Source organism: Lactuca virosa, chromosome 6 (genome assembly GCF_052849685.1).
Source record: "Lactuca virosa cultivar CGN04683 chromosome 6, Lactuca_virosa_CGN04683_v6, whole genome shotgun sequence".
Lineage (NCBI taxonomy): Eukaryota > Viridiplantae > Streptophyta > Magnoliopsida > Asterales > Asteraceae > Lactuca > Lactuca virosa.
This window is the reverse complement of record NC_136431.1, coordinates 178556084-178700262: the sequence shown is the minus strand read 5'-3', so window position 1 is coordinate 178700262 and position 144179 is coordinate 178556084. Positions and strand designations below refer to the sequence as shown.

Genomic DNA, 144179 nt, shown 5'->3' with positions numbered 1-144179 from the left:
TAAAAAGGTGAGAGATGAAAGATGATATAGACAATGAGAGGTGTAAGATGATGAGAAGCCTTGAACCAAATGATGGCCCAGTCATCCAGTAGAGTATAGATGACAACCACAGACTATTCTAGACAGTCCAGTGGAACACTAGAAGGCTCGCAACCTGTAGGTGTTGTGAACAACGTGTTCACCAGATGTACTCTAAATATCCTGGCAGCTGCGCCTAATGGATAAAATTGGCAGTTGTGCCTAACTTTTGAACTACGCGTTCACCGGATGTATTCTAAAAACCCTGACAGCTATGGACTTAGTTCCTCGTGAAATAACATTGACAGTTGTGCCTAACATCGGTAAATATGAACTTAGTACCTTTATATATAAACCCTGGTAGTGATGTACTTCGTGCCTATTCCTTAGGATAATCCTTAGGAATGAATGAATGAAGGATAGATGATTCTTAGGGTAGATCCTTAAGAATAAAGAAGATAATGGGGATGGGTAATTGGGTTGATTGTTTAATCATTAGATATAATAATTATATTATTGTGGGTTGAAAACCCTATGTACTCACCAGGTTTCCCAACCTGACCCACTCAGTTTATTTGTATCACAGGTGTCGATACGAAGCTACATTACACTAAGAGATTAAAGGAGATGTAAATCATTAGTGTAAATGAATGTAAGGTCTGTTTATGCTTATGTTTCTGTATTGACGATGACATCCCAAAGTTTTAATATATACTAAATACATTTCTTCGGAAATGCTTTGATAATATCTTTATCATGTTTTTCTGGGTACAAATTCCGCAACACTTTTCTTTAAAAGGATACTCTGATTTTAAAAATAAAGAATAAACAAATCGGTCTTTTCTGACCGTGAAAATGGGGATGTCACAATAAGTAAACAAAAATCCCGTATAATCCCAATATCAATTCTATACGGTAACAAAACAGATTCGGAATCTATAATGAGCTCATAACTGAACTATGACACTACACTACAACACTAGCTCCAGAATCGAGTGTACTGATAGTCATCCTCAACGCTTTAATAGATTTATTGGTGATTTATCACATTTTAGATTGCTATTTCATAACTTTCAACAAATAACACAATATAATGCCCTTTTATGTATAAAATCTTGTAAAACATCAAGACTTTGATAATTACGCATGTACTCTCCCCCAAATATGAGAAACCGTAAAAGAGGCACCGTAGAAACTCACATTCGATGTGTGATCTCGATCGACGTTCGTTTTTTGTGAAGCTTGTCGTGAGAAATCGCAACTTGACACTTTTGAGTTTAAAAAAAAACCACCGGGACTATTTTTGTTACTTAATCAACCAAAGGGGTTGTTTCAAATAAACCAATCTATTGGAGGGATTGTGTTTTTTATCAAATTAAACAGTACAAGGGTTGTTTAGGTCAAATTATACAAAAGAGGGATTTTTTTAAATCTTTTAATATAAGTGGGGGACCTATTTCGCAAAACCCGTCAAACGAAAAAAAAAGGTGGGGCATCGTCTTCGTCCTTGGCTGATTGAAGAAGGAAACCGGATGAAGGCTGCAAACTGATGGATCGATGGTGGCTAATCAACTCATCAGGAAAGGGAGAGGGTCGTTTTGTTGTCAAAATAGTCGAAGGAAGGAGGAGCCATTTTCTCCGGCGAGCCTCTTTCTCGATTGTTAACTCATGATGCTAGAGCTGGGTGTAGCGACCCAAAAATCCAAGGTAAAAATTTCATTTTTAATACATTCAAAACACTATCGTAAATTTGTTCAAAACATTGAAAAGCATTTCAAATAAACAATTGTCAGAGTCCAATTCCTAAATATCATGAATTGCGGAAAACACGGGTGTATGCGTTGCGATCGTCCCGAACTCTTTCAATTGAAAACCAGAGTACCTTAAACAAAACTGAAAACTGTAAGCACAAAGCTTAGTGAGTTCCCCAAATACCACATACCATACATATCCAACGATCCATACAGGTCATACATAACCGCGAGCCATACATATCATTCATATATAATAAGCAACAAAGGTGCTATGTGCTACACATAGTCTTGTCATTATGCCACGAAAGGCCTCGTGGTATTCCTTGCCAAGTCGGGGCCACAACCCTGGGTCTTACATGTTGGATTAATGTCTAAGTCCATAACTATATTTGGTATGTACTTGACCCGACCCGGCATGGTCCATTTGGGTTGCACTTCACCGACACAATTTATATGGATAGTCTTTTGAGAATAGTATATTTATGATTTATATTAATATATTATAAGTTCTAATATATTAATATGGAATCATATTATTTAATTAGTATTTATCAAGAATTAATTTAGAATTAATTAAGTGATCAAAAAGAACTAATTAAATATGGACTCTTATATATATGGAATGGGCCAAGTTCATTTAGGTTGGGCTAAGCTTTCATGGATGGTCCTTGGAGCTTTTAACCCATGGATCATATGTAAATGAAAGGTCATGGGTATTAGGGTTTACATGGATGTAACCCTAATCCTCCATAATATATAAAGGGGTCCTTGGCTCACAAAATTGGGACAAGTGTGTGAAAATAAGAGTGGGCCGATTTTAGTGTGCATACATATTCTCTCAAGTTCTTCCAAGGTGTTTTGGTGATTTGTGATTCCATTTGAGGCTTCCACACTATTGGGGCTAAGCTCTTAAAGCTTGAAGACATCAAGCTACATCAAAAGGTATGTCATCTAACTAGAACTTTGTAGTATAGGTGCTTCATAATATGCTAGTTAGGATGAAACCTTGGAATAGTTAATATTTGCATGTATAATAGAGAAAACATAGATCCAAGGTTTATAGGGTTGCATGTACACCATAGGAGTGTTAGAATGCTCAAAAGCCAACAGTGGTATCAGAGCCAGGTTGTTTTCTATTATATTGATGCAAATGTTTTATTTTCAAGTTGAAAAAAAAAGGAAAAAAAACATGACGTTTGTCAAATTTTAAGATAATTACTTGTTTTGTGAAAAACGAATTATTTGTAAAATTTGAATCATTTGTTATATGAGTTGAATTAGGTCAAATTTAGTAAAAGATAAAATGATATGATTATTTTATTAGTTTTAAAAGTTTGATCTAAATGTTTTAAGGAGTTACATATTTTGTCATAAAATTTTGGAGCTCAAAAGTTTTTTTTAAAGTTGTGATCTTAAGGGTTTTTTGAAACTTCCATAAGTTATGGATATGAAAGTTTTTTTAAAAAAAAAAATTTTTGATTCAAAGTTTTTATGGAGTGACAAAATTTGGTGTTAATGTTTTAAAGAATTCCATAACTTGTTCTTAAGTTATGGAACATGGAAAGTTTCATCATAAAACACCATTAATTCCATAAGTTATGGAATCCAAAGGTTTTCAAGAATTACAAAACTTGCCCTCAAGTTTTGGAATTTGAGAAAAGTTTTTTATGAAAAAAAGAATTGAATTCTAAAACTCTTGGGTTCATAACTTAAACAATTAATTAAATGATTTTAATTTTGAGTTTAATAATTGGAATTATGATGTTTTGTTGAATAGTTCAAATTAACTCTTATGGACTTTATTAATAGTTAATTAAAGTGTTTAATTAAAAGAGTATTATTAATCCATAAATATATGGTTTGAGTTTAATTAAATTAAAAGTCTAGTTTAATTAATAGATTAAACCACCAAGTATTTTAAATGTCTAAAACACACCCTTATACTATTATAATATTAAAAGTTTAATATATTATACGTATAAGAGCAAGTCGTCTTACCATTAGTAGGCCTCATTCACGAAGCCGGTCTATAAGGGGGGTATAAGGTTACTGCCTATAAAATGGCAGTTTAATGGGTGTCCACTCTCACTCACCGCTTCCTTGACCGGTGGAGGGTCGTTAGCCGAACAGGTAGGACAAGGACTATAATTCTCCCTTCATTATAAGTATAATGATAAATACTAAGTAACTAAACACTTATAAATTCCCAATCTTAGTTACTTAGGAAAATGTGAATAATGTGCTAATCCATGAAATTACACTTTGCACTTTGTTTAAGCTGTTAGTGGAGCGTGTGTGGTTAACCGGCACACTAACCTGGACTTAACAAGGTAGGCAAAGGGAAACTTAATGTTTATCATAGTATCGTTGGAGCGTGTGTGGTTAACCGGCACATCGATTGAGGGGTAAATATTAAGGGTACCAAGTATATTTGCATGGTTACTTCACACCTTGTTTTGTGATCCTCGGCATCCCAGTCACAAAACCTGAAGGGCACACTCGAGATTGAAACATGCCATTGAAAAGTTCAATGAATCTCAAAAGAATCTAGGAGTTTCAAAACCAATTAAAATCTAATAATAAATTTCGTTTATCTTGGTGGAAATTGGTGAATCGTCATTCACCTACCTTCAAATATTTTATAGCTTGGATTACGGCATCCCTCTTCCAAGTTATAAAATAGTTTGTTGGGTCCTAGCCTTAATATATCATATTGGGTGTTATATTAAGGACTTAAATCAACTTTACGTGAATTTCTCCCATTGTTGATGTCTGGTTTAGACAACAATGATCTTCCCAAACCAAGCTTTCCTAATGAATATGACTTCCTGAGTTTGGCTCATGGAAGTCTTACTTCTCTTCCTCCACCTCCTCCAATTATTCTCCTTAACCCACAAGTTCAAGGTCACTCAAGCCCTAATGGCAAGCAAGGTCTATGTGTGATCACATCTTAGAGATGAAGTCACATATTGACAAGCCGGGAGAGTTGGGTGTCAAAGTCTTGAGAAAGTTGGATGTTCAATCACTTTCTAAGTCACATAGTGAGTTCCTTTGGGACTACTATGAAACAGACTATGACATGAACCTTAATGATCATATCTATTTGCTTGGTGCTGCTGAATCAGCAATGATTTGGAACGATAGTAAAGCAAATTTGATTAGAATATCAACTTCCCAAAAACTTTATGGACAGTGACAATGATGACACTGGAAATCCAGAAAAAGCATTCTCTTCCCAATGGAAAGGGATTGGCCATAGTCAACCCGGTTGACCAAATGGTAAAGAGAAAGGCTAAGTCTGAGATAGTCCCATTACCAAAGGGTCCATATGTTTATTTTGCCAAAGGAAGGGGCGTTGATTGCAAAGCTGCCAAATTTACCTAAGGATGTTAAAGTCAATAAGTTTGACTCTACATTAGGTAGAGCCCATTATCTAACTCTGTTAAGTTCTATTCTGAGATTCTCATTACATGATGTGACTGGGTCACATGTTGATGTTTTAAGAATCAAAGAATAGAGAGAAATCTTAAAGGAAGTATATGCTGATTCTGATCGCGAAGGTGGATTTCGATCGCATCAGAATTTTGAGCAGTTGCTTAAGAAGTTATGATATATTGCTAAGGAATAGATAACATCAATTTTCCATGTGGATTGTAAGGATAAGTTTTTCCGCAAAGTTTTAAAATAAAAGAAAATTGTTTAATTTTATTTATTTGAAGTATCCTTACAATGGTATATGTGGAAAATTGTTGCTTATATGATTCCACTGACAGCAATATTGGAAAATGGATTTGGTTCTTTCATTTGTGGTAGTGTCTAAATTTACCAAATCAGGAAAGTTCCTCATCACCCAAGTTTCAATTGGACCGAAACTTGGAATCATGCAAGTTGAATAGTATGATGAATGAGAACTTTCAAGCATTGGAAAATCAAGACTAATTACTTGTTCACATGGATGTGTGAGTCAAGTGAAGGACTAAAGGGATCGAGTACACATTTTTGTGCACTGGTCATGTCCACCACAAAGCTCGTTAAGACTATTTGATTTACTAAAGTTTAGTAAATATGGTTATACTTACAAGTTTAAGTATAATTCTGAAACATTGGAAAAGTCTCAATGTATGGCAGAACGAATGGGAAGAATCAAATTAGGCAGAAAGATAAAAGTTTCTCAAATCTGAAAAGATGGGAGAGTACTTTAGTATCATGTTTGTGATCATCTTAATGATTTAGAAATCATATCACAATTAGTCCTCTAAAGGTCATCTTAGTGCATTCTTATGACTAAGAAGAGGAGTCATGAATTGTTGAAATGGTTAGATCAGGAAGATAAGTCATACTTCGTTCCAAAACAATTCTTAGAGTCATACTCCAAGACTGTAACTTGAGTGACATATCTTAAAGAAAGGTTTAAAACACTTGTAAAATGTAAGAGTAAAAGTGTCCTACTCTTGTACATTTGAAATTGATAAGTTGTGATGTTTTGGATAAAACAAAGACCAACTAAGGCCAATTGTGTGAAGTGTTTTTCTTGATAAAGAATCCGCACTATCTCTTGAATATTTGGCAAGATAGTCTTATATGTCAAGAGGATAGTGGGAGTCTTAAAGATCCTAAAAAGAATTTCAAGAACTAATCAAGAATAAAACCTGAGGTTCTTCACTACCACACGACTTGAGGTTTATAACCTATCATGTTGACATATTCTGTGCCCATTCCAGTTAAAGTTGGCTTTGCATAGGAGTTCTGAAAGTTCTCAATTGGTTGCATAACAACTTGGAAGCAATGGCAGGCCCTGTACTGCCAGGTGGCAAGAAGTTAAGATTGCATAAATTCAGTCCATATGAGTTTGGATTTGTCATTATCCTTGTCTTATGACTATGGTTTTGACGATTCACATGGATAAGAACACATACACCATAAAATCTAAGGGTCATAAGGTTTCTCTCCGATTCATGAAAATGATGGTGAGGAAACACTTCCACCAAGTAGATTTGAAGCAGATGGCAAAAGGTCTAAACAAATGAGACTATGATTACGGTATCCCTTTTCATAGTTCTGAAATTGTTTAGACACACATGCATGCTATCTAAGGAAAGGTGTATGATTTTGATAAAGTTTTATCAAAGCATCTCGTATCGGAAATCTGAACTTTGGTAAGAAAGTCAATAAAGTATTGATTTCTAGAAGTCCAGCTGATTTCTGAGTACATGTCAAAGCTAGTGGGAGCATAAGTGTTATGCTAATAATCATCATGTTAGTGGGAGCATGATAATTATTGTTAGTGTTGCAAGTTAGCAATGTTAATTATAGAAAACAAAAGTTTCAATTCGTGAGGCTGCAGGGATTGAAAAAGTTGTTTTGCTATAATTAAGGGAGAGGATATACTTCATTTCAGTTCTAAAGGCTTAGATTGAGACCTTAATCATCTTTAGTCAAGAATATATATATGAATTTCATGTTGGATTGGTTCAACTTAAGGAAATTCTATATATTGGCTTCTCAAAACTCGATTATGATTACGGCATCCCTCTTCATAGTCAAATTTTGAAAACATGGCAAATAAAAATATTGTAGCAAAAGACTGGTCTAGAATCATGTCTTTATGTGAGACATCATGAATCGTGTACCATTTGCTTTGGGTACAGGATCGATTGCATGTGCTATAATATTTGTCATTTCTAATTTTTTCCAAATGCCCAGAGGCATTAAGAAGGGAAAAGGTCTAGAATTGGATATGACTAAAATGATTAAGCAATTGTCGAGGACAATCTGAGGTTTACCAAAGATTGGTTGCTCAGGGACAGTTGGAAGTATAGTGCTAATTTTGGAAGGACCATATTGACATATTCTGAAAAGAGGCATCTCTTATTCAGAAGTGATAGTCAAAATGAGAATATGGAGTTGTCTCCATAGGTGGAAGTTATCTGTGTAAGATTAGAAAACTTAATGCAAGAAGCATGTCCAAAGCAATGTACTTTGAATATGAGACTTAGTTTCCATGGAGTTGATCTCCATTGGAATACCTTATAATGACTGTTGACAAGTCTTTGTGAGTTTGTACATATTCATTACAGGAGGCTCAGTGCATATAAGTTTAAAATCTAAACAGATTTCGATAAATGATAGGAATTTGAAATTCTCACATTTTTCGATAAGGATTTGGGAGTGTGAAATTAGAATCATTGAAATTATGTTCAATTGGTTTATTTCACAAAGTAAGGATCATAGACAAACATAGAGTGCATACTTGGTGTATGGCAAAGCTATTGTTTAAGAAAAACATAGTGTACATGCTTGGAGCATGGGACAACTAGTGTTTTTAATTCAAGTATAAAGTTGATAAAACTGAAACAATGAATAATGAGTAATCAGTATGGTGATAAATAAAAGTGTTTATTTATATTCATAGGGTTTGATACCATATTTGATTCATTTATTCTTGTGTTTCACTTTGCATGTTTTGACTTCCAGAATAACTAAGTCGGTCTTCCTGAATGATTAAGTTATTCAAACCATCCACAGTCGGTCATATGTTAGAAGTAGATATGAATCAAGACTGTCATGGGTTGGTTTGTAGAGGTCCAAGTTGGTGGACAAAGTGGTGCTACAACACTCATGAGTGCTCATAAGTTCTGAGTATTGGATTCAACCTACGCTCATTTGAATCACTTCATGGATTTTATCACGAGTGATCATGAGACGATAATATCTTATATTCTTAAAACCTAGAGATATGAGTTGTTACTATGAGTTGGTTATACATTGATTGCACGAAAACGCATTGGTAACTCGATGTTATAAAACGTGCCTTTGTGTATGATTCAACAAGTAGTAGAACAAGCCATATGAGTCGAAGTTTATCCATTCCTTTTACCTTCGGGATAAAAGCGATATCTGTGGGCCCCTCGATGATTTAGCGATGACACATGTGAGTGCTTGGCCAAGCCAGGACTGATTTGATTTGTTCAATCAGTCAGTCATCATAAATCGAAAATCGGGAAACAACAAATGGACAGAGAGAATGATTATAATCCATGTCTCAGTCCATATGATATCTAGAATGGAGGAATATATGGTCCCTTATCTAATGGACAAGTCATTGACAAGGTCAGAGTTCGACAGCGGCTTTAAGAGCTACGATTGCCAGTTAGGTTTTGAAGTCATACTCAATAATAGTTTTAGACTTATCCAAGTGGGAGACTGTTGGATTAATGTCTAAGTCCATAACTATATTTGGTATGTACTTGACCCGACCCGACATGGTCCATTTGGGTTGCACTTCACCGGCACAATTTATATGGATAGTCTTTTGAGAATAGTATATTTATGATTTATATTAATATATTATAAGTTCTAATATATTAATATGGAATCATATTATTTAATTAGTATTGATCAAGAATTAATTCAGAATTAATTAAGTGATCAAAAAGAACTAATTAAATATGGACTCTTATATATATGGAATGGGCCAAGTTCATTTAGGTTGGGCTAAGCTTTCATGGATGGTCCATGGAGCTTTTAACCCATGGATCATATGTAAATGAAAGGTCATGGGTATTAGGGTTTACATGGATGTAACCCTAATCCTCCATAATATATAAAGGGGTCCTTGGCTCACAAAATTGGGACAAGTGTGTGAAAATAAGAGTGGGCCGATTTTAGTGTGCATACATATTCTCTCAAGTTCTTCCAAGGTGTTTTGGTGATTTGTGATTCCATTTGAGGCTTCCACACTATTGGGGCTAAGCTCTTAAAGCTTGAAGACATCAAGCTACATCAAAAGGTATGTCATCTAACTAGAACTTTGTAGTATAGGTGCTTCATAATATGCTAGTTAGGATGAAACCTTGGAATAGTTAATATTTGCATGTATAATAGAGAAAACATAGATCCAAGGTTTATAGGGTTGCATGTACACCATAGGAGTGTTAGAATGCTCAAAAGCCAACATTACAGACAAGTGCCAGGAGCCACCTCTAGGTCTTCAATGCAAGCATCACAAAGACAACTAGCATACAATCTACTCTACTTAACTAATTAGCAAACAGTGTGCCAGGAGCCGCCTCCTGGTCTTTCATACATAATGCCAAGGGCTAACCCCCAGGTCTTTCTACAATACATAAACCAAATGGGCCGGTATTGGTGCCTTCGACCCATAAAACAGTGAGGAGACTCACCTCGAATGCAAAAGCTCACTGCATGAAATCCCTAGTTGCTGCCCTGATAATTTCCCAAACTAACAATCACCAAAACAACATTCAATGAGCAACTGAATCCCAAACCATGATCCAAAATCCAAACTTAGGGTAAAATGACCATTTTACCCCTGGCCCATCAAGACTCATAACCAAGACCAGAGCCCAAAACCAACAAGGCCCAAAACTATAAGATCTATAAAAGCCCATTAATGGCCCAATTTTCCAAATTGGGCCCAACCCCATTTAGCCTTAACCAAAAGCCCAACAACTCCTAGTCCAATAATAAAATCTCAGAAACCCCAAAGGTTCCTCAAGGCTCAAGCCCATTGGGCCCACAAAGCCCAAATTGATACTGGGCCATTACGATGGGCATACCAAGAAGACCTCAGTACGCGGGGCGTACTCCACAAACTTCCCAAGACTTATTTCATGACTTAATCCGTTAAGTTCTTCCATAATGACCACAAAATACCTTCCATCTAAGCTCCTAATGCATAAAGTCGGCACCTTTATGCATTTACATGACCCAATGAGACCCAATAACCATGTTAATCCATTAAAACCCAACAAGAACATGCATGGAACATATCCAAGCATCAAGCAAGTATTTTTATGAATTTATAACCTTAAATCTGCCAAGAGTGGCAACTCAAAGCTTCTGAAGTGGTGTCTAACCACTAGATCTTGCTTATGAGGTCAAGATGGAACCAAAAACCATAAAATCATAGATCTCAACTTCTAATGATAAAGTTAAGAGCTTTTTACATTCAGTGAGCTGAAAATGTAGCAAAGACTTCAGATCCGCTAGCCTTTCCATGAACCATCACCGTACACCAAGCCATCACTTCTTGAAATACACCAAAATCCACCAAAAATGCACATACAAGGCACACAACCCTCTTGGATGAAGCTATGACTCGAGATTTAGGGTTTAAGACACTGGAGGATGAAAGAGAGGCACAAACCCTGGACTTAAGGTGCTTAAATAGTGAGCCAACCCTTAAAATTAGGGTTTTGGGGATCCTGAACGTACGCTGGGCGTACATCTCCCAACCCGCGTTTCACTTATCTAGCACTACGTTGGGTGTACCCCAGCTTACGTTGGGCGTACTCACGCGCATGCCACCTTGCATGCATGGGACTGCCTTGCCAATTATTTCCATTAGGGACCAGAATTGCCAATAAATTCAAAATACCATAACTCCCTCATCCTAGGCCCGTTTCCAACAAACCTTATATCCACGAAAAGGTGGCGAGAAGCCCTATGCTCCTAAAAACATACCCGAGCCTTAAATCCTCCAGAACAACACCCTAAATTCATAAAAGACTGAGATATCAAATTACGATTATACCTTTGGCTTCCGAAGACACCATTGAATACTTGGATCACTTATACCATGACACCCGCATCCGAAATGGGCCAAATACTTCCTTCACCGAAGCCCTAAGCCTTGCGACAACTAATGACTGGGCCGCAGCTCCAGCAACAAAGCAAATCTGAAACCGAGAGTTACATGGGGCTTCGATCTCAGGCAGTAGGCAAAGATGAGAGGTCAACAGCAAGAACGACAGTGGGGGTAGGGTGTCCAGCGACTGAGATCAATGAAGAAGAAGAGGGGCATTCAATTTTCCAGTGGCCCTTCTATTTGTTGTTCCACATTCGACGAGGGTGTTGCCGGCAATCAGAGTTGTGTAGCACAAGCAGTGATCGGAGGGTGTTTGTGGGACTGGTACACGAAAAGAATGAGGGGGAAGAAGTGGGATGTTTTACTTTTCGATGGTAGCAACAACATTAATTTTTCATGGGGTGTTTGGTTGCTCGATGTCGACGAAAAATCAAGGAGGAGGGTTGTTGCCCTTTTCTGGTGGTCGGAGGATCACCCACCTCTGGTGGTCCTTGGCAGTAATCGAAACAAGAAGAAAGAAAAGGTGAGGATGTGTTTGGGATTTATTGTTGATCCTTCTTTCATGCCAAAATTTGATTTCCATTCAATATAATTGATTTTTCCAAGATTTGAATAGGTTTAGGACGATTTTGGATGTACAAAAATCAGATTTTTAAAGATATTTTGGGAAATAAAACATGGGCCATAAATTTTTGAGGATGTCATTTATTTCTAGATTTGTGTGTCACCATACCGTCTCATAAAAATATTTTCTGAAAGTACCTGCTTATTGTCTCGATCGTGGTGATTCCATAAATGCAGACATAATTAAACTCTGATATATTGAACTCCGTGAAATGACGTTTAAAATTTCACGATCAATTGGATCTGATTCGGTAGATTTTACGAATCTGATTTTGGTCAAGATTAAAAACATCATAAAAATAAAATAAAATAATAGACCATAGTCTAAGTTCTAAAACATGCTCAGAAACAATTTACGATGTTCATAGCTATTTCAAACGAAGCAGTGCATGGTTCGTTTCAAGAAAATCAAATAAAAACTGATTATATAACTTAAAATGGGCGTAACTTCTTTATACGATCTCTGTTTTGGACGTTCTTTATATCCATGGAATCAGGAGAACATAATCTATTCAAATTCTTATTCATAGCTCTCAAGTATACTTAATGCAAAAATATATTTTTAACATTACAAATAGAATTAATTTTTGGTGATGTTCAATTTGATCCTCAATGATAGACGCTTTGTTGAACAGTTTGAGACGTTCTGAAAGTAATTATGAATTTAATATCTTTAATATACATTAGAAACATAAGGTTACCCACAATTGATCTTTAATACATAGCGGTTCGCGGTGGTTTGACCGCTGAATTCTGACTAATTTTTACCAATTGTTACATTATCCCCCTGTTGAAAGGAATTTCATCCCGAAATTTATCGTGTATATAGAACATTATTAAACAATTGTTCGTGTTTTCGTTTCATTCGATCCGCACCTGATCTTTCTATAGTCGATTAAGTCTCATAACTCAAGATTGGGTACTCAATCGAATAGATGGCTCTATTCTAAGCCCATAAAAAGAAAGGAATGGGAAATAAGACTGAATCAAGCATTTTTAAGGTTATCATATATACTATGTAATTCTACCATAGTGTACTTTCCAAAATACGAAACCTTAGCACGGTTTCCTAGTTCACTTTATTGAAAGAGATAGCAAGCGTGTTGTCGATTAGAAAATCCTTGAGATTTGGTGCATGAAATGTGTTGTGCATGCCGTTTAGTTCTTAAGATACCTGGATATAAATATCATAACAAAATTCCATGAAGAATTTCGAAGGTCCTTAGAATTGCGGTTTAACTTGACTCGTTATCTAAGCCGAATCATTCCTCTAAACGGGAAGGCTTTTAAAGTTACACACTCTCTAACTTGGAAGTCGAGAGGCTTATGTCTTTTGTTTACATAACTCCCTTGTCATTCATGATCAGTCTGAAATTTTTCTCTGGTTCACATAATCTTTTCTATGATCTCATGAGTGATTCTTGGATCAGAATGCAGCGTATAACCTGCATGCACTTTGTTCTGTTTCGTATCCCCAATCACTACTCAGCATAGTGAGTATTGGCGCTTACATCTGTATAAAGCTTCAAACGGTGTGGCCTTCAAATTGGTGTGATAATAATTGTTGTAAGAGAAATTGTATTAAAGCCAATGGGTATTCCATGTAGTATCCAAAGTCTATTACATAGACTTGAAGCATTTCTCCTAGGGTTTGGACAACCCCAAACATTAGGGGAGGTAAGTTGTGCTTATTTTCAGGCACGTACTCAAGGATTATGATAAATGTCCAAATTGCAAGGTGAATCTACTATCTTAGTGAGAGATGATAAATATCGGCACCTCGTGCAGCCTGACAATTTCCTCGGCATAAGTTCCGATCAACTTTTCCATTTCACCTGTTTCTTTGATTAACGGGAAGTGGGCGGACTTAGTCAATATGTGGACCACTACCTGAAGAAAATTACAAACCATTAGGTTTCTTATGTAGCTTTGGTATGAAGTCCATTGACATTGGTTCCCACTTTTACTCGGTTATTTTTTTATCATTACCCTAACCATAATTGTTCCTAATATTCTGCATTTGGTACAAGTCTGTTATTTGTCCACTCAAATGGGAATCTCTGCTTTCATGCATGTTCACCATTTTCATTTTTCTTCGAATTTAAGTATATCTGGTCAGAGCCTGGATGGATGGATGGGACACTTTAATCTGGTAGCTTTGTCCAATACTATGCTCTCGTGTTCCTTGCACTTAGGCGTATAGATTTGGCTCATAAAGTATCATGTCCCATCATCCCTGATCTTGACTTGTTTATCCATTCTTTTCAAAGCTTCACTCGCGATGCTTTTCTCTATCAGATTCTCAAGTCAAACTTCTTGAACTTGATATGTAAGGCTTGAATGGATGGTCATAGTTAATACTCGTACTCAGCGGGGTTTGGAATGTTCTTTCGGCTAAAAATGTTTTGCTACAACGTTAGTCTCATTACAATGCTAATGAATCTCACACATCATGATGACAATAAATTACTCATTTGTGTCCTTCACCCAAAACCATAAGCAAAACCTTGTCTCTATATACACCTCAATCCTTTATGTACATGTTGTCGTACGAACAAGTTCTCAGTTCTTTCAGGAAAGGTAGGATTGGTGGGTTACACAATAGTTGTTCCAACCTCTAGAATGAAATTTATTGCTTATCTTCCTAGTTAGACTTTGTTTCCTTTTTAGGTGTCAATACAGTTAACGGTTGGGGTACCTTGGAGAAGTTCCTTATGGATCTCTAGTAGTAGCCAACATAATTTCCTTTGTTGTTAAAATTCCAGCATTCATTTCTTGGGAAGAAATCTTCACTTAATCTTCCACATTTGATCAAATCCTTCACATTTGATTAATTCCTTCACATTTTATCAAATCTTTCGCATTTGATGAAGTCCATCTCATTTGATTTAATCCTTCACATTTGATTAAATCCTTCACTTTTTATCAAATCCTTCACATTTATCTTTAGGGTAGGAAGGAAGCTTTAGATTTTTCTCCGAATTGTCATCATATATGATCATGGTTTTTCTGTTGGGTAGGTTTAGTCGTACAATTTTCTTGTAGTGCAGATCTATACATAATGGGGAGGTAGCCGATTCATACCTATGATAATGTCAAAGCTTCCACTCGGAATTGGAATAAAGTCTAAGAGTAAAGATCGATCGGTCATGGTTAATTTTTTAGTTAAAGGGGTTCATATAACGACTTGGCGTGACACAAACCAAACCGTGTCATATAGACAACGATATTGGACTTTCGGTGACATACGTACGAGATTAACATGACAAACATGATTTGGTAAGTCTTAGGATGAAATTTATTATAATTCTGCAAGTAGGTTTTCGACAGTTCACTAGTTATGCAAACTCTACAGGTTTTCTCCAATCTACTAGGTTCATGACTCATAATAGATTTAAGGTTTGGGTTCACAAAGATTTCTATGCATATTTGAATTAAAAGTGTTTCATCATACGAGTGGTTAATGAGAACTGTACCAGTTACTACTGATGGTTCTCAGTTTTCATTCCTCGTCTTGATCACGATTGCTTTGACTAGGGTTGTTACCTCCTGGTTCTTTAGCCTTGGGAAATTCTTCTCAAAATACCCAGTTTCACCATTTACATAACAAGCTTCTCTTTAACCGGTGCTTGTTTTAATTTCTTAATCTTATTTCTTGGTAGCATATTTATGTAAGTATCATATTTAGTGTTTCTTAATTCGTGGCATGAGCAGAGTCAATGCCTATGATTTTTGTATAATAGCTCCAATAGGTAAACGACGTGTTCATAAAAGTGTAGGTGGTAGACCTAAACACGATAGATTTCTGCACAGGAGCTAACATGAAATCCAAATTCCATCTTTTCGCTCCAGGGAGTCATTCCTACAATCCCTTCAGTGTCATAGATGGATCTAGGTTTGTAGTTACATGAGTTCTTCGCTTGCGCATATCTTTGGAACATCATTATCACTTCCATGAGTACTGCTTCAAAAGTGTTGATCATGTTGGCTTCATAAGTGGCCAAAGTGTTAGCTACTTGTTGTTCAATCATTAACTCGATTGTATCTATGTCAAGTGATTGTGTTGGTGATGAGTGATCACTCATTGATCTCTTGTGAGACATTGCTTTTCCCCAGTACAATTTGCTCAAGGGGAAATGAGTCGCGTGAAAATATAGTTGTAACAATAAGCGATATCACTATAGTTGTGTCAAACATGTAGAATTGACGTGGATTTGCATAAGAATGACTTTACTATGAGTATTATGTTTAGTATATTTTATACTACGAGGATTTTAAGTATATACTTGTCAAGTATTCGTAAGCGCTCACTAAAATTTTCGAGAGTTATTAATCATTTCAAACTATGATTTTTTTTATATATATTCTTGGATCCAAGCGTTTTAGTCTACCAACAACCGAATCCAAGCTCAATTATGAATTGTTCTAACCATAATCAAACATAGGTGATCAATCTACGTCTAGTTGTGGTTCGGCCTACGTAGAATCAACTCCGCTAAGGTGTTTGACCTAAAACCTTGCATTGTATTAGAATTCGAGGGTTTGAGTTTATATATATATATATATATATATATATATATATATATATATATATATATATATATATATATATATATATATATATATATAATCCTATATTTGTAGGTTAAGGGATATGCCTAACCTAAGAGAGTAAGCCCTAGGATATAGTCGTGCTTTCCTAAGAAAGTACTAGTTCGTTGTAGCCAATAGCTCTGATACCAATCTGTCACACCCCCGGCCGCCGGCGGAAACGCCGAGCTGTGCAACGTAAATCAGTTATCACAATTATTGAACATTTTTTGAATAGTACAAATATAATCTTCTATTATTACCGAGATAGAAATTACATTACCAATGGATGTTGCTAAATCGCAACACACGCCTAACAATCCGACATTTACAAAGATATACTATAATAACAGGAAGTCTTTTATGCGAACTCATCCGACCTCCTAAATAACTTGAGAATACATGCATTAAGATACGTCAACAAAAACTGTTGGTGAGTTCTATAGGTTTTGACACAAAGTATTTTTATAAACAAAATTATTTTATAAAATTTATCTAGTTAACAAGGTTTTGTAAATACGTACTTTTCTATCAAAAGTATAAAAATAAATGAGTTGCAAAAGTTTATTTGGACTCATTTAGAAATATCACTTGTTCAAATTCGAGAGTACAATATTTGGTGAATATATAAGTAAATCAAACTTATATCAACTTTTTACAGTTCTCATGGCCAAAATGCATTTTTATACAAAGATTTTGAATACCAAATTATAAAAAAACAAGGTATGTTACCCTTTGTGAAAACATAAAATAATCAACATTACGCTTGAATTTTCGTACAATAAATAGTATATTTTATATGTAAAACTCATACATTTTGAGTTTATAAAACTTGTATGATTGTGTCGTAGTAGTTATTAAGTGTTTTCTTACTTAATTTCTGGTATTGACACTACTGATTTTGAGTCTCACACTATCTCACTACATACAGTCTCTTTCAACTAATACAAGTGAACAAAAACACCGTATAATTCCAATATCAATTCTATACGATAACAAAACAAATTCGGGATCTATAATGAGCTCATAACCGAACTATGACATTACCCTACAGCACTAGCTCCAGAATTGAGTGTACTGATAGTCATCCTCAACACTTTAATACGTAATGGAATAAATAAAGACTGAACGTCAGCCCATAACCGAACTATGACACTACACTACAGCACTAGCTCCATAATTGAGTGTACTGATAGTCATCCTCAACGTTTTAATACGTAGTGGAATAAATAAAGACTGACCTTCAGTGCCTAATTTGTCTCGTCAGACGATAGTTGTAGCTAGCAACTCCAGGTTGGAAATCGAACCATATAAGCCCAATAATATGTATCTTATACCTGTCGTTCTTCATTCCTAACGGATTAACGTTTATAAAAAATAGAGGGTTTTCACCAAGACACACAGTCTTAGTATAACCAACAACAAAGCCCAAATTGCTTAGGAAACGAACCTAACTCGTAAAGCTTTTAGAAACAAACATAGCTCATATAGAACGTCCCATGGGTGTTGGATCCTAACAGTGTGTCTAGGCATCCTAACCCTAAACTATCCGTTATAAGATTTTGAATACTTACTGAAACATCCCAAAATTCAAGACCAAAAATTTCATTTTAAATCATAAATTAAAACCATAGTTATCAAGTATTCCATCAAAACATAAAACAAGTTATCTCAAAACATTATTATCAGAGTTTCCAATTCAAAACATCAGAGTAAACATCTCAGGCTAAAACATCATGGTGTGTGCAATGCAGTCATCCCGAGCTCTTCTCTTTGCAACTGGAAGTACCTGAAACCAAAACTGGAAACCGTAAGCACGAAGCTCAGTGAGTTCCCCATACTACCACATACCATACACATAACACATATACTGGGCCCCCGCCCCTTCCTCGGCCCTGCTCGGCATCAGGCTCTCGCCTGTCATCATACCCCGCCTGGCATCAAGCCCCGCTCAGTATACATATCTGTTTCTTCTAGCCCCCGCCTGTCTCTGGGCCTCGCCCGCTATACACATACAACGACATGTAAACACACTAGCACATAAATAATCATACACATTACAATATTCTCTAGTTCTAAGGCCTCGCCTATCATGGGCCCCGCCCCTGCTCTGCTAATGATAAGATATGGAACCCCGTCCATACTCAGCTAGTGATGAGATACGGGACCCCGCCCACACTCACCTCGCTACCATGCACATACAAGTATCACGTAGACAACAAGTATAATCTAACATGCACATAGTCATCGGGTACCACCCGACATCAAACCGTAGTCCGGAAACACATATAAACCTTCCTCGGGTACTGCCCGACATCAGATTATAGTCCGGAAAAGCATACATATAAACATTTCTCGGGCCCCACCCGACATCGGATCATAATCCGGAAACATACAAATACCGACACATGCAATAATCACAAAGACCTCAAGCATAACAAAGATTCCTCGGGCATCACCCGACATCGGATCGTAATCCGGAAAACATATAAACATATATATATATATATATATATATATATATATATATATATATATATATATATATATATATATATATATATATATATATATATATATATATATATATATATATATATATATATATATATATATATATACGGGCCGACATTGGTGCCTTAGACCCGTTCAAACAGGAGGAAACTCATCTCGCTCTACTGAAGTCCCGTAGATAATCCTTTGGTTGCTAGCTGGAAAATCCCCGAACTGCTGATCATTCGGTTCCCCGAGCTACTAGCCATCATATAAACTAATTAAGTTCGGGATTCTCATAACTTAACCATAAGTCCACATTGGGTTAAAAGACTATTCTACCGCTCACATACTCTTGTCCAAAAACGGACTCTACTCAACCCTTGGCCCAAAAAGATAAACACTCTTACAAGGCCCAATATATGGCCCAATTTCCAATTAGGCCCAATCCCTTCACATGGCTTTATCCAAATGCCCACTAATATTTCTCTTAGTCCAAATGTTAAATTCCAGATGACCCATTAAGGCCCAAAGTAGCCAAGTCCAATGAATGTCCCAAACCGAGGCCCACTTGTGCGAAACCCACTCTGACTGAGTACGCAGGGCGTACTTAGCTGTACGCAGCGCGTACTGGGTTCGTGACCTGTACGTTGTGTGTACCAGCTTATACGCCCAACGTACTCCCCTGTTAAGACCTTTTTCTATTAAGCACTTAATGCATAAACTCACTGACTTGGTGACTTTGCATGTCCCACATAAGAGGTCTGAGTTCCTCTTAACGTCTAAATCCATAAACTCACTGACTTGGTGACTTTGCATGTCCCACATAAGCCTAAACTCCAAAAATGGTAACCTACTTCCATGGAAATGGTCTTAACTCTTACATGAATCCATTAAGACCTCCAAGATGACAACTTTCTGTCTTATGGACTCAAATAGCACCAAGGGTGGCAACCCTTAGCCTAGGAAACGGATTTGAACCATAAAGCTTCATCCTTGGGACCAAAAAGGTCCAAAAACTCAACACAATAGATCTAAGCATTCAAGAGGCAAGTTCAAGACTTTATACCTCAAGAAGGTCTGAAATGAAGCAACAAACCCAGATCTACAACTTCTCCTTTGCACCACCAACTTGCTGTGACCTTTGCTTCCTTGAAAAATGGATCCAAAACACCAAATGCTCTCTAATGGCCTTCTAAGCTCCAAGAACACTCAAGAAAGGATTAGGATTTCGTGAAAGCTGTCTTAGGGTGAGAGGGAGGCTGATCTTTGAGGCATTATGTTCCTTATATAGTGCCTAGCTCCGAAAATTAGGGTTTTGGTCTGAAGGGAGTACGCCCCGCGTACCTCTTTGTACGCCCGGCGTACTCACATACCATCTGCGTCCATGCAGCCTTTTACGCTCCGCATTCTTTATGAGTACGCCCCACGTACTCATGGAACCCTTAAACCCTATATTTGATTTGGTTATAACTTCTTCGTTCTCCGTTTCCGACGAACTTTATATCCATGAAAAGGTGGAGAGAAGCCCTACGCTCCTAACAACACACCCAAGCCTTAAAACCTTCCGAATAAAACCCGAAACCCATAAAAGACCGAATCATTAGATTACGATTATACCCTTGGCCTTCGAAGACATAATCGAACACTTTCAAAACTGGGTGTTACACTTATAATTTGGTTGTTTACGAATAGTCTTTGATTGAAGTCTTTTTGTATTTGAGATTCCTAAGACTTAAAGAAATTCCAAATTTCTATTGTCTATTATGATGAAATTTGGGAAGCATAACAACTGCATTTATAATATTTTTCATGTTTCAACCAACGTGAAACCAACAATTTCCATAATATTTATAAGTTACAATATTTGATATGATACATAATTTCCTAATAAAACGATTCTTAAATATGGGAATCTATTTATACTATCATATATGACAAGTTTCATAATTTTAGTAATAATGGTTTATATTTTTATAATAATTACAAAAATATAATAAAATCGTATTTATGGTTATTTTTGCACAACTTTATAGAATATATAATTATTAGTTAATTTTTGTAATTATTCAACTAATTATCAAGTAATTGTTCAAACTTCGTTTACCGCTTAAGGTAATTTACATTCTTTTTATACCTAAGTATGTTGAATATCGTTTTTTATTATATGTGATAATCTTTTTATGTATTTTTAACATGTTCAAATTTATTTATGAAGATTACCATAATCTTTCTAAACCATCAAATGCATTTGTATCATTATAACATTATAATATTAATCTGGTGATTTTTCTTAGTATTCATTTTCATATTTCACGTAAAGCATAATATATCATCTTTTAATAATCTACTTTAACTTAATAGATTTATTGGTGATTTATCACATTTTAGATTGCTATTTCATAACTTTTAACAAATAACACAATATAATGCCCTTTTTATGTATAAAAGCTTGTAAAACATCAAGACTTTGATAATTACGCATGTACTTTCCCCTAAATATGAGAAACCGTAAAAGAGGGGCCGTAGAAACTCACATTCGATGCATGATCTCGATCAAGGTTCGTTTTTTTGAAGCTTGTCGTGAGAAACCGCAACTTGACACTTTTGAGTTTAAAACAAACCACCGGGACTATTTTTGTTACTTAATCAATCAAAGGGATTGTTTTTTATCAAATTAAACAGTACAAGGGCTTATTAGGTCAAATTATACAAAATAGGGATTTTGTTTTTATCTTTTAATATAAGTGGAGGACCTACTTCGCAAAACCCGTCAAACGAAAAAAAAGGTGGGGCGTCGTCTTCGTCCCTGACTGAGCGAAGAAGGAAATCGGACGAAGGCTGCAAACTGATGGATCAATGGTGGCTAATCAACTCATCAAGAAAAGGAGGGGGTCGATATTGTTGTCAAAAGAGTCGAAGGAATGAGGAGCCCTTTTCTCCGGCGAGCCTCTTTCTCGACTGTTAACTCATGCTGCCAGAGCTGGGGCTTCAATCTCAGGCAGTAGGCAAATATGGGAGGTCAACAGCAACAACGAAAGTAACATTGGGGTGTCCAGCGACTGAGATCGACGAAGAAGAAGAGGGGCAGTCGGTTTTCCAGCGGCCCTTCTCTTGGTTGTTCCGCCTTCGACGAGGGTCTTGCCGACAGTCGAAGTTGTGTAGCACAAGTAGTGATCGGAGGTTGTTTGTGGGATTGGTACACGACAAGAATGAGGTAGAAGAAGTGGGTTGTTTAACTCTTCGATGGTAGCATCAACATTAATTTTTCAGGGGGTGTTTGGCTGCTCGATGTCGACGAAAAAACAAAGAGGACGGTTGTTAGCCTTTTCTGGTTGCCGGAGGATCACCCACCTCCGGTGGTCCTTGGTAGTAATCAAAACAAGAAGAAAGAAAAAGTGAAGAGGTGTTTGGGGCTTATTGTTGATCCTTCTTTCATGCCAAAATCTGATTTCCATTCAATATAATTGATTTTTCCAAGATTTGAATAGGTTTTTGACGATTTTTGATGTACAAAAATCAGATTTTTAAAGATATTTTGGGAAATAAAACATGTGCCATAAACTTTTGAGGATGTCATTCATTTTTAGATTTGTGTGCCACCATACCGTCTCATAAAAAGATTTTTTGAAAGAACTTGCTTATTGTCTCGGTCGTGGTGATTCCAGAAATGCAAACGAAATTAAATTTCGATATACTGAACTCTGTGAAATTACATTTAAGGTTTCACGATCAATTGGATCTGATCTGACAAATTTTACGAATCTGATTTTGGTCGAGATTAAAAGCATCATAAAAATAAAATAAAATAATAGATCATAGTCTGAGTTCAAAAACATGCTCAGAAATAATTTAAGAGGTTTGTAGCTATTTCAAATGAAACAATGCATTGTTCGTTTCAGGAAAATCATATAAATAATGATTTTATAACTTAAAATGGACGTAACTTTTTCATACGATCTCCGTTTTGGACGTTCTTTATATCCACAGAATCAGGAGAACATAATCTATTTAAATTTCTTATTCATAGCTCTCAAGTATACTTAATGCATAATTTTATTTTTAACATCAGAAATAGAATTAATTTTTGGTGATTTTCGATTTGATCCTCAACGATAGACGCTTTGTTGAGCAGTTTGAGACGTTCTGAAAGTAATTATTAATATAATATCTTTAATATACAATATAAACTTAAAGTTGCCCACAATTGGTCTTTAATACATAGTGGTTCGCGGTGGTTTGACTGCCGAATTCTGACCAATTTTTACAAGTTGTTACAGTTTGTTCATTCTTGGTTATCAGTTGAAGTTGTTCAAGGATTTGGAATTGTATCAGGGGAAGGTGCTTTGGATGTGGAAAACTTTCGTCAATAGTAGTCAAGTGTTTAACCTGATTTTGGGGTAGGTGTACCCTCGATTGTTTAGTCTTGGAAACTAAGCTCTTATAAGCTCATGATGGTAGTGGTAGAGTAATGAGGTTGTGAGATGGTCTGGAAATCCAATGGTTATGAGGTTGGCGGAGTGCAGTTGAATCCAAATAAGGTGGAATCGTTTGGATTAATGGGAATATTTCCATGTGTGAATCAATGTGGAATTTCATATTCTATGGCAAGTGGAGAGCCAGTTCTGGTAGTGGCATGAGTCGGGGTTTATGCCTGGAACAATTTTCATTGCTTGGTATAATCAGGGAGGAAAATGTTGAAGGTTCAGATTATCGTGTCCGAGGACGTGAAGCATCAGTAGTGGTGCATAACTCACTAAGCTGACCTCACGTCGTGAGCATCACTCCCTCACGTCGTGAGCCCCAAAAAGGTTCAGCAGAAAGGGGATCTATCATTCTCACGATGTGACACCTTGTGTCTCACGTCATGACTACAGTTTGAAGCAAAAATCCAAATATTTAAGTCATTAATCCATTAAGGATTTCACTCTATCTTTTCCATAAGCAAAAGGGGACTCCAAAGGTCCATAAAAATGATTACTTGATGGACATGCATGCCTCATGCATGTCCTCCATCCATTCTAGGTCAAAATGAAGGAATTAACCCAAAATCTTCATGCATGGAACCAATAATCAACCAACTCTTAGATATGAACAATATTATACTCAATGGACCCTTAAAAAGCATAACATTGCCAACTTTATGTATACCTTCCTTTCAAACTTACTTACACATTAAAGAAATGGGACAATAACTTAGCTCTAACCACCTTAAGCAATAAAGTTTGCGTCTTTTCCACTTATAAAGGTCCAAAAACAAAATGAGATGATGATGATGATGATTCCTTGCAAGCTCCACTAATATAACACCTTCTTCTCCTTCTTATCTTCTTCTTCAAGCCAATAAATGCTCTAAAAGGCCAAGAATCAACCGAGGAACTAGGGCTAGGGTCTTTCTGATGTAAAAGGGTGTTGAAGGCTGGTAATGAACCCTAAAAATTACTTAGATGGGCTTAAATACGAAGGAAACCCAAAAAGATCATGGGATCGGGTTGAGGCAGTTCTCACATCGTGAGACCTTATGTCTTACATCGTGACATTGGTCCTGAAAAACAATTCTCATGTTTACCCTTTTACGTTGTGACCACTCAATGGTCACATCGTGACACTCCATTTCTTCCAAAAATCGACCTTTTAACTCCTTGAAACCCTAAATCGATCCATCCTGGAAAACGGGTGTTATACTTTGGGTATCGACTTTAACTTTGACCATTCACTTTTGGCATGGGTTGACTTTTGGTTAATTTCTAGTTTTGGAAGGTAGAATTAGGGTTTAGCTTGTGTGGTTTTAGTAGGAGGTTTTTAGCACCCGTCCGTTGGCTGTGAGAGTTGTTAGATGTGGACTTCATCGGAAAGGTGACTCTTCTCACTATAGTATGTAGGATGCTAGTTGTCTTAGTGATATTTGCATGAAAGACCAGGTGGTGGCCCCTGACATATGTATGAAAGACCGGGTGGTGGCTCCTCGCAATTGTATGCAAGACCAGGATGTTGTTGGGTTATGAGCATTCTAACACTCCTAAGTGTACATGCAACCCTAAATACCTTGGATCTATGTTTTCTCTATTATACATACAATTATGAACATCCAAGGTATTATCCTAATCTAGCATAAAAAATAATAAATATAACAAGATAGAATACATACCTCTTTGATGTAGAATGTCTTCATGAAGCTTGAGTGCCTAGTGCCCCAAGTGTGACACCTCAAATGGTTCACACAACACCAAATACACTTGGAATAACTTGAGAGAAACTTGAACACTCCTTGAAATCGTCTAGCCCTCACACTCACACATTAGTGCACGATTTCTTGAGCCATGGGATTCTTTTATATGGTGGCTATTAGGGTTACACCATGTAACTCATAACTTTACCCATTCCTTATGCTCCATGGAGTATCCATGGGTCACCCCATGGACTTAGTCCAACATAAGGAATCTTGGATCACAAGCCCACATATATAAGAATGAATGATTTACACAATCAACCCATATATTTAATTAGTCTCCTTTTGATCACTTAATTAATTCCAAATTAATTCTTGATCAATACTAATTAAATAACCTTATTAATATATTAGAACTTATAATATATTAACCAACCTTAAGTGTTATTTCTCTCATTATAGTCTATCAAAATGCATGATGCCATGCAACCCAAATGGACCATGCCGGGTCGGGTCAAGTCTTACCAATTATAGTTATGGACTTAGACATTAATCCAACAGTCTCCCACTTGGATAAGTCTAAAACTATTATTGCGTATGACTTCAGGAACCGATCAGCAATCGTAGCTCTCAAAAGCTTCTGTCGAACTCTGACCTTGTCGATGAACTCTGACCTTTGTCAATGACTTGTCCATTAGATAAGGGATCATATATTCCTCCATTCTAGATATCATATGGACTGAGACATGGATTATAATCATTCTTTTTGTCCATTTGTTGTTTCCTGATTTTCGATTCATGATGACTGACTGATTGAACAAATCAAATCAGTCCTGGCTTGTCCAAGCACTCACATGTGTCATCGCTAAATCATCGAGGGGCCCACAGATATCGCTTTTATCCCGAAGGTAAAAGGAATGGATAAACTTCGACTCATATGGCTTGTTCTACTACTTGTTGAATCATACACAAAGGCACGTTTTATAACATCGAGTTACCAATGCGTTTTCGTGCAATCAATGTATAACCAACTCATAGTAACAACTCATATCTTTAGGTTTTAAGAATATAAGATATTATCGTCTCATGATCACTCGTGATAAAATCCATGAAGTGATTCAAATGAGCGCGGGTTGAATCCAATACTCAGAACTTATGAGCACTCATGAGTGTTGTAGCACCACTTTGTCCACCAACTTGGACCTCTACAAACCAACCCATGACAGTCTTGATTCATATCTACTTCCAACATATGACCGACTGTGGATGGTTTGAATAACTTAATCATTCAGGAAGACCGACTTAGTTATTCTGGAAGTCAAAACATGCAAAGTGAAACACAAGAATAAATGAATCAAATATGGTATCAAACCCTATGAATATAAATAAACACTTTTATTTATCACCATACTGATTACTCATTATTCATTGTTTCGGTTTTATCAACTTTATACTTGAATTAAAAACACTAGTTGTCCCATGCTCCAAGCATGTACACTATGTTTTTCTTAAAAAATAGCTTTGCCATACACCAAGTATGCACTTTATGTTTGTCTATGATCCTTACTTTGTGAAATAAACCAATTGAACATAATTTCAATGATTCTAATTTCACACTCCCAAATCCTTATCGAAAAATGTGAGAATTTCAAATTCCTATCATTTATCGAAATCTGTTTAGATTTTAAACTTATATGCACTGACCCTCCTGTAATGAATATGTACAAAGTCACAAAGACTTGTCAACAGTCATTATAAGGTATTCCAATGGAGATCAACTCCATGGAAACTAAGTCTCATATTCAAAGTACATTGCTTTGGACATGCTTCTTGCATTAAGTTTTCTAATCTTACACAGATAACTTCCACCTATGGAGACAACTCCATATTCTCATTTTGACTATCACTTCTGAATAAGAGATGCCTCTTTTCAGAATATGTCAATATGGTCCTTCCAAAATTAGCACTATACTTCCAACTGTCCCTGAGCAACCAATCTTTGGTAAACCTCAGATTGTCCTCGACAATTGCTTAATCATTTTAGTCATATCCAATTCTAGACCTTTTCCCTTCATAATGCCCCAGGCATTTGGAAAATTTTAGAAAGGATGAATATAGCACATGTAATCGATCCTATATCCGAAGCATATGGGACACGATTCATGATGTCTCACATAAAGACTAAACCAGTCTTTTGCTATAATATTTCCATTTCAATTTGCCAAGTTCTCAAAATTCAGATTATGAAAAGGGATGCCGTAATCATAATCGAATTTTAGAACGCAAATAATGGACCCATATATAGAATTTCCTTATGTTGAGCCATTCCAACATGAAATTCATATATATATCCTTGATTAAATACGATTAAAATCTCAATCTAAGCTTTTTAGAATTGAAATGAAGTATAATTTCCTCTCCCTTAATTATAGCAAAACAACTTTTTCAACCCCTGCAACCTCACGAATTGAAACTTTTGTTTTCTATAATTAACATTGCTAACTTGCAACCTTTGTCATAATTATCATGCTCCCACTAACATGATGATTATTAGCATAACACTTATGCTCCCACTAGCTTTGACATGTACTCAGAAATCAGCTGACTTTCTTACCAAAGTTCAGATTTTTGATACTAGATTGTTTTGATAAAACTTTATCAAAATCATACACCTCTCTTAGATAGCTCACATGTGTGTCTAAACAATTTTAGAACTATGAAAAGGGATGCCGTAATCATAGTCTCAATTGTTTAGACCTTTGCCACTTCTCACAAGTCCATGTTAGTGTGCCGGTAAACCACACACGCTCCACTAACGACTTTGAGAATGCAAATATCACAATTGCTATCTAGCTAAAATCTACTTAGTGAAAGTGTTTCCTCACCATCATTTTCATGAATCGGAGAGAAACCTTATGACACTTAGATTTAATAGTGTATGTGTTCTTATCCATGTGAATTTGTCAAAACCATAATCACAAGACAAGGTTAGTGACAAATCCAAACTCATATTGATTAAACTTGTGCAATCTTAAATTCTTGCCATTTGGCAGCTCAGGTGCCTGCCATTGCTTCCAAGTAGTTGTGCAACCAATTGAGAACTCTCAGAACTCCTATGCAAAGCCAACTTGAATAGGCACAAAAATTTCAACATGATAGGTTATAAACCTCAAGTCGTGTGCTAGTGAAGGACTTTAGGTTTTATTCTTGATTAAGTCTTGAAACTTTCAAGAGCTTTAAGACTCCCACTGTCCTCTTGACATATAAGACTCCCTTGTCAAATATTCAAGAGATAGTGCGGATTCTTTATCAAGACTAACACTTTACACAATTGGCCTAAGTTGGTCTCTGTTTTATCCAAAACATCACAACTTACCAATTTCAAATGTACAATAGTAGATAACCTTTTACTCTTACATTTGACTAGTGTTAACAAACCCTCTTTAAGATATGTCACTCAAGTTACAATCTTGGAGTATGACTCTAAGAATTGTTTTGGAACGAAGTATGACTCATCTTTTTGATTTAACCATTTCAACAATTCATGACTCCTCTTCTTGACTTTAGAGGACCAATTGTGATATGGTATCTTAATCATTAAGATGATCATAAACATGATACTAAAGTGCTCTCCCATCTTTTCAGATTTGAGAAACTTTTATCTTTCTACCATACTTTGATTCTTCTTATTCGTTCTGTCTCACATTGAAACTTCTCCAATGCTACAGACTTATACTTAAACTTATAAGTATAACCATATTTACTGAACTTAAGTAAATCATGACGAATAGTCTTCTTGATCTTTTGTGGTGGACTTGACCAGTGCACAAGAATGTGTACTCGATCCCTTAGTCCTTTCCTTATTCACATAAGGAATTAGTCTTAATTTTCCAAGCTGAAAGTTCTCATTCATCATACTATACAACTTGCATGATTCCAAGTTTCGGTCCAATTGAACCTTGGGTGATGAGAATCTTTCCTTATTTGGTAATATTAGACACTACCACAACCGAAAGAATCAAATCCATTTTTCCAATATTGCTATCAATGGAATCTTATAAGCAACAACTTTTCACAAATGTCATTGTAAGGATACTTAAAATAAATAAAATCAAAACCATTTTTTTCTTTTATTTTAAAACTTTGCGAAAAAACTTATCCTTACAATCCATATGAAAACCTTGTTGTTATCTATTCCTAAGCAATATAAATATCATAACTCTTAAGTAATAGCTCAAAATTCTGATCACCGAACCATGCGATCGAAAACCATCTTCGCGATCAGAATCAGCATATACTTCCTTTAAGTTTCTTCACTTTTCTTTGATTCTTAAAACATCAACATGTGACCAACTCACATCATGTAATAAGAATCTCAGAATAGAAACTTAACAGAGTTAGATAGTGAACTTTACCTGAAGCAGAGTCAAACTTCTTGACTTGATCAACCTTATGATCTTTCAGGTAAATAGGCAGCTTCGCAATCAATGCCCCTTCCTTTGGCAAGAGAAACATATGGACTCACTGGGAATGGTACATGGGACTATCGCAGACTTAGCCTTTCTCTTTACCATTTGGTCAACCTAGTTGACTATGGTCAAACCCTTTCTTTTGGATGAGAAGGCTTACCATTGTCAATGTCCATTGGGAAGTTGATCTCCTAATCAATTTGCTTTACTAGTCCTCAAATCATTGCTGACCAAGCAAATAGATAAGATCATTAAGGGTCATGTCATAGTCTGTTTCATAGTAGTCCCAAAGGAACTCACTAAGTGACTTAGAAAGTGATTGAACATCCAACCTTCTTAAGACTTTGACACCCAACTCTCCCGACTTGTCAATATGTGACTTCATCTCCAAGATGCGATCACACATAGACCTTGCTTGCCAATAGGGATTGAGTGACCTTAAACTTTTTAGGAACTTGTGGGTTAGGGAGAATAATTGGAGGAGGTGAAAGAAGTATGATATCCATGGGACATCATCTTCATTTAGGAAAGCTTGTTTCAAGAGATTTGGGAAGATCATAAATGTCTAGATCAGACATTTTTTTGGGAGATATTCAAGATAGTTGATTTAAAGTCCTTAATATGACACCCAATATGAAATATTAAGGCTAGGACCCAACAAACTATTTTATAACTTAGAAGAGGGATGCCGTAATCCTAGCTATAAAATATTTGAAGGTAGGTGAATGACGATTCACCAATTTCCACCATGAAAAACGAAATAATTTATTAGGTTTTAATTAGATTTGAAAGTCCTAGATCTTTGAGATTCATTGAACTGTTCAAAGGCATGTTTCAATCTCGAGTGTGCCCTTCAGGTTTTGTGACTGGGATGCCGAGGATCACAAAACAAGGTCTGAATAACCATGCAAATATACTTGGTACCCTTAATATTTACCCCTTAATCAGTGTGCCGGTTAACCACACACGCTCCACCGATACTATGATAAATATTAAGTTACCCTTTGCCTACCTTGTTAAGTCCAGGTTAGTGTGCCGGTTAACCACACACGCTCCACTAACGACTTAAGCAAAGTGCAAAGTGTAATTTCATGGGTTAGCACCAAATTCACATTTTCCTAAGTAACTAAGATTGGGTATTAATAAGAGTTTAGTTACTTAGTATTTATCATTAATACTTTTAATGAAAGGAGAATTATAGTCTTTGTCCTACCCGTTCGGCTAACGACCCTCCACCAGTCAAGGAAGCGGTGGGTGAGAGTGGACACCCATTAAACTGCCATTTTATAGGCAGTAACCTTATACCCCCCTTATAGACCGGCTTCGTGAATGAGGCCTACTAACGGTAAGACTGACTTTACTCTTATACATATATATAAATATTATTAACTTATAATATTATAAAGTATAAGGGTTGAATTTTAACTTTTAAAATTCTAAGGGCTAACTTGGAATTAAAGTATTCATAAGTGAAAACTTTTCAAATTCTAAAACTTGAGGGCAAGTTTTGAAACTATTCAAAACTAATTAATTCCATAACCTATGAGTTTAAAGTAGTTTTAATTAAAAAAACTACTTTAATTAAAAAAAACTCTTCAAGTTCCATATATTGATGACAAATTATGGAAGACTTTAAACTAATTAATAAAAAAAATAACCTTTTTTTTATTGTAACTTATGAAACTAATTAAGGTTACACTTTTTTTTTTAATTTAATGAAGAGACTCTTCATTTTGTAACCTTTGCCAACTTTTATGAGTTTTATGATTCTTAAATGTGACTTTTCATATAACTTGAGGACAAGTTACAAAAACACACTTTGGAATCAACTCTTAGATTAAAATGGATTGAAAATAACTATTTCACACAACTTTTCTATTAACCTAAGAACCTCATAAGAACAAGATGATTCAAATCATCAATCTTCAAGAAATTAGCATGAACATACAAACTAATACAAATCTTGAAATTATGACAATTATCTTAGAAATTGGATTAGTATGAACATTACCACATCAAAAACAAGTTTATAAGTCCAAAAACATCTTAGGGTAATGTTCCTAGTCCAATTCCAGCCAAAACAATCGAATATATGCATCCAACTCGATTTTTCAGCTACTTTTGCAAGTATAACAAGAAAACAAGCCTAGGCTCTGATACCATTGTTGGGTTATGAGCATTCTAACACTCCTAAGTGTACATGCAACCCTAAATACCTTGGATCTATGTTTTCTCTATTATACATACAATTATGAACATCCAAGGTATTATCCTAATCTAGCATAAAAAATAATAAATATAACAAGATAGAATACATACCTCTTTGATGTAGAATGTCTTCATGAAGCTTGAGTGCCTAGTGCCCCAAGTGTGACACCTCAAATGGTTCACACAACACCAAATACACTTGGAATAACTTGAGAGAAACTTGAACACTCCTTGAAATCGTCTAGCCCTCACACTCACACATTAGTGCACGATTTCTTGAGCCATGGGATTCTTTTATATGGTGGCTATTAGGGTTACACCATGTAACTCATAACTTTACCCATTCCTTATGCTCCATGGATTTTAACCTCCATGGAGTATCCATGGGTCACCCCATGGACTTAGTCCAACATAAGGAATCTTGGATCACAAGCCCACATATATAAGAATGAATGATTTACACAATCAACCCATATATTTAATTAGTCTCCTTTTGATCACTTAATTAATTCCAAATTAATTCTTGATCAATACTAATTAAATAACCTTATTAATATATTAGAACTTATAATATATTAACCAACCTTAAGTGTTATTTCTCTCATTATAGTCTATCCAAATGCATGATGCCATGCAACCCAAATGGACCATGCCGGGTCGGGTCAAGTCTTACCAATTATAGTTATGGACTTAGACATTAATCCAACAGATGTAACACCTGTGTTCCAGTATGGTTTAGTTTTTATTCTCTAGGGCTAAAGATGGAGTTTTGGGGAAAAACTTTATGCCACAGCGTGGAGCAAGAATGCCCACGGTGTGGCATTGTATAAGTGCCACACGTATTTTATTGGGCCACCACGGCGTGGCAACTGATCAGGCCCCCGCCCATGACTCTTTTAGGGTTCCCTTCGTATTTAAGCCTCTCTATCTCGGTTCTAGGGTTCATTTCTCAGCCTCTGTCCCCCTCAACCTCAGGTAAACCCTAATCCTTTCCCTTTTGGTGTTTTTGGCACATTTTGGGTGGTTTTGGTGCTTTTGGGAAGGAAGTGAGGAAGAATTGATGCAAGGATCAAGCAAGCAACACTTTATCATCTTGGTTATCACCTTCTGGACCATTTGTAAGGATTCAAGCCTCTATCTTTTGAGTTATTCTCTTAGATCTAGGTTGTTTTGGTCCCTTTTTAGTTCATTGGGTTGGTTGAGAGATTGGATTAAATAAACTTGGCAACTTTATTGCTCTCTAGTGTCCCTTAAGCATCATATCTTATGGATCTGAAGTTTGGTGGTGACTAGTAAATCTTGCATAAGTTTAGGTTATTTTTTTTTTGCCATTTGACCTAAGATGAGTTAAGGACATGCATGGGGAATGCATGTCCATCAAGTAATCATTTTTATGGACCTTTGGTGCCCCTTTAGCTTCTGGAAGAGTTAGGGTTAAGGAGTTTTTTGGATTAAGGGCTTAACGGTTAAGACATTATGGATTTTGGCTTTATTTGGACCTAGGGTTTGAGATCTTGATCTCTTTGGGTGTCTTAAAGAATAAAGTTGGAAACTTTATTCATTTAGACCATAGTTTGGACCACATATGAGCTTTAGAGCTCTTGGAATTGAGGAACGCGGCTTAATCCATTAAGCTGCTGGAAGCCCAGTGCCCACAGCGTTGACATAGGTCGCCACGGCATGGCGACTGGGAATTTCCCGTAAGTTGGTTGGGTGAAGGTCACGACGTGGCCAAGGAAGGCCATGACGTGGCGCTCAGCTAAAGTCAACTCTGACCATTGACTTTTGGTATGGGTTGACTTTTTGGACAATCTCTATTTTTGGAAGGTTTAGGATTTGACTTGTGTAGATTGGCAGGAGGTGTTTTGCACCCATATTTTGGGAGGAGAGCAGTTAGTTGTGGTTGTCGCGTTTTTGAGCTGAGTATTATTTGGTTTTGTGATTCAGGTGAGTCTCCTCACTGTATCTGTGGGTCGAAGGCACCAATGTCGGCCCACTTGGATGTGTTATGCTAGATGTATTTGTGACTCTTGCATGGTAAGTTGGGTTAGGCCCATTGTATGACGGGCTAGGCCCACTATATGACGGGCTAGGCCTATTTGTATGCTAGGTTGGGCCCATGGATCAGGAAGGGATAGGCCCAATGTATGTTATGTAGGATGCTTGTTGTCTCTGTGACTCTCGCATTGTATGTCGGGCTAGGCCCGTTGTATGATGAGCTAGGCCCATTAATGTGGGTTGGGCCCATTGTGAGGGCTACGCCCAAGGATATGTATGGTATGTGGTATTTTTGGGAATTCTCTAAACTTTGTGCTTACAATTTGTGTGGTTATGGTTTCAGGTACTTCCGGTTCGATAGGGAAGGGCCCGGCTTGATTGCAGCGCATCCACCCATGTTTCCGCAACTATATGATTTTGGGATTATACTTTGATAACTATTTTTATTCTGAAATACTTTTTGAATGATTGGAAAAAGGATAATTGGTGTTTCTGGTTGAACTAAAAATGAAATTTTTACCTTATGGTTTTTGGGTCATTAGAAGTTGTTATCAGAGCCTTGGTTTGAGGGATTCGGGCACACTCACGGGTGTGACTGAACTCAAACTGAGGAGTTGGTAATATTTTAAAAGAAAATAAATTTCTTAAAAGACTTTTATAAAGAAAAAGTGGGTGTGGTGTGTGCAATCAGCCGAGCTCAATTAAGTGATTCCTAGAATACCCATACATGTTGATATGTTATATGATATGAATGATAGAATGCTAGGATAAGGCTAGGGATACTTTCAGGAATTGCATGATAGATTGGCCTGATATGTGATGCCTTGTAGCCTAGGAAGCATTGGATGCTATGATTGGGAATATGTATTTGTAATAATAATTGCTAACTGTATGCTTTAAAAAGTGTATACGATTAGGATCATATAGTCCTAGAATAACTGAGTTGGCCTTATTTCTTGTTCCTCGTTTGGTTGTGGTCCTAGGGTGGAGTCTTTTATTCGATAGTCTATTTGATCCTATATTGTGTATAATTTGCATGCATAAGGCAACCGGCAGTGAGAGTGGAAGTTCCTAGCATGGGTTGTAGTAAGTGAGCTTGGGATGTCCTTTGTTGTTCTGTAGTTTGGAGTGTTACTGCATGATTGTTGCTTGCTTTGTGCTTTGTGGAACTCTTAGTGATGTGATTTAACTATTAAGTGGATATGTTAAGTCACATGTTGTAAAGGTTAAATAATCTCAGAGTGACAGATTTGACTCTATTATGCAACTCTCGTTTGAGTCTAATCGTTGTAGGGTTGAGTCTTTTACTCGAAGGATTATCTAAGCTTTATGGCATGTGATTATATTCATGAAGTAGTTATCTGACATCAGTGGTAGTTCTTCAGCAGCTGATGGCAAGGGGAGTTCAAAACCTGGGAGAGCCTAGGAAGTGTTTTAGTAGGTTTGATTGCACTGTTTAGCGAGTACTATGAGTACCAGTTTGATAAGATGACTTGGAGGATTCAGGATGACTCATGAGGAAAGTATGGATAAGTGTGGAAGGTAGTATTGGGCCCGTACTACTGAAAGCACGGGATCCATACTTGAATCGAAGGGGGTCGCGGAGAATCTTGGAAGCCTGTGGATGAGGATATTTGGGTATGTTTTTATTATTATACGGTTGCTTTTCAGAATGGTGATGAGCACGTGTGGAGGAGGTTCACGTTCTGGTTCGGGTTCAGGCTCAATTGCAGTTACTGAGCCAATTGATGAGCATATGCGGGAGTTCATCTCTTCGGAGATCACCCGTGGTATTTTGGAGCAGACTCATGTGGTCTTCGGAACGGTGAAGGAGGGGTTATGGATATTTTGGATGAGCGTCTGGGCGCGTTCCGCACTGAGATTATGGCTACATGGGAGCTCGCACTCCTTCCTTCTGCGAGTTTTGTGCTTGTGGAGCTCCTGAGTTCTTTGGGGAGAAGGACCCCATTACAAGTAAGAGGTGGTTAGCGGATATGGTGAGCGCTTTCCGGATGAGTTTCTGCCCCGAGGGGTCATAGGTCAGATTTGTTTCCTGTCTTTTGAAGGTAGAGCTCGAGATTGGTGGGAGGAGGTGGATTTCACTTTGGGAGGCGAACCCATTGAGACGATGACTTGGGATGAGTTTGTGACCCGATTTAGGATAGAATTTGCACAAGCTATTGAGCTGTAGCAATTGGCGAGGGAGTTTCAGGACCTTCGCCAGATGACTGAGACGGTGACGCAAATCACCGCCAAGTTTAGGGAGATGGATCTTTTGGTCCCGAAGTATGCCACACACGAGGAGATGAAGAAGACAAGGTACCATTAGGGGTGTTCATAACCGGATATCCGAAATTTCGAATAGTTGATTTTTGGTATCCGATTCCGTATCCGAAATTTTGGATATCCAAAATTCGCATATCCAAAATTTTGGATACGGAATCGGATACCAAAATCGGATATCCGAAGATTTGAATTTTTGTTAAAAATTGAAAGACATATGAGGCTTTTAAATTAGAAAGGCATATGAAGTAATATAGATATTTAATTAAGGGTATTACGAACATGTTTTAGTTACTAACATTCATATCATAAGAGATATGTGACTAAAATAACAAATAATGTATAAACTAAAATCAAAATTTTCGGATATCAGATATCCGAATTATCCGAAAAATCTGAAAAACACTATCCAATTCTGAATCCGAAAAATCAGATATCCGAAATTTTGGATATCAGAAAATTCGGATATCCGATTTTTTGGATAATTCGGATTCGGAATTTCGGATCGGAATTTCGGATACGGATATTTTTTAACACCCCTAGGTACCATGATATGCTACGAGACGATATTTGGGAGTTTGTTAGCTTTTCATCTTGTCGGACTTTGGAGGACATGATAGCTAGAGCCCGAGAGCGGGAGATTGATTTGGACCACCTCGAGAAGAGGAAGCCAGAGCAGATTTAGATCGTAGTGGGCCAGGAGAAGAGTCCCAAGACTCAGGATTCGCGTTTGGGAGGCCATAAGGGTCGGGGCTGTTATGCCAAGTATGGGAGGACCCATGAGGGTGGCTGTCGGGAGACAGGAAGGGGGTGTTTCAGTTGTGATTTGATATGTCATTTTAGTATGGATTGCCTCTGTGGAACAGTTCTGATGTGTTTTCATTGCAACCAGGTGGGCTACGAGAAGTCGACTGTCCGAGGTTGATGGGTGGAGTAGTGAATGTGTCTGCTCTAGTTACTTTGAGGATCATTGACGGTCGTGAGGGTAGGATGGAAGCCCCAGCAGCGAGGAGTCGAGCATTGCAGCTTCACTCATGGGCGACCAGAGTTTCATCAGACGCTATCGTGGGTATGTTATCTTTTGTTTTCTTCGTGCCTTATTATTCGTATATTTATATGCTTTTGAATCATGTCCTTGAATGTGTGAGGCATTATCTTTGGACTAGTTCTCTGTTATTGACTGGTTGATATTATCAAAGATTGTTATATGTCATTTTTACATGACGAGAGTTATGAGTGGGATACGTCTTGTTGAGCTATATTTAAATGGTCATGTAGTTTGTTGTGGCCCATTAGTGGAAACCAATCAGGGGTATCGTTTGGAAGATCGGTAGTTGGATTAGCATGATTATTTCAACAATGAAGTCAGAGTTTAAATGTGTTGTATCTCTCAGTGGGGATGGAGATCGTTTATGGAAGGGCTTTTGGGTCCGCTTTCCACCGTTACTAGAGAAGGAGCAGTAGCAAGAGGATGATGATGGCGGTCGCATGTGTTTGTTCATGAATTGGAAGTGTCAAATAGATTTCGAAATTTTATCGATTGAAGATGGTTAGGATTGCATAGACCCTTCGGTAAGTAGGATGTTGGGTTGGTGATCAGTTAGTTCCGGAAAGGGAATTTGATATTCGTTGTTTTTAATAAGGTTTGCAAGTGTAGTTATATCCAAGTCGAGGAGAACCGTTTGGATTTCCGATAATAAAATTAGTTGTGGAACCAAGGAGAGCTCCACATCCTATTCGAGAAGGAAACCAGTTCAAGTGGCAGTCTGGATAGAGGTCGCGCAAGGTTGAGGATCATAAACTTTCAACAAAAAGGTGGGCGCATTTGTAGTAACGCATGGCAAACGTGTGATTGGATCCAGTTTGAGGGTTGTGTTAGAGCCTCTTTTCCTTTTTTTTGTCTAATGAAGGCTTTGGGGTTCGAAGCATGACCCGAACACCTGATTGGGGTTCTCATGATGATCATGGTTGGCTCGGTAGTTAGACAATAAGATCATGGGGTGGGTCCATGGCAGTATGGAAGTTTTTTAAGACTACGTGGAGGCTGTAGCATTTACAATGCTGGTAGGCATTTGTGAAAGCGTTGTAGGACTACGGGACGGCCGTAGCATTCACAAGGTTGACAGGCAGTTGTGGGAGTGTTTTAAGACTACGGGGTAGTCGTAGAATTCACAAGGAGGATAGGCTATCGGGAAGTGTTGTAAGTCCGTGATATAGTCATAGCATTCACCAGAATGAGGTAGGCATGTGTAGAAGTGGTCGTTAGACTGAAAGAGGATCAGCGCATGCATGGGTCAAGGTGGACAGTATTGTCGGAGGATTAATCTTTGATTGGGATGCGGATCGTTGGATCTGAGTTGAGGCAAGGCCTGTACAGAACTCGATTGGGTGAGACCCGTGGGCGAGGCCCGTTCGATAGTACATACTGGGTGAGAGCCATGGGCGAGGCCCGTTTGGTTATGATAAAGTGGGTGAGACCCGGTGTAAATTGGCTTGATCAAGGTGTTGGATCACATTTATAGTGGGAAGACTCCATGGTCAGTGGTTAGTGCTCGTGTGATGGTTAGGCTAGGGTAGCCCTTTTTAATTAGACTTTTAGTCGAAGCCTTGTGGTGGGACCAGGTGCGTGACTGTCAGTCTCCGCGATTGATTGGGGAGTTTTCATCTCAGTTCAGTGGGAGGTCACAATGGGTACAGGAGGTTTTGGATATATCAAATTTGAGAAATTTTGATGGTTATCAGGATGTGTGCTTTTAGATTGGTCTGGCACCTAGGCGAGAGATTTACATTGGGAATCCCCCTGATCTCAATTGAAGGATTCAACAATGATGAATGGTTCCTTATGTTATTCTTGATTGGACCAGGAGGGCTGTTGGAGCCATTATGGAAAGCATACTAGGATAGCTCTTGCCAGATAGACTCTCGTTTGGCGTCGCAGGGGAGATTGTATGTGAGGCTATCAGCCTCAGCAACCGGTTGGGAATCCGGTATCTCGGTTAATTGGAAGATAAGTGTGAGGCCATTTAGGTCTAGGCTATATCAGAAATGTGATTATGGGTCCACAAGATGAGCTTGAGATGGTACCAATGATTGAGACTCATGTTGGGAGTCGCCTTTATTTTCAAGTGAAAGGTTTTCAGGATTAGTAAATGATCATGGATTTTGTTTCCTACTGGAAACAGCAAGATAGTCCAAGGTTGGAAGGGTTTACGCTCAGATTGGATTGTGAAGTGGAGTCAAACTGGCAGTGATTCATAATGGTCTGTATATCGGGGAGTCAGACAAGGTTTTCGTTTTTCGGTTTTCGAGCAGAGTAGTGATGGTTATTCTTCAGTGGTTAACGCTAGTGGGGCAAGTATCTGTTCGTTGTCAGGGTATGAGAGCCCTACTAAGGTTGGGTTCTATTATAGTTTTGGAAGGTTATTGTATGTATGGATCAACTTTTCAGTTCGTATCGGGGTTGTGGAAGTATCGTCCAGGTTGCCGGGTGTCTGGAAGGTGGTAAGGATTTCAAGGACAAAATCTAATTAAAGTGGGGGAGATTTGTAACACCCGTGTTCCAGTATGGTTTACTTTATTCTCTAGGGATAAAGATAGAGTTTTAGGGAAAAACTCTATGCCACGGCGTGGAGCAAGGATGCCCACGGCGTAGCATTGTATAAGTGGCACGCGTATTTTATTGAGCCACCACAGCGTAGCCAAGGAACGCCATGGCGTTGCAACTGACCAGACCCAAGCCCATTACTCTTTTAGGGTTCCATACATATTTAAGCCTCTCTATCTCAGTTCTAGGGTTCATTTCTCATCCTCTGTCCCCCTAAACCTCAGATAAACCCTTATCCTTTCCTTCTTGGTGGTTTTGGCTCATTTTGGGTGCTTTTGGTGCTTTTGGGAAGGAAGTGAGGAAGAATTGGTGCAAGGATCAAGCAAGCAACACTTTATCATCTTGGTTATCACCTTCTGGACCATTTGTAAGGATTCAAGTCTCTATCTTTTGAGTTATTCTCTTAGATCTAGGTTGTTTTGGTCCCTTTTTAGTTCATTGGGTTGATTGAGAGATTGGATTAAATAAACTTGGCAACTTTATTGCTCTCTAGTGTCCCTTAAGCATCATATTTTATGGATCTGAAGTTTGGTGGTGACTAGTGAATCTTGCATAAGTTTAGGTTATTTTTTTTGCCATTTGACCTAAGATGAGTTAAGGACATGCATGGGGAATGCATGTCCATCAAGTAATCATTTTTATAGGCCTTTGGTGCCCCTTTAGCTTTTAGAAGAGTTAGGGCTAAGGAATTTTTCGGATTAAGGGCTTAATGGTTAAGACATTATGGATTTTGGCTTTATTTGGACCTAGGGTTTGAGATCTTGATCTCTTTGGGTGTCTTAATGAATAAAGTTGGAAACTTTATTCATTTAGACCATAGTTGACCAGATCTAAGCTTTGGAGCTCTTGGAATCAAGGAAGGCAGCTTAATCCATTAAGTTATTGGAAACCCAGTGCCCACGGTGTGGCGACTAGGAATTTCCGGTAACTTGGCTGGGTGAAGGCCACGACGTGGCAGTCAACTAAAGTCAATTATGGTCGTTAACTTTGACCCTTGACTTTTGGTATGGGTTGACTTTTTGGCCAATCTCTATTTTTGGAAGGTTTTGTGTTTGCCTTGTGTGGATTGGTAGGAGGTGCTTTGCACCTATCTTTTGGCAGGAGAGTAGTTGGTTGTGGTTGTCGTGGTTTTGAGTTGAGTGTTATTCGGTTTTATTATTCAGGTGATTCTCCTTACTGTATCTGTGGGTCGAAGGCACCAATGTCGACCCACTAGGATATGTTATGCTAGTTGTCTTTGTGACCTTTGCATGGTATGTTGGGCTAGGCCCATTGTATGATAGGCTAGGCCCACCGTATGATGGGCTAGGCCCATTTGTATGTTGGGTTGGGCCCATGGATCAGGAAGGCTTAGGCCCAATGTATGTTATGTAGGATGCTATTTGTCTCTGTGACTCTCGCATTGTATGTCGGTTTGGCCCATTGTATGACGGGATAGGTCTATTACTGTAGGTTGGGCCCAATGTGAGGGCTAGGCCCAAGGATATGTATAGTATGTGGTATTTTGGGGAACTCACTAAGCTTTGTGGTTACGGTTTTTATGTTTATGGTTTCACGTACTTCCGGTTCGATAGGGAAGGGCTCGGCTTGATTGCAGCGCATGCACCCATGTTTCCGCAACTATATGATTTTGGGATTGTACTCTGATAACTGTTTTTATTTTGAAATACTTTTTGAATGATTCGAAAAAGGATAATTGGTTTGACATCCCCATTTTCACGGCCAGAAAAGACCGGTTTGTTTATGCTTTGTTTTAAAATCAGAGTAATCATTTAAAGAAAACTATTGCGGAATTTGTTCCCAAAACGAAATATGATAAGAATTTATCAAAAGCATTTCTTAAAGAAATGTATTTTCATTATATAACAAAATCTCGGGATATCATGTTCCGATACAGACCAAAAGCATAAACAGATCAAAATAGACCTTACAGCAGTTATTTATAACTACTGGCCTATAATCCATTATCTCTCGTCATGTCAACCAACTTATGCTCTTGAGCCACTTCCTGTACTACAAAGAAAACTGAGTGGGTCAGGCTTGGGAGCCTGGTGAGCATATAGGGTTTTCAACCCACAATAATACAATTATTATATTCAATTATCAAACAATCAACCCAATTACCCATCCCCATTATCTTCTTTATTTCTTAAGGTTTTACCCTAAGAATCAACTATCCTTCATTCATTCATTCCTAAGGATTGACCTAAGGAATTGGCACAAACTCCATTGCTACATAAGGCGCATCTGCCAACTTTATCCTTTAAGCACCTCTGCCAGGATTACGACATTCACTATTAGGCGCCACTGCCTGGATTACGACATACTTTATAAGGCCCCACTGCCTGGATTACGACATACTTTATCAGGCGCCACTGCCTGGATTACGACACACTTTATCAGGCGCCACTGCCTGGATTACGACATACTTTATCAGGCCACTGCCTGGATTACGACATACACTATCAGGCGCCACTGCCTGGATTACGACATACACTATCAGGCGTCACTGCCTGGATTACGACATACACTATTAGGCGCCACTACCTGGATTACGACATATACTATTAGGCGCCACTGCCTTGATTACGACATACACTATTAGGCGCACCTGCCGACATTATCCTTTAAGCGCATCTGCCAGGATTACGACATTCACTATTTGGTACATCTGCCAATATTATTCTCAATCGTATTTCATACCTCATCATTTATCTACCCATGTTTTCCCCAACATATTTGTAGATATAAAATACATATACAGTTTAACTTATTTAAAACCTGTACCAAACATTGCATTCAACACTCATCTCAAATAAACAAACAACTTATTAACACATAGCACGTATTTTATAGTCAATACTTTATATTCAACACCATCTCAGATAAACAAACAACTTATTAACACATAGCACGTATTTTATAAGATACTTCATATCTATGTGTAAGATGAAAGTGACTATACACTCACCTGATAAGACGATGATCGGACAGCACCTCGTCTATTAAAATAATCTTTTCCGATAAAACCGGGACGTTTTCTCCAAAACCGGGCTTTACGCGGGCAGAGTCTCGGCTCGGAAACTTTATTTCTCGGGATCCTCGGGGCTTCGGGACTTGCTTCGGGTGTCAGGAATGATATCGGGGCTTCGGGGGTAAAGCTTGCACGTAAAACGAGGTAAAACGAGTGAGAGAGAAAGAAATGAGCAACCAAATTCGGCAGCCCACGACTTCTATTTATAGGGGCTGAAGCCCCGATCTACGCTGGGCGTAATGCCTCTATAAGCAGTACGTTGGGCGTACTCTTCGGATAAGCTTTGGTATGCGTGCATCGAACTTGAAAAATTCATAACTTTCGCATACAAGCTCCGTTTTCGACGTTCTTTATATCCACGCGTAGGTGAGACTATGATCTACAACTTTCATTTAGACTCCGTCGGCTAATTTTGAATTTATTTTTATTATATTATTTTTAGTTGGCCGGGATAGGAAAACTCCGTTATAAAATCATAACTTCTTCATCCGACGTCCGTTTTCGTCTGTCTTTTTACCGTTGGACTACTAACGATGAGATCTTGGATTCTCGTTTAGATTGTTTCGGCTAAAAATCACTCGATCTCATATTCGAGTTTCGGGCTGCATACCGCTAAGTTGAAACTTAGAAAAATCATAACTTCCTCATACGAAGTCAGATTTAGACGTTCTTTTTATGCACGCTCTCGGTTTAACGAACTCTACGACTTTCATTTAGACCACTAAGGCTAAATATCGCTCTATCGTAAATTCACTATTTACGTCGCGTTGTGTCGTGCCGGTTTTGTCGCGAAACTTCGACGGGTCATAACTTCTTCGTTATAACTCGGATTTCAGCGTTCTTTATATGTACGGAATCCTTGTAACATATACTAAAAATTAGTTAAGATTACTCCTTCTAAATAATCTTCTATCAAAAAGTCATTTTCGACGCTTATCGTCTCTAAATTGACTAGCCCGGATCTACGGGTGTTACAATTGGTGTTTCTAGGTGAACTAAAAATGAAATTTTTACCTTATGGTTTTTGGTTCGTTACACAGAATCTGGCCCCGGCACATATATGTATGTTGTTAGTTGTCCTAGTAATGCTTGCAAGGAAGACCAGGAGGTGGCTCTTGCCACTTGTTCATAAGACCAGGATTTGGCTTCTGGTGTGGCAAGGAAAGACCATGGCTGACTCATGGTTGATAGTGACAGTAAGATAATGGTTGGCCCATAGCAATCTTTATCATATGTATGATATGTGTTATTTTGGGGAACTCAATAAGCTTTGTGTTACGGTTTTGTGGTTTAAACATTTTTAGGTACTTCCATAAGGGAAGGGTCCGGCTTGACTGCACAGCATCCCCTGATGGCTTTTCCGCACTGATTGTTTTTGTATGACTCTGATATTTGAAAAATATATTTACTCTGATTGGTTTGAACAAATGGTTATACGGATTTAATGGTTCAAAGATGAAAATTTTTTATTGGAATTTTTGGGATGTTACATTAAGTGATGTTCTTAGTTCATGTGGAGCATCAAGATGTTCTAAGTGCTAAGGAACAACCTAGACAGTTATCCAAGTCTATAAAAAGGTTAGTCCTTATCTACTCCACCATTATTGAGGTGTCTTCTCATTTAGCCAATGAAAGTACGTTCACTAGCAATAGTCAAAACTAACTAGGGTAAAATAACTTGAGGCTCATGATAAATAGACTCAAACTGAAAAGGAAAATTGCTAGGCAATGAAAAATATGAATCTAAATGAGGATGATTATAAAGAAGCCTTAAAAGCCTGATAACTAATAGATTTTTGAAGTTGTGTTAAAATATAAAGAGGTTTTGAGGGGATATGCAAAACACTTGAAATCTGAAAGATGACCAATGGTTTATTATCGAATCAAGAAGACACTTAGTTTTACTTGAAACATTTGAGTTGAGAAATAAGTCTGGTGTAAGACAAAAAATATCACAAATGATATCCTTCTAAACAAATTCCTAAATGTTAGTAAACATGTTTATAGTACAAGATACATTCCCATAAAGTTCACAAAGCTTCCAAATGACAAAGCTTAAACCCAACAAAGTACTTAAATCGAATGTAGCCATACAATCTGATAATGCTTTTGAGTGTAAAATATTTAGAGACTTAGGAGAGTATGACTATACTAAGTAGAAATGAGCTCATGATAGTCACGTATTGTCATATCCAAAAAGCATGCCATAAGGATTGGGTTTCATTAGCACATAAAAGTGTCACTAGGAGACCTTTCAAAAGGAGAAACGAAAAGATGATCCATAAAGAAGGAACTACTTAGTTTATTGAAAAAAGTCTCCTATTTCATAGAAGTGGTGGGCTCAACAAAATTTTTTCAACTACACTATTGAGCTCCAAGAGTTTCTGTTTATGGAATACCCAATTCATGGGATTGATATAAAGATGCAAATGGTAAAATGTGCTTTTAAAGAACTACTCAACTGGACATTGTTGAAACCAAACATTTAATTAGAATGAAGAATCAATACAGAGGTGAACCCTTTACCAAGAACTACCATTACCTTATTAATCAATAATTGGCAAAGAGGAAAAAGGATAAAGACAAACACATTTGTTCATATCTAGAAATAGATACTTCAAGAGAATAACCTGATAAACGGTCATATCTTCAAGTAAGCTGCTATATATTTTATTTTGTATACTTTTCTAAGAAACTAAAATTTTCAAAAATATCAAAAAAAAATGTTAATACATTGGGAAAAGAAAACCTCCAGAATGATTGTAAATAATTGATAAAATCAACCTATCATTGTATTGATATTAACATAACAATATATAGAGAGGATTACAACAATTACCCCTATGATAAAGGAGATAAACTAGCATACAGATAAATACAATAAACACTAGAAATTATCCTCTAATACCCCCTTCAATCGAAAAGGTGGTGGTCCAAGACGAAGCATTGCACGAAACTTCTCAAAGAGTGCACGCGGAAGACTTTTTGTGAAGATATATGCCACTTGAAGATTGGTTGGAACAAACTTTGTGTATAATTTACCCGAGCTAACAATCTCCCGAAAAAAAGTGATAATCCAAGTCAATATGTTTGGCATGCTTGTGTGAAATTGAATTATGGGTCATAAATAGAGCACTTTTGTTGTCACAGAGAAGCATAGGACGGTCTGGTGGTAAAGCATGCAATTCTCGAAGTAAATGGGTGAGCCAAACAATTTTTGTAGTCGTGTTTGCCATTGCCTTATACTCGGATTCACAACTAGACCTGGAGACTGTTGGCTGTTTCTTGGCACTCCAGGAAACAAGATTTCCACCAAGAAAAACTGAATAGCCATAAGTAGAGCGACGTGTTTCAAGACAACGAGCCCAATCAGCATCAGTGTAGCCGACAACGAAAGCTTTGTGAGGACGACTATAAGTTAGACCAAGGAAATGGTGCCTTTAACATACCGAAGTATTCTCTCAACATCTTGGAAATGATCGATGGTTGGAGCATGAAGGATCTGAGATACTTGATTAACAACATAAGATAAGTCCGGTCAAGTTATGGTCAAGTACTGAAGGGCTCCAACTAACGACCGATAGAGAGTAGGATCAGAATAGGGCAAGCCATCCATTGTGAGGGATTTGTGTGGAGCTAAAGGTGTACTGACTGATTTGGAGTCCAAAAGCTCAGCTCTTTTAAGAATGCCTCTAGCATATTTTGTCTGTGTGAGGAAGAGACCATTGTCCGTGTAAGCAACTTCAAGGCCAAGGAAGTAATTTAGTTCCCCAAGGTCTTTTATGTCAAATTCGTGATTGAGACGAGATATAAAGGTGGCAATGGCAGATTCATTGTTTCCAGTAATAATGAGGTCATCGACATAAACCAGTAAGTACATAATGCATGAGTCTTTGAGAAAAATAAAGAACGAAGTGTCTGCACGGCTACATATAAATCCATAAGAAATAAGAAATGTGCTTAAGCGTTGAAACCATGCACGTGGTGCCTGCTTTAATCCATACAACGCCTTGGATAATTTGCACACATGATTGGGGAACTGAGGAATGATGAATCCCGGAGATTGTTCCATGAATAGCATCTCATTTAAGTTACCACTTAAGAATGCGTTTTTGACATCCAGTTGATGCAGCTTCCAATTATTCAAGACGGAAAGCGTAATGACAATTTGCACCGTGGATGCTTTAACAACCGGACCAAATGTGAGAGAGTAGTTGAGACCCGGGATTTGAGTATATCCTTGGGCAACTAATCGAGCTTTGTAGCGTTCGATGGTTCCGTCTGAGTGGTATTTGATGCGATAGACCCATTTGGACCCTACAATGTTGGTGAGACCAGGAAATGGTACTAAGGTCCACGTTTTATTTTGTTGCAAAGACTCAAATTCTTCATTCATGGCATCCATCCATTTTAGATCTTTGGCTGCCGTTTTAAAACCTTTGGGTTCAGTTGACGATATTAAGGCAACATGAAGACAGCTAGTAGCGAGGGAGGCTAGATCAACCTGATGTTTCGGTCAAAAAATACCAGTCTTGGACCTGGTAATCATTGGATGACTCAAGACAAAAGATTTAGGTGGTCGCCTAGGCGATGATGTGCTTGGAACCGGATGGTCAGGTGAAACAGGAGCCTGGTCAGGAGGGGCTGTAGTAGGCGAAACAGCTGGTGAAGGATAAATAGCATCCGTATGGACATGTTCAGGTAGAACAGTGCCGGGTGGGTATCGATGTTCGTCTGGTGGCTTGCAAAGAGCACAAGGTGACGATTTGGTAGTATTTTCATTAGCTTTGGCAGGTGGAGTAATACTAGTTGTCACATAAGGAGACGATGAAGACTGTGGAAGTTCTTCAAGAAAAGTAGTAAGAGTTAATTGAGATAAGTTTGGGTTAAGAGATGTACCATGAAACGAGAACACTTGCTCATTAAATCTTGCATGTCTAGTAATATAGACACGAGAAGATGCTGGATCGAGACACCTGTACCCTTTATGTTGCTTATTGTAGCCAATAAACACACATGGGATGCTTCGAGGTTCAAATTTGTGTTTGGAATAGTCACACAAATATGGGAATACTTGACATCCATATGTACGAAAGTTGGCATATTGTGGGTCGTGATTAAAGATCAAGCGAAATGGGGATTGGTTAGACAATAGTGGAGTAGGTAAACGATTAATTGTAAATGTAGTTGTGGTAAATGCATCAACCCAATAACATGCAGGAACTTTAGCATTAAACAACATTGCTAAGCCAGTTTCCACAATATGCCTATGTTTTCGTTTCGTCCGACCGTTTTGCTGAGGTGTGTATGTCTTCAAAAATTTTGCAGACTATGTGATTCACAAATTTCGTGCCACCATCGCTTTGAAACACCTTTATCTTTCTCGAGCATTGAGTTTGAACAAGATTAATAAAAATATGTAGGATCGAATAAAAACTCGTTTTTGGTTTTAAGTGGGTAAAACCAAGTAAACCTGGAGTAATCGTCAATAAATGCAACATAATATCGATAACCATATTTAGAACAAACGGGAGCTAGTCCCCATAAATCACAATGTATTAGGTCTAAAGGTTGAGATGAATGTTTGTAATTTATATTAAAAGATAAACTTTGCCCTTTTGCAAGTTGACAAGCAGTGCAAACAGTTGGTTTTGGTAACAATGAAGTAATAGATAAAACACCTAACTTATTTAAAAGGGAAATAATATCAAAAGACACGTGGCCTAAACGAGCATGCCATAAATTCATAAGAAGCTTGAGTGGAAACTCTAGAGATAGCAACCAAGGCTTCGGGTTCATCCTTCAACATATAAAGACCATTTTGACAGCTTCCTTTAGCAAGTACCCGTTTTTTTTTCCGATCATGAATAGCAAAAAAAAAAGGTTGAGAGAAAAGGACATCAACAGGATAGTCCTTGGTAAGCTTACTGACAGATAATAAGTTCTTTGTAAGATTAGGAATGACAAGAACATCACTTAAAGGAATGAGATGTTTGATATAATAGAAGAACATGTATGAGTGATGGGAAGCTTCTTGCCATTTCCAAAGATTACTTCATTGTTACCTTGGTATGGTGCTGAGTGATGTAGGGTTTCACGATCTAGGGTTGTGACATCCCCATTTTTTCACGGCCAGAAAAGACCGATTTTGTTTATGCTTTATAAAAATCAGAGTACTTCTTTTGATAAAAAATGTTGCGGAATTTGTTCCCAGTAAAACATGATAAATACATTATCAAAGCATTTCCGAAGAAATGTATTTTTATTCATTTTAAAATATTTGGGATGTCATTGTCAATACAGAAACATAAGCATAAACAGAACTTACATTCATTTACACTAGTGATCTACATCTCTTTAATCTCTCAATGTAATGTAACTTCATATCGACACCTGTGATACAAATAAGCTTGAGTGGGTCAGGTTGGGAAACCTGGGGAGTACATAGGGTTTTCAACCCACAATAATTTAATTATTATGATTAAACATCAAACAATCAACTCAATTACCCATCCCCATTATCCTCCTTACTCTAAAGGTCTACCCTAAGAGTCATCTATCATGCATTCATTCATTCCGAAGTCCATTGCTTTCAGGGTTTATATGACAGACACTAAGTCCATAGCTGCCAATGTTCTTTCGTAAAGCACTAATTCCATAGCTGTTAAAGTTCATTCGTCAGGTACTAAATCCATAGCTACCAGTGTTTATCTAATAGGTACTAAGTCTATACCTACCAACGTTTATCTAACAGGTACTAAGTCCATAACTACCAACGTTTATTCGATAGGCACTAAGTCCATAGTTGCCGATGTTATTTGTTAGGCACTAAGTCTATAGCTTCCAACGTTCACTCATATCATCTTTCATCTCTCATCATTCATCTACCCATGTTTATCCCAACATATTCGTAGATATAAAATACATATACAGTTTAAATTATTTAAAACATGTATAAAATCGTTCATCCGGCACAGGAAGCAAGTATTCAAATAATATGCACACATAGCACGTAATTTATATAAAATACTTCATATCTATGTGTAATATGAAAGTAACTATGCACTCACTTGTTAAGGTGGTGATTCCGAACTCAGACAGCGCTTCGCTTCTATCAATTTATTTTCTTTCGACGAAACCTAGTATTATTAGCACTAGATTTTAGTCTAATATTCATTGCGACTAATTATTATTCTAGATTCATCATTAACTCAAAGTCTACTTCATGATCTATCAAGTAAGGAACAACCAGGTAGGATCATATCGGAGGTAGGGTCCGTTTGGTATACGAAGTATACTGTTTGGAAATCCCACTTTAAACACCTCACTAAATCACAGCCTAGACATCATCCCCATAAGTAGATCAATAAGTATAACGACTTAGAATCAGTGATAAATCATGTTTATAAGTTCATAATAACGATAATGAACTTAAACATAAGTTATACTTAAAGTAGGGTAAGCATAACTCACTTACAGCGGGTTTTTATTAAAAACCGGGCTTCATTGGAGCAGCGTTTCCGATCCGAAAAGCTCCTTTCTCGGATCCTTCGGGAGCCTCGGGGTTTCCTTCGGGTGCTAGGGGGTTTTCCTAGGCTTTAGGGGGGCTAAGGAGAGCTAGAGAGAGGTTCTAGAGAGAGAAAGAAGGCTTGAGAGGTGTGAAGAAATGGCAATGCCCGACACCTCTATTTATAGGCTGCCAGACTGATGGACTCGCTGAGTTGGGTCATTGACTCACCGATTCAGTGCCATGTGTCATCATCTAATGCCTTGCCTTGGAGAGAAAGCAACGGCTATGATAGTGCCACGTCACCCAAACTCGCACAGCAACCTCCCGACTTAGAAAAATCATAACTCTCGCATACGAGCTCCGTTTTCGATGTTCTTTATATCCACGTGTAGGTAAAAACAAGATATGCAACTTTCATTTAGACTCTGTCGGCTAATTCTCGACCATTCTAAATATTAACAGTAGGAGGAGATTAGAATGTTAAATGACCGCGAAGAATTCGTAACTCCTTCATACGGACTCCGTTTTCGTCTGTCTTTTTATCATTGAGTTCCTATTAATGAGATCTTCAACTCTCATTTAGGTGGCGTAGGCCAAAAACCGCTCGAACTAAAATTCGAGTTTCGGGTCGTGCACTGCTATGCCAAATCTTAGAAAATTCATAACTTCCTCATACGAAGTCAGATTTGGGCGTTCTTTTTTTGTATGTTCTCGGTTTAACGTATACTACAACTTTTGTTTAGATCGCTAAGGCTAAAAAGTCCTCTATCGTAAATTCACTATTTACGTCTACCGGTGCCGTGCCGGTTCCGTCGCGAAACTTCGACGGGTCATAACTTCTTAGTTATAACTCAGATTCCGGTGTTCTTTATATGTATGGAACCCTTGTAACATAGACTACCACTTGGTTAAGATTACTCCTTCTAAATAATCTTCCATCAAAAAGTCATTTTTTACGTTTATTGTCTTTAAATTGACTAGCCCGAATCTGCGGGCGTTACAGGGGTCATATGAGCAGTGGCCCCGGATACAACATGCCAATAAGGAGTGTTGGTGGTGACATGAAATTTGTCATGGAAAGCCTTCGATAAAGATTCAACCGAGGGAGCAGCTTGACTGGCATAGGTGTGGAGATTGGGACAGGAAGACGCATAATGTCCATTGTTTCTGCAGAGTTGACAATGAGGAGGTCGTCTCCCTTGACCACGTCCCCTGCCACCTCGAGAGTTGTTCCCACAGTAAGAGGTGGAACGACCCCGACCATGAGATGATTGGTTTTATTGCACATGAAAAGCAGCCAGAGGAGTAGGAGCACCATGGATAGACAACAAAAATAATTTGTGGCTTTCTGCTTGCGTAACGAGATCACGAAAGACGGGTGCTGGCTTTGTGGCTCGAATCGCTGTAGAGAATGTTTCATAGGATAGTCCTAAGCCACAGAGAAACCAGTGTAGTTTGTCGATTTCAACAACCAGGTGACCAATCACAGATGGCCTTGAAACGACGGCTATAATCAGGAACATAAGATGTTCCTTTGGTCAACTGACGAAGAGAATCACACAAGGATTGAACGCGTTCAACAGAGCAATTGCTATAAGCAGATTCAAGAGCTTGCTAGATCTGTCGAGTAGTGGAAAGACCCAATACTCCAGCCGTTGCTTCTTCTATGAGAGAGGAGTGCAAGAGAATAATGGCACGCTGATCTGCATCATTCCATAGAGTAAGAGCAGGATTTGGAAAAGTTTTGTTTACTTCAGTGATGGTAGGCGGCGGGGAAGAAGAAGTGTCATCGATATGCCCTGATAGTTGTTGATAGGTGAAGATGGGAAGCATCTGGTTGCGCCAGAGAAGATAATTGTTGGATGAAAGCTTGATAGTCAGCATATGTAATAGAGTGTTCATGGAGAACGGGCCATCGGTGGAGGAGGAGGAAGATGATGGAGCCATGATAATATCCCAGGAAGAAATTAGAAATCGAAGTGGAGAGAAAGAAGGTGAACGGCTGATACCATGTAAATAATTGATATAATCAACCTATCATTGTATTCATATTAACATAACAATATATAGAGATGATTACAAAAATTACCCCTATGACAAAGGAGATAAACTAGCATACAGATAAATACAATAAATACTAAAAATTATCTTCTAATAACAACCGTTGTAAGATATCACTTGGGACCGGTAACAGATACAAGGCCTTTGAGTGGGGTGCATGCACCCAATTTGACATTAATCCTTAACTAAATTCCATATAGTAAACTTGGAAGTATGCTTAGTTATCAGTTAATGGATCCCAAGATAATAGTAATCTTATACTCATACACAGTACTGCTTGGGACATAATTCATTTTATATATATATATATATATATATATATATATATATATATATATATTCTTTTGAATACATTATTTTGCTTTTGGAGATTGTTACTCTTATATCAATCTTAACCTTGTATAGATTTGATGATAACATTAGATTTCAAACTAACGAGAATTAGACTAGCTTTTAATAAGTGCTTAAGGCTAACCAATGTGGGAGGACTAACCCACGCGTCTTGTTGATGTGTCCGGCCTAAGGACGTGTGAACACCCCGCCCCTAAGGCCGGTGGTTTGGGTGTGACGTGGGTGCAAAGACGGATGAAGACGATGAATAAGAAAGCAGCAGCAGCAACGGTCAGGTATTTGGCCCTTTTCTTCCCTTTTCCTTTGTATCCATCGAAGTAAAAGAAAGAAAATGGTATTGAGCAATGACCCGTTTTTCAGAAAACGGGTGAAGTAGACGGGTGAAGAAGACGATTCATATTTGCTTTAATTGGAGTTACAAATTTGTTCCCTGAGATTGTGTCTTTTAATCTTATTATACCCTCTTACTTTTCTTTGAGTTAAGTTAAACCCTCAACTATATATAACTGTATATGTTTATTTAATTTTAAAAATTAATAATATGTTTATTTGATTTTTTAATTAGTAAAATGATTACTTAAGTTTATAATTATGTTTTTTTATTTAATCTAATGTTAAAAAATAAAAATATAAATGATATGGAGTGGTAACTATTTCTAATGTCTAGTGAGTTGGTGGTGGAGCTGACGTGACGCTGAGTTGACAACGCTTTCCGGTGGCTTGAGTGTTACCACTCCCCATAGCATAAGTCATTTTGTCAGTTTTGTTTGAAATTGAGCTATGTAATGCATTTGAATTTTGTATACTTGTCATCTTAAATTGGCTAATTGACTAGGCTGGACTTAGCCACTTATTCAGTCTCAATTAATGAAGATCGCCTCAGTTCAACATTCAAAGAGGATGTTGTGAAACTAGGATTTCAATATCTTTGTAGATTTTGACTCTTATATTGCTAATCTAGGTTCATTCCTCTAAAATTTATCTTAGTATGTTGTTGGTTTATTTTTATAAAAAGAATCTTATATTGAAAGATACCACAATCGTTCAATTTGATTGATATTATATGTGTTTTATACTATATTATCAAAAAACATGTTTTTCCTGTGTATGGTAAATCGATACACATAAATATTCAAAAGAATATACATTTGCCTATCTTAGATGTAATTCTGTAATAGAAAAGTTTATAATACATTATCTAGACAAGGGCACTGCCTTTAACATATTCAGTAAAAGCCAAAGCCACCAGACCCAACATCGCAACCCGCCCATTCCAAAGCTCTGCATCTGACGTCATCAGTCCACTCGACTTCGACTGCACACTCACCCCTTTAAACAACGGCACCAACGACGCCAACGTCAACACCACACTTGTCCCGACAAACACCGCAACACCGCCGTTGCCGATCTGGGTGAACACGTCTTGTCCGCTGCTCAGTTCCACAGCCATCGCCGACACAAACCCTATCATGGCTAACCTTCCGTTGATCCTCTCCGGTGCAGGTCCACTAAACGCCAACACGTCAGAGAACTTCGTGCTGACCTTTGGAGCAGGTGGCGGAGGAGGAGGAATGTTGATCTGTGGTAGTGTTGGGGTGGTTGCTGGTTTTGAAACCTCCGGTTCACCGCTTTGAGGTGTTTGTGACATGCATTTGACGGAGAAGGTGGGAGTTTTCTTGAGGAGTGTGATGGGAGTTGCCATGAAGATTGAAGAAGCAGCCATGTCGGAAAAGATGGTGGTACTTTTGAGGGAGAAGAGAAGGTAGTTGGTGATGGGGGTTAAGGAGGCCAGGGTGGAGGGTTTTATAGGGGAGGGGGGAGGGGTTAAAGACAAACTGACAAAGTAGTGGATATTTATAGGGCCACGTTTGTGACATTTCACGTAGCCTTCGAAATGGCCGATGAAGGGTGGTTGTGGTGAAAAAGGCCTCTACATCTACACTTGTTTCTTTGATTGTTTGTGCCTTTGTGGTGGGGTATGTCGACGATTGAAATTTGTAGGCTCTTTTAGGGTTTTAAGTTTTAACTTGTGTCTGGAACTAATTTCGTTCTGTAAATCATTTACGCATTGTATTCCTCACCTGACAACAAATTTATTGCAATATAATTTCTCATGTTGACTTTTTGTGCATTTTGAATATTTATCATTAATGTTGTATCGCTATTTTATATTAAATAATTAATATAGGTTAGTTACAAGTAGCAGGTCTCGGTCTACATGGTAATTGTAGTAGGAGGTCATATCCGTCTAGCAGGAAAGGCTAAGCTAATAATCGGAATGGTGGAGCAAGAAGGTTCAATCTATGGTCAAAATAAAGAAACTTGCGTTAAAAAATTTCTATCAAGTAGTGACAAGTGGGAAAGAGGAGAGGTGAAAAAAATATATACAAGGCGATCAGAAGTTGGCAGAAGAAAGCAATAACTAAAGCAAAGCTTATGGCATATGAAAAGATGTGTAGGAGATTGAACACTAAAAAAGGAGGAAATTATATATACAAGTTTGCCAAAACCAAAAAGAATTGGAAAATGGACTTAGGGACACATGAATTATATTGAGGATGACAGCGGTTGGTCTCTAATAAAAGATATGTATATTAAGAGGAAATTAGATCGTCTCTTACATTCTTTACTTAACAATGCTACTTCATTGGTGAGGGATTCCAATATTAAGGACATTTATGTGTGTTAACCGCTCCAAAATGAGTTTCCATGTATGAATATTAAAAAGCAAACTGAAAAGTAAGGAAGTGAAGACCGATTTGAGGGAGATGGGGAAAGAGAGAGTTGTTGGTATATACCAAATCGATATTATTGTGTGGTGGTTGTTGGGGGAGGATGGTGTGTGATGTGGCTAGAGAACCTTTTTAATAGTATCTCAAAGTCCACCAATATATTAAAGGAATTTTTTTTTGGAATGGCATAAAATTTTATAAAAACTAGCTAGCTAGAAAAAAAAAACATTACATAAGAGTGCAAGCTAAAGTAGGATTACGAAGTCAATCGACCCAAATGATTTTAGCTTTTCTATTCTTATTAGCAATCCAAAAATACAACCACAGAATCCAAAAATTTATCGGAGGAGTAATGATTAGATATCGTTATATCGTTACTCCCAAAATTTGTTAGTGGGTTAAGTATCACCTTGGGAATAAATTTCCATGATATATAAAGAGGTAATCTATAAGTTTTATTAAATATGTGTCAATACTAGATTTTGTGACATCTAATTTTTTGACATCATTTGATTTTTACAAGTATCTGGAAACTTGTTAGCTTTGCTTTGTATGTTAAATATGTAGTTCTTGTTTGTCAAATTTTGATCATAAAAGTCAAGTTGACTAAGTCAGTTTAGTGACGGTTTTGTGGCAGTTTGTAACTGTCAATATGACAGTTTTCGGACAACGAGTTATATCCCTTTTGGTCATTTGAATCTGGTACACACAAGAATCATAACCTTTTCATTCTCTATTGTTGTCATTGTATTTTATCTAATTGAGATTTTGAATGTACCATCGAAATACTTCAATTTGAAAGTCTATCACGACTTTCAGTGGAATCCAAGCAATCGAAATAACCCGTTTTTCTAACATTAGGAAGGGTCACTTTTCCAACATATGATAGTTCTAGGCCAAAAGACCTTTGGTTTAATTGATTATCATTATTAATTTATCTTGATTAATGTTCTTCGACATCAAAAGATCCCTACATTTGAGGTAATGGATTTCTAACACCCTATGGTTGTTATTGTTTATCAGAGTTAGTTCTAATTGGATTCTTCTTTGATGATTAACAAGGGTGTGTGGGGGTTTGGATCGGTTATAAGCCAAAACCAATGTAACACTCCAAAAATCATAGAAATTTAAAAATTTTAAATTTCAACCATTAACGAACATTGTTTACAAAAAGAGTCAATGCTTCAAAAGTATTATTCAAAATCAGAGTTTTTCCCAAGACCCAATAACACAAAACAGGAAGATGTGCATGATCACGCATACGGCTTACCGCGATCATCAAAAGTACCTTAAACAATAAACTGAAACTGTAAGACAAAGCTTAGTGAGTTCCCCCAAAGTACCATCACGAAACATATAAAATACATAGATTAGCATGCTGGGTCCACAACCTCCCGGTTGGATTACCCTCGCCCACAACCTCCCGGTTGGATTGCCCCGGTCTGTTGACTGACAGCACAAAGTAGTAGTCTCAACCCCAACATAACATGTCGACATATAACAAATAATATACATATTCAACAGACAGATGATTATACTGCCAATAATCACAGGTAGTCCTATAGATCTACCAGTCTAACGTATATCAATAACTATCAGATAATCATACATATCAATTGCATACTCAACATATCATCAGTCAGTATCTAACACCAGGCCCGGCCCTAAGGGGGGGCAAGGTGTGCACCCGCACAAGGCCCCGGAAAAAATAGGGCCCGAGTTTTTCAAAACTATATAATTAAGGTATTAATATATATTATGTTTTCAGATTTTTAACACAAATATCCTTTGGCTCAGCTGGTTTAAACGTGTTTATTTAAACAAAATGCACAACGCCCGGGTTCGATTCTTTTTAAGGTCAAGTGTACCTTTTTAACGGGGGCTTATTTCATTCCCTTATAAACTGTTAAATTTTTCAAGTTACAATTTCTACCCTTAATTTATGATCATACTTAACAATTTATCCTACATATTAATTCTCTTTACTAAATCAATTTCCAAAAATTCTATATTTAGCCCCTCAACTTTTATAAATTTATACTTGCCATTTTGTTTATTAATTTAATTTATTTTTTAGTTTTTGTTTACGCGACAATTCAACATTTAATTTAAATTTCTTATATATATATATATATATATATATATATATATATATATATATATATAAAGAACTTTAGTTTATATAATTATTTCATTACACGTTAGGGCATAAGGGCCTTTTTTTCCGGCTCGTCCTGGTCATTTGAATCCACAGGACCGGCCCTGTCTAACACGATATCAATCCATTGGGTCGGCCTTGGTGCCTTCGACCCATAAGCATAGTAAGGAAAACTCGCATCTCAGTCTAAACACAAGTTGAATAAATCTCTACCCCGATAACCAGCTCTACTCGACACCTATTATCCAAAAATATTGTCCGACTTAAATTACTACCAAATTATCCAAAATATCATTGGGTCAAAATAGGTCAAACACCATAAACTAGCCAAGCCAATCCAGTCGGGAGGTTGTGGACCCAGTATGTGGTATGCAGGGCAATCCAACCGGGAGGTTGTGGGCCAAGGTAATCCAGCCGGGAGGTTATGGACCCAGCATGCTAATCTATGTATTTTATATGTTGCATGATGGTACTTTGGGGGAACTCACTAAGCTTTGGCTTACAGTTTCATTTTATTGTTTCAGGTACTTCTGATGATTGCGGGAAGGCGAAGGTGTGATCGTGCACATCTTCATGTTTTATGTTATTGGGTCTTGGGAAAAACTGTGACAATCTGAAATCTCTATCTGTAAGTCAACTCAATCAATAAAAAGTCAGACTTGTTTCTGCTATCGTTTTTTTTGTGATTAAGGTCAGTTTGAGAGTCTCTAAGCTTAGTAAACTTAAGAATTGGATGTTGAGAAGTGTTAGATTGGGATTAGAGGAATGCAATCGAACCAGAAAACTCATCCAATGGTGTTCACGGCCGCAAACTAGGTTCACGGTCATGAACCCATGTTTGGCCGTGAACCCCTATCCATATATATATATTTTTCCTTCATTTATTCCTCATTTCTTCCCTCCTTGGCCGAAAACTCCTCAAGACTCTTTCAAGACTCATCCAACAAAAGCCCTCTTTTCACCCACAAACGTAAGTGATTCTCCCCATTTCACTTGTTATTCATCTTACTCATGTAAAGTGCTTCATATTCATCCATTGATTCATCACTTTCATCACCATCTTTATGATCTTCAAGAGTTCACGGTCGTGAACCCTTCATAGGGCCGTGAACCCTTCTTAGATGGGCCGTAAACCCTTCAAGTGTTCATGTGTGGGCCGTGAACCCTTCATATGTTCATGGGTCGTGAACACATCTTAGGCCATGAACCCATGGTGGTTGGCCGTGAACTACTTTTTGTCCCTCATTTTCGGTTCTAACACTTCATTATAAGTGTTTGCTACATCCTAAGGTTGTTTCCTATGATTGTTAGTGATTATAGACACTAGTTATAGGCCTATACATGTTATTATGTGATTAATAGCACCTTATTGTGCTCGGGACTCCACTTAGCATACCAAGCATCTTACTTTGTCATTCATTCAAGTCACTCACAATCGGGTGAGTTCATACCCCTATACCTTTACTGTTTTAACGTTTTCAGGGGGGAATACAAGCCAAACATAAATGATCTTGTGAAATTATACAAAAAGGATTTCAATACACTTAAAACTGATGCAATTGATACAACTATACGGTTTCCATACTTTTATAAATATTTAGATATTTTTTCCATTTTGTAATATGCTGAGCATAAGGGAAGTTTTCAACATAATCATAGAGATTTCAGTATAACACATGATTTGAATACATTAACAAATATATAAACTATAATAGGTATAGTTTATGGAACAATTATCTTATCAATGTACAAATCATAGATTCAATGCGATCAAACATATAAACTATATAGGGTGTAGTTTATGAGACATGTAAACAGCAAGTTAAATTCAATGGATTCATTTATTCTATACCTAATCGTTAGTATAGCATTTTATGAGTAAGCATTATTCGCGTACTTACTTAAGTACTAACAAAAGTCCTGAGATTATAACCAGAGTCTCTTTGCGGGAGAACGTGAGTTTGTGTATAGATCTATACAGGATTGACAATCCCGCACCATAACTGTTAACTACAGTTAGGCCGGCAGGCCTGGGTGACAAAGTCATCTCAATTCCGACACCTGAAGAACGTCGTTCAGGCAATTCAATGGTCAAGTATGGTTATAACAACTCATAAATTTTGTACTAAATAATATGATTAATGTATGAATGGTAATAACTTCAATTAGTTTTATTTTAATTAATGAAATTACTATACATACTGGTAGTAACCAGGGTTTTTCCAACAGAACATTCTATACATACTGGTGATAGCCAGGGTTTTCGTACTTGTAGATCATGGTAACAAACTCATACATTAGAAAATATTGGATTTTCTTGGAAGCATATAAACATTTTCACTGATTCATTAACAGGTTTTCATCACAAAAACATACTTATGAACTCACCAGCTTAATGTTGATACTCTCTTTTCAAAATTGCTTGTATTCTCAGAAAATCAGTAGACAGGTACCTCAGCAGATTTTGAGAAGACGGAGCGTATAAAGTCACATCTTTTATATTTTGTTATACTTTTGATGTATATAAATATGAATCAAACAGATGTATATACCTTTTTATATATTCAATGTAATGGTTGTTTTGCTTTGATTACTATGATGCAATGGTTGTGATACTACATATGACGTCCTCCACCCCCGAACGTTTCCACCGTTTCGGTTTGGGGGTGTGACAGATTGGTATTAGAGCTATTGTTTATAGTGAACTAAGTATACCGAACCTTACATGGTATCCAACTATAAACACTAAAGGGGCCGGAGTGCTCTGAAACTAAAAGTATACTTTAAAAATACAAGTATTTTTACAAGAAGTATACAAGTATATATACGTACAAAAATCTATAACATAGTAAGAACTACATAAAAGTATTTAGGGCGAGTTGGACACTACGGTTAAACCTGGATAGTTATGTACGTAGTCATATGTGGGGCCAATATAACATGATCAACTATATTTGTCCGAGATATGATTAACATGTGTTTGGGAGTGACTGTGGTGTGCGACAAGTCTAAAACTCGCCAAATCTTATACTAATGAAACACATAGTTAAAATACTATAGGAATATTTTATGATTTCATAACACTGCATAAGTAGTACTAACCCTCAAAAATGAAAGACTTGCAATTCCTTGTTTATGTTAGTAACTATCATTGTAGGTATCTATTATTGTTCTAGGATTAAGATATATCTTGCTTGAAAATATTCGATTCATGATCGTATAGGAGGCTTATCGTCATTTTCCCCCTTGTATCTTTTAGAGAAAGATGCCTCCCAAGAAGAGACCCAACAGGAAGAACAATGATCCTCCGCCGCCACCACCTCCTCAGTTCGATCCTGTCATGTTTCAGGCGGAAACTACAGCCGTTGTGGCTGCCGCAATGGCGCAAATAAATCATGGTGGCTCCAGCGGGTCAGGAAGTGGTACCCATCCCCAAAATCTTGACGGCAGTCAGGGACACCCGAAGGAGTGTTCCTATAAAGATTTCATGAATGCAAAGCCCAAATATTTCGACGGTAATGGAGGAGTCATTGCCCTAACCCGGTGGTTCAAGAAGATCGAATCAATTTTCGAAATTTGCGCATGTTCTGAGGCAAACAAGGTGAACTTTGCCGCTTGCACCTTCACCGACAGAGCATTGACTTGGTGGAATAGCCGGGTCAAATCCCTAACCCTGCCAGTAGCAAATGCCATGGGTTGGGAGAGTTTAAAGGAACTTATGCTTTCTGAGTACTGCCCAAGAGGCGAAATGCAGAAATTGGAACACGGCTTTGGAACCTGAAGATGAAGGGTTCTGACATTACCACCTATACAGCTAGATTCTGCGATTTGGCTCTTCTCTGTCCAGGGATGGTCACCCCGGAAAGCAAGAAAATAGAGAGGTACATTTGGGGATTGACACCCCCAACTCAAGGGAATGTCTTGGCCGCTAAACCTTCCACTTTTGACAGCGCCAAGTGTTTAGCGCAAACTCTTATAGATCACGGGGTTGATCTTGATATAGTAGCAGTCGTTCCCGAACCACCAAAGGAGGGTGGTGGGAAGAAAAAGTTTTGGAACAAGCGTAAGGGCCAGTCTTCGCAGGAGCCCTCAAAGAAACAACAAGTAGTGGCAGTTCATGCCGCTACCACTCCTGCTGTTGTTCCCACTACACCAACAACTCCCAGCCGTTATGCTGGAAACCTGCCCTTGTGCAACAAATGCAACTTCCATCATTTGGGAGTTTGTAGAGAGATGCAATGCGATAAATGTGGCAGAAAGGGGCACACGGCTCGATTTTGCAAGACACCAGCCCAAACGACCAATCAGGCTGCTGGAGCGGGCGTTGATCAAGCCTGTTATGGATATGGGGAAATCGGGCACTTTAAAAGGAATTGTCCCAAGGCAACAACAGCTGGTAACACAGGGAGAGTGCTAGCGATGGGCCAGGAGGAGGCAGTTGCTGATCCCACTGTTGTTACGGGTACGTTCCTCCTCGACAACTCTTATGCATGTATTCTTTTCGATTCTGGTGAGGAGAGAAGTTTTGTTAGTCATGCATTTAAGAATATACTCAAGCATAAATCCCAACCTTTAACCGAAACATTCACCGTAGAGATGGCTAACGGAAAGAAATAGAGCACTAACGACGTATTCATAGGCTATACTCTTACCCTAAACTACCATTCTTTTCCAATCGACCTCATGCCAATTTCCATAAAAAGCTTCGATGTCATCATTGGCATGGATTGGTTGAGCCCCAATCGTGCTGTTATCATTTGTTATGAAAAATTCATTCGTCTCAATCTTCCATCCGGCGAAGCCCTCATTATCTATGGTGATAAACTTAGCTCAAACCTTTGTATCATTTCATGCATCAAAGCCCAGAAATATTTGCGAAAGGAGTGCCATGCATTCCTAGCCCATGTCGTTAATGAGAAACAGGAAGTTAAAGACCTCGAGAGCATCCCCGAAGTCTGCAACTTTCCCGATGTTTTTCTCGAAGATCTTCCCAGAATCCCTCCCGAACGTCAAGTCCAGTTCCGAATCGACTTAATCCCTGGAGCTACTCCCGTAGCTAAATCCCCTTACCGTCTAGCGCCGGCAGAAATACAAGAGTTGTCCAGCCAGCTCAATGAGCTACTCAGCAAGGGATTCATCAGACCAGGTTCCTCACCTTGGGGAGCCCCGATTCTATTCGTGAAAAAGAAGGATGGATCCTTTCGGGTGTGCATAGATTATCGTGAACTGAACAAACATACCATCAAAAACCGTTATCCCTTACCCAGAATCGACGACCTCTTCGATCAACGTCAAGGAGCCAGCTATTTATCCAAGATAGACCTAAGGTCAGGGTACCATCAGTTACGAGTCCATGTGGGTGATGTTCCTAAGACGGCATTTCGGACTCGCTATGGTCACTATGAGTTTGTAGTGATGCCCTTTGGTCTAACGAACGCACCCGCGGTATTCATGGATCTGATGAACCGGGTGTGCTGCCCTTTCCTAGACAATTTTGTAATAGTATTCATTGATGACATACTTGTCTATTCTCGGAGCGAGGCAGATCACAGGCAGCATTTGAGGCTAGTGCTAGAAAATTTGAGGGCAGAGAAGCTATATGCAAAATTCTGAAAGTGCGAATTCTGGATCAGAAAAGTAACTTTCCTCGGTCGCGTGGTTAGAGAGGAAGGCATACACGTGGACCCTTCCAAAATCAAAGTGATCGAGAATTGGTCAGCACCGAAGACACCCACAGAAATCCGTCAATTCTTGGGTCTCGCTGGCTATTATCGTAGATTTATCCAGAACTTCTCTAGGATTGCTAAGCCCTTAACCACCCTGACTCAGAAATGTATAACCTTTAGTTGGGGAGAAAAGCAAGACACTGTGTTCCAAACATTGAAGCAGGCCTTATGCAGCGCACCCATCTTATCCCTGCCAGAAGGAACGGAGGACTTTGTTGTCTACTGCGATGCATCCAATCAGGGCCTAGGTTGTGTGCTCATGCAACGAGGAAAGGTTATTGCCTATGCTTCAAGACAGCTGACAGCGCACAAAGTCAATTATACAACTCACGACCTAGAGTTAGGAGCAGTGGTCTTCACATTAAAGATTTGGAGACATTATCTTTACGGAACCAAGTGTACTGTCTTCACTGACCATAAGAGCCTACAGCACATATTCGATCAGAAAGAATTGAACATGAGGCAACAGCGATGGGTAGAGCTACTCAATGATTATGAGTGCGAAATACGCTATCATCCCGGAAAGGCCAATGTGGTTGCAGATGCCCTCAGTCGGAAAGAGTATTCGGGTCGCAAAGTGAAGGCGTAGACAATGACCATCCATTCTCATCTGTCCGCACAAATCAGAGAGGCTCAGTTGGAAGCCTTGAAACCAGAGAACGTGTTAATTCAGGCCTTGAGGGGAATGGAAAAGAACTTAGAGGTCAAGGGAGACGGAGTATACTATTTCATGAACCGGATCTGGACCCCAAAGTTCGGTGGTTACAGGGAGGTTGTCATGAACGAAGCCCACAAGACTAGGTACTCCATTCACCCAGGTTCGGATAAGATGTATCTGGATCTCAAAAAGCTCTATTGGTGGCCAAACATGAAAGCAGAGATCGCTACCTTCGTGGGCAAGTGTCTGACTTGCGCCAAGGTGAAGGTGGAATATCAAAAGCCCTCAGGTCTACTTCAACAGCCAGTATTACCTGAGTTGAAGTGGGAAAGGATTGCGATGGATTTTATCACTAAGTTGCCCAAATCTCCGAGTGGGTACGATACCATCTGGGTAATTGTCGATCGATTAACTAAATCCGCTCACTTCCTGCCAATCAAAGAAACCTTCAAGATTGAAAGACTGACACGAATCTACATTCAAGAGATAGTCCGTCTGCATGGTGTGCCTGTGTCCATTATCTCCAATCGGGATAGCAGATTTACCTCGAGATTTTGGCAGTCACTGCAGAAGGCTCTTGGAACTAAGCTGGATATGAGCACAGCTTACCATCCGCAAACCGATGGGCAAAGTTAGAGGACCATTCAGACATTAGAAGACATGCTAAGAGCATGTGTTATAGACTTTGGTAAGTCGTGGGACACCCATTTTCCCGTGGTCGAGTTCTCCTACAACAACAGCTATCATACGAGTATCAAGGTTGCGCCGTTTTAAGTCTTTTATGGCCGTAAGTGCAGATCCCCTCTGTGCTGGGCTGAGGTGGGTGACACGCAGCTAGCTAAGGGTCAAGTCCCCGACAGCACTCTCACAGGCCCATAAATCATCCGTGAAACCACAGAAAAGATCGTACAAATCCGGGAACGACTAAAGGCTTCAAGAGATAAACAAAAGAGCTACGCCGATAAGAGACGAAAACCTTTGGAGTTCCAGGTTGGTGATCGTGTCCTTTGGAAGGTCTCACCCTGGAAAGGCATGATACGCTTTGGAAAGCGTGGAAAGCTGAATCCGAGATACATAGTACCATTCGAGATCCTCGATAGGATCGGTCCCGTAGCTTACAAACTTCGTCTGCCCAAAGAGCTTAGCAATATCCATCCCGTCTTCCACATCTCGAATCATACAAAGTGTTTATCTGACGAAACCCTTGTGATCCCTCTTGATGAGATCGAGATCAATGAGAACCTTAATTTCGTGGAAGAGCCAGTCGAAATCATGGATCGAGAAGTCAAAAGAATGAAACAGAGTCGTATCCCGATAGTGAAGGTCGGCTGGAATGCCAAGCGAGGACCCGAATTCACTTGGGAGCGAGAGGATCAAATGAAGCTTAAGTATCCTCATCTTTTCCCTTAGTCTATGTGTATTTATTAATCTTAAATTTCAGGACGAAATTCCCTTTATCGGGGGGATGATGTGACAATCTGAAATCTCTATCTGTAAGTCAACTCAATCAATAAAAAGTCACACTTGTTTCTGCTATCGTTTTTTCTGTGATTAAGGTCAGTTTGAGAGTCTTTAAGCTTAGTACACTTAATAGTTGGATGTTGAGAAGTGTTAGGATGGGATTAGAGGAATGCAATTGAACCAGAAAACTCATCCAAGGGTGTTCACGGCCGCAAACTAGGTTCACGGCCGTGAACCCCTCTCCGTATATATATATATATATATATATATATATATATATATATATATATATATATATATATATATATATATATATATATATATATATATATATATATATATATATATATATATATATATATATATATATATATATATCCTTCATTTATTCCTCATTTCTTCCCTCCTTGGCCGAAAACTCCTCAATACTCTCTCAAGACTCATCCAACAAAATCCCTCTTTTCACCCCACAAACGTAAGTGATTCTCCCCTTTTCACTTGTTATTCATCTTACTCATGTAAAGTGCTTCATATTCATCCATTGATTCATCACTTTCATCACCATCTTTATGATCTTCAAGAGTTCACGGCCGTGAACCCTTCATAGGGCCGTGAACCCTTCTTAGATGGGTCGTAAACCCTTCAAGTGTTCATGTGTGGGCCGTGAACCCTTCATATGTTCATGGGTCGTGAACACATCTTAGGCCGTGAACCCATGGTGGTTGGCCGTGAACTCCTTTTTGTCTCTCATTTTCGGTTCTAACACTTCATTATAAATATGATCAAACAGATGTATATACCTTTTTATATATTCAATGTAATGGTTGTGTTTGCTTTGATTACTATGATGCAATGGTTGTGATACTACATATGACGTCCTCCACCCCCGAACGTTTCCGCCGTTTCGGTTTGGGATGTGACAAAAACTCTTATTTTGAATAATACTTTTGAAGCAATGACTCTTTTTTTAAACAATGATGGTTAATGGTTGAAATTTAAAATTTTTAATTGTCTATGATTTTTGGAGTGTTACAAGTTGGTATCAGAGCCTTGGTTTGAGAGAATTGGATGAACATACGTGTGAATACAGACTCAAACTAGGGAACTGTAAAAGTTTTTTTTAATGGTTTTCAAAAATTGTTTTAAAAAATAACCAAGGAATGATGCGATGTGTATGATCAACCAGAGCAAGAAAGTATACTCCATGTTACCCACACTGTTATTTGATATGTTATTAATGATAGAACAGCATACTAGTGGTAGGCTAGGGATCTTCAGGAATTGTGTGATAGGATTGTCTGATATATGATGCCTGATAGCCTAGGATTACTTCTTGTATGGAATTGACATCATTAATGTAGTTGCTTAGCGTATGCATCATAGTGGTACGTAACTAAGATTCCATAGCCTGAGAATTTTTGGTTTAGATTTATTTCATGTTCTTGTTTGATGAAGGGCTTATGGTAGAATCAAGTATTCGACTGTCTGTAGGATCCAGTGTTATGTATGATTAGCATATGCGACTGCTACAGGGTTGGTGGAAGTTTCATGGATGAGTATATGCGTGAGCAGTCGGCCAGATGAGGCACGATTAGCCACTCTCTAGTGGGTGAGGATAGGATGTATGTGTATCCTATTTTTCATATTTGTTTTGGGTGGTTGTGATGATCCTTGAGACAAATGCGGGTAAGTATGGAAGGTAGTATGGGCTCGTACTATTGAAAGCACATGACCCGTACGCATAATAAGGAAGTCACAAACCCCGAGGGATAATATCGTCATGTGGGTATAGCAATGAGTTTTGGGGCATTCAGATGCATTTTGGTTCGATTTAGTATGGAGCTCTTGAGGGGATCTAGTTCAGGATCTGGAGCTGAAGGACAGGATAGGTCGGGGTTGATGGTTGATCAGATGCGGGATATGATTACCATTGAGGTTTCACTGATATTGCAATAAGAATTGTCTGGTATCGTGGATCGGATCTCTGGTTGCCTAATTGCCAAGTTCGAGGAGCAAACTACAGCTTTGCAGACTGTGAGGGGGACTGCTGAGATGACTACTGGGGAAGATACCATGGTTTGATATTGTGATTCGTGGCAATGTTTCCATATCTAACGGTCTTTTGGTTATGGTTGTTCAGGAATGAGATTAGTTCTAGTGATTGTTTGGGCCTTTGTGGTCATTTTAGTTTGGGTTGAATGGTGCAGACCTAGGTGAGTTAGTTGGTCTTAAGGTCTCGAGGGCCTTGCTCGAGGTAGTGACGGTTGAGTCGCGAGACTCAATAAGGAAACGATTGTTATGATCGGCTCGAGGATTATGGCTGGAAGCTGAGTGGTTACAAACGGATTGGAATGTCACTATCTACAGTACAATTATGTTCTTCCAATTTGTTATGCTCGAAGGAAGGACAGAGCAGACTAGTGACCTTCAGAGTTGGGGTGTAGACCCAGCACAAGGCTAGATAGTTGCGGTTTTGACACTATGTATGGCATCTTGGGAATTCACAAGAGGATTCTTGTGGTATGATTTCTTTGATATGAGATCAAGGGTCTGCTTCCTTTGAATATAGTCAGGGCAAGTGCTAGTTGATTGCTTCAGGTGATCAGGGAAGTGAATTGGGAACGACAACTTTTGTGGTCTCTGATGTATCCCAATTATGAGAGTGATTCCTCTTGTATATAAGAATCGTCCTCACGTTGAATTGATGGTTGGGGGATTTGTGGAAGAGGTTGTTATGATTGGAAGTTTCTGAGGTCCCGGTCTGAGAGTCGGACTCTTTTAAGTTGCTCGGTCTTTATCAAGAAGGTCATCATGTGATATATATATATATATATATATATATATATATATATATATATATATATATCCCAAGGGCCGGGGATACTAATGGTCTAGATTAGTCGGTTTGAGTATTTTCTCAGTTTGCAATGCCAATGGGTAGTAGTTAGAACCCTAAGTGGGGGAGAACTCGGTATTCTGCTTGGAGGATCATCGATCTTTTTGAGCTTTTGGTGTCAGAAGAATGGTTCGCAGGGATCCGCGGTTTGGGTATTGGTTGTTGAGGGATTTGTTAGCTCGTTGTGCGGATTGCCATTTATACTGTAGATTGAGCAGTTGTCGTTCGGTAAATCAGTTTCAGAGATGGGTATGTTCAGCTCCGTGTGGGTTTTGGTTCAGTGGTGCATTGGTTCATTAGATTAGTTGGCAGTGCATCCTCAATCGTTGGTCTTTTCGTTCATCATCAATGGCGGAAATTCTTTGGAAGTTTCGGGTTGTATCAGTAAAGTGCACTAGATGCGGAAACCTATTGTCAAGTTTTGGCTCAAGTTGGAATATGCCTTTGGTTATTGTAAGTTTAGAAGTTGGGGTAGCGTTGTCCATTTTTTCCATACGTGACATTAAATCTTCATAGAATCTATTATGGCATGCCTTTCTGGCAGGGTTGGTAATTGGATGGGTCCGACCAGGGTTTTAGCAGCATTCTGGATAACTTTAAAAGTCTTATCGAGATAGTTACGTATTGATGGGGTTTGTCCAGTCTCAATCAACGTATGGGATCTTGTTTTGATCATTCATTAGAATGTTTTCTGTTAATGTTTAAGGTCTGGCATCTTATTATATCTTCTGGTACATTAACCTTTTGTAACATCCCAAAAATACAACCCAAAAAAAATTTTGTTTTAAACATTAGTAAAACCATGAAATCAATCATCATATATTAAAACCACGAATCGCATGTCTCAAAATGTAAAAGTGGATGTATCAAATCAACTGATGTCAAAACATATCAAAATATCTGAATAAAACTCCCAGGATAAACTGAAGCTGTGGTGTGTGCCATGTCATCATCCCGAGCTCTTCCCCTTACTAGCGGAAGTACCTGAAACCAAAACTGAAAACTGTAAGCACGAAGCTTAGTGAGCTCCCCCAAACTACCACATACCATACAATAACATATAAAGCAACTACTGGGCCTTGCCCACTGCATCGGACCGAAGTTCGGAAACTGCATCGGACCGAAGTCCGGAACTAACCAGGGCCTTGCCCTCTGCATCGGACCATAGTCTGGAAACTGCATCGGATCGTAGTCCGGAACTAACCAGGGCCTTGCCCTCTGCATCGGACCGAAGTCCGGAAACTGCATCGGACCATAGTTCGAAACTAACCAGGGCATTGCCCTCTGCATCGGTGGATTTCCATATCCTTACTGCCACACCCGAACTGGTGGGTACTACTATTCCTTCCGCATCCTAACAACACGCTCATGCTAACTACCATCCAAGTGAATGCTACGGCTACACCCGCAGACTTACAACACTCTATCACTATCTGGCTGCTAGTGAATGCTACGGCTACACCCGTAGACTTACAACACTCTATCACTATCTGGCTGCTAGTGAATGCTACGGCTACACCCGTAGACTTACAACACTCTGACTGCTAGTGAATGCTATGGCTACACCCGCAGACTTACAACACTTTCTCACACTATCTGACTGCTAGTGAATGCTACGGCTACACCCGCAGACTTACAACACTTTCTCACACTATCTGACTGCTAGTGAATGCTACGGCTACACCCGCAGACTTACAACACTTTCTCACACTATCTGACTGTTAGTGAATGCTACAGCTACACCCGCAGACTTACAACACTTCCTCACACTATCTCATTCGTTGATTGCTAATCTGAACACATCCGACGTCGAGCATAAATGCGACCTAATATCCAAAACTGGACCCATGTCCTGACTGGAATCCCCATACTGATTCCCTAAGGCTTGCTATCAAACATTCCGAGAACGCTATCTCATCATTGGAAAAAATTTCCGATCTTCCATCTCACACTATCCTCGATCCATACAGCCTCATGGGTTGTCTTCCCTTCAGACAAGGATGCAAAACTTATCCTAGTCTCAAAACTGCTCCTACTTCTGAATCCTTGGACGATTCTCCCCCACTTTGATTCAACTAATGCCTTACAGCACACAAACTGGAAAGATTCTCAATCCTTACCACCCATGACCAATCTGCTAGAAACCACTCTTACCATTGCTAGTGATTCAATGTTAGTCCTTCAAGAAGGTTACACAACTTCTAAGAAATCGATAAGCAATTCCCGACTTCACAATTAGGGAAATAACCTTCGCTACCCACTACTCATTCTTGGTATGCAATTGGCATATAACATCTCCTGGGGATATATTTCAAACACAGACAGTGGGTAACCCTAAATTACACTTACTCACACCCTTGGAACTAGAGGCTCTACCGTGCAGTTTCCTGCACGTGTTGTACCCCATCTGACCCTGCGGTTTCTCAAAACTGTTCCGAAACTTTGGGTCTCCTCCCAAGACCCTTCATTATAAGCAACTGATCTGGTTCCCTCTTACCAATGTGTTCCAAGTCCCTATCCCGTTCTCGGCTCTACAAGTCATATCATTCAGGATCTCACACCTTGAGATACTCACGTTCTCTTTGCTATCATTCTGCAATATGTCCTCATACCTTACCTCATTCACTTCCTCGTCTGCTGCATACTGTGGAACCAACTAAACTCTCTCCCCGGACTTGGCAGTGGTCTCTGCCATAGTCTCTGTAGTCTGGCGAAAATCTACTAACTCTTGCACCAACTATTGCGCCTCAATCGAATGGGCACACTCTACCCAGAATCTGATCTAAAATCATCTCATGACATAGCATCAACCGCATCAACCCTCAACTCACTACCAACCTCTTCCTATCAATCGCGTGCTCTGTACTTCCGAAGATAGGAAGTAAATCGGATCATGTCCCCTTTTCGACACAACAACTGGTACTAAAAGCGTTGGCAACATCTGCCAACCATCTGCTGCTAGCAATGGGGTCTCTAGCCCCATGATAATCTGGAGCTTCACAAGCTCTAAACTCCCGAAGCATCAACGTACGCATCCCTATCATGACTGCTATCTCAGTGTAGAATGTACTCGGCCTCTCATCACCATCTCTATAATACCCTCCTTGATCATACTGAGGATCACAGGAGTCTGGTTAATGATACTGTACGTAACCTCAGATGGAATGAGCTCCCTCATCCTATCATCGAGCTGCCCGGCTACAGAGTCCGATCCTGATCCCTTGCCGGCACCAGAACTGCCATCTGGTCTACAACGTATCGTCGCTATACTCGAAGACATAATATCACAATCTTCATAATACTCATCATAACTCGAGGGATCGCTACTACTACAAGTTTCCTGCTCTCATCTCAGCCTTCCTTGATTCAAGTATGGATCCTCTGCTTTCAGTAGTACGGGCCCATACTACCTTCCACATCTATCTGTACTTTCCTCAAGTACTGCCTCGACTCCACCAAGTCACTTCTACTGCTACTGATCTCTGTTACTCTCATCCTAGGCTTGCCCTAGGGAAATCTCTGACTCCACCCAATCCAGTCCTCATCTGCTGAAGGCCTCCTTGTAATGCCAATTAGCCATCACCTGAATACCATCACATGTGACGAGGCTCAGATAATCATTCGAGTAAAAGACTCTTCCCTACAACGGTTAGACTCAAACAAGTGTTGCGCAATAGGGCCAAATCCAGCACTCTGAGATTATTCAACCCTGATCACATGTGACGTGACGTATTCACCTAATGGCTAACTCCCATCACTCCGAGTCCTACAAAGCACGAAGCAAGCAGCATTCGGACACAGGAAACTACTCAAGCAAATTTATCCTCATAACGAGAAACTGTACTAGCATACAATGTTAAGCTCATACTATCAGGCATAACCTAAACAGGCTATCCTACTGCTGTCTACTCAATACTAGCATGCAATTCTCATAAAGCTGAAACACATATAACAGGCACATAAGGCATCCTCCTAGATCCTCAGTCCTATTCTAGCATGTTGTTCTACTGAAACTGGAACTGATAATTATAACATAAACTTGTATGGGTAATTTGGGAGTACTTACTTGAGCTCGGCTGATCGCATGCACCACACCCTTTTCCTTTTCTCAAAACTCTTTTCTTTTTAAGTTTCTTTTTCAAAAATTCTTTCGAAAACATTTTTCGTTTGAAAACCTTTTACCATTTCCTTAGTTTGAGTCCAGTCATACCCGAAAGTGTGCCTAAATCCCTCAAACCAAGGCTCTGATACCAACTTGTAACATCCCAAAAATACAACCCAAAAAAAATTTTGTTTTAAACATTAGTAAAACCATGAAATCAATCATCATATATTAAAACCACGAATCGCATGTCTCAAAATGTAAAAGCGGATGTATCAAATTAACTGATGTCAAAACATATCAAAATATCCGAATAAAACTCCCAGGATAAACTGAAGTTGTGGTGTGTGTCATGCCATCATCCCGAGCTCTTCCCCTTACTAGCGGAAGTACCTGAAACCAAAACTGAAAACTGTAAGCACGAAGCTTAGTGAGCTCCCCCAAACTACCACATACCATACAATAACATATAAAGCAACTACTGGGCCTTGCCCATTGCATCGGACCGAAGTCCGGAAACTGCATCGGACCGAAGTCCGGAACTAACCAGGGCCTTGCCCTCTACATTGGACCGTAGTCCGGAAACTGCATCGGACCGTAGTCCGGAACTAACCAGGGCCTTGCCCTCTACATCGGACCGAAGTCCGGAAACTGCATCAGACCGTAGTCCGGAACTAACCAGGGCCTTGCCCTCTGCATCGGACCGAAGTCCGGAACTGATTGAACATAGCATAGCATAATCATAACTACTAGCATAAACACATATACTGCATAATGCATCAAACCGAAGTCCGGAACACATAACACGAAGACATGCTTGAATCACAAAGACATCAAGCACATTGAACTACTGCATCGGACCGAAGTCCGGAACTACTGCTAACTAAACGGGCCGGCATTGTGGCCGTAGACCCGTTCCTACTAGAAGGAAAACTCACCTCGTAACGCTGGCTGCTGAGATGCTAAATCTGAAACTGGCTGACTGCTGCTCCGGAACTCCCCGGCTACAATCCCATAAACACTAAATCAGATACTGATAACTGTTTTCAGGATAAAATGACTATTTTACCCCTGGTCAAAGTCAACTTCCTGGTCAAAGTCAACTTCCTGGTCAAAGTCAACTTCCTGGTTGACTCTACTCGTCGAGTCCTACTATGAACTCGCCGAGTTCCCGGACTCACACTTCTCTAACTCGCGACTCGACTCGCCGAGTCAGGACGTAGACTCGCCGAGTCCCTCTACTTCGATATCCTTGTTCTAACTCACTGAGTCCTCTTCCACTCGTTGATTCAACTCACAACTCTAAAATCGGAAAAATCGGGAGTTTGCGCTCCGACTCGCCGAGTCCAAGAACAACTCGTCGAGTCCTATGCATGTCCTCACTAAACAGTTGATTCTAATCGATTCCAGTGCATCCAATTCGTAGATCTGAGCTTCTAGGGCCGATATAACACGTAAAGTTGCCAACTTTACGTACATGCATAGAGGTATGAAGCTAAAACACCAAAATAAGCTAGAAATGGGAACCTAGGGTTTTGAACAAGGCCTTGCTTTGCATAAAGGTAGCTACTTTGAGCTCATGGGGCTCAACGATGTCCAGATCTATAGCTCACTACCCTAAGGGAGTTCCAATCTCGAGTTTGGACCTTGAAATGTCCCAAAAGTGGCAAAACAAGCATATATGAAGATCTACTAGGAAAATGAACAAGGTAGAGGCTTTATTACCAGATGAAGTAGCAAATGGAAGCTAGCTTCTGGATCTCCTTCTTCTCCTTTGCACCTTCTCTCTTTCCTTCTCTTCTACACTTCCAAGAATACACCAAAACACTCAAAATCAAGAAGGAATCACTCAAGCTCACCAATGGAGGACTATGGTTTTGAGGGGGAAACGCTCTAAGGGTGCTGGAGGCTAGGATGGGGGCTATAAGGACGTTTAAATAGGGTACAAACCCTAAGGATTAGGGTTTCATCCAGACTGGCCTACTTGTCGAGTCCAGGCGCGGACTCGCCGAGTAGATCACTTAAAACCCGCGTCCAACCTGGCATCTACTCGACGAGTTAGGGCTACTACTCGCCGAGTAGCTCTTTATAAAAGACATTTGATAAATTAATACGTACTAGGAACGGGGCGTTACAATTCTCCCCCACTTATCTTAGACTTCGTCCTCGAAGTCTGCTGTCTCTGGAAACAACTATGGGTAGTGCTCCCTCATCTCTTCCTCGGGCTCCCACGTCCACTCCGAACCCTTGCGGTGCTGCCACTGCACCTTAACTAACTCTACTGCCTTGTTCCTCAGCTCTTTCACCTTGCGATCTAGAATCGTCACTGGTCTCTCGATATAGTTCAGGCTATCGTCAACCTGAATGTCCTCTAGGGCTACCACTGCTGAATCATCCACTAAGCACTTTCGCAACTGAGAAACATGGAACGTGCTGTGGATCTGGCTGAGCTCTGCTGGAAGATCTTACCGATAAGCAACCCGACCCACCCGGGCCAAAACCCTAAACGGACCAATGAATCTGGGGCCCAGCTTGCCCCTCTTCCGAAATCTGATAACACCCTTCTAGGGTGACACTTTCAAGAGGACCATATCGCCCACCTGAAACTCCAAGTCCGAACGCCTCCTGTCGGCGTAACTCTTCTGCCGACTCTACGCAGTCTGCAGTCTGCTACAGACCTGCTGGATCAACTCTGTGGTCTTGAGCACCACCTCAGTGCTCCCGATGACCCTCTGACCGACCTCGCCCCAACAAATCGGGGTCCTACACTTCCTCCCGTAAAGCATCTCGAAAGGAGGGCGGTCAATACTAGCGTGGTAACTGTTGTTATACGAAAATTCCGCTAATGGAAGATACGTATCCCAACTGCCACCAAAATCTAGAACACATGCCCGCAGCATGTCCTCGAGAGTCTGAATCGTCCTCTCGCTCTTCCCGTCCGTCTGAGGGTGGAAAGCGGTGATGAAGTGAAGACGAGTCCCCATCTCGTCATGAAACCGCTTCCAAAACCTGGAAGTGAACCGGACGTCTCGATCTGATACTACTGATACAGGCACTCCATGCCGTGCCACTACATCGCGCATATAAATATCGGCTAGCTTCTCGGCCGATATGCTCTCCTGAATCGGTATGAAATGCGCGCTCTTGGTCAGCCGATCCACTATGACCCAAATCGAATCAACTCCACGTGCGGTCGTGGGAAGCTTAGTGATGAAATCCATAGTGATATCCTCCCATTTCCACACGGGAATCTTTAACGGCTGCATCTTGCCGTGGGGTCTCTGATGCTCCGTCTTGACCTTCCTGCAGGTCAGGCATCTCTCCACGTACCAAGCTACGTCCCGCTTCATGCAGGGCCACCAATAGTCGGGTTGAAGATCTCTGTACATCTTCGTCGCCCCTGGGTGGATGGAGGACCGAGACTTGTGGGCCTCATCCATCAGTACTTGTCGTACTCCTCCCTAGTACGGTACCCAAACTCTCCCATGAAGGGTCAACAATCCTCGACTGTCATAGTCAAAGGAAGCTACTCGGCCAACAATCCTCTTACACTTCTGCCTCTCCTCCTTCAGGCCCTCAACCTGTGTCTCTCTAATCTGCTCCAACAATGGAGAAATCACTGTCATCCTCAGACAAATATCCCTGATCGGGGCAGCTACCGCCTTGTGGCTCAGGGCGTCGGCCACTACGTTGGCCTTGCCCGGATGATAAAGGATCTCTCAGTCGTAATCCTTTACCACGTCTCACCATCGGCGCTGCCTCATGTTCAGATTCGGCTGATCCATGAGGTACCTCAAACTCTTGTGATCCGTGTAAATGATACAGCGGACCCCATAGAGGTAATGTCTCCAAATCTTGAGGGCGAACACCACTGCCCCCAGCTCTAAATCGTGCGTCGGATAGTTAGCCTCGTGAGGCTTCAACTGTCTAGAGGCATAAGCTATCACATGCCCTCGCTGCATCAACACTACTCCCATACCTGTGATCGAAGCATCACAGTAAACTACAAAATCCACTACTCCTTCTGGCAGGGTGAGAATCGGCGCCTTGCACAATCTCTGTCTGAGGGTCTCAAATGCTGCCTGCTGCTCAAGCCCCCAGCGAAACACCACCGACTTCTTGGTCAGTCGGGTGAGCGGAACTGCTATCTTGGAGAAATCTTGGATGAATCTCCTGAAATACTGAACTGCCCGAAACACGGAACTGCCTGAAACACAGAACTGCCTGAAATATTGAACTGCCTAAAACACGGAACTGCCTGAAACACGGGACTCCCTGAAATACTGAACTGCCTGAAACACAGAACTGCCTGAAACACGGGACTGCCTGAAATCCTGAACTGTCTGAAATAGTGAACTGCCTGAAACAGCATGTTGCTACATGGCTGCTTTCCAACATCTATCCAGACCCTCCTAGTCTCAATTAATTCATCAGTCATTTGAAATACCGGGTTCCCGCCCGACTGCGGAGCCCCAAGGACTCCCTACGTAGTCGCCTCACACAACTTCTGAACGAAATCCTTCTCTGAAACTAGCAACTACTAGTTATCTTGTCACTGTGGCCCTAGCGGCCTTCTGATCTAACTGATCGATTCCACACGTCGAATCCTGAGGATACCAAACCACAGCTAAACGCGATTGCTACATGACCAATTGTAGCCTTATATAACAAGCAACCTTTAGCAATTCATTACTTCCTCGGTCTCGAAACTGCAGTGGCGTCCCTACAGTCCTATCACTGGCTCAACTAGATCTAATCCATCCAGATAATTCCGAAATCCAATCCATGGATTTCCATATCCTTACTGCTACACCCGAACTGGTGGGTACTACTATTCCTTCCGCATCCTAACAACACGCTCATGCTAACTACCATCCAAGTGAATGCTACGGCTACACCCGCAGACTTACAACACTCTATCACTATCTGGCTGCTAGTGAATGCTACGGCTACACTCGTAGACTTACAACACTATATCACTATCTGGCTGCTAGTGAATGCTACGGCTACACCCGTAGACTTACAACACTCTGACTGCTAGTGAATGCTACGGCTACACCCGCAGACTTACAACACTTTCTCACACTATCTGACTGCTAGTGAATGCTACGGCTACACCCGCAGACTTACAACACTTTCTCACACTATCTGACTGCTAGTGAATGCTACGGCTACACCCGCAGACTTACAACACTTTCTCACACTATCTGACTGCTAGTGAATGCTACAGCTATACCCGCAGACTTACAACACTTCCTCACACTATCTCATTCGTTGATTGCTAATCTGAACACATCCGACGTCGAGCATACATGCGACCTAATATCCAAAACTGGACCCATGTCCTGACTGGAATCCCCATACTGATTCCCTAAGGCTTGCTATCAAACATTCCGAGAACGCTATCTCATCATTGGAAAAATTTTCCGATCTTCCATCTCACACTATCCTCGATCCATACAGCCTCATGGGTTGTCTTCCCTTCAGACAAGGATGCAAAACTTATCCTAGTCTCAAAACTGCTCCTACTTCTGAATCCTTGGACGATTCTCCCCCACTTTGATTCAACTAATGCCTTACAGCACACAAACTGGAAAGATTCTCAATCCTTACCACCCATGACCAATCTGCTAGAAACCACTCTTACCATTGCTAGTGATTCAATGTTAGTCCTTCAAGAAGGTTACACAACTTCTAAGAAATCGATAAGCAATTCCCGACTTCACAATTAGGGAAATAACCTTCGCTACCCACTACTCATTCTTGGTATGCAATTGGCATATAACATCTCCTGGGGATATATTTCAAACACAGACAGTGGGTAACCCTAAATTACACTTACTTACACCCTTGGAACTAGAGGCTCTACCGTGCAGTTTCCTGCACGTGTTGTACCACATCTGACCCTGCGGTTTCTCAAAACTGTTCCGAAACTTTGGGTCTCCTCCCAAGACCCTTCATTATAAGCAACTGATCTGGTTCCCTCTTACCAATGTGTTCCAAGTCCCTATCCCGTTCTCGGCTCTACAAGTCATATCATTCAGGATCTCACACCTTGAGATACTCACGTTCTCTTTGCTATCATTCTGCAATATGTCCTCATACCTTACCTCATTCACTTCCTCGTCTGCTGCATACTGTGGAACCAACTAAACTCTCTCCCCGGACTTGGCAGTGGTCTCTGCTACAGTCTCCGTAGTCTGGCGAAAATCTACTAACTCTTGCACCAACTATTGCGCCTCAATCGAATGGGCACACTCTACCCAGAATCTGATCTAAAATCATCTCATGACATAGCATCAACCGCATCAACCCTCAACTCACTACCAACCTCTTCCTATCAATCGCGTGCTCTGTACTTCCGAAGATAGGAAGTAAATCGGATCTTGTCCCCTTTTCGACACAACAACTGGTACTAAAAGCGTTGGCAACATCTGCCAACCATCTGCTGCTAGCAATGGGGTCTCTAGCCCCATGATAATCTGGAGCTTCACAAGCTCTAAACTCCCGAAGCATCAACGTACGTATCCCTATCATGACTGCTATCTCAGTGCAGAATGTACTCGGCCTCTCATCACCATCTCTATAATACCCTCCTTGATCATACTGAGGATCACAGGAGTCTGGTTAATGATACTGTACGTAACCTCAGATGGAATGAGCTCCCTCATCCTATCATCGAGCTGCCCGGCTACAGAGTCCGATCCTGATCCCTTGCCGGCACCAGAACTGCCATCTGGTCTACAACGTATCGTTGCTATACTCGAAGACATAATATCACAATCTTCATAATACTCATCATAACTCGAGGGATCGCTACTACTACAAGTTTCCTGCTCTCATCTCAGCCTTCCTTGATTCAAGTATGGATCCTCTGCTTTCAGTAGTACGAGCCCATACTACCTTCCACATCTATCCGTACTTTCCTCAAGTACTGCCTCGACTCCACCAAGTCACTTTCACTGCTACTGATCTCTGCTACTCTCATCCTAGGCTTGCCCTAGGGAAATCTCTGACTCCACCCAATCCAGTCCTCAGCTGCTGAAGGCCTCCTTGTAATGCCAATTAGCCATCACCTGAATACCATCACATGTGACGAGACTCAGATAATCCTTCGAGTAAAAGACTTTTCCCTACAACGGTTAGACTCAAACAAGAGTTGCGCAATAACCTAAACAGGCTATCCTACTGCTGTCTACTCAATACTAGCATGCAATTCTCATAAAGCTGAAACACATATAACAGGCACATAAGGCATCCTCCTAGATCCTCAGTCCTATTCTAGCATGCTGTTCTACTGAAACTGGAACTGATAATTATAACATAAACTTGTATGGGTAATTTGGGAGTACTTACTTGAGCTCGGCTGATCGCATGCACCACACCCTTTTCCTTTTCTCAAAACTCTTTTCTTTTTAAGTTTCTTTTTCAAAAACACTTTCGAAAACATTTTTCGTTTGAAAACCTTTTACCATTTCCTTAGTTTGAGTCCAGTCATACCCGAAAGTGTGCCTGAATCCCTCAAACCAAGGCTCTGATACCAACTTGTAACATCCCAAAAATACAACCCAAAAAAAAATTTGTTTTAAACATTAGTAAAACCATGAAATCAATCATCATATATTAAAACCACGAATCGCATGTCTCAAAATGTAAAAGCGGATGTATCAAATTAACTGATGTCAAAACATATCAAAATATCCGAATAAAACTCCCAGGATAAACTGAAGTTATGGTGTGTGCCATGCCATCATCCTGAGCTCTTCCCCTTACTAGCGGAAGTACCTGAAACCAAAACTGAAAACTGTAAGCACGAAGCTTAGTGAGCTCCCCCAAACTACCACATACCATACAATAACATATAAAGCAACTACTGGGCCTTGCCCACTGCATCGGACCGAAGTCCGGAAACTGCATCAGACCGAAGTCCGGAACTAACCAGGGCCTTGCCCTCTACATCGGACCGTAGTCCGGAAACTGCATCGGACCGTAGTCCGGAACTAACCAGGGCCTTGCCCTCTGCATCGGACTGAAGTCCGGAAACTGCATCGGACCGTAGTCCGGAACTAACCAGGGCCTTGCCCTCTGCATCGGACCGAAGTCCGGAACTGACTGAACATAGCATAGCATAATCATAACTACTAGCATAAACACATATACTGCATACTGCATCAAACCGAAGTCCGGAACACATAACACGAAGACATGCTTGAATCACAAAGATATCAAGCACATTGAACTACTACATCAGACCGAAGTCTGGAACTACTGCTAACTAAACGGGCCAGCATTGTGGCCGTAGACCCGTTCCTACAAGAAGGAAAACTCACCTCGTAACGCTGGCTGCTGAGATGCTAAATCTGAAACTGGCTGACTGCTGCTCCGGAACTCCCCGGCTACAATCCCATAAACACTAAATCAGATACTGATAACTGTTTTCAGGATAAAATGACTATTTTACCCCTGGTCAAAGTCAACTTCCTGGTCAAAGTCAACTTCCTGGTTGACTCTACTCGCCGAGTCCTACTATGAACTCGCCGAGTTCCCGGACTCACACTTCTCTAACTCGCGACTCGACTCGCTGAGTCCCTCTACTTCCAGATCCTTGTTCTAACTCATTGAGTCCCCTTCCACTCGTTGATTCAACTCACAACTCTAAAATCGGAAAAATCGGGAGTTTGCGCTCTGACTCGCCGAGTCCAAGAACAACTCGTCGAGTCCTATGCATGTCCTCACTAAACAGTTGATTCTAATCGATTCCAGTGCATCCAATTCGTAGATCTGAGCTTCTAGGGCCGATATAACACGTAAAGTTGCCAACTTTACGTACATGCATAGAGGTATGAAGCTAAAACACCAAAATAAGCTAGAAATGGGAACCTAGGGTTTTGAACAAGGCCTTGCTTTGCATAAAGGTAGCTACTTTGAGCTCCTGGGGCTCAATGATGTCCAGATCTATAGCTCACTACCCTAAGGGAGCTCCAATCTCAAGTTTGGACCTTGAAATGTCCCAAAAGTGGAAAAACAAGCATATATGAAGATCTACTAGGAAAATGAACAAGGTAGAGGCTTTATTACCAGATGAAGTAGCAAATGGAAGCTAGCTTCTGGATCTCCTTCTTCTCCTTTGCACCTTCTCTCTTTCCTTCTCTTCTACACTTCCAAGAATACACCAAAACACTTAAAATCAAGAAGGAATCACTCAAGCTCACCAATGGAGGGCTAGGGTTTTGAGGAGGAAACGCTCTAAGGGTGTTGGAGGCTGGGATGGGGGCTATAAGGACGTTTAAATAGGGTACAAACCCTAAGGATTAGGGTTTCATCCAGACTAGCCTACTCGTCGAGTCCAGGCGCGGACTCGCCGAGTAGATCACTTAAAACCCGCGTCCAACCTGGCATCTACTCGACGAGTTAGGGCTACTACTCGCCGAGTAGCTCTTTATAAAAGACATTTAATAAATTAATACGTACCAGGAACGGGGCGTTACACCTTTAGGTAAGGTTGTGGGTTCCCTTAATGGTGTGAATTGTGGTAAGTTCATTGGATATTGGCGACAGGTGTATGTGTGGGCTGGAAAAGATAGCAATGGAGTACTTGGTTCGAATTATATGCATGGTTATTATTTGGGTTATAGCCTTTAAATTGGAGCAAGAGTGTGACCATCTATCCTATTCTCGGGTCGTGTGTGACTATGTTTTCGTCGGATTTTGCATTGGTAGCAGCCTGTGTTGTAAAAGGAATTGAGCATGGTAAAAGAGTATGGCAGCGTCATGATCGGTTAACGATAAGAAGGATGTGGATTGGGTTCCTGCAATATGGTGGATTGAGGTTGAGTATCTTTAGGTCGTGGTGTTGGTCATGAGTTTCAGGCAAGTGATGAAATGACGGCAAGATCGATGCGGTACCGTAAGCTTATCGTTTTAGTGGTGAGAAGGTTTCACGATGTATCATGAACCAGTGGTGTATGTTCCATGTGGGCAGGACCCGGTAGTCAATCGGTTGAGACCTTTAGGTCTCAATATCGTTATTCATGTTGGCATGATTGGTATCGGTAGTCATCTGGAAGGCCAAGATAGTAAGGGCATTCCAGACTCATATTGTGGGCTTAGAGGCAATCCAAACTTAAGCTGAGGACCTTGTAGGGGTATTCCACGCATAGGATGTGGTCCTAGTGATCATGTTTGTTTATTTCTTTTCATGTAGTACTTTGGATCTTAGTGCATTGTTGAGAGTTGGGAAACTCAGGAACCAGTTGTTTTGGATCATGTGGTCGGTAAAAGTTTGTTTGGTTGATGTGTTGGTTGTGCACCGGAAGTCACTTGATGAATGTTTGCAATGGTGGGCCCCAGTCCTTGTAGGTTGTTTATTAGAAGTTTGGTTACTGGTGTTAGGTATTGGTTTCGAAATCTCGAGGCACAAAGTTCGTTGTAGATGTCTCAAGTGATCTGTCACGTGGAGGTACACCTGAGCTAATAAGGGATTTGGATGCAACATGAAATTATTGAATGGCCCATCATTATGCTCGTGGGAGCAGTGGGTTGGTGATGACTTGTCAGGAAGTCAAGTGTGTATTTAAGGTTTTTGGGAAAAACTTTCGGATTTGAGGATTTGTTGGAAATTCACAATCGGTGTCTTCTAAGTATTCTATCTACATGAGTTGGTGTTGTTCCTAGTTAGGGACTAAGAGTATGTACAACATATGGCTGATCATCAGTCTTGGGGTATGGTTTCTGAAGTTTGGATTGATGAGTTTCCAGTTCAGAGAAGTATATTGATGAAGTTGATTTGTGTTTGTACTTTTGAGAGTTCCCAGTATGTGTGGTTCTCTCTGGACGTTGGGTCTTACAGTCCTAGTTGCAAAGTAGTAATGATTATTCTTCAAGGATTCATTATGAGCCAGGGTATGTAGCTCTTCTAAGATTGGGTTTCGATTGTTGTATGGGAAGGCAGTCGCTTGTAGGAGACGAGTTCACAATTCAGATCGGGTTCATGGAAGAATTGTCCAAATTGTCGGATATGTTTGACGAATGGTAAGGTGTGACTTCGAGGACGAAGTCTAATTTAAGTGAGGGAGAATTGTAACATCTCGATTTCCAGGAATTTGCATTTTCACCATTGGTATGAGAATTATTTGCAAATTGGTCCTAATGGCATTTTTGTAATTTTTGGAACTACATGTGTACGTTGGGCATACCCAAGCATACGCGGGGCGTACGTAGCCTGGACCTAAAAACCTAAAACCCTAATATTTAGGATTTGTTCACTATTTTTTCATCCTTAACTCTCAAGGCTCCTTTCAGCCATCAGCCTCCAACCTCATTTCGACCCCTATGCAACCCTAATCCATTTGAGAGCACTTTTGAGTCTTGAGTGTACATTTTGGTGTTCTTGAAAGAGGAAGAAGGAAGAGGAAACCATCCTAGAAGAGTGGAGCACTTTGGATCTAGAATCTCATCACCATTTGGCATCATTTGGAGGTAAAAAGCTTTGATCTTTATGAAGTTATGCATAGATCTAAGTTAGCTATGAAGTTTGTGTCTTTTTGGTCCCATTAGTTTGGTATTTTGAGTATGAGCTATTCCAATCCATTTAATTTGTCCTTTCAGACATTTTGAGGTGCTTAGAAGCATAAAAATGTAGTCTTGATCATTTCTTCCCTTCCATGCATGAGATACAAGGTCTTAATGGGTTAAGTAGTTAGGGTTTTTAGTGTTAAGCACTTTAAGGCCATGCAAGACCATAAAGTTGGAGACTTTATGGTCAAGGACAACATTTGGGACTTGGATCTATAAATTAGACGAAAAAGACTTAAGTAATAAGCACTTATTGGGTTGAGAGCTTTCAGTTGCGTATGATGGGTGTACCAGATAGTAAGTCGTGCATGCGCGGTTAGGTCCCGGTTCTTTTTGGTCGCGATCGAGTATGCCCTGCATACAGATGTGTACGCCCTGCATATGAGGTTGGGTTGACTCGGCTAGTTTGTGTAGTTTGACCTATTTTGACCCGAAGGGTATTTTGGATAATTTGGTAGTAATTTAAGTTGGGAAATATTTTGGGATAATAGCCTAATAGGTGTCGAGTAGATCCGGTTGTCGGAGCAGAGATTTATTCAGCTTGTGTTCAGACTGAGAGGTGAGTTTTCCTCACTGTACTTACAGGTCAAAGGAACCAAGGCTGGCCCAATGGATTGATATCCTATTAGATATTTATTGATGATATGTTGTGTATTCGATAAATATGTATGATTATCTGATAGTTGTTGATATACATTAGACTGGTAGATATGTAGGATTGCCTGTGATTATTGGTTGTATAATCATCTGCCTGCTGAATATATATATTATTTGTTATATGTCGACATGTTACGTTGGGGTTGATACTACTGCTTTATGCTATTAGTCAATAGATCGGGGCAATCCAACCGGGAGGTTGTGGGCTAGTGCATTCCAACCGGAAGGTTGTGGGATAATCTATGTATTTTATATGTTTCGTGATGGTACTTTGGGGGAACTCACTAAGCTTTGGTTTACAGTTTCATTTTATTGTTTCAGGTACTTCTGATGATCGCGGGAAGGCGAAAGCGTGATCGTGCACATCTTCCTGTTTTGTGTTATTGGGACTTGGGAAAAACTCTCATTTTGAATAATACTTTTGAAGCAATGACTCTTTTTATAAACAATGTTGGTTAATGGTTGAAATTTAAAAAATTTAAATTTCTATGATTTTTGGAGTGTTACAACCAAACCATAACCATTATAATCATTTAATGCATTTTGGTATCCATTGGATATTAGTTATAAGTGAACTCGATTAACAGTTTAAATAGGTTAATGGCAATGGTTTGGTTAATATCGGTTAATCATAGTGGCCGAAAATGGAATAACTACAAAAGTACAATGCTATTAAAAACGAAAAACAAAAAGTAAATTATTAAAAATAGTTAAAATTAGAAACTAGTTGATATAAAAAGCAAAAAGGTGAAAGTTTATTGCTATTTGTTAACGATTATAATAGAAGCATGTTCAGGTGGTGGCATAGGCGACGATGTGGTGGTTCGTTTCGGTTATATATTCATGCTTATAATAATTGAAATTCTAAGAAAAACTTCAGTTTATCTTAAGTTAGTTTTCTTATAAGACCCCTAACTGGTTGTATTACCTCGTCAATTAAATGGCATTGTTACAATAGTTGTTAAGTTGTCGTTTCTTCTTGAACCTTTCAAAACTAACCATTTTGTCACTTCTTATTCCGTCCAAAGTCATTCCTTTCCTTCCTTACAGTTGAATCATTTGTCTCCCATTATTTATCTTTCCAAATTTTTTGCATAAATTCTTTTTTGCAAAGTACTCAATCATAAGTCATCCTTTTGTAAAATTCTCAATGTCATTCTCTATGTTCTATAAAATGGCATACATTACACACTTTCAATAGTTTTGTTACTCTTCATAAAGTAGAAAGCATTGTATAAGGAAATAAGATCAATATCCTTCCTAACAATTTCAGATCCCTATACCACACCCTTGAAAAGTTCCAACATCATCTAACATTTGATTCTATGATCCAATTTCTTCAAGATCATCCTTTGGAAAATAATTTAAGTCTTACTCATATATTTGTTTATCCTGAATTATTGTGTTCCTTTGTTACACAAGTGATTACAACTTTCGCACATCCTCGATTATTCAAAACGTTAATGGGATTAAGGTCAAAATCACCCCCAACCACCACTAGGTAGGCACTTCAACCTCCCAATCTAAATTTTTATGAACTTCATGTTGCAGAAAACATAGCAAAGTTGGTTGTTGACATGGTTATTTACATACATCCTTAAACTAAGGTTGAAAAGAAGAATGATAAGGGGTCTCAAAAAGAATATATTATGTAGACGTTGGAACTACTTGGTTGGGATCAAAGTTTTGGGCATAAAGGCTATAAGCTTTGACCACCTCAATGAATTTAAGATTCAAATACTCAACTCCTTTATTCATTGTTTCAACAATCACTATGCAAAGTCGTTATGTATACCAAACTGAAGTTCAATGTAAAATCACATATTCTAAGGATTTTGTTAGCATGCTTCACTAGATTTTTATCTTTAAATTACAGCATAATTTTCGGAAAAAAATAAATATTCTCATATTTTTTTCTTTATCTCCATCCTCCTACCACTTTTAGATAATGACAAGTGTAATAAAATTTATTAATTTTATTAAACATGACAAGTGTTACAGTCTTAAGTTTGTGCAAAATTAATAGGAAGAAAAAATAGGAGGATATTTGATTTCTCTAATTTTGGTGATTAATGTAGATATCTACACCTAAATTTTTCTTTCCCCATTTACATCAGTGGAAAGTTCTTTGATATATCCCTACATAGATCCCAAATTAAACTAAAAAATGCTTATGTATATGTGACATCCCCAATTTCACGGCCAGAAAATACCGATTTATTTATGTTTATCAAAAATCAGAGTATCATTTTTAAAGAATTATAATGTGGAATTTGTTCCCAAAACATGATAATAGTATTATCAAATCATTATACTTTATTTATATTAAAAACATTGGGATGTCATCGTCAATAGAGTACATAAGCATAAACGAAAGATTACGGGCCTTACAATAGTACATTAACCTATTGGCATATATTCCATTATCCTCTCATCAGAATCATTTCAACACATATGTGCTTTCGTACAGCTACCTGTGATACAAGGAAACTGAGTGGATCAGACTTGGGATAGTCTGGTGAGCACATAGGGTTTCAACCCACAATAATTAAAATCTTTAATTATATTCTTTTTATCAAACAATTCAACTCGATTACCCATTCCGGTTATCCCCACATCATGACCCTAAATACTAGTCTCAAGGGACCTGCCCTAGGGATCATTGTAAGCATCAGAGTAGACAACATTGCTTAGGGATTCCTTAGCAAATTCATTTCAATAAGGCAACCATGGAGGGGGTGGAGTACATCTTTAGTGAACACATAGTTCAAAAACTCCTACAGGTTGCGAGCCTGCCAGCGTTCCACTGGACTGTTTAGAATAGTCGGGGGTCGTCATCTATACTCCGCTAGATGACTATATCATCTATAAAGTCAAGGCCTCTCATCTTATCATCATCTCATCTCACCTATTTCATCATTATCATCCATTTTCTACCCAATATATTATAAGCATAATATATATATATATAGGCCTAGGTTATTCTATTCAAACTAATTATTGTGTTATTGTATGCATAAATATGGGCCAATCATTTTACTTATTTTAAGAAAGTGATTAATACATATTATTGAATTAAAAATAATCGAAAAATATCATCTAATTTAACTAGAAGGGTATTTTAGTCAATTAACATAGATTTAATAAAGGAAGTTTGCATATTTTAAGGGATCATAGATTCTATTATTTTTAAAAATCTGATTTTACGAATTATTAGGTTTTTAATTCGGACATTCTGATAGAATATGTTTGAATATATTCAAAAATAAAAAAATTCTTGAACCATAAAATAATAAAAATATTCGTGGACATATTTTTCTTGTAGAATAACAAATTCTCGAACAAGCAATTGAAGAATTTAAACAAAAATTATATTAATTCTTATAGAATACATGTAACAATTGCTAAGAATTACATTTATTGTTAAAGAATAAAACTAAAAAACTTTCAAATCGGGAAAAAAACATCAAAATCTAACAAATACACTAATTTACTAAAAGAATAATGTTGCTAAGAGGCGTCGTTCAAATTTCGTGGTCCGTTCTTCAAGCATCAACTTCTGTGGAAACAAATCCAATGAATAAATTAGTGAGAAAATATCCATATTCCATTCCAGCATAATTGGAATTCGTGATTCCATTCTGATAGAATTGGAATTCATTTACCAATAATTATATTAATTTGGGGCATTCTAACAGAATATGTTGATGATTATCATAATAAAACATTCTTTTCTGATAGAATACTATATATGCAACAAATCCAGTTTACAAAAAAAAAAAGTAGACAAACCTGCAATCTTGCCCTTCTGATTTCTTTGTGTTGAGAAAATGCAACATAAAGAGGCTTGCTAGCAACCATCTTTCCATTCATCTCATTCAACTATAAAATTAGATACAAAATTTTAACTTTTTACATATGCTATTCGAATATAATAAAAATAGTAAATGCAAATATCTGCTTACTGTTCTAGAAGCTTTCTCAGAAGTGGAAAATGCAATAAAGTCTGATCCTTAAGTAGTTCCATTAGCATCACGCGTGACCTGTCACCTGTTGATAAACAAATACAATTAACAACTGATTTATACAATTAGTTTGTATCTAGAGTAATGATTCTTGATTAACAAACCTTACAAGAACAAGAGAGCAATAGTGTAGGAGAGTTGATCGTCATATAGTTTGCAAGTAGAAAAACTGTTTTGTTCCATTTAGAGCAATACTCTACACCTAACAACCACAAAAAAGTAAAACCTCTTAAAAGTTGAGATAAATAATATAGAATCAAACCTAACACGAAGGGGACTGGAGATGCTTCTACAAGTCAGGAACATTGATTTGGCGCTGAATTGCTCGTTTCCGATTCACCACAGGAAGAAATCTCATCATTCCGGCGAGCATTACTCCATCGCTGGAACGATCGATGAAGAAACAAAAGCAAAAAATCAAACTTCCGAATCTACCTTCTGATTTGGCGTTGTTGTTTTTCTTCTCTTACATACGCAACTCTGGCTTCTACTTTGGGTTTCCGACTTCCTAATTCAACGGGTTTGAACTATGAAAGAGGGTAGGTCTGGAACCTGGGCTAGTAAAAAAATTGAAAATTAATTTTGAGGGTGGGCCTGGGCTTACCCTAGCCCTCATGTGCCTCCGCCCATGTCGTGCAGTCGTTCACGGTGGTCGACTGCCCCAACTGTGTCAACATCTTCTTCAATCCACCTGTGTAATCCAGATTGTTTAGCTGCAACAGAATGAATCCACCCTAAATTTCCTGCATAAAAGTTTCAGAAAGATAAATTTTTTTAATTGATGATCACAGACCTGCCATAAAATTGGGGAAAGAAGAGCTGCGATTGGTTCTGGAGATGGCAATGGTGTTTCTTTTGGTAAAACATAGAGTTATGGTGGGCAATAATCTGGATCTAAAAGACCTCGATTGGGTAAATAGTTTTTCCCGATTCTGAAATCGGTGGTGTTTAAAGGAAGAAGATGATAAATCCGATGAAGGTTTCTCGATGGTTACTGATGGTGTACGAGAGGGAGATGAGAGGGAAAAGGTTGGGGGCGACAATGAATAGAAGAGAAGAGAGAAGAGGTGGACGTGAGGATATATATTAAGTTTTAAAACTGATATTCCTAAATTAAAGGGATATTAATTGATTTATATATTTACCATAATTAATTAAATATAAGATTACATATTTACCCTTTTGAAATGATTGGCTCATATTTATGCATACAATAACACAATACTTAGTTAAAACATTTGAACCTAGCTCTATATATATATATATATATATATATATATATATATATATATATATATATATATATATATATATACACGATTAAATCAAATAAAATCATGTTATAATATTTCATCTAGCACAGATATCAGGAAGTACAGATAATAGGCACATTTAGCATATAATCATCTAGATACTTTATATCTATGTGTAAGACGAAGTTACTATGCACTCACTTGCTAAAGTGATGATTCGAAATTCGGGCAGCGTCTTGCTTCTAGCACTTGACCTTTCCTTTGACGTGACCTAGTATCATTATCACTAAGTCTTAGTCTAACGTTTCTAATCATAGCCTAGACATATCAATCATTCCAATAAATACTGAAAGTTCTATCAAATAAGGAGCAGTCAGGTAGGACAATTGGGAGGCAGGACCATTTCGGCATGTAGCCTTTCTAAAATCCAACAACTAAGCCAACATGACCATTCTAGTCACCTCTCTCGTAAGTAAATCAATCGGTATTATAACTTGGAATTACTGATAGTTCTTATTTATAGGTTCATAATAACGACTTATGATTATAAATATAAGTTACACTGAAAGAACTAGAGTGCAGCTTAGCTTACAGAGGTTTTAAGCTAAAGTAGGGAAATGCACTGGAAGAATCTCAAAAAAGAAAGCTTCTATTAGTCGGGATCCTAGAGACCTTAAAGTCTTGCAAAAATTACCTAAATACTAAGACAAATTTGGGCTAAAGAAGTAAAAAACTCGAGAGAAAAGGATAGTAGAAGTGTGGGGAATGAATGTGTTGAAACAAGCTATTTATAGGGTTGAACACAACCATGCACGTCGCATAAGGTATCGTGCGCGCCACGCACATCAGCCTTGTTGGCTCCTACTACCTTCTGCCACGTGTCGCTACGTCACTCGTCCATATGCACCTCTTCTAAAAAGTGCCACATGTCACATTCATATGGTGCCACGTGTCATAATCTCCTTGATTCACGTCGGCATGTCTCGAAAGAAAGGTCTGTCCGACATGGCCACGTGGCGCTCTCTCGTGGTGCCACGTCATCAGTGCAGGTGGCGTACTTCGCGCGCCCGATTTTCTAGATTTTCAAAATGGCGTAACTTCTTCATACGAGCTCCTTTTCGACATTCTTTATATTTTTTATAAGCTTAGGCTATTAGAAATCGATGCGGAAATCATAACTCCTACATATGAACTTCGTTCTCGATGTTCACAATATCGACGGACTCCTATTGACGAGATCTTCAACTCTCGTTTAGATTATTTTGTCTAATAACCTACCGTTCCAGAATTCAATTCTTGTGTGCACACTGCTACGCTGAAACCTTGAAAAATCATAACTTCCTCTCACTAAGTCAGACTTGGACGTTCTCTATATGTACGTTCTCGGTTTAACGACTACGATGACTTTCGTTTAGATCACTAAAGCCAAAAATGTAATTTATCAAAAATTTGCTTTCTTTGATACGCAGAGTCATGCAAGTTTAGTCGCGAAACTTCGAAGAAGCATAACTTCTTTATATGAAGTTAGATTTCAGCATTTCTTATATCTCCAGAATCCTTATCTCGACTACTTTATCATTCATCAATGATATTCGTCTTAATTATTATTCTATTTTGACGCATATTTTATTCCTATGTTATTATATTATTATAAACATAGTATATATATACATAACACATAATTTTCTTTATTTATTCCATATAAATGTTACAATTGTTGACCCAAACTATTACATCATCTTATTAATGTCTAGCGGGAAACGCAAGCAGTATATATTAACCTAGGGGGAACTGAAATATGAGGGGTTGATTGTATAACTAAACATTTTTAGTTCAATTTAGGATCTATGTAGGGATATATCAAAGAACTTTTGCACAGATGTAAATGCGGAAAAAAAAATTAGGTGTAGATATCTATATCCTTATAAATTTTTATAATTACGTCTATATAAAACTTCAAATTGCACACACACACACATATATATATAGGGAAATCTCCGGAAAACTCATAATATTTCACCCTAATTTACGAAAAATTCTCAAACTAAAATTTGTTTACGAAAAAGTCCTAATTACCGGTAAAAATGACGATTTGACCCTTTTTCCGGTTTATCGGTTTCAATATTTACCCAGTTTCGTTAACCGATACATTAATGTATAGATGAATCCTTACAAAATATTGAAGAACCATAGGAAGAACAAAATTGTTTAAAAGAGAATAATTGTAGGTCTCCTAAATCAATAGTAGGAAATAAAATATATTGTTTAGCAATCGATTAGGAATATGAAATCACTGGGTTTTGTTAATCGATTATGAAAAAATATGAAGCGACAAAGAATCGGATTATGAATAACCATATCACGAATAATGAGATCGACTATGGGATGAATTGCAAATGAATATTTTAGTAATTTAGTTATAATTTAGTTTAAAAATAATGTTTTTAAGGATATAGACGGAAAAAGTAATTATGAAAGTTTATAAGGATATTGACATAATTATGAAAGTTTATAAGGACAATGACGAAATTTTCTATTTATTATTTTTAGATTAGTTAATTTATATTAGTTTAACGCTAATATCAAAAATTAAATTTATGATCGTTATTATGCAATTTTTTTATAACTATATACATGAAAAGTTATCATCTCTATATTTTCAAAAAAAAAAAAAAAAACATTGTTACCTTTCTAATTTCGCATATTGCAATCTATTATTTCATTCAATGTTATGAGCAAGTAAAGTTTCTATTTAAAAATATGACGTTTACTAAAAGTGAAATTAGATAAAAAGAACTCTATAACACACTTTACAAAAACGAGGAGAAAATGATTGATTTAAAAAAAATGGTCAATGATCATGTTAAATAAAGTTTGTGAAAATTTAATATGACAAAAAAAAAGTGTATATAATATCAGTAGTTGTGAGTTCTCGTAGAAACATTTGTACATTTTTTTTTGGTGGTTGCTTAACATATTTGTTTTCTTTGTGATTGTATGGAACATTTTCCGCCTTCAATCACTTCTTTGTACATAACTATTGCATATGATGATATTATCCATTCACTTGTAATACAAAATGGTACAAACCTCTAAAACATAATTCCCAAACACATTTATTGTATTAGGGTACAAAATTTTCGGGACATTGACTTATATTGTGAAATTATTCGTTATTACCAAATTTGCCTATTCTTTTTTAAAAATAAATAAAAAAATAAAACGTTTTTGTATTTGAGACCATTACAAAGTATTTTAACTAAGCCAAAAACATTGTAAAACTCATTTTGCAATATGTGTCGTTATTGTGTGATAGTTACTTAGGGGGTGTTTGGCTAAGCTTATTTATAGTTTATTTTCCGAGCTTATTTTTTATAAGCTCATTTTTTCTAACTTATTTTTCAACTTCTGAGCTTATTATGACTTACACTAAGAAAATAAGCCGAACTCATGAAAAATAAGGCAGAAAAAATGAACTTATAAAAAATAAACCCGAAAAATAAGCCATAAATAAGCTTAGCCAAACACCCCCTTAAGAAGTAGTAATTTTGTGATATAACACCTCCCATACTAATCATCTTAAAGGTTGTTTGATATGTCTCTTATTGGGTCTGGTAAGCGACTAAGAAACTGCATCTGACCGGAGGGTCAGATTCAGACTGTTTTTATATCACACTTAGAAACATGTAGACTATTTTATATCACGCTTAGAAACATCTTATTGATTTGATGGATTCGGTCCTGACTCCTCTGAAATGTTTTTATTCGGTCAGGTCAGATTCAAAGTTACGTCTCGCTCAGTCAAACATTGACTCAATCAGAAACTATCAAACAGCCCTAGTGGTTTTTCTTGTAAAAATGCATTACTAGAATTCAAAAGATTCCCCTACGTTGCATTCCAATGTTCTTTTCCCCAAATAAACTACATTTGGAGGTAAATCACTTTCCAATTATGGTTTTGATTCATCCATTTGTTTTGACTTTTATACCCCTCATTTTAATCGAATAGAGAGAATCAAAACAAATGTATAAAAATCAAAACAATTGTTTTTATGTTGATGGATCAAAACCTAAGCGGAAACAACTCCCAAACCACAATGTCTCACTGAAACCTCATTTACCTTGTGTTTGTTACACACGACAAAACTAGACTCGACAAGGTTTCTATAGATATTTTTGTTGATGAGGATGACAAGGGCATTTACGTCTTTTTTGCACAGACAAAAAATAAAGCGAGTCCTATCCCCACCTTCATGGGTATGATAAAAAATCACATATTACTCGAGTCCCAGACCAATACACATCGATATTATAAATTCTCATCTCGCAAATGTTATGGCAACATTGAAACGTTGGCCTACAAACGGGTTCCTAATTTAAAACCCTTTAAATTAGGAACCCATACTGCTAAAAATAGCAAAATCAAGACTAACCACCATATCGAACCTTAAGAACCTCGGGTGGTTCTTCTTCCATGATACCACAACCCATTGTCACCAAGTATTTCCCAAGGGTTGTTATACGGTCTGCAAGATACGTATGATCTAAAAAATTCTCATACGCTTCATTCCCAAGATTCTTTGCTGCCAATACGCTAACAAAATGATTTTATCCATTTTAGCAACTTTTTTTTCTCATTAAGTGATGTATGGATGAATGATTTTTTGTTGTTGTGTGATTAACTTTTCAAAAACTTACCAATGCCGACAATAAACACGACAGGGAAGCACATCATCTCTCCAGATCTTCTCAATACCAAATCGTCCATATCGTTCATGGTACACCTCTTGACTTCCTGAAAAAAAAAAGGACAAAAGTTGGATACATTCTTATTATCTAATTATTTTGATTTAACTAAATACTTGAAATACCTTTGCATCTATTCTGGAAATATTCCTCATCGCTATAACGTGCACACAGAACCTGCATTCACAACCAAAGATCAACAAAATGTAAATCCCTTAAAAAGTTGTTATTTACTTGTTTAGTAAAAGGTTAAATGTGCATTTGTGGAACTGTGTTTCACTTTTTTCCCAAATTATGCAAAAAAATAGTTTTTAGATGAAATATGCAATGAATCGATAAGATGGTGCTTTGATAATTTGTGTCAGTTTAGATAACTTGGTGAAAAAAATAGAACATTGTTGCATAAATGGATAAAAAGGAGAAATATTGTGGCATAAATTGGTAAATGTGTGAAACAGTGTTGTGTAAATTGGATGAAAGGTGAGTAATTGTAGCATAAATGTGCATTTAACTCTTTAGTAGATATGTTAATAGGGTGTCACTCACAGCAGGTGTAGTATACTGGCTACCTTCTAGTGTTACAGGGTGGACCTATGAAACCAACATATTCTTTCATTGTTAGAACTAAGAACACAAATCTGGAGAATTTGGGATGGATACTTATGAAGAAAAGAAATTGCGTAGTAACTTACAGCTAAAAATCGGAATTCGTGCTCTCTCTCAATGAAGGATGGAATCTGATTACCATAAGAGTGAGTTCTATTGGTTAATTTGTGAGTTTGTTCATGGATTCTTGTTTCAAAAGGAAAATGATAGAACATATTTCAGTACATACCTCTGACTTTTTGATCTCGAAAACAGTAACTATAAGTGATTCACCTTCACATGGCTCCACACTCAAGCTTGAAATTTCCTGAAAACATACAAAATTATCATCTCATCATTTTATATGTTTCATCTCGAACAAACAGCGTGATTTTGCAACTCTGAAGTACTTAATTTTGGATACAGTACCTTAGTTTCAGGCTTAGCAATTCCACGCTCGAAGAAAATGGGAGCAACGTGAGCGAAAACACGTCTAAATCCGTTCAATTTTGCAACTCTGAAGTTAATCAGATCGGGAAACGTACTCCTTGCGCTCCGTTCTAATCGATCAAAGGTGAAGTTTAGTTTGAGTATCGAAGTTACGATTTCAACATTGATAAACCTACGCTGTTAAGTTTCTACTCCTTAATTGATACTGAAATCGAACTTTAGAGAATCTGCATCGATTTCAGATTTGCATTACTAGGTTTAAAAACCAGAAACCAGTCGACATTCAGAACAGATTATTTGGATTAGACGTTAGAAGTGGGAAGAAGATTACCAGAGAGCAAGGAACCGAAGCCGCATATAGATAATGTTCCATCGGGAGAAACAATCTGCTCGAAATCGGACTCCGTTGTCAGTTCCATCGGCGGCAGGATGTCGCCGGACATGGTTGACTGGCCGAGAAAGAGACTCCGGCGGTTGCGCTGCTTGTGAAGAAATCGAAATTGCGAACGAGAGAACGGAACTGGTAGAGCGAGAGATGGAAGATTGAAATTGCGATCCGACGTCGTACTACTCCAAGGAGGATACGCGAACGGCGTAAATGGAGTTCCGAATGAAATTGCGTTCATGGAGTTCGTAGCTAATGAACAGTGGAGCTCAAGATCTCGGTATAAAAAGTGTATACATAATACAATAGAAAACCTTACAAAACAAATAAATTAAAAAATAAAATAAAATCGTCAATTTTTCATTCAACTCCAATAATAAAGTTAGCCGAATCATTTTGGTTCAAACAAAAAAAAAATTAATCAACCACCATTCATCAATCATATCATACAATTACAATATATGTGTATATATAATATATCTATATACCAAACTAATATAATCGAATCTATTTTTCTAATTCCACCAATAATTTCTCCATCATCTTCTTATACATTGGCATATAATGATCATTAATCATCGTCCTCGACAACCTCAGCTTCCCATAAAGTTCCCTATTCGTCTCATAAATACCCACACATTCACTTTCCCCTTCTTCATGTTCTACATGTTCATCAATGGCAGAATCGCAATCATGATTATGACTACTACTACGATCTCTCACAATCGAAACCGAAACAATATGCATAATTTTCCCAGGAGGGTATAAATGGTAATTCTCCGACATATCCGATGAAGAAATCGCCTGTTCGGATTCAACTGCATCCGCTATAACTTTCTCCTCTTCTCTAATCTCTTCAGCTGCAGCTTCTTCTTCCTCTTCAATATCCGCTTTGTTCTCTTGCCTTTGAAGTTCCTTTTCAAGTTCATATAAAAGTTCACCTTCTGTGATGTGGTCGGAATTGGCATTCGACGTGATGTGGTCCACCGGAATAAGGTGTTCCTCTTCGTCCGTGTCATCGTGGGCCGACCCGCCGCTAGAAGAACAGCGGTCAATGGTGGAGTCATGGCGGTCGAGGTTGTTGTTGGTGGTGGTAGTTGGGGTGGTTGGGGTAGAATCGGGGCTTTTTTCAAGTATAAGGGTAGTTTCGGAAAAACCATCCGGCGGTGGAGTGCCGACAGCGCGGCGGCGCGCACCCATGCATGACCAAGCAGAGAGAGTTGAGCGCGTTCTGACCACCGCTTGAGCAACATTTTGTGCGCGTTTCATTACAACCTACGATTTATAAAAATTAAAGTTTTATATGCAAGAAATAGCAATGTATTTTCTTGGAATGTAATAACTCTTTTACTTTTTTACCTGAGTGCTACTAGAAACAGGGCGCAACATAGCACCTGCACCAGCAACTTTGGCTCTTGCGTTGGCTATTGAAGGGAGACGGGACCCCAAAGCAGTAGCAGAACGATATACAACGTTTAAAACTCTAGTTTGTTCAACTTGATCTCTCAAATCATTTAACCAAGATGACGCTGTAACCTTCATTAAAAAAAAAGTTTCAGGGGCAATTTTGTCAAAAGAGAGTTATATAAGTTGTGTATGTATAGTACCTCAGTGCGAAGATCGTCTATAGAAGCGGTTGAAAAAGTTGGGACAAGATCAGAGCCGTTGATTATTGTGGTGATGAAGTGTTGACCGGATTCAGCTAATTCCCATGTCATACAAGCAGCTGTAGAATATCAAACTTAGTATTCATTTGATATTTTTTATATAATTATAATATTAATTTTAGTAATATACATGCCTGGTGCAAATGTGATGCATGAAATAGATGATAAGTCTTTTTGTTCGCGAAGAATGTAAGTTAAGAGTGCAGCTGTGCCACCACCAAGTGAATGACCAACAATCTGAAAGATAAATACAAAAGGTTTAGGTAGTAATTAAATAAGTATTTATATTTTATACAACCATAAAAAGGTAGTAGTTATGTATGTATATACTTTGACTTGATAACCAGGGTTCTCTTTGAGGGCTTGAAGAAGAAAAGGGATACTGAGCTTTGCAATCCAACGAGCAGCAGCAACCATTCCACAATGTGCATAACCTAAAATAAGATTACTGATTCCACCATCATGTAAAACCGAATGGTGAAAAGGGACAACAGCACCAGTTGCTGCTGTAAGTGTATCTTTAATACTATGTGTCCCTCGAATCAATAGAAGGAAGCATTTTGAATCTTTATCACAGATAATCGTGAAGGCAGGCTTCAAAAGCTGCATTCATTATTTATTTTTATTTTTTTAAAATCAAAGTCAGTGATATAGGAAAGGGATACAAGATTTTATTAAAGATGATTGAAGAGGTAGTTGCAGTTTTGTACCCCTGCTTTTGGCTTCTGCAATAGGACATCTGCTTCTGAAAAGCCAGCAGACTCTAGAAAGACTGGGAATGGTTTCTTTGAGAAAAGCATGCATAGAGTCAACAATCTTAAATAGTGTTTTAACTCTGCAATGATTTCGGGTCCCTTGAGCTGTATGCTGTTTTCTCCAGCATATACACTAGCTACTTGTGCATTACCCTGAATAAAGATTTAGCACATTAAGACAAGTTATGTACAACTTATTTATGTTCAAAGTATTAACAATTCCTACAGATACCCTTACCTCTGACTTTAAGATATGATCAAAACCTATACTAAAAAATGCAAGAGGGTGGAACCAATCTCTGACACAAACATAGGGTAGTTTAAGTTGTTACTATGAATTGTGGCCTAAGTGAACTTAATCAGATAGCTATATAACTTAATTTGAAATAGTGGAAATACAAAATTGGATCTCGTATTATGACAAACTCATGCCAATTAAAAGCAGTTAGACTGTATAAATTGAGCTAACTTTTGCCCTCATCTTCGCCAATCTAATTAGATTTTCTGGCCTAACGATAACATTTTGATAATTGAAACTACTACAGTACATATTCTCACGAAAAAATAGAGCAGATATAGTGGTTTTGGGCAATAGAATCATATAAAAACCAGAAGTGAACCAAATCAAACTATATCCATACATGAATGATAAAGGCTAAACCTTTAACAGGTCGCCTTTGGCTCAATGATACCTTACCCAACTTAATGGATGAACCCCGAGGTCAGGATTCAGGAATTTAGGTCAAACTTGATCCACATTTTTGGGCAATCAAACTCGAACTTTAGAAACTAGAAGAAACGAAGATAAGAAAAAGGCGTTACCTGCCTTCGCAACAAATAATTGATGCCGAAAGCCAAGTCTCCAAGAGGCCATTTTCCTAGGGTTTCTGAATATGTGAATCTAAGCGTCTCGGAAAGAGTCGAAATCGTTTCAAACCACGTGGCAGGCGCCTGAGCTGGCCTCCTCTGCGCGATCTTCCTCTTCGATTTACTTGATTTCATGTATTCCCGTCCCTCATCGTCCTCGGCGGCCTTCGCATCAGCCGAAGTCATTTTCCGAGCCAATACATAGTACAATAACACCACCGCCCCTGCGGCTGTAGCCATTGTTGTTGCCGCCATGGAATCAGCTCAGAAGCTCGCTGATTCGCGACTCAACGACCTTTTGTTTGTGTAATTCTCGATTAACTGCAGATTAGATCCAAGTTTTGTTGTTTAGCAAAAATCAGGGTAGTTGATTTGCGAAATCCTATCTTGCGCTAATACATCGAATCTGGAGAGAGAAAAGTTGTGAACAGCGAGACAAGCAACGGGGAAGATACGAGTCCGGAGAGATTGAGACGAGACGCTGAAATTACCTTCTTGACCTTTTATACTTTCTAATGTGAAAATGATTTCCCTTCTTTTTTATCTATTTCGCTAATTTATTGGGTTAATATATATATATATATATATATATATATATATATATATATATATATATATATATATATATATAAAGTTGTGAAAGAAATGAATAGTAAAGTTGGGATACTTTGTCCAGGTTTGGTCCCTTGATTTACATATCCGGTCCCTGTACTTCTTTAATTAATTTATTCATGTCCTTTTGTTTGTGTTCCATTCAACTTCCCATTTTTTTGGCAGAATTGGTCCCTGTATTATTGTTGGAAGTTAGGAATACTAAATTTGGATGTTTTTTGGCAACTTTGGTCATTATTCTTTACCCATTTTGACACTTTTGGTCCTTGCAATCAATATTTTTACACTTTTTTGGAACCTTTTAATATTTAAAGTTTGGCCACAAAACTTTAACGGTTTGACAACTTTGATCCCTTTTCTAAAAAGTTGCTAATTCCTACCCCTTTAATTCTTTAGCCATTTTCATACTTCCAGTCAAAACTTTTACATTTTTTGTCCGGGGCAAAGCCCGGACTTTTCATTCTTGCACTTTCTATGTCTGTCATATTTATCAATTCGGAAACCACATTGAAATTTTCTGGCCCCCGCGTAGCGGGGGTAACCTTTCTAGTTAAGAAAAAGATTTTTTGGTTTAAACCTAAATTTACTTTCTTTTTTGACAAAACTTCAAAAATGGTTCCTGTGGTTTTCGAAAATATCAAGTTTAATCCCTAAGTTCAAAAAACCTCACAGATGGTCCCTGTGGTTTCAAAACTTTTAACAAATGGTCCTTTTCGCTAACTCCGTTAACTTTTGGCCGTTAAGTGAAGGGCATTTCTGTCATTTCACTAGCACAGGGACCATTTATGAAGTTTTGCCTTATTTAAAAAATAAAAAAAAAAGTAAAAAGTAATTGTTTAATATACAAATGGTCTCTCTCTCTCTCTCTCTCTCTCTCTCTCTCTCTCTCTCTCTCTCTCTCTCTCTCTCTCTCTCTCTCCACCGCCTGCTTCCTTTCATCTTCATCAGATAGATCTCAAAAACCCAAAATCAAACGGGAATATGTGGCAAAACAAGTTCGTTCATCCCTAAACTATACAGTGAACACAAGAACCCACCCCCAATTTCAACCAAATTCGTTACCTATCGTGATTTGCAGGTTTGAGATTCAACAAAAATCGAGACCCATCGGTGGGTCTCTTTGGTTAACTGATTGCGATTACAGGATGCAGAAGAAGGAAATCGGGACCCTTTGTTGGGTCTCTTGGTCTCAGTTGAAATCAACAAGTCTCGACAATATGATTCAAGATGGCAGAGGTGGTGATGGCTTACCGGCAACAGCAGAACGACGGTGGCGGTATGTAGCTGGGGGCTGCTCCAGTAGCCTTCTGCTGCTCTATTTCTATTTCTGTTCCAGCGAGTTCCACAAGAAGGGATAGGGAGAAGCAACGACGGGTGGCTGGAGGTTGTGTGGGTGGTTTATTGAAAGAAGAACAACAATGGAATGGTGGCGGTTTTGTGGCAGTGGGTGGCAGCCCTACTGTTGGCTTTTCTTGCTTCTAGTGGTTCACAACACGAAAGGAAAAGGGAAAGCAGTAACAGGTTTTCAAGGGTGTTTGTCAAGTTGCTTGATAGAAAAGGAATCGAAGGAGGAGAGTGTGGTGGTTTATGGCGGTGGGGCTTGGTCGACCAAAACGGTGGTGGCAACAAGTGGTGTGTGGGCAGTGGGAAGTGGTAGAGTGTGACCGGAGAGGAGGCCAGAAATTGGTATCTCCGGTGGTTGTTTCTTCCACCGGTGAATCGGAGAGAGAGAGAGAGAGAGAGAGAGAGAGAGAGAGAGGTGGGACCCCTTGCATATAAAATTTTATTTATTTATTTATTTATTTTAAAAAAAGTAATACAAAACCTCATAAATGGTCCCTGGGTAGTGAAATGACAAAAATACCCCTTACTTAACGGCTAAATGGTAACGGAGTGAGCCAGAAGGACCAAATGTTAAAAGTTTTGAAACCACAGGGACCATCTGTGAGGTTTTTTGAACTTAGGGATTAAACTTGATATTTTCGAAAACCACAGGGACCATTTTTGAAGTTTTGTCTGGACAAATTAATCCGTAAGTTTCATAAAAAGCAATCTTTTTCTTTGTTTAAACCTAAATTTACTTTATTTTTCATAAACAGTAGACAAATTAGTCCATATGTTATATAAAAAGCAATGTTTTTAAAAATCGGTTCGAACCAATTAGACCAGGAACTGGAGAATGAACGGTTCAACTAGCACACACTTTATGTTTATTTCTAGATCGGAACGAGCTAGCAAATTTTTATAAAAATCTAATTGAACCGGTTATATTGAATTGTTAAAATTCAGTTGAACTAGTTAACGTGAATAAAAACACATGGAAATGAGACATTTTGCATAACAAGTTTTGGTGGTGTTTTTCACATCTATTGAAACTTTTATGTAAATCTTTTGTTTGATAACCAATTATAGATCCATTTTTTGCAATTCCAAAATTGAATATGAGATAATAATGTAATTGACTTGATTTCTGATGTTCATATTAGCCAACTTTATAGACCTTCAAAATGACAAAGAACTTTTATAGCTTATGTAAAGGATCTTTGATAAGTTTTTCTCTATAGCAACATGAAAATTTCCAGTTATAGTCATTCCTTGTCTATTTCATGACATTCTTGTCCTAACTTAGCCATCGACTATTTGTTAAAAAATCTCAACTTCAACAAATTGACAATTATGATACTTTTTTTATGTTTTCATAAGATCGACTCTAATAACCTTCTAATTAGTTGATATCAATATATTCATCATTTTTATTTAATCAACTATATTTAAATACATCTAATTAACTTATTTTTATTTTTACTAAAACATAAAAACTTTTAGGACCATTTTGAGGATGTTACATATTTCAAGGGAGTGAAAGTTTTAAATCCCTTAAGCATTGTCATCTAATTAAGCCTTAAAACCAATTTAATCGCTATGATTAAATTAAGGGATTACCTATTTGATGTAATATGGATTAAAATTCAATTGATTTGCAGTTTTTCAATTGGGGCAGATCAGTGTTAGAAAGTCTGAGTATTTACTTTTCCTCTATATGCAAAGCCCCAATTGTGGTTTAAAATGATTTTGAGAGAATAAGGCATAGCCTTTTTTTAAATGGTGAGTTGGTGGACAGAAAGTTACAATGAGTGAATTAGCGGAAGATCGTAACACCTTAACGAGTACGTGGGTTGAGGAATTGTAGTCTTTTTATACTAACAAGATTTTAATAGATTACTGGCAAGAGTGGTTTATATTTATGAATTGAATTTTTTATCCATATAGTTGTTAAAAGCATTAATGGTGATTATGGTTCTTTTCGAAATGCTATTACTTACATATTGAAGACGTATTGGGAAAAATCAGTTCAATCTACTAATAATATGGTTGATCACAATCTTGATATGGATACTTATACTGTGTGAAAGTTGGTTATGGTGATAGTATATGTTTTGGAATGATGTTTGATATGGTATTGTCCCTTTGTCAAATCGGTTTATAAGGTTATATGATTTGGAATCTCAAACAATTTGTATGGTTGATTCATGCTTTAAGAATGGTACATGGGAGTGGAGTTGAATAGTATTCTAAAGCATGGATGATTGGGTTGGAGTTGGAGGACATGATTTGTTTGCTTTAATATGTCACATAAGATAATACAATCAATTCTTAGAGTTAGGGAGTTGTCCTCTACACATTTGTTTCTGATTTCATCTATTAGGTCTCATCTTGACAATGCTTTGGTTTTGGAGAATGGTGAGACGATATGGAATAAATATGCTCCTATAAATGTAAACATCTTTGTTTAAAGAGTTGGTTTGGACATGTTGAGTACATCAATGCTAATAGGGTTTATTAGCTTGAAAATTTATTAATTCTTAAACGATGTATATTTTTTAATGCCTCCTTGTTAATTTGTTAATAGATTTTTGATTGATGTTCCAAAAATAATATTAGTTTTTAAATTATGTTTAATTCTACATTCAATATCCAACTAGATAATAGGAAAAATACACAAAACGCATTGCTTTATCATTTTTTTTTCAAATAATACATCAAGCTATCAATTTTTTCAATTTCGCTATTACACCAAATTATTAGGTAACTTTATGGTTACTATGTACTAAGTCGGCACTCTCTTATAGTGTGGCGTTGAAGTTGCATGATGAAGTGGCATTTTCTGATGACATAAAAGTTAGGGTGGCAATATTGAAAAATGACTCAAATGGAATTGTTTTTGTGCTATTTAGTCGAGAATGTAGAGCATTTTTCACTACTTAGCCTCATTTGAAAAATAATGAAAATAACATTATATTTTGGGCTTTCTTTCAATTTTGTCGCGATAAATATCATTCACCATAAAATGTCATATCATCATGACATGTCAGCTCTACACTTCAGAGGGTGTTAACTCAACATGCATTATTCGAAAAGTTACTTGTAACCTGTTGAAATGACGCAATTTAAAAATAAAAATGATGAAGTGATCTAATGTTTGAAAAAATAAGTAGTGATAAGTTAAAAAGATGATAAAGTACTTTTCGGTGGCTTTTGTGTACTTTTGGTAATTTTTGAGGGATTATCAAAGAAGGAAGGATATTTTGGTAAAACTTAAAAGTGAAGATTACAATGATATCCTAATAGACATCCCAACTATTTGCCGCGTGAGCAACGGCCCCATGGACCGAAGTGCAGGATGTCTTTTTTGGTGCCGGAAAATTGGGTGTGTTTTCTTTATAATAAACAATAAACATATTAAATGAAAGAATAATATAACTAAACACAATTTAATATTTATATTTACCTGATTATAAACTATATTAAATAAATAAATAATATACTATTTAATAAACACAGTTTAATATATATATTTACCTGATTATAAACTTATGATATAATTTTTTATCATTTTTACAACAATAATTGACTAAAGTATTGTTTTTGTTGCATTTTTTTTTTCTAAAGATGGGTAATATTCATAAGTCAATGAGAACTTAATTCAACCCTCAATCATTGGTTTAGTGGATCCAGTGAATTATATACTGGCCTATGCGTAATGAGTTATGAACCCTTCACCTTTTTTTATTTTTGTAATTTGATTCAAGATCAAGATAAATCATTTCTAATGAAACTTATAATATTCCAAATTAAGCAATTGTCTGTAATTTAATTAAAAATCCACAGTGATATTAAGTCGACAATTCTTGTTTTCAACACTTCAATCCTCAATTCAAACATGTTTTTCGTTTTCTGATTATAAAATAGAATTTTCAATTTTTTTTTTCAAAATCCCTAGCTCAAAAATGTTTTTTCGTTATTTATATCTTATTATATTGTCTATCACCTTTTGTCATAATCCAAACCACAATTAATCTAGAATAAAAACTCCACATTTCGTCATACATAACTTTGTTCATTAGGATCAAACATTTAATGTATAAGAATAGACATTTAATAACATAAAAAGTATACTAATTGTAGTATATTTTTAAAGTCAACTCACACACGATATAAATAATACATAGTTGATAGTTGTAAATTACGCTACATAGTGACATAATGGGACAAAATTTTGAGTTGCAAAATATAGTAAAAAAAACAAAAAAAGAAATACATGTGAGTGAGATTAATCAGCTTTTTTTGGTTGGTTTTTTTCGGGTAATTTAAGGACACCTTTATCTAGTAATGGCTGCAACTCCTGTTTTGCCATTTTTACCACCTTTGAATCCGTGCTTTCCAAATATGCACAAATCACTTTCGCACTACAAATATATGAAAACATTCAAATATTATTTTATCGTTAAAAGTAAAACGTTTATAATTTATATAATATAAATGTGAATTTGTTGTTAGGTTAGGTTAATAGGTTTACCTGTGACCTTGGGCCCACATTTTACAATTGCCCTTGAAAGCTTTTTTCCATAAAGTGGAAGCGAATGAAGGGCAATCTATGATCAATTTTCTTATTGTTCTACTAGAATGGAAATTTTCTAGAAGATGTTCTTTTTCTTCTTCATCTTCTTCTGATTTAGGTATTGCTACAATGGATGCTATTGATTCATATAAAGATTCCAATTTTTCATCCAATTGTGGGTGGAGTATTCCATCTGCACCCCCTGTAACAACCTACACATCCAAAACCACATTTGTAAATTACCATTTTACCCTTTTAATATACTTAAATTATAAACTTATGAAATACTCAGAAAAAAAAAATTATAAATTTTGTTATACCTCGAACAAGACCTCTTTCCCATGATTCGATCGAAGTAATTCCTCAGCATTCTCGCAACATGCATCAATCAAACTCTATAAAAAAAATAAAAAATATATATATAAAAAATAAAAAAGATGAAATTACCCTCCCCTTTAAGCATGAATTGAACTGAGACTCATGGAACAAAAGCTGCCACTTTTGTCCCACCGACAAAGATGTTAATAGGACAAAAGCTGCCCCCTCAATTTATCAAATATGTAAAAAGACGAAAATACCCTCCACATAGAAAACAAACCTCAGCAAGTCCACTATCAACCAACAGCTCTCGCCTCCTTAGTAGTGGATCTTTTTTGCCACCTGTCACAGTTTTTACATTCTCCTCTTCATCTTCTTCAACTTCATCTTCATCTTCTTCAACTTCTGAAGATTTGACATTTTCTTCTGCTTCTGCTTCAGGTTCCAAATTACCCTGATGCCAAAAACAAAAATCTTAAAAAATTCCAACCAGGGGCAAAATAGGTATAAAAAAAGTTACCTTTATCAGTATAGAAGGTATAGATGAATCTAATAAAGACAAATCATCTGGACTGAGATAACGTGAGCAGTTTGGATGAAGAAGCTGCAATAATGGCCTCCTTCCATTCTGAAATCATAATTTTTTTTAAAAATTAATAAGCTGTTTGTTAATATAAAAAATTATATCAAGGGACAAGAAATAAGAACCTTATCAAAAATAAGCTCCTTTAGCACTTTTTGGAGTTCACGAATTATGATCTGTAATTCAAAGAATTTTAATAATTATTTACTCATATTTTTTTTAAACATCTTGTTACAAGAAACAAGAGAAACCTTTTTTATTAACCGAGTGTCATCAACAACAGAGAGAATACATGTGAGTACCTGAAAAACAAAAAAAAAAAAAAAAAAACAATTAAAAATTATTAAAATAAATAAATAAATAAATAAAAGATTAAAGCAGAGTTGAGATGGTTTATTCTTAGTTCTTACCATACTCCCAAATCTATCTTGAGCAATCTTACTGACATGACCTTTCATTCCTTTGATAATTTTCTTTCTTTCCTGTTAATAGAAAGGGCAAATTTGTAAATTTAGAGTTATTAATGCAAAATAAAAATAATAATAATATTGACAAACCTGGGCATTTCCATGCTTGATGCAAAGAATCCCAATCTTGGATCCATCTTTTGTATGAATCATTCTTACAAGAAGTGCACTTGATAAATGTTGAATAACATCTGCAGCAGATGTCTATACATACATGTTATATTAGAAATATAACTCATGAAATAAAAAATAGAGAAAATAAATTAAATTAAAATAATGTTTAAACATACCTTATCAGCAACTGTAAGGTACTCCACAAGTGCCTTGTGTAAAATAGAGTGATCCACTATTCCTTTCTCCAAAATTGGTAGAAACACAGAAGACATATGTCTAATTACTGCTGTTTTTTGAAGATTCAGCTTTGAAATTATATCCACTAACCTGTTTTTCAGTTGTGTGGTGTCCTATTTTTTAGAATATGAAGAAATCCAAATTCCAATATAATAAAATAGAAAGTATATTTACTATTTTACTATTTACCTGCGTTCTTTCAATGACACTAAATCCTTGAACAACTGAAGTTCAGTGGAGTATAATTCCATGAGAAGAGCTTGTTTTTGAGTGGCATTTCCCAATTGATAAGCATGTTCAACAACTAGATAAAAAGATTGAAAATTAAATTTTAATATTAAAAATGTGTTTAAATGAGTGAATGTGTTATAGCTTATAATAATACATACCAACTGAACCAACCATATGTCTTAAAAGTGAAGCAACATGGCCATGAAGAGAAGAGATAAACCCTGCTAGTTGTTCCTTTGAGGCTGCAAAATGTAAATAAAGGCATGATGAGAAAGGGTATTTTGGTAATTTGGTCGAGAGAACAACATTTGGATTCTACTACAAACCATTATCCAACATCTTTGTAATGAGATGCACTGCATAAGTGTTGCAAGCTAGGGTGAGAAAGTGTGGTCGAAGCTCCTCAAAAACAGCATTTCCTTCTTCTTTTGAGCAATACTTAGCACAAGTCTAGAGGTAGAAAATTACGTAAGTACCCTTCTTCAAGAAAAGCATTTCATATGCAGAAAAGATAAACCTTTAAGAATCTCACCTGAAGTACACGACAAGAAACATGGGAGCCTGCAATTTCGGGAATTTTGCCCTTCATCCTCCTTAAAGCATCACTAATCAACCTTGAAACATAGTAAAAAGACCAAAGAAATTAATAACAAAAGTCAGGAGATTATTAAATAACAGTAAAACATGAAACAATATATTATACATACTTTGATCTATCTTCCTTTGCTATATTGCGTCGTCTCATTTTCTCCCATAGTAAAGCAAGCTCCTGTGTTGAAATAATAAATGATAAACTATAATGACAATGAATATAGCATGTTTTGTTTCTACTCATAAGCCATCACAAACAGTGTATATGAAAGAAAATGCACACTTGTTCAAGAGTGTAATGAGGCCTTCTCTTTTTCTTCCTAGCTTCAGCAAGTTCCTGCAACAAGATATATCAAAAGTCTAGTTAGAAATGGAGTTTCATAATTTGTTGCTATGATACAAGTCTAGTTAAAACTGTAAGTCAATATTATCTTCTTTACAACAAGAAGCACTTTTGAGTTTTAATTAGCAATTTTTCTGACGAATGTAATTAGCAATTTTTCTGACGAAAAGTTGAGATTACATAACGACAATGAAGGTAGAAAACGTAACCCCTTTGACATCTAAAGTTCAAATGAAGCTCCTTTACGACTGTAAGGATGAATAGGAGCGGAAAACATATGCCAATGGAAAACTCCACACAAACCTTAGCTTGTATACGAAGTTCTCGCTTCGTTTTGGGCGCATCCTGAGAAGTATCCGATTTGTTGTATTTAGGTTTTCCGCCAGCAGCCTTGGATTCAAACAGTTTCTTAAAACCCTTGTTAGATTGACCGGCAGCCTTGGAGTCAAAGGGTTTCTTAAAACCCTTGTTCGGTTGATTGTTGGAGGGTGTTCTAAGTTTCTTCTTCGGACTGAATTTGCCTCCATCGTCGCCTTTTGTTGCGCCTGGAATTCTCTTTCTCTTGTTCGATTGACTGTCTTTTTGGTTCTTGAACGCCATTGATGATAAAGAAGCAAAACAGCTAATAGCAATCAGAGGATGGTTTTGTGAGGGTTTTACAGTTCAGTGACGGAGGCGTGGTTATGGATGGGTTTTAGGGCATCTCTTTTAGGCCAAAGGGTATAACCGTATAAGCTATGTGTGTCGGTATTCGGGTCGAATACCCGGGGGTTTTAAAAGAAAAAAAAAACATTTTTGGTATTAGTTTGGACTTTGGACTATAAAACTCGTAGTTAAGCACAATTATGAGAGAAAAATGGTTAAGTTGTACAAAAATTGGACAAAGGACTAAAAATACTTAAAATTACTATTTAGGCCATTGTAAAACATGCTTTGAAATGGAATTCAAATGGTGTTAAAATGACTATATCAATATAGTCTTTGTATGGTTATAATTATTTAACTAATAATTATATTGAAAAAAATAATTACGCACTCACTTGTTAAAGTGATGATTCGAAACTCGGACAACGATTCGTTTCTAGCAACTAATAATTATATTGAAAAAAATAACTACGCACTCACTTGTTAAAGTGATGATTCGAAACTCGGACAACGGTTCGTTTCTAGCAACTGTCTTTTCCTTTGACGTAACCTAATATCATTATCACTAAGGCCATGTTTCAAGTCAGACAATTTTGGCTGACTCGGTCAGCTGAAAGTGTTTGACTAACAAAATTTAGGTGTATGACTCGGTCAGCAAGGTCTGACTGAAAAAGAGATGGGCGGATGGTGTTTGACTAACAAAATTTGGGTGTATGACTCGGTTAGCATGGTCTGACTGAAAAATAGATGGACGGATGGTTGACTGAGAAATGAATAAAGACTTTTCAATCCTACCCTTTAAAATTCGGTGCACAGCAAATGAAAAGACGACAATGGGAATTGAATCCATGACCTTACATTCACAAAGCCACGTCTTTTCCACTACACTATAAGGTTTTTTTTGTTATATTTGCTCAAATATTTTATATAATGTGTAACGCTGGTTATTATTATTATTATTATTATTATTATCTTTATTTTTATTATTATTATTATTATTATTATTATCATCTTTATTATTTTTATTATCTTTATTATTATTGTTGTTGTTATGATTATTATTATTATTAAAAACGAATAGCGCATCAGGGTAAAATAGTCATTTTGCATCAGTTAGCACGTTCAGTCAGATGTACAATCAAACAGCATGATTTCTTACTCAGTCACAATTTCTTACTCAGACAGATATTTCTCACTCAGCACTTTCTCAGTCAGCAACTATCAAACAGGCCTAAGTCTAGTCTAATATTTCTTGAGACTAAGTGGGTGTTTGGGATAGCTTTTCAAAAAAGCTTATTAGTTTTTTAGATTTTTAAAAAGCTAATAAGCTAAAAAAGTGTTTGTGTATTTAAAAAGCGCTTTTTAAAACAGCTTTTTAGATAGAAAAAAGTAGAGCTTTCAAAAAGCTGGAAAATTCTAGCTTTTTAGTTTTTCAGCCATTTTACTCCTGAAAAAACTGTTTTTCTTATCCAAACACTTTTTAAAATCAGTTTTTCCTAAAAACCATAAGCTAATAAGCACTTTTCTTAAAAATCACTTTTGAGATAAAAAAAAAAAAAGCTAACCCAAACATATCCTAATTATTAATCTAAATTCATCACTGATTCAAAGTCTATTGATCTATAGCTGATAAGGGACAACCATGTAAGATCATATCGGAGGTAGGGTTCGTTTGATATACAGAGTATACTGTTTGGAAAGCCCATTTTAAATACCTCACTAAATCTAGCAAGCATTGTTTGATGGGTTTTGAGCACTACAACATTCCTATGGTGTACATGCAACCCTAATGCTTCGGATCTATGTTTTTCTCAAGTTATACATGCAAATCAAATTCTCCAAAGCATGAACCCTAACTAGCATGCAATTTTCGGAAATCATAACATAAACAAAGATAGAAGAATACCTTTTAGCTTGTAGTTTGTAGATCTTGACCTTCAAGAGCTTAGTGCCTCAAATGTTACACCTCTAGTGAGTCACAAACACCAAATAGCAAGTTGGAAGAATATGAGAGAGGTTGGAGGCTCAAAAACCGGCTAGGGTATTCTCTTGGAAGCCAGTGGCCGATTTTGGGAGCCCTAGGGATTCTTTATATAGCTGAGCAATTAGGTATTTGACTGAAACCCTGATTCTCTACTTAGGGCTTAAGCAATTCAATCGATCCTTCCAGAAGGCCTCTTATGGACGAATTCTATGTGGACTACACATAGATTTCGTCCATCCCTTCTTAGGGATCCATAAGCCCAACTTTGCAATTATCATATAATTGCAATACCAGTCCCTTTAATTCAATTTGTCTCTTTTAATCACCAAATTAATTTATGATCAATACTAATTAAATAATATGACTCTCAATTAATATATTATTCTTATAATATATTAATAAATCACAATTAAACTTTTTCTCCATTATTCATCCAATCAAGTTGTTATGGTGAAGGCAACCCAAAAGGACCACGCTACTATCGGGTCAAGTACATACCAATTATAGTTATGGTCTTAGACACCTAATCCAACAGAATTAATAACCCTTAGATCTTTTACACTAAAATAGTGTATAGTGGTAAAGGGGTCGAATCCACGGAGATTGGTTCAATTTGTTACTCAATGAAAACCTATTTGTGAAAGTACTTGTTAAACAACAATAAAAAATAAAATGAGGGTTTTGATCTTTTTGAAATACTTAAAATAAAACTATAATCAAGCTATAACTTAAATGAACAATTTAGCAAAAATAAGAATTTGATGTGAAATCAATAAGCGAAAGATGGTTGACTTAAGGTATCCTCACTTTGGCTTTTGAGGAACATATCATTAGGATCCAATGGTGCAATACTTGATTTAAACCCTTAATTTGGCTATAGTAATCCAATGAGCTTGAGATTACCTAGACTTTTCTTAGTTGTTAAAATGGTTAGAGAAGCTCATAACAATTTCCTTAGTCAAAGTCACTAATTCCAATAAGCATGTAATTAGTGAAAGTCAACTAGCATTAAGAATTAAAAAGTCACCAAATCCAAGAGGAGTCAAAAGCTTCCACTACCATGTTGGAGAAAATGTTTTTATGATTGTGTGAAGTAAAACTAACACAAAAATCACTTGTTGCTTGCTAATTTGAAGATCATTTACTTAATTAAGAAATTAGCCAACTAATCACCACAAACACATTTAAACTCATGAATAAAAACATACAAGCAATGATAGGATGTTAAAACACAAAACATTTTCATAAAGATTCAAACACAAATTCATGGATTCTTCAATATTCAACAAAAGTTCAAAGGATTCAACAATAGTCAACCAAGATTTGTTTAGCCAAGCATGGCTAAACTTAAGAAAACAAAGTTAGTGAAGATTGTAACCAACATTTAACAAGAATAAAGAGATGAAAAGATGAAGTTCTTCAAGGTTTTTAGTCTTCAAAGTGCTCTAAAACTCTAGAGAGAATGCCTCCAAATCGGATGTAAAAGATAAGGCTGAAGAGGCACACCAACCTTCCCAATATAGAGCTCCAAATGAAATCCCGAAATTGCCATTGCAGGAACCCACGCGGGCCGCGTGGATTCTTACGCGGGCCGCATGAATATGACAGAGTTTTTGGGCTTCTTCAAGTTTTGGGCCCCCACAGCTATTCAATTGGCCCAGGCTGAGTCTAATCAACTTCTAGCCCATTTTTCTTCAAGTCCTCTTCAATTTGAGCCCAATTTGACTTTTCCAAATCCTCCAAAGCTCTCGTAATCGCCCGATCATCAATTTCCGCACACTCGAAAATTCTTCCGCACCTTGCAAATTTAAAGTTCAATTCTTCCAAGCCTTCAAGCAGTTAACAAATTCACTCCATGAGTCACCGCCATAGCCATCAAGCCCAAAATCCTCATTGCTCTTCAAGTCCAATCGCTTCCCAAGAATCCCGCTCCGCTAGTCTCCAAAAAAATTTGCAATAATGCTCAAGAAACTAGAAAGTACCCGAAATGGTCATAAAATAACAAAAAGGAAAATATGCATGGAAATTAACTAAAATGCGAATGAAATGTGCTAAAATAAACTATAAAAAAAAGTAAATAAAATAATGCTATCATCTCCTACTTGGATAAGTCTAATAACTATAACTGCAAGTGTGACTTCAAAATCCGATTAGCAATCGTAGCTCTCAAAAGCCGTTGTCGAACTCTGACCTAGTCAATAACACGTCCTTTAGATAAGGGATCATGTAGTCCTCCGTTCTCAAGATATCGTGTGGACAAAGACATGGAATAAAGTCATACTCATTGTCCAACAGTTTGTTTCCCGATTTCTGATTTGTTTGACATAGATCTTAATGAACACATCAATTCAGTCCTGACCGGGCCCGTCGCATAAGTCAACACAAAATCATCGAGGGGCCCAAGATATCGCTTTTAATCCTCTTAGGATAAAAGGAACAAATAAACTTTGACTTATATGCTTGTACTATTTACTTATTAAATCGTACACAACAATACGTTTTATAACATCAAGTTACTAATGCGTTTACACACTATCAATGCACAACCAACTTGTAAACAACAACTCATATATCTCGGTTTAAAGACTATATGATATTATCGTCTCACAATCACTCGTGGTAAATTCCATTAAGTGATTCATATGAGCGTGGGTTTAATCCAATACTCAAATCATATTTCAAGAGCACTCATGAACGTTGCAGCAAACTTTTGTTATGTCTAAACGCTTAGACAATCTACAAACCAATTCATGACAGTCAAACCTCATAGCCTACTTCCAAAGTATGATCGACTGTGGATGATTCGAATAATCCTATTATTCTGGAAGTCAAAACATGCAAAAAATGGAACAGTAGTAAACAATTGACACAAGATAGTAACTTTACTCATAAATAAAACTCATTTATTCAATCATCAAATGTCAATTACATTTTATATATTACAAGTTTCTAAACAACTATCTAATTACTAAAACTATTATTGTCCTTCAGACCAATGCTCATCGCATGTTGTAAGTGCTTAACCCTGCTCAGACCCTTTGTGAGGGGATCTGTTGGGTTCTCTTATGGCGATACCCTCTTTACTACGAGGAGTCCATCTTTTATCCGATGTCTGATGAAGTGGTATTTTATGTCAATATGCCTGGATCTCCCATGATCCCTAGGTTCCTTGGTCAAGGCAACCGCTCCTTCGTTATCGCAGAAAATCTTCATAGGCTCCTTTATGGCTGGTAAAACTCCAAGGTCTCCGATGAATTTCTTCAACCATATCCCCTCCTTCGATGCTTCGCTCGCTGCTATGTACTCTGATTCGCACGTTGAATCGCTACGGTCTCCTGCTTGGAACTTTTCCAAGTCACTGCTCCTCCATTCATGGTAAATACCCAGCCCGAATGAAAGCGTAAGTTATCTCTGTCGATCTAAAAACTAGCATCAATATACCCTGTCACTCTCAAATCTTCACTTCCACCAAGTACAAGGACCCAATCCTTCATCCTTTGTAGATACTTAAGAATGTTCTTTACTGTTATCCAATGAGCTCTACCAGGGTTCCCTTGATATCGGCTGACCATGCTCAAAGCAAAAGCGACATCAGGGCGAGTACATGTCATAGCGTACATGATCAAGCCAATGGCGAAAGCATATGGCACTCGACTCATTTTCGCTATCTCAGCATCGGTACTCGGGCTTTGAGTCTTACTCAATTTGGTATTGTTTTGGATCGGTAACTCCCCTTTCTTGGAATTCTCCATGCTAAAACGTTTCAGCACTTTATCCAAGTAAGTACTTTGACTAAGTCATATTAGTCTTTTATTCCTATTTCTCAATATCCTTATCCCTAGAATATATGCAGCCTCTCCGAGGTCCTTCATAGCGAAACACTTCCCAAGCCAGGACTTACCCTCCTGCAAGGTTGGGACGTCGTTTCCCATGAGTAGTATGTCATCCACATACAATACCAATAAGCTAATTATACTCCCACTAGCTTTGACATATACGCAGGACTCATCCTCGCTTCTCGAAAAACCAAACTCTTTGACTTTCTCATCAAAACAAAGATTTCATCTGCGAGATGCTTGTTTCAATCCATATATGGATTTCTCAAGCTTGCATACTCTATTCGGGTACTTTGCATCCACAAAACCCTCTGGTTGATTCATGTAAACATCCTCAACCAACTTTCCACTAAGGAAAGCGGTTTTGACGTCCATCTGCCATATTTCATAATCATGAAACGCAACTATGGCTAGAATAACCCTTATAGACTTGATCTTGGCCACTGGTGAGAAGGTCTCGTCATAGTCAACCCAAGGGGTTTGAGTAAAGCCCTTCGCAACCAATCGTGCCTTGAATGTATGCACTTTCCCATCCATATCGGTCTTCTTCTTAAAGATCCATTTGCACCCGACCGTCTTACGACCCGGCACATTGTCAACCAAGTTCCAAACTTGATTGTCATACATGGACTAAATCTCGCTGTCCATCGTCTATTTCCATTTTGCAGACTCCGGGCCTGCCATGGCTTCCTTGTAGTTGTTAGGTTCATCCATATTTATTAGTGTACTATCACTAATAAATGTATCACCCTCAATAGTTATATGGAAGCCATATAACACGGGTGGAACACTAACTCTACTGGAGCATCTAAGAGGTAAGGACTCGTCAATCGGTTCAACAGGAGTTTCCTCCTCGGGTTGAGTGCTAGTGTTTGAAGTTCCTTCATCACTTGATTCTTGAAGCTCTTCAAGGTCAATTTGCCTCCCACTGTCCTCTTGGCATATGAGTTCTCTTTCTCGGAAAACCCCTCTCCTCGCAACGAAGACAACATTGTCACTCAGTCTGTAGAAGAGATATCCAAAGGATTTCTGTGGATAGCCGATGAAAATACACCGCTCACTGCAAGGTTCAAGCTTGTCGTGAGTCTCTCGTCCTACGAAAGCCTCGCAAACTTAAACCTTGATATGTGCCAATGAGGGAACCTTCCATGTCCACATCTCGTGAGGTGTTTTGGCAACCTTCTTAGTTGGGACTAGATTAAGGATATGGGTGGTAGTCTCTAAGGCATACCCCCAAAATGAGATAGGTAATGAAGCTTGACTCATCATGAAACGAACCATGTCCAACAAGGTTCGATTGCCCCTCTCAGCCACACCATTCAGCTGTGGTGTCCTAGGCGGCGTCAGTTGTGAAACAATTCCACATTCTTAAGATAGTCGTGGAACTCGATACTAAGATACTCACCACCTCGATCGGATCAAAGCATCTTTATCTTCCTACCCAATTGATTCTCCACATCTTGCTTGAACTCTTTGAACTTTTCAAAGGTTTCTGACTTGTGCTTGATTAAGTAGATATACCCATATCTGCTATAATCGTCGGTAAAAGTCACATAGAAGCGGTTTGCATCCCTAATGGTGGATCTAAAGGGCCCACACACATCGGTGTGTATGAGATCCAATAATTTCTCACCTCTTTCACAAGTACCAGTGAAGGGTGACTTAGTCATCTTTCCAAGCAGACAAAATTCGCACGTGTCATCCGACTTCAGGTCAAATGACTCCAACACTCCATCATTTTGGAGTTGGGCTATGCGCTTCTTGTTGACATGTCCAAGACGACAATGCCACAAGCATGCCTTATCCAAATCATTGGACGAATCAATTTGCAACACATTATTTCCTAAGTTGTATACAACCATCACAATTTCATATATACCATTACAAGGCAATGCTTTAAAATAGAAAGTATCATTATAGAAAGCATTAATAGAACCAATTTCATTATTAAACGAAAATCTAAACCTTGTTTATACAAACCATGAAATGAAATAATATTCCTCGTCATCTCCGACGAGTAGCAACAATTATTCAACTCTAAACCTAACCCACTACTAAGCACTAATGAATAAACTCCAATCTTGGTGACAGGCGACGCTTTCCTATTCCCCATGATCAAGTTCATTTTACCATGCTCCACATCCCTACTTCTTCTTAGACCCTGCAAATCAGAACAAATGTGAAAACCACACCCTGTGTCAAAGACCCAAGAACTAGCATGTGATGATTGATTATATTGAATAGTGTAAATACATGCGAACGTTGGCTTTATCTTCCCATCCTTGATGTCTTGCAGATACTTCGGGCAACTTCGTTTCCAATGCCCCTTTTCGTGACAGTGGAAGCACTCTGCATCTTTTGGAGTAGACAAAGGAGCAGCAGAACCACCTTTGGTTCCACTTGAAGAAGAACCATCATGAGACTTTCCCTTGTGGCTCTTAGAAAGAGCTTTACTCTTCTTCCCTTTCCCTTGTCCAATTGCCAAAATAGGGGCAACAACAGTTGGAGTTGATGCGACAGCTTTGCCTTTCAAGCCGGTTTCAGCAGTTCTTAACAACCCTTGAAGTTTGCTCAAGGTCACCTCATCCTTGTTCATACGATAAGTCATCTTGAACTGTTCATAACAAGGAGGTAAAGAGTGGAGGATAATATCAATGGCCAACTCTTATCGAAGTTGACATTCAGCTTGAGAAAACGATCCATGTATCTTTGCATTCTTTGCAAATGGGTCGTGATGGACTCTCCATCCTTCATTTTGGTTGTTATTAACGAAGCAACTATCTCGTACCTCTCTTGGCGTACACTTTGATGGTACTTTTCCATCAAATCTTGGTGCATGTCATAAGGCCAATAGTCCTCGTAGAACTTTTGAAGCTCGGGAGTCATAGTGGCTACCATGATGCACGACACATTTGTCGCCTCTTTGCATCGAGCCCTATACTCGGTGATTTCTTTGGGAGTAGCAGTAGTTTCGTTGATCTCGACGAATTCTTTGTCGATAATCTTTTCCTTGTCCTCATACCTTAGGGCCATCGGATGTTGCGAATCCAATCGTTAAAGTTGGATCCATCAAATGTGACTCTCCCACAAATGCCCAAGAGAGAAAGTGGGTTCGAGGAGTTGGTGTTGGAGGAGTTCGAGCCTGACATCTGAAAAAGAAAAGAGACAAAGTTTAGATTAGATAAGAATCCTTAATATAACATCCAAATGAAATATTAAGGTTAGGACCCAACACAATATTCTACAATTCGGAAGAGGGATGTCGTAATCCAATTGCAAAATATTTGAAGGTATGTGAATGACGATTTACCAATTTGCACCATGAAAAACGAAAATGAACATTAGGTTTTAAATGAATTGAAATTCCTAGATTCTTTGAGATTCATTGAACTTTTCAATGGCATGTTTAATCTCGATTATGCCCTTCAAGTTCGTGACTGGGATACCGAGGATCACAAACAAGGTGTGAATAACCATGCAAATGTGCTCGGTACTCTCGATGTCATTTATCACCTAGTCAATGTGTCGGTTCACCACACACGCTCCATTGATCTATGATAAACATCGAGCTGCCCTTTGCCACCCTTGTTAGTCCAAGTTAGTGTGTCGGTTAACCACACACGCTCCACTAATGACTTGACAAGGTGCAAAGTGCAATTTCATGGAACAACATCATTTCACATTTTTTCTAAAGTAACTAAGATTGGGAATTTATGAAAATATTTACTTACTTTATTATAATCAGTATACTTATTAATGAGGAATTAATTGTCCTATCCTACCCGTTCGGCTAACGACCCTCCACCAATCAAGGAAGCGGTGGGTGAGAGTGGACACCCATTCAACCGCCATTTTATAGGCAGTTTCCTTATACCCCCTTAGAGATCGGCTTCGTGAATAAGGCCTACTAACGGTAAGACTGACTCATCTTATATATATATATATATATATATATATATATATATATATAAGTATTAAGCTTTTAATATTATAATAGTATAAGGGTTGTATTTTAAACTTTTAAAACACTAGGGTTTAGAATTTAATATTTCAAAATTAAAAAAAAATTTAATCAAATTTTAAGTTCCAAAACTAGATGGCAAGTTCTGAAACTTTTCAAAACTTACTAGATCAAATTTAAAACAATTAAAATAATCATATAATTTTACCATTATCTAAATTTGACCTGATCCAGTTTTATTTGCAAGATAATTACAATTCAAAATTTACAAATAATTAGTTTTTCATATAATCTACTAATTATCTTAAATTTTGACAATTATATTCCAATTAGATTAGGATATCCATTACCACAATAGAAAAATCGGATTTTGACAGAAAAAATAGTTTATGGTAATTATCCAAATCTAATTAGGCTTAAATTCCGAAAATCTTGCATTTAGATGAGTCAACTCGTCGAGTCAGGCTTTGGACTCGTCGAGTTGCCTCAACTCGTCGAGTCCTAATAAGGACTCATCGATTTCATCTGTCATAGGGCAGAAATCGATTTCTTTCAGCTTTGATTAATCGACCATGACATCAAAAACAACAGAAAACAGCGTAAGCTCTAATACCACTGATAGGTTTTGAGCACTACAACATTCTTATGGTGTACATGCAACCCTAATGCAACCCTAACATGTAATTTTCGGAAATTATAACATAAACAAAGATAGAAGAATACCTTTTAGCTTGTAGTTTGTAGATCTTGACCTTCAAGAGCTTAGTGCCTCAAATGTTGCACCTCTAGTGAGTCACAAACACCAAATAGCAAGTTGGAAGAATATGAGAGAGGTTGGGGGCTCAAAATTCAGCTAGGGTGTTCTCTTGGAGGCCAGTGGCCGATTTTGGGAGCCCTAGGGGTTCTTTATATAGCTGAGCAATTAGATATTTGACTGAAACCCTGATTCTCTGCTTAGGGCTTAAGCAATCCGATATATCCTTCCAGAAGGCCTCTTATGGACGAATTCTATGTGGACTACACATAGATTTCTTCCATCCCTTCTTAGGGATCCATAAACCCAACTTTGCAACTATCATATAATTGAAATACCAGTCCCCTTAATTCAATTAGTCTATTTTAATCACCAAATTAATTTATGATCAATACTAATTAAATAATATGATTTCTCAATTATGTAACGCCCGTGTCTCTGGGCTAAACATTAGTGCACCGATGTAATAGTCAGGTCAACTATTGTAACCTATTTTTAATTTATAAAGATGAATTACTTGAATATTATGTAATTTTATGTGCTTATATATTGGTTTATAAAGATACAATAAAAATAAGCATAAAAAATAAAGTATTAAATAAACCCGATATCTATACATAAAGTGGTAGTGGTTGTGACAAGGATTTCGTACATATAAAGAACGCCGAAATCCGAGTTTTAACGAAGAAGTTATGGCCTGTCGAAGTTTCGCGACAGAACCGGCACGACACTGCGTGACGTAAATAGTGAATTTATGATAGAGCAATTTTTAGCCTTAGCAACCTAAACGAAAGTCGTAGTGTTCGTTAAACAGAGAGCGTACACAAAAATAACGCCCAAATTTGACTTCGTATGAGGAAGTTATGATTTTTCTAAGTTTCAGATTAGCAGTACACAGCCCGAAGTTCGAATAATAGATCGGACAATTTTTAGCCGACACAACCTAAACAAGAATCGAAGATCTCGTTAATAGTAGCGTAACGATAAAAAGATAGACAAAAACGGATGTCGGATCAAGAAGATATGAATTTTTAACGGACTATTCCTGTCTCGGCCTGTTAAAAATATAACTTTAAAAATAAAATCAAAATTAGCCGATGGAGTCCGAACGAAAGTTGTAGAGTACGATCCCACCTACGCGTGGATATAAAGAACGTCGAAAACGGAGCTCGTATGCGAAAGTTACGAATTTTAGAAGTTGAGTATGTTATTTGTGAAGATGTTGCGAAGTGTGATGACGTGGCTGAATCAGGATCATCCCTTGCTCCCCACGGTTCTCGCTTCGGATGGTGACACGTGGTGCGAGGGTTACGCCCAACGTAACCGAAGGATGCCTTGCATGCGGAGTACGCCCCGCATCGGAAGAAGTTAACCCAGCGAACTCGTTTCCTCGGTCCAGGAGAAGCCACGTCGCACCAAGCCATTTCGGACGTGTGTTGTACGATCCGAGCATTACGCCCAGCGTAGAGCTTCGGTACGCCCAGCGTACTTGCGAGGCTCCGCCTATAAAAGGGCTGCGAGGGCAGCCTCTTCTCTTCACCAATTTACCTTCTACTTTCTGTCTCTACACACACACTCTCTCTCTCTAGCCCCCAACCCCCCCCCCCACAGCCTAGGGTACCTCCTAGCACCTGAAGGAAGCCCCGGAGCTCCCGAAGGCTCCGAGAAAAAGAGCTTTTTGGCTCGAAAACGCTACTCCAGTGAAGTCCGGTTTTTTAATAAAAACTCGTTGTAAGTGAGATACGCCCACCGTACTTTAAATATAACTTATATATAAATATAATATCGTTATTATGAACCTATAAATAAGATTTATCAGTGATTCAAAGTCGTTATACTGATTGATCTACTTACGGGGATGATGTCTAGGTTGTGATTTAGTGAGGTGTTTAAAGTGGGATTTCCAAACAGTATACTTCGTATACCAAACGGACCCTACCTCCGATATGATCCTACCTGGTTGTTCCTTACTTGATAGATCATGAAGTAGACTATGAGTTAATGACGAATCTGGACTAATAATTAGTCGCAATAAATATTAGACTAAAATCTAGTGGTAATAATATTAGGTTTCGTCGAAGGAAATCATATTGTTAAGAAGCGAAGCGCTGCTCGAATTTCGAGTCGTCACTTTAACAAGTGAGTGCATAGGTACTTCCATCTTACACATAGATATGAAGTATTTTATATAAATTACATGCTATGTGTGCATATTATCTGTATACTTGATGTCTATGATGGATGAAATATTTTATACATGTTTTAAATGATTTAAACTGTATATGTATTTTATATCTACAAAATGTGTTGGGTAAAACAATGGTAGATGTAATAATTGGATGTGATGAAATAAAATGATGAGAGGCCTCGATGTTGACGATGTTTCCAGTCATCTAGCGGAGTATAAATGATGACCACAGACTTTTCTAGACAGTCCAATGGAACGCTAGTGGGCTCGCAACCTGTAGGTGTTTTTGAACGATGTGTTCACCGGTGTACTCCATCCCCCTCATGGTTGCCTTATGGAAATTTATTGCTGAGGAACCCCCTTTGCAGTAGTGTCCGTCCCGATGATGATCCTTAGGCTAGGTCCTTTATGATAGGTGTTTAGGGACGTAAAGTGAGGATAACGGGAACGGGTAATCGGGTTATTGTTGGTTGATGAAATTAATAAACTTATTTATTGTGGGTTGAAAACCCTATGTGCTCACTATGCTCCCAAGACTGACCCACTCAGTTTCTTGTATTACAGGTAGTGGCACTCGAGCATAGATGTGATGTTTGGATGAGGGATTACGCATTATATGCCTGTAAATATGAATAAATGTTGTAAAGCTTATATTATACTGTTTATGCTTTTGATCTGTATCGAACATGACATCCCCAGGTTTTTAATGAAATACATTTCTTCGGAAATGCTTTGATAAATTTTTATCGTATTTTCTTTTGGGAACAAATTCCGCAACACTTTTCTTTAAAATGTTACTCTAATTTTTAAACAAGCATAAACAAAATCGGTCTTTTCTGGCTGTGAAAATGGGGATGTCACAGTTGGTATTAGAGCATTAGTTTAAGCGAACTAGGAATTTGTTGGATTTCTAGACTTAAACTTAGAATGTTAAGCGATGATTGTGAGATGAGTGTCTACTATATTTTAGACACAAACACTAGTTTATTTTAGGAAAGATTTCTAAAATGCTTTTATGTGCTATATGCTATTATTTGTTCGGATCTATGGTCTGTTGCCGACCGGATCTGGAAACCTTATGTGTTCAGGATTCTAAACGTACGAATACGATATTAGAACTAGCATGTAAACATTTCGGAGTGATAATGATGATTTAAACATCTATCGAAAATAAATATCTAAATTCACCCTATTCAGTGTACAGATCAAAATGGCAAGAACCCGAAGTGGAATCGGGAACGCGAATGGAAACAGGAATCAACAGCCTCAAACACCAGTGATTGAGCAAATACCTGTTGTAGCAGCCGCTCCTGAGCCAATCACGATGGTCGGAGTACAAGCGATGATCCAAATGATGTTGGATCGTCAAATGGAGGAGACCAGACGTTTACTTCAACAGAATCGAGAGGAAGCTACAATGCCTGTCGAACAACCCAAATTAAATGATGGGTAGTCAGAGGAGGGAAACTACAGCCGGACCGTTAGTCAAGATGATCCGCCAGTGATTAGGAGGAACAATCAAGATCACGGAGTCGAGAGGAATGGATGCAAGTAGAAAGATTTTCTAACTTGCAAGCCATCGACTTTCACTGGGAAGGAAGATCCGATCGGAGTTATGGATTGGATCTCGGAAATGGAGTTGGCCTTCATGACGTGTGGTTGCAGAGGCAAGTTACAAACCACATTTGTAGTACGCCAGTTCAGAGGAGGCGCGGTTCGTTGGTGGAACACCTTGGGGAAAAATTTGAGCCCTAATGAGCCCCTGCAACTAACGTGGGCAAAGTTTTTGGTGTAATTCAAGCGCAAGTACTGCTCAACCCAAAACATGCTCGAGCTAGAGAACCAATTCCTAACTTTGAAGAAAGGGAGCATGTCCATTGATGAATACACCAACAACTTCACAGACAAGACGGAGTTTGCCTTACACCTTGTCCCAGACGAGCTGACAAAAATTGACAAGTACGCAAAGGGACTTCCATGGGAGTATGCGGTGCCAGTACGTCAGATACCTACTCTAGAGGAAACTATCTGGGCTACCAAGTATGTTGAAGATATGATTAAGGGAAGAGCCGCCATCAAGGTCGAGGTTGGAGAGAAGAGGAAATTTGAAGGGTCTGCAAGGCGTAATAAGAAAATCAAGTCTGGTTCAAGGAAGTTTGGAGGAGGAGGAGGCGAAGCGAAGTGGTGTGACAAGTGCAAGAAGAAGCACTCTGGGAAATGTGACGGAGAAGTCACTTGTTTTAAATGTGGAAAGCTCGGGCACTATGCCAATGAGTGCACGTTTAATAAGAAGGTTTGTTATGGGTGCAACGAGGAAGGGCACATCTCGAGGGACTGCCCGAAGAAGAAAGAAGCGACAAGACCCGACGTTCCACCAAAGTCGAAGGCGAGAGCCTTCCAGATGACGCTAGAAGCTGCGAAGGAGGCAGCAGATGTCGCTTCAGGTACCTTTCTTGTAAATGGATTACCTGCCAATATACTATTTGATTCGGGAGCGAACTACTCCTTTGTATCGCATAAATTTGTTGAGAAACTAGCATTGCCTGTAGAAAAACTTGATAATGCCCTAATTGTGGAAGTTGTCAGTGGCAAGTTCATACATGTTAGTGATCGTATTAAGAACATCGTCATCGACTTAATCGGAAATGAATTCCACGAAGAGCTGTTACCCATATAGTTGAATGGTTTCGACATCATTCTAGGGATGGATTGGCTTAGCGCCAACGATGCTGGGATACTTTGCAGGAAGAAGATAGTAAGAGTAAACCCACCCGGAAAATAGTCATTTATGGTGTACGGGGACAAACGCAGAGTGAATTTGGAATCATCTCCCTGATGAAAGCCAGGAAATGTTTGTCCAAGGGATGCACATCATATTTGGCGTTTGTAATCGATGCTAAGAAGGAAATGAAAAGTATACCAGTGGTATGTGATTATCCAGAAGTCTTTCCCGAAGATCTTCCTGGACTACCACCTGATAGATAATTAGAGTTCCGAATAGACTTGTTACCAGGAACGACACCAATAGCAAAAGCATCGTGCCGATTAGCACTGACGGAGATGAAGGAGCTTATGAAGCAACTTCAGGAGTTGTTGGACAACGGTTTCATTCGACCTAGTCCATCACCCTGAGGAGCTCTGGTGTTATTCGTGAAAAAGAAGGACGGAAGCATGAGAATGTGTATAGACTACCGAGAGCAGAACAAGGCAACGGTGAAGAACAAGTATCCATTGCCAAGGATTGATGACCTATTCGATCAGCTGCAAGGTTCGAGCTATTTCTTAAAGTTCGATCTTAGGTTACGATATCATCAGCTGAAGGTGAGAGAGCAGGATATTGAGAAAAATGCGTTCAGAACTAGATATGGACACTATGAGTTCTTGGTTATGTCATTTGGACTAACCAATGCTCCAGCAACATTCATGGATTTGACGAACAGGGTTTGTAAACCATCCCTTGATAAATCCGTGATAGTGTTCATAGATGACATTCGGATTTACGCGAAAATTCAGGAGGAGCATGGCAGACACTTGCGAGAAGTGTTAGAAGTATTGAAGAAGGAGAACTTGTATGCAAAGTTCTCCAAATGCGATTTTTGGATCCGAGAAGTCCAATTCTTAGGTCATATGGTTAACCAAGAAGGGATAATGGTTGACCCAGCAAAGATCGAAGCTGTGATGAAGTGGGAACGGCCGAAAAGTCCCACGGAGATTCGAAGCTTTTTGGGATTAACCAAATATTATCGAAGGTTTATCCAAGGCTTTTCTCCGATAGCTGCTCCATTAACAGCTTTTACCCATAAGGGAGCTACTTCTTCATGGAGTGAGAAGCACGAAGAAGCATTCGATAAGTTAAAGAAGAAATTATGTGAAGCACCGATTCTTTCTCTACCCGATGGAGTTGAAGACTTTGCAGTATATAGTGACGTATCTGGAGTCGGGTTGGGTTGTGTTCTGACCCAAAGAGAGAAGGTGATAGCATATGTATCTCGACAACTGAAAGAACATGAAAAGAACTACCCCACTCATGATTTGGAGTTGGCAGCGGTAGTATTCGCCCTAAAAATACGGATGCATTATCTCTATGGCACGAAGTGCAAACTTTTCACTGATCATAAGAGTCTCCAGTATCTCTTTGATCAGAAGGAATTGAATATGAGGCAACGATGTTGGCTAGAGTTACTCAAGGACTATGACTGTGAGATACTTTACCACCTTGGTAAAGCAAATTTGTCGCTGATGCTCTAAGCCGAAAAGTCAACCTTAAAAGAAAAATGCCAAGAGCGTTGAGAATAGAAGTTGTCTCGACTATTGTGGAAAGTATCAAGAAAGCTCAGGAAAAAGCTTCAGAGAAAAATGACCGAAAGGAAGAACGTTTAGGCAAAACGTTAGTGTTCGGTACAAACAATCAAGGATTGAAGGTATTCCAAGATAGGATTTGGGTACCTAATACAGGAGGAGTAAGAGATCTTTTGATGGAAGAAGCTCACAAGACCATGTACTCGATTCATCCCGGTAGCACTAAAATGTATAGGGACCTAAAACCCTACTACTGGTGGCCGACGATGAAGCTCGATGTTGCAAAGTATGTGGCTGAGTGTGTAACTTGTGCAAGGGTTAAGGCACAACATCAGAAACCATATGGGATTTTAGAACCTTTACCTGCACCCATGGGTAAATGGGAAGATATCACCATGGATTTTGTGACTAAACTGCCCAAAACGAAGAACGGTCACGACATGATTTGGGTGGTCGTGGATCGATTCACTAAGAGTGCACACTTCATAGCAGCCAATGAGAGATGGTATATAGATAAGCTCGTAAACGCTTACGTGAAGGAGGTGGTAAGACTTCATGATGTTCCTCTAACGATTGTATCAGATCGTGATAGTCGTTTCACGTCAAGGTTTTAGAGAAGTCTACAATAGGAATTGGGTACGAAATTATGTTTAAGTACAGCTTACCATCTGCAGACTGATGGTCAGAGTGAAAGAACGATTCAAACACTTGAAGATATGCTAAGAGCATGTACCCTGGAATTCCAAGGTAACTGGGATGAGCACTTACCTATGGTAGAGTTTTCCTACAATATCAGTTTCCACTCGAGCATCAATATGGCACCTTATCAAGCCTTGTATGGACAGAAGTGTCGTACACCGTCATGTTGGCTTGCGGCTGGAGAAAAGTAGTTTATGGGTCCGGAGATAGTCCATCAGACTGCTGAAAAGTTGAAGGTGATCCGGGAAAGAATGTTTGCAGCTCAGGATCGTCAAAAGAGTTATGCTAACAAGAAAAGACGACCGATGACATTTGAAGTTGGAGATTCAGTTTTGCTTAAAGTCTCACCATGGAAGGGACTTATGTCACACCCCCAAACCGAGATGGCGGAAACATTTGGGGGCGGAGGACGTCATGCTCAGTACCACAACAAATGTAAAATAGTAAAACAAGCAACAACATCCATTGCATTAATAATACAGTTAATACATGTGTGTTCATTGTATAGTTGTATGACACTAAAAGTATAGCAAAATAAAAGACGAGTCTTGAACATGCTCCGTCTTCTCAAAACCTATGCTAGCGTACCTGTCTACTGATTCTCTGAGAATACAAGTTATTTTGAAAGAGAGTATCAACATTTAAGTTGGTGGGTTCATAGGTATTTAGTATTTAATGTTTGTACTTGATCTATGAAAGTGTTAGTTTATGTTCTCCATAAAATCCTATATTTTCTATAATAAATGAAAAGTAGTCTTCAACCCTAAGACCCAAATGTTTGTATGTTTTGTTCTCTGTAACAGTGTAAATGTATGTTTTGTTCTCTGTAACAGTGTAAATGTATGTTTTGTTCTTTGTAACAGTGTAAATGTATGTTTTGTTCTCTGTAACAGTGTAAATGTGTGTTTTGTTCTCTGAAAATGTATAATGTATGTTTTCCATAAAAGTAGACTATCTTTACTAGAAAAATAGTATGATTGTTCATGTATGAACCTTTCTGTGTGCAGATAATGGAAAATAATAACTTGTAGTAGTATTGTTTAAAATAACACCACTGAAGTAAGTTTGTTTTGTAAATCGACTGTAGGATTACTAATCAATTGAAGTTATTTGAATATATATTTACTTGTGAATAAGTCGTTGTTTTATACCTGTGAGTTCTTATAACCATACTAACCCTGTCTGCCTGATAATGACATTTTTCAGGCGTCAAAACTGTTAACAACATTTGTCATCCCAGGCCTGCCGACCTGACTGTAGCTAACAGTCGGGATGTGGGATTGTCAGTCCCAACATAGATCTATACATAATTGTCATCGCTCTCCCTACAAGAGACTTTGGTTATAAGTTCAAGACTTTTTACCCATACTTAGATAAGTACATAAAAATGACTCACAAATTGTTTCAACGTATTACGAGTAATAACTGAGAATCCTTTTTGTTTATAGCTTAACCTTGTGAAAATAGTTTCGTTTGTCCCTTAAATATATTCGTTATAAAATGTAAGTTTGTTTCTGTTTTGTTATGAAAACTGTTGTGTCTTAACATGTTTGTAAATTGTTTCATGTAATGTTTCTCTGATCTAGAAAATAGTATGAATTGATTCCCTAAACTATACCTATTATAGTTTACTAGTATGTTTGTATGTACTGTAAATGATTTGAAGATAGGCTCATTTGCTCAGCATATACAAATAAGTTAAGTATGTTCTTGAAAATGAGATTTAATATTCATGTATATATTTAGCATGTATAATTATGGTTTAACCGACAGTCGGACTAGTGATCCTACCCTAAGTCCACAACCAAACAAGGAACAGGAGTCAAGGTATTTAGCAATAGTCCTAAGTCCGTTAAAGCATACTTATACATAAATATATAAATGAATACGATTTTGATAATAAACATCAATCTAAAATAGTTTGAAAATGGTTTTTAACAATATTTATAAGCATAAGAATTTCTTTGTTTGTTTGTTTTCACATGTAAGTGTTAACACAATTCATTTATGTTCTACTTGTATTCCCCCCTGTTACATTGAAAAAGGTAAATTGTAGGGGTATGAACTCACCTTATGTGAATGATTCGTTTGAAGGTTTGATATAGGATGTTATTTCCACGAGTGAAGTCCCGTAGCAAAACCGAGTCCTAATTAGCATTTTATGTAATATGTATGTATACAATTAGTGCATATAAACATAAGAATGATAAGGAATTGCACAAATTTGTAAGTTTAACTTACAAATAAGAGTGTTAGAAGCAAAATGGAAGGCTGCTAGGAGTTTACGGCTAGCCCCAAGAGCTCACGGCCCAAGAAGATCTTGGTGTTCTTGGGTTCACGGTTGATTGTTCTTGAAGGAATGAAGGAGATTCAAGGGTTTACGATTGAGTGTTCTTGATGAAATAAAGAACACTTGAAGATTCAAGTAAGATCATAAGGAGATTCAAAGGAGGAAGGATGATAGTTGAGAGAGAATGAGGGTTTTCGGTAGATGTTCTTGAGTGTGAAGGGTGTATTTGCGGCTGGAATTGAAGAAGTGAGGAGGGGTTCACGGTTCGGTCCCTATATAGGGTCAAAACTGATGGGACACCTTCATTGGTTCCCACATCGAATGGATAAGACCGGAGTTTACGGTCCGAGGAGTGGGTTCTCGGCCGTGAACCTCATTTGCGGTTGCGAACCGTTTGCGGTCCTAAGTCTCAAGTTATGCGAGGGTTTGCGGTTCACGCGAGGGTTTGCGTCTCAGATGAAGGTTCTCGGTTTCATGCAATTCTCTTCTAATTCAAGCAATCACTTCTAATTTAAAGGTTTTTAACCAATCTAGAATTTAAATCTACTTAAATAAAATAGATCAATATAAGAAGTTTGACTTTAACTCGACTTTTACAATAATGAAAATAATGGGTTGTCACAACTTATAAGATTCGAAAAACGAGGAAAGTTGAGTCCAAGGTTTATAGGATCGTTCAAAGTTCTTCAGAAGATTGGGAACCAAGTTTACAAGCTCGAATCACCCGAAGAACTAGATGGTATTCATAACGACTTCCATGTGTGTTATTTGAGGAAGTTTACGGGAGAAGTTCCCGACATAATACCAATCTCAGAGTTAAGGATGGATGAGAATAAGAGGCTAATCGAAGAGCCCGAGGCAATCGTTGACCGTAAGACTAAGAAGTTACGACGCAAGATGCTCGACTTAGTGCTAGCCCATTGGAAACATACGAATGGGTCGAATCTCACCTGTGAAACAGAGAATGACATGATGAGTCGCTATCCACATCTGTTTGCTGATGCATGATTCCGGGACGCAATCATCCTAAGGGGGAGAGAATTGTAACTCCCGTGTTTCTGGGCTAAGCATTAGTGCAGCGATGTAATAGTCAGGTTAACCATTGTAACCTATTTTGAAATTATAAAGATGAATTACTTGAATATTATGTGATTTTATGTGCTTATATATTGGTTTATAAAGATATAATAAAAATAAGCGTAAAAAAAGTATTAAATAAACCCGATATCTATACATAAAGTGGTAGTGGTCGTGACAAGGATTCCAGACATATAAAGAACGCCGAAATCCGAGTTTTAACGAAAAAGTTATGGCCTGTCGAAGTTTCGCGACAGAATCGGCACGACACTGCGTGACGTAAATAGTGAATTTACGATAGAGAGATTTTTATCCTTAGCAATCTAAACAAAAGTCGTAGTGTTCGTTAAACCGAGAGCGTACACAAAAAGAACGCCCAAATTTGACTTCGTATGAGGAAGTTATGATTTTTCTAAGTTTCAGATTAGCAGTACACAGCCCGAAGTTCGAATATTAGATCGGACAATTTTTAGCCGACACAACCTAAATGAGAATCGAAGATCTCTTTAATAGTAGCGTAACGATAAAAAGACAAACGAAAACGGACGTTGTATGAATAAGTTATGAATTTTTAACGGACTATTCCTGTCACGGCCTGTTAAAAATATAACTTTAAAAATAAAATCAAAATTAGCCGATGGAGTCCGAACGAAAGTTGTAGAGTACGATCCCACCTACGCGTGGATATAAAGAACGTCGAAAACGGAGCTCGTATGCGAAAGTTACGAATTTTAGAAGTTGAGTATGTTATTTGTGAAGATGTTGCGAAGTGTGATGACGTGGCTGAATCGGGATCATCCCTTGCTCCCCACGGTTCTCGCTTCGGATGGTGACACGTGGTGCGAGGGTTACGCCCAACGTAACCGAAGGATGCCTTGCATGCGGAGTACGCCCCGCATCGGAAGAAGTTAACCCAGCGAACTCGTTTCCTCGGTCTAGGAGAAGCCACGTCGCACCAAGCCATTTCGGACGTGTGTTGTACGATCCGAGCATTACGCCCAGCGTAGAGCTTCGGTACGCCCAGCGTACTTGCGAGGCTCCGCCTATAAAAGGGCTGCGAGGGCAGCCTCTTCTCTTCACCAATTTACCTTCTACTTTCTGTCTCTACACACACACACTCTCTCTCTAGCCCCCAACCCCCCCCCCCCCCCCCCACAGCCTAGGGTACTTCCTAGCACCTGAAGGAAGCCCCGGAGCTCCCGAAGGCTCCGAGAAAAAGAGCTTTTTGGCTCGGAAACGCTGCTCCAGCGAAGCCCAATTTTTTAATAAAAACCCGTTGTAAGTAAGATACGCCCACCGTACTTTAAATATAACTTATATATAAATATAATATCGTTATTATGAACCTATAAATAAGATTTATCAGTGATTCAAAGTCGTTATACTGATTGATCTACTTACGGGGATGATGTCTAGGCTGTGATTTAGTGAGGTGTTTAAAGTGGGATTTCCAAACAGTATACTTCGTATACCAAACGGACCCTACCTGGTTGTTCCTTACTTGATAGATCATAAAGTAGACTCTGAGTTAATGACGAATCTGGACTAATAATTAGTCGCAATAAATATTAGACTAAAATCTAGTGGTAATAATATTAGGTTTCGTCGAAGGAAATCATATTGTTAAGAAGTGAAGCGCTGCTCGAATTTCGAGTCGTCACTTTAACAAGTGAGTGCATAGGTACTTTCATCTTACACATAGATATGAAGTATTTTATATAAATTACATGCTATGTGTGCATATTATCTGTATACTTGTTGTCAATGCTGGATGAAAGATTTTATACATGTTTTAAATGATTTAAATTATATATGTTATATCTACAAAACGTGTTGGGTAAAACAAGGGTAGATGTAATAATTGGGTGTGATGAAATAAAATGGTGAGAGGCCTCGATGTTGACGATGTTTCCAGTCATCTAGTGGAGTATAGATGACGACCACAAATTTTTCTCTTGTAACACCCAAAAATTCAAGCCAATTTAAACTTTTAAAAAACAGTTCAAACCATTAAAATGATTACAACTTTGTTTTCAAATGTATAATATCAGAGTTTTCCCAGAAACATAGACAAAACATGAGGAGCTGTACGATCACGCCTTCGCCTTGCCGCGATCCCCTGATGTACCTGAAACAATATACTGAAACTGTAAGCCCGAGAGCTTAGTGAGTTCCCCCAAAATACCGATACACTGCACTTAACACATATATAAACAACAGCATGTACTGGGTCCACAACTTTACAGACTGGATTACCCCCTGGGCCCACAGTGTGAGTCTGGATTGCCTTACGGGCCCACAGCTCACATCTGGCTTGCCATCGAGCCCACAGTACGAGTATCCCTTAGCTCGTAACTGGAATGCTCCCGAGCCCACAGTACGAGTCTCCCTTAGCCCGTAACTGGAATGCTCCTAGGGTTTGTTGGCTACTGCACGGAGCGGTACAACCTCAACCCATCCCACATAACATATAACATACCACATAACCACTCAGCATGCAATAATCATATAACATCACAGGTAGTCCTACAGGTCTACCTAACTGGCATAACCACTAGCATGCAACACTAACTCATACTCAACATCTAACACTGCTAGGATAACATATCCAATGGGCCGGCCTTGGTGCCTTATACCCCTTAGTATAGTGAGGATAACTCACCTCACAACTGTCGTCTGAAACTAGAAAGCTCGACTCCCGGATCACCAACACGAACTCCCCCACCTATAGCTTCCATAAAACCCTTTTTCATAAGTTTCCAATTTACAAAAATACCCTCAGAAGTCAACTGGTCAACTCTTGGTCTAAGTCAAAGTCCACAGTCAAAGTCAACAGTCCATGTTGACTCGACTCGTCGAGTGTAGTTCAACGACTCGTCGAGTCCTTCCTGAACTCGAGAAGTCGTGAAATCCTTGGTTGACTCGTTGAGTTTTCCTTTAACTCGTCGAGTTCATACGTGTCCAAAGACTGAGAAAACCCTAGCCGACTCGCCGAGTCATTCGACTGACTCGCCGAACCCAAGGCAATCTTCATCGGACTCCCCGAGTTGTTCATCAACTCGTCGAGTTCATGACCATCTTCATACGGCTCGCCAAGTCGACCTTGCGACTCGCCGAGTCCCTTCAATCCATCATTCATATAGACGCTTTTTAAGCCATGCCAAGGCTCCATATTGTAGATCCAACTTCCCAAGGCATGTTTATCACGTAAAGTTGCAAACTTTACGTGCATGCAAGGCTCTAATGACTCATAATGCCAAATCTAAACTTGAAATGGGGTTTAACTCAAAAGGGAGGGTTCATACTTGCTAAAACTGTAAGCTTTATGGATCTAAAGACCAAGGAGGGTTCAGATCTGAAGTTGCAACTTCAGATCCTAGCTCATACCCAAGAATAACTTCATAACATGATGAAAAGCCCTAAACTTCAACCCAAAGGAGATATAGAAGGAAAGAAGGTCAAGGTAACGACTTGATACCTTCAAATGGTGCTATATGAGGTAGATTTCAGGTCCACACAAGCTCCTTGCTGCTAGCTACTTGATCTTCAAGCTCCTTTTCCAAGAATCTTCTTCCCAAGGCTTGAAACACACAATGGAGCACACACACACGTATTAGGGTTTGAGAGGAACAAGAAACAGTGAAGGGGAGGCTGGGGGAGGCCAATGATCCTTTAAATAGGGTGCAATACCCCGGGATTTAGTGTTTCACCCTCCTGCTTCAACTCGTCGAGTCACTATTTCGACTCGGCGAGTTGGTCACTTAAACACGTGGCCCAAACCCGCTGCTACTCGACGAGTCAGGAAACCAACTCGTCGAGTAGATCTTGAATTCATAACCATTAATTGGTATTCGAGAATCGGGGCGTTACAATTCTCCCCCACTTGAACTAGACTTCGTCCTCGAAGTCTGCTGCGGTGAACAACCTTGGATAGTGCTCCCGCATATCTGCCTCCGGCTCCCACGTCCACTCGGATCCTCATTTGGGCTTCCGCTGTGTCTTTTCCAAAGGTACCTCCTTGTTCCGCAAAACCTTCCCCCTTTCTCTCCATAATAGCCATCATAACAAAGGCGCTCACCGACCTGAATGTCGTCCAACGATACTACCGCCCCTGATCCATGATGCACTTCGCAACTACAAAACGTGAAAGATGATGCAAAACCTAACCGAACCTTTTAGAAAGGTCTAACCTACAAGCCACTTGTCAACTGACAAAATCCTGATGATCCAACGTATCTGAAACCCAATTTTCCCTTTTCCTGAAGCGAACCCTTTGTGCTGACAGGACAATTGTCCCTCAACATCATACAAAAACCAATCCACTGAAACACGAACACTCATGCCTGGCCCAATCAGCCTCGGGCTGGAATACCAGGCGTGCCTACGACGGGTCCAGTCATCCCTAGGATGGAATACCCTCGCGTCCCACACATGTTTGGCCCAGTCAACCCTCGGGTTGGAATACCAAACGTATCAGGTCCAATTAATCACAGGGTCCGGTCATCCCTAGGATGGAATACCCTAGTTTGGAATACCTCTATGAACATAACTCGGGTCTACGTTATAACTTGAGATCCAAGGATCTATCCTTGCGTCTCATCCACCCTCCTCAGATTCATCACAACCAAGTGCAACTCCCCCGAATCTTCAACAATACATCCAATCCGAACGTGCTCCTCCAACAGACATAACCACATAATCTCTATGCCCACAGCCTATGACTGGAATACCCTTATGTGGTCCTCGGCATAGGTCTGGATTGCCTCTGAGCCCACAACATGAGTCTGGTATGCCCTCCCCGGCCCTCAGCTCATGACTGGAATGCTCCCGATGACCGAGCAAAACTATTGTCGTCACTTCAGTTGCCCAACACTCCGACCCTGCAGATATCCACTTTCCTCCGCCACTCGAAGGGCCTAAACGATGCTCCTCTCATCAACGAACAACATACGATACAAAAACCACTACCACACACGAATCCCAAGACACATCACAATAACTCAAACCATCATCAACATACCTACCACTACCGGCCAACCAGCACGACACTCATATCTAACCCATATCACCCCCTTCGGGTTAGAATACCAACATGTCTAATCAATTCAACTATCGAGTCGAAATTCTCAGGGTTTGTTGGCCTACCGCCTCAACCTTACCGCTCCCTTCGATCCTCCGTGCCTACGACTTATAGTCGGCCCGCACCGGGTATCTTGGCCTACTGCATAGAGCAGGACCGCCTCAACCCTATCCAAATGTCATAGACGATCATGAGGAAGATCTAACCCGGTTCCCAGAACCTGAATGACATGATATTCTAATCCCAAACCTTCCCAAAACTGACTAATACCCATTCGGATCCACTCTCAGTCCCCAACTGGAGTATTACCCGATCCAAGAATATGAAACCTCGGAGACACTCCGAACTGATGGGATCACCAAGATCATTTGCACTCCATCTGATATCTAACAACAACTTCCGATCAAACCAAAATACACTGGAGTCTTCAGCCTATTCCAGCAACATGTTCAATACTTGGGGACAGACCTATTGATTGCTAGTGATTGCTACGGCTACCCCCGTAGTCTTACAACACTTTTCATACTGGTCGAACACGCACTCGAACTAACACACATCTGAACTCAATTCATGGCTAGAATCCCAACCTAATTCCCCAACTTCTGCTATCAAGCACCCAGAAGACGTGTTCTTATGCTAGGGAGTTTTGCCGAACCCCCAAACAACACAACCCTCACCCCAAGCAGCCACTAGGGCCTCCATTCTCCTTATCGGGTTGTGAAACTTATCCCCGTTTCAAAGCCCCTCCCACTTCCGTATCTCGGGGTAACACTCCCCCACTTAGATTCGACTAAGCCTTCATAATACATGAAAATTGGAGGACTCTCAATCCTTCTCACTTCCCAACGATCGATCCAATGACAACCAACTCTTTCCCGCTAGTGCTCCATTGCTAGATAATCCCAATTGATCACACACTTCAAAGAATTAGATGAACACTTCCTGAATTCCAGTGAAACCAACAATCCCTAATGCTTGAATGATCTCGCATCCAAATCTTGAAGACCAAAAGATAAATATTCCAACTAATAACTCAACGACGAGCTACTTCCTTTGACGCTTTCATCCGGCAAGCAATAACGGTTACTAAAACCACTTAATCCTGACAATGCTGAATAATTATCCTGCGGGAATCTGTCTGCAGACCTCTCCCATAATACCCTTCTTCTTAAGATGCTCCAAACAAGTCTCCCGCTCTCAGGCTCTAGAAGTCATTTCATTCAAGGCTCGCACCCTGCCTTACTCACCCGCTCAACCATCAACAACTGAATTATAGTAGCCGAAGCAACCTCTGCCCTAAACCGGGCTACAACTACCCCCAAGACATAGTCTACAATCCCAAAAGTGCAATAGATCGCACAGTCAATCCTTACCGCCCGATACAAGAGATCCAAGGCGAATCGGACCTCACTAAATACTTATGCCACATCGACCCATCCGCGCTCATCGGCGCTGACTACTGTCGCCAATCCCTGCGACCAACTGAACCCGAGCTGGAATACAACCTGATCCTGGGATCGCAAACCTGCTCACTCCTTCGAGCTCGAAAAACTGAAAGGGCGCAACCCCTTCCATAGATGATAAAATTCTAAACAACCACTCTACTTCCCATCCTTTAATGAATCACGGAACTCTAATCACCTACCATCCTTTGATACTAAATTTCTCCTGACACCTCCAATGGCCTAACAACTCATGAAACTCCGCAACACATAGATTAGACAAAACATGCAACTAACTCGAGATTACTGCTTATCCATACACCACAATATTCCAAGACAAAATAACTACCAATCACGGACGATTTGGCCACAATAATATTACATAATGGGGTTTTCCAATTACATACCAGAGACTTCTTGCGGCTCGACCTTGACCTCCGGAGGGACGATGACCGCTGGAATTTGAATTCCTTTCTCCCTCAACGCAAGACAACTGGACCTGAAATAGCCTTGCTGGTGACAGTGAAAGCATATCTGATCCTTTTTGCAATCCCGTTGCACATGCCCTCTCTCCCCACACTTGTAGCACCTGAATTTGTGACAAGCAAATCCGTGGGTTCCCTCACGCTTGCCACACACCTCCTGACCCTCCTGACTTCTAGTACTCAGGTTAGCGGTCTCCGACTCTTCGTCCTCTGCTGAAAGGTCCCTCCTCCTCTTCCCTAGTTGTGACCCCACCACCGACACTCCCCCAGTGGTCATCCCGGTAGCAACATCTCTCACAGATTGCAACGCTGCAACTTGCTCCTCGAACTTGGCGAACACCCTGGTGGTGACCCGGTCCACGACACCGAACAATTCTTCTCGCAGAATCTGAGAAACCTCCACGGAAATCATCTCTCGTATCTGATCGAAGAACAATACCGGCCTATCCTGGCCACTCGCTCCCGATCCTGATCCGGATCCCGCCTCAAATCGTTTCGCCATCACCATACTGAACATATACCAGGAAGATATCAGATATTCCGCATAAACGACGGGAAACCTACTCACAACCAAAACCCTAGGGGTTGTGACTTCCTTGACACACGTATGGGTCCTGTGCTTTCAGTGGTACGGGCCCATACTACCTTCCACACCTACCCATATTTGCCTCAAGTATCACCACAACGCCCTAACAATATACCTAAACATAGCGAGCTCTCAATCCTCACTCCTAGAGGGATGCTAAATATCTCATAACTGGCATCCCAGCCTCTCATTACCCACCCATCCACCAACTGCCACGAACCCTCCATTGGTGCCAGTTAACTATTGCGTGAATACAATCACATACCACATGGCTTAAACAATCGTAGGCTAAAAGATTTAATCCCACAATGGTTGGACTCAGACAAGAGCTGCGCTCCCTAAGATCATTTAACCCATGTAGCATGTGACTTGGAGTATTCACCCAATAGTTAGTTCACACGCGAAAGAGTCACAAACAATCAATTGAGGCACTCTACATAAGATAAGGCATCAAAGATCAGGAAATTCTATCATACGATTCCTGAGGATCCCTATCTTATTACTAGCATGTTGTTCTAACATATCACATAATATCCAATAACTTGTATGGTATTTTTGGGTCTACTTACCGGCTCCGGCTGATCGTACACTTCGCATCCTCTTTTACTTATTTTGAAAACCATTTAAAAAAATCATTTTGAAAATCTTTCCTTGATTTGAGACTGGATTCACACGAGTGTTCCTCCAATTCACTCAAACCAAGGCTTTGATACCAACTTCTAACACCCAAAAATTCAAGCCAATTTAAACTTTTAAAAACAGTTCAAACCATTAAAATGATTACAACTTTGTTTTCAAATGTATAATATCAGAGTTTTCCCAGACACATAGACAAAACATGAGGAGCTGTACGATCACGCCTTCGCCTTGCCGAGATCCCCTGATGTACCTAAAACAATATACTGAAACTGTAAGCCCGAGAGCTTAGTGAGTTCCCCCAAAATACCGATACACTGCACTTAACACATATATAAACAACAGCATGTACTGGGTCCACAACTTTACAGACTGGATTACCCCCTGGGCCCACAGTGTGAGTCTGGATTGCCTTACGGGCCCACAGCTCACATCTGGCTTGCCATCGAGCCCACAGTACGAGTATCCCTTAGCCCGTAACTGGAATGCTCCCGAGCCCACAGTACGAGTCTCCCTTAGCCCGTAACTGGAATGCTCCTAGGGTTTGTTGGCTACTGCACGGAGCGGTACAACCTCAACCCATCCCAGATAACATATAACATACCACATAACCACTCAGCATGCAATAATCATATAACATCACAGGTAGTCCTACAGGTCTACCTAACTGGCATAACCACTAGCATGCAACACTAACTCATACTCAACATCTAACACTGCTAGGATAACATATCCAATGGGCCGGCCTTGGTGCCTTATACCCCTTAGTATAGTGAGGATAACTCACATCACAACTGTCGTCTGAAACTAGAAAGCTCGACTCCCGGATCACCAACACGAACTCCCCCACCTATAGCTTCCATAAAACCCTTTTTCATAAGTTTCCAATTTACAAAAATACCCTCAGAAGTCAACTGGTCAACTCTTGGTCTAAGTCAAAGTCCACAGTTAAAGTCAACAGTCCATGTTGACTCGACTCGTCGAGTGTAGTTCAACGACTCGTCGAGTCCTTCCTGAACTCGAGAAGTCGTGAAATCCTTGGTTGACTCGTTGAGTTTTCCTTTAACTCGCCGAGTTCATACGTGTCCAAAGACTGAGAAAACCCTAGCCGACTCGCCGAGTCATTCGACTGACTCGCCGAACCCAAGGCAATCTTCATCGGACTCCCCGAGTTGTTCATCAACTCGTCGAGTTCATGACCATCTTCATACGGCTCGCCAAGTCGACCTTGCGACTCGCCGAGTCCCTTCAATCCATCATTCATATAGACGCTTTTTAAGCCATGCCAAGGCTCCATATTGTAGATCCAGCTTCCCAAGGCATGTTTATCACGTAAAGTTGCAAACTTTACGTGCATGCAAGGCTCTAATGACTCATAATGCCAAATCTAAACTTGAAATGGGGTTTAACTCAAAAGGGAGGGTTCATACTTGCTAAAACTGTAAGCTTTATGGATCTAAAGACCAAGGAGGGTTCAGATCTGAAGTTGCAACTTCAGATCCTAGCTCATACCCAAGAATAACTTCATAACATGATGAAAAGCCCTAAACTTCAACCCAAAGGAGATATAGAAGGAAAGAAGGTCAAGGTAACGACTTGATACCTTCAAATGGTGCTATCTGAGGTAGATTTCAGGTCCACACAAGCTCCTTGCTGCTAGCTACTTGATCTTCAAGCTCCTTTTTCCAAGAATCTTCTTCCCAAGGCTTGAAACACACAATGGAGCACACACACACGTATTAGGGTTTGAGAGGGACAAGAAACAGTGAATGGGAGGCTGGGGGAAGCCAATGATCCTTTAAATAGGGTGCAATACCCCGGGATTTAGGGTTTCACCCTCCTGCTCCAACTCGTCGAGTCACTATTTCGACTCGGCGAGTTGGTCACTTAAACACGTGGCCCAAACCCGCTGCTACTCGACGAGTCAGGAAACCAACTCGTCGAGTAGATCTTGAATTCATGAGAATTCATAACCATTAATTGGTATTCGAGAATCGGGGCGTTACATCTAGACAGTCCAGTGGAACGCTAGCAGGCTGGCAACCTGTAGGTGTTTGTGAACGATGTGTTCACTGGTGTACTCCATCCCCCTCATGGTTGCCTTAAGGACATTTATTGTTGAGGAATCCCTTTAGCAGTAGTGTCCATCCCGATGATGATCCTTAGGCTAGGTCCCTTATGATAGGTGTTTAGGGACGTAAAGTGAGGATAACGGGAACGGGTAATCGGGTTATTGTTGGTTGATGAAATTAATAAACTTATTTATTGTGGGTTGAAAACCCTATGTGCTCACCAGGCTCCCAAGCCTGGCCCACTCAGTTTCTTGTATTACAGGTAGTGGCACTCGAGCATAGATGTGATTTTTGGATGAGGGATTACGGATTATAGGCCTGTAGATATGAATAAATGTTGTAAGGCTTATATTGTACTGTTTATGCTTTTGATCTGTATCGAACATGACATCCCGAGGTTTTTAATGAAATACATTTCTTCAGAAATGCTTTGATAAATTTTTATCATATTTTCTTTTGGGAACAAATTCCACAACACTTTTCTTTAAAATGTTACTCTAATTTTTAAACAAGCATAAACAAAATCGGTCTTTTCTGGCCGTGAAAATGGGGATGTCACAAATTAATATATTATTGTTATAATATATTAATAAATCACAATTAACCTCTTTCTCCATTATTCATCAAGTCAAGTTGCTATGGTGAAGGCAACCCAAAAGGACCATGCTACTATCGGGTCAAGTACATACCAATTATAGTTATAGGTTTAGACACCTAATCCAACATTGTTAGCATCCTCGTAAGTAGATCAATCAGTATAACGACTTGAAATCACTGATAAATCTTGTTTTAGGTTCACAATAATGATAATGAACTTAAACATAAGTTATACTTAAAGTATGGTAAGCATAACTCAACTTACAAGTGGTTTAACGAAAAACCAGATTTTGCGCTGGCAGAACTTCTAAACCGAAAGCTCTATTTCTCGGGGCTTTCTGACGCTCTATAAATTGGCTACTAATCCTTAGAAAGTACTAAAACAAGGCTTAGGGACCTTTGGGAGTTTGTGAGAGATTAGAATGAAGAGGTGTGAGGAAATGAGTGAAATTTGGCTCTATTTATAGGTGCCCAGGGGGGCCTCACGTCGTGAGCTTGCGTAGGCACCAAGGCTTCGCCTATGGAGCTGACGCGTGGCACCGGACGCAGGTAAAACTGCAGATCTTAAAAAATTCATAACTTTCGCATACGAGCTCCGTTTTTACGTTCTTAATATCCACATGTAGGTATTTATGTGTACAACTTTCCTTTTGACCCCGTTGGCCAATTCTTGACCGATCTTAAATTTAATAGTCTGAGAATATTACATTGTTAATGACCGTGTAAAATTCACAACTTCTACATACGGACTCCGTTTTCGACTGTCTTTTTATCGTTGAACTCCTATTAACGAGATCTTGCACATGTTACACACTCGGCCACATACTTTGCAACATCGAGCTTCATTGTCGGCCACCAGTAGTAGGGTTTCAGATCCCTATACATCTTAGTGCTGCCGGGATGAATCGAGTACATGGTATTGTAAGCTTCTTCCATCAGAAGATATCTTACTCCTCCCGTCTTAGGTACCCAAATCCTATCTTGGAATACCCTCAATCCTTGACCGTTTGTACCGAACACTAACGTTTTGCCTAAACGTTCTTCTTTTTATCATTCTTCTCTAAAGCTTCTTCTTGAGCTTTCTTAATGCTTTCCACAATCATTGAGACAACTTCTATTCTTAACGCTCTTGGCCTTTTTCTTTCAAGGTTTTTCTTTTCGACTTAGAGCATCAGCTCCAACATTTGCTTTACCGGGGTGGTAAAGTATCTCACAGTCGTAATCTTTGAGTAGCTCTAGCCAACGTCATTGTCTCATGTTTAATTCATTTTGATTAAAGAGATACTGGAGACTCTTATGATCAGTGAAAAGTTTGCACTTTGTGCCATAAAGATAATGTCTCCATATCTTTAGAGCGAATACTACCGTTGCCAACTCCAGATCATTCATAAACAGACCTTACTTCGATTATCGTAACAAACCGATGGGTCATGTTTTAATGACCTCTCATCGTATGATGCAACGCTTAGACTCAGGTCTTTTAGAGTCAAATTCCAGAATGAGATATACCTTCCTTCATGTTCTAAAGTGATATAATCACATTCTAGCATGCAACACTTCTAGCTATAAGCTTCTTACTTTAACAACGACCGCGATACTTCTATTGATCGCTTCGATTATTCTTTCACTTCAATCGTCTGGTTTAAGTCAGATGTTACATCGATCTTGGTTCCCTGAACCACGTAACCTACGCATTTTAGTTGAAATCGATATGATATGACTTCTAGGGTCGAAATAACAATCATCTTCTTAGTCATGATCGAAACGATGATAACGCCAGATATGAATAAAACGAAATCAATTACTAGCTTCTTGGTAACCTTGTGACCTTCCCTGAATCAAGTGTGAGTCATGTTCTTCCAATAGTATAGGCCTCTACTACCATTCACACCTACTCATACCCGTCCCAAGTATTGTCTCGCAGTTTTCCAAGTCACCATTCAATAATTTCACACAATCATTTAACACATCAGATAACAAAACGAAACTTTATATTGTTTACTGGAACGATTACATAAACGTTCAAGTTTAACCTATATTATGCCTCCAACAGGCTACACCACATGTTACTACGACTACTTCATATCTTGATATTCGGATATGAAGTCCTCATCCTTGATTCATCGCATCGTCACTTGCTTCGTCGAGGATTGTCTGAGATGCTCTTGCCTTCGACTTTGGAGGCGCATTTGCTATTACGGCTTCATTTTTCCTTGGGCAGTTCTTAGAAATATGCCCTTCTTTGTTACACCCGAAACAAACCTTCTCGTTGAATGTGCACTCATTGGCGTAATGCCCAGACTTTCCACATTTGAAACATGTCACCTCTCTGCCATATTTTCCACAGAGTTTCTTTTTTTCACTTCTCACATTTTTCTTTACCTCCTCCTCTCCGGTCTTTGAGAACATGTTGCTCTTATTGGACCTTGAAGGTCCCTCAAGTTTCCTCTTCTTGCCACCCTCAACCTTGTTGGTGGTCCTGTCGTTGATCATTTCTTCAACATACTTAGCAACCTAGATGGTTGTCTCAAGAGTAGGTGCGTGGCATACTGGCACAATAAGTTCATCCTTACTTTGTTGAAGTAAACGCCTTGTCTCTTCCATCTGTTGATCCAACATCATCCGCACCATTGCCTGTACTCATGCCATCGTGATTGGCTCAGGTGCAGCTGCTACTTCT

General features: G+C 38.6%; 4 protein-coding genes and 1 pseudogene across 5 annotated transcripts; all 5 read right to left on the bottom strand.

Moving 5' to 3' along the window:
* Nucleotides 1-53884: 53884 nt before the first annotated feature.
* Nucleotides 53885-54568, bottom strand: LOC145120674 (early light-induced protein 2, chloroplastic pseudogene; annotated as a pseudogene).
* Nucleotides 54569-86828: 32260 nt separating this feature from the next.
* LOC145122109 (uncharacterized) lies at nucleotides 86829-89565 on the bottom strand. The gene is made up of 5 exons (XM_079057769.1): nucleotides 89559-89565; nucleotides 89386-89508; nucleotides 88870-88967; nucleotides 88533-88622; nucleotides 86829-86879 (listed from the first exon to the last, which is right to left on the bottom strand). Exons 1-5 carry the CDS (start codon nucleotides 89563-89565, stop codon nucleotides 86829-86831), a joined length of 369 nt encoding a protein of 122 aa, XP_078913895.1.
* A 4676-nt stretch (nucleotides 89566-94241) lies between these two features.
* LOC145119282 (uncharacterized) lies at nucleotides 94242-96487 on the bottom strand. Its single transcript, XM_079054908.1, has 8 exons — nucleotides 96131-96487; nucleotides 95779-95909; nucleotides 95600-95677; nucleotides 95457-95501; nucleotides 95311-95355; nucleotides 94890-94941; nucleotides 94717-94813; nucleotides 94242-94612 (listed from the first exon to the last, which is right to left on the bottom strand). The coding sequence occupies exons 1-8, from the start codon at nucleotides 96423-96425 to the stop codon at nucleotides 94447-94449; spliced, it is 909 nt and encodes a 302-aa protein (XP_078911034.1). The 5' UTR covers nucleotides 96426-96487; the 3' UTR covers nucleotides 94242-94446.
* Nucleotides 96488-96599: 112 nt separating this feature from the next.
* Nucleotides 96600-99967, bottom strand: LOC145119280 (lipase class 3 family protein). 2 transcript variants are annotated; one of them, XM_079054906.1, is made up of 7 exons: nucleotides 99429-99967; nucleotides 98562-98759; nucleotides 98182-98454; nucleotides 97986-98088; nucleotides 97792-97910; nucleotides 97544-97720; nucleotides 96600-97459 (listed from the first exon to the last, which is right to left on the bottom strand). In XM_079054906.1, the coding sequence occupies exons 1-7, from the start codon at nucleotides 99726-99728 to the stop codon at nucleotides 96692-96694; spliced, it is 1938 nt and encodes a 645-aa protein (XP_078911032.1). In that variant the 5' UTR covers nucleotides 99729-99967; the 3' UTR covers nucleotides 96600-96691. The 2 variants fall into 2 exon arrangements, with proteins under 2 accessions (XP_078911032.1, XP_078911033.1); XM_079054907.1 differs by having other exon boundaries at nucleotides 99433-99611.
* A 5614-nt stretch (nucleotides 99968-105581) lies between these two features.
* On the bottom strand, nucleotides 105582-109581 carry PUM24 (pumilio 24). Its single transcript, XM_079056816.1, has 17 exons — nucleotides 109172-109581; nucleotides 108809-108862; nucleotides 108642-108703; nucleotides 108467-108548; nucleotides 108261-108384; nucleotides 108093-108176; nucleotides 107893-108007; nucleotides 107643-107793; nucleotides 107443-107556; nucleotides 107296-107367; nucleotides 107137-107187; nucleotides 107011-107061; nucleotides 106823-106930; nucleotides 106583-106756; nucleotides 106305-106379; nucleotides 105943-106196; nucleotides 105582-105832 (listed from the first exon to the last, which is right to left on the bottom strand). The coding sequence occupies exons 1-17, from the start codon at nucleotides 109466-109468 to the stop codon at nucleotides 105697-105699; spliced, it is 2004 nt and encodes a 667-aa protein (XP_078912942.1). The 5' UTR covers nucleotides 109469-109581; the 3' UTR covers nucleotides 105582-105696.
* Nucleotides 109582-144179: the final 34598 nt, after the last annotated feature.

Bases quoted from the DNA above. Each gene is read 5' to 3' on its own strand.
- LOC145122109 (XM_079057769.1), bottom strand. The intron at 88,968-89,385 runs GCACATGAGGGC...TGTGGTTGTTAG, and splicing joins ACTGCACGACATGGGCGGAG to GTGTAGAGTATTGCTCTAAA. The intron at 88,623-88,869 runs GTTTGTTAATCA...CTAATTTTATAG, and splicing joins TGCTCTCTTGTTCTTGTAAG to TTGAATGAGATGAATGGAAA.
- LOC145119282 (XM_079054908.1), bottom strand. From the start codon at position 96,425: ATGAACGCAATTTCATTCGGAACTCCATTTACGCCGTTCGCGTATCCT. The intron at 95,502-95,599 runs GTATGTACTGAA...TATGGTAATCAG, and splicing joins TCGAGATCAAAAAGTCAGAG to ATTCCATCCTTCATTGAGAG. The intron at 94,814-94,889 runs GTATTTCAAGTA...TTTTTTTTTCAG, and splicing joins TTTCCAGAATAGATGCAAAG to GAAGTCAAGAGGTGTACCAT.
- LOC145119280 (XM_079054906.1), bottom strand. From the start codon at position 99,728: ATGGCGGCAACAACAATGGCTACAGCCGCAGGGGCGGTGGTGTTATTG. The intron at 98,760-99,428 runs GTAACGCCTTTT...ATCTTTATTCAG, and splicing joins ATTATTTGTTGCGAAGGCAG to GGTAATGCACAAGTAGCTAG. The intron at 97,911-97,985 runs GCATGTATATTA...GATATTCTACAG, and splicing joins ATGCATCACATTTGCACCAG to CTGCTTGTATGACATGGGAA.
- PUM24 (XM_079056816.1), bottom strand. From the start codon at position 109,468: ATGGCGTTCAAGAACCAAAAAGACAGTCAATCGAACAAGAGAAAGAGA. The intron at 108,385-108,466 runs GTGAGATTCTTA...TTCTACCTCTAG, and splicing joins TTTCTTGTCGTGTACTTCAG to ACTTGTGCTAAGTATTGCTC. The intron at 106,931-107,010 runs GTTCTTATTTCT...TTATGATTTCAG, and splicing joins AGGAGCTTATTTTTGATAAG to AATGGAAGGAGGCCATTATT.